Here is a 144,179-nt window from a genome sequence, read left to right on the forward strand (position 1 = left end):
GTGTCCCCGGCGAAAATGAGCACCCCACTCTAACAGAACTTCTGTGATAACTTGTCAAAAATAGTTTATTTTGGAATCTAACAAAAATACAATAAAAAGATGTAATGGTTATCAAATCAGTTTGTCTGTTTAACTTGACAGAGAATTGACACTGTTTTTTTATTTAAAAAACTGATTTATAAAAGACCATAAAAATGAATTTATGCATAACAAATGATTCCATAACTAAAAACACAAACAACAAAAAAAGATAGATGATTCAAAATATAATGTTCTAATTCATCAAATAATATCAGCAAATGAAGTTTATCTATAAAAATCATTGCAGATTCAAAATATAATGTTGTAAGTAAACAACAAAGTTTATTTTTTAAATTTTTCTGGTTTTCATGACAGCACATGAATAATAAATGTCTGATGGATTGCTCCTTCCATATCTATGACAGCTTTTTATTACTGTTTAGTTCAGTCTGATCAAAACGTATCAAAAACAACATATCATGATGGTATGTTGTCTAAATGGTAAATTCTCTGGGTTTTAATACAATCTGTATTGGTCTGGTTCATTCTGATTAGTCTAGGTTTCCATGAAGACATATGTATGAACGACCATGTTCAGGTTGTCGTTCAGTCGCTAAGATACCAACCCTCAGTAACAATGTTCTAATTCAGCCTGATAAGTGTAAGTTTCTATGACAATATAACATTATTTATCTAATCTGATTGATCTTCAGGTTCATCTTCTTTCAGCATGACATAGGATAACTTAGCAACATCTTTCCGTAGATTTTTTAAACTGTATGTATTACCTACAAAATATATCACTTTATAGTAGTGAAAATAAACCATGAGCTCTGACTTAATAATTGGTTTCTGAATGTCCATCTAATTTCAAAGCTTATTTGTTAATCATTTTGGCACTAAACCTTAAATGTCATCAAACCAGGAGTATTATAGTTTCTTATCATCAATACCGTAACTATATTTGTTTAACATATAAAAGTATATCACCCTTTACTTACTTATGACCCTATATATCTTATTTTATGTATAAAAAAAGAGTGCACATGCTGAGATGTCTCGCCTTCTTTACTAATTATTGATTTTATTTTGATAGTCCCAAAAATGAAGCTTTACTACAAATATCAAATAAACTTAACATAATTCAAGCAAATGAGATAAGGTCAGATAAACCAAACTGGAAATGCATTTATACCAATTGCATACACCAAATATGCTTAAAAAAAAGTTCACCTGTTGCACATAGTATGTAAGCAACAAACTTAACCAGGAAAACTTAACATCGATTCATGAATAATGAAAATGAGGTCAAGTCAGTTGAACCCTGCTAGACATAGTCAGATGATAATTTCCAGACAGACATAAACACCTTTGTTCATTCCATACACCAAATATTGTTGACCTACTGCTTATAGTATTAGAAAGACAGACCAAAAACAAGAACATTGAGCAATGAACCATCAAAATGAGATCAAGGTAAAATAAAACATGCCAGACTGACAAGTACTGTGGATTCATTTTTATTCGTTGGATACCAATTTTCATGGTTTTCATGGGTACAGGTGAACCACGAATTTAAATGTTCGACGAATAAGAAATTTTCTACTAGGTTGTATGCACACTTTGGCAAAACCACGAAATTACATCACCACGAAAAGGCAAGTTTTCTGCAATCCACGAAAATTGGTACTCACGAAAATAAATGAATCCACAGTACATCATAAAATATTTTCATATACAAAATATAGTTCAGTTATTGCATACAGCATTAGAAAATCAGACCAAAACTAATGCTAATGCATTGCCAGGAAACTTAATTCACGACCATCAAATCACCAATTATTGCTGTAAAAGCTTAAAATACAGTATTGTTATCTCAATTCTAATGAATGTAATTACTTACCTCTAGGTACAAAGAATTGATCATGTGTAGATAGAATGACACTTGTGGATTGGATTGTTACTAATAGCTTGCCAAATATTATGTGAAATATCTGAAAATAAAATGCAAGCAAAACTCAGAAATCTTGACCATCATCCATATATCTATTACTTACATAGCGTTTTCTGATAAAATAAAATAAAATGCGACTAAATGACAAATCAGTTATCTTCTATGAAGTCACCAGTACTTTGTAAGAAAGATAATAAATTAAGATGTATTCTACACCTAAAACACTTTTCAGTTTATGATAAACATTCATTTGTATAGAAGCTGTTGATGTACACAGACTTGCCAAATAAAAGCACTGTCCTAAAATAACAAATAAATTGCTGTAATAACCTTAGTATTTATAGCAAAGAATACCTTTCATTCATAAAGTAATAAAAAATATCCTTGCAAAAGCTCATACTTAGGAAATGCATTTTTTATATAATCTTTTGAGTAAAAAGTTCATTTACCATTATTCATCAGTTTCAGAATACCAGTGTACTATTTCTAAAAGTGTTTTTTTTTCCTTCACAATATTTTTAGTAAACTCATTTTATTATTTACCACTGTTCCCTTAGTAACAGCCTGTACTGGTTTCTCCATTAAACCATTGAGTTGTAACATTCCTGTACCAAAGGCTGGTTGATTAATAGACCTAGTCATGAAGAATGGGTCACTGTCGCAGGCTTCTTCTCCATCAGGTCCAAATTTTAAGCTTTGTTCTTTAGTTCCAATGCATTCTAACAAAAAATATCAAACACACATATATCAAATATTTCAATTTACATAAGAGTATGGACTTAACATAAAGCTATAAGGCTCAGTATTCTGTAACACTATCCTGGCTACGCTTATTTTCTAAAATATCTGGTCATCTTTCTGACTGTAGTTTTAATATCTGCCTTTAAACAAAATATCACAAGGTTCCAGTTGACTATACACCTGTCTGCTTATAACATTGTAGCCAGCGACACAAGAGGCACTACTCATACATTGTAGCTGGCGACACAAGAGGCACTACTCATATATTGTCCATTATCTATAAAGTGATTTGACACAATAGAGTCTGTACTAATAATAATACAAACAGTTGCTAAAACTAGACATAGTCAAATTACCAAGCATGACATCCTCCTCGTTATCTGGATTATATACAGTAATTTCTGTATTAAATGTAGTATCAACTTCTGATGGCAGTTCTGCATGAGCTGATAATCTTCTTGACAACCTCCGGTCAGGCTTTTCTACAAAATAATTCAATCAAAAAAAAATTTATGTTTCACTACATCATATCTGTTTTGAATTTTTAATGATAGTAAACAGTGGGTAATGTATACATGGGATCTCAATACTGTCTGTCCACCTTAAAGTACAGGGTAACTGACCAAAAGATTTATCTCCCATCAGTACTGTTGTTCAAAATTATCTGCACTATTACTCTTGGACTGTCAGTCTAAATGATCTACTTTATTACTTGTGGGCTATTGGCCTAAAAAATTAACATTTTTAAAACTACTAATTGAATGTTAGTACCATAGATCTTCATTGTTAGTCCCAAAAATCTTCATCACTACTGTTGGACTGCTTGTCCGGGAGATCTAGATATCTGCTGGTGAACCAATAGACCCACACGACTAATTATAGACTGTAAGAAATATATATCTTAAACTTACTTCTTCCTTTGAGTTGATTTTTCCGTTTAAGTTCCATGGCCTTTAGCTTAGCTTCAGATACAGATGGCTTAACACCAATGATTGCAAAGCCTCCTGAAAAGTAATAAATTATTTTTTATAAAGTATAAGGATAAAGAACAAAACAGTTGTTTACATATTCAAGGTATAAAACAAGAATGTGTCCCTAGTACACAGATGCCCCATCAGCACTATCATTTTCTATGTTCAGTGGACTGTGAAAATGGGATAAAATCTCTTATTTGACATTAAAATTAGAAAGATCATATCATAGGGAACATGTTTACTAAGTTTCAAGTTGATTGGACTTCAACTTCATCAAAAACTACTTCTACCAAAAACTTTATCCTGAAGCAGGATGGACAAATAGACAAACAAAATGATGAACAAACGAAACGGACACACAGACCAGAAATCATAATGCCCATTAATGGGGCATAATAAATGAGGGATAAAAAGAAGATGTTCACATAAGTCTTGTGAGTAAGAATTAAATACTACATAATTTACCTGATTTTCGTCTTTCATAAATAGGTATTTCTAGTTTGTAATTGTCCAATCTTTTTAAACGAGTACGCCTGGATCTTCTGACGCCTTCTGGTGCTGGTTCAGGAGAAACTAAAAAACAAATATTCAACATATAAAGGAAGAAATAATAATTAATCAAATCAAAAATACTTGTAACAAAAATAAGTTTTCCAGTTGATATATCTCACTCATTATAAATATCATTAATCAGTTTAGTACTGTTTAGTTTATTACATTGTCATACAATAAACCTATTCAAGTTTGATTTTATTCTGTTTGAAGCATCTTCCTATTTCATGACACACTTATCCATTATGTCCTCCTCACAGTGATCCAAGAATGTTTCTTATCAAGTTCCTGTTATTTTTCAAGTGTCAGAGCTCCAGATAAGCTGCGTATTTGCGTGATCACGCAATACAAATAATAATCAAAGCCTTAAAGGCTGTAAAAGCAATTGCTGCCATGTTAATGTTTGGGGACTTTTATTTTTCATCCACATATATACAAGAATTAAACCTGACATGAGTGTTGTCTAGTTAAAAGTAAGAAGGTTTTAACTTTATATAAATAAAAGACTGTAGCAGAAAGTCATTTTTAATATGTTTTATATTTCACAAGGAGACAACACGTTTACCAGGCTAAAGTTGGGGTCAAATATACATGTGCTGAAACATATAACTCAAAAAGAAATCATCATGGATTATCCCCTGGTAGTGTTTGTAACTTCCTTGGCAATAATTTCCTTTATTGATTTAATTTTAACAATTTTCATTATTAATTTATATTTAACCATTAACACAAATGATTAAGTTAAAACATTTCAACTTTCCAGACACAAGTGTTAAAAAACGGGAAAGAAATAAAATATCTTACAAGACATAAACATGTAAAGAATAAATGTATATTTCAGCTTAATAAAAATATTTTCATAATGTTACTTTGTCATCATTTTTAAAACTAAGTTCCAAACATTATTGCTCAGTTGATATGTGTCCTTCTGATGCGGAACGAGCACAGGCACTTGTTTCTATCCATAGGAATATAAATAGTTTTATATGGATAGTCGACCTTCCTATGGATAGAAACAAGTGCATGTGGGTACGAGATAACTACAATTCTCATGCAATCCCGAAAAGGGGGGTCATCACAGACAAACATGACATTAAATCGTTATCACTGAACTAGTATATATATTGTATAGGGGCCAGCTGAAGGACGCCTCCGGGTGCGGGAATTTTTCGCTGCATTGAAGACCTGTTGGTGACCTTAATTCTGCTGTTGTATGTTTTTCTATGGTCGGGTTGTTGTCTCTTTGACAAATTCCCCATTTCCATTCTCAATTTTATTATACGAACAAGAACAAACAGCTCTACGTTGCTTTGATATTTATCAATTTTCAGGAAACATTGCGAAAAATGACCTTCAATATTTCGAAAACATGTGAAATAAAATTGCTAACACGGTGGACCGTCGAGTGTCAACAAACGTAGTAGACTTGTTCACTGAAAAGACGAGGATAATGGTTTCATCTGACATTTGTTATGCAAACCCAGTTTTGATCATGATATTTAAAAAGACGTACTTTTTTTCAATCTATGTATTAATAAACTAGAAAATTCCAAATTGTAAATATCTCTTCATCTGGACCGACTTGGCATCTACTACGTTTGGACGGGTCCATTTCATTAGTAAGGTGGTCGATAAATATTACGGAGTTTTGACAGAAAAGGAAAACGAACTTATTGTTATGTGTTTTCAACAAGGGTTTCGTTCCGCTAAATTATTTGCGCAAATAAAGTTTGTCTATTTTTAGATTACAGGTAATAATTTGACACTACGCATTAACCTGTGTAGTGATTTTGATTTTACGATAAATGTATGAATGAACGATAATTTTATGAATGAACAAGAGCACCTGACCTCTTAAAGAAACACAAATTAAACATAAAAAACCGTATTTATTAGGAGATAATTCAGTTAAATTTTCAATACTAAATCAACAACTGAAATGAATCCATATTTTGTTGAAACATCGTACGAACGGCGGAAAACGGAATCGCATTTATAAAAATGTACTTTTTTTCACTCGGACTTCTATGTTATTTGATAGTCAAACGGTTGACCCTTTAAATACAAAAATACATCTACAAGAACATATTCTGAAACTTCTTAAATCCACTAACTTTTTTTTAAAGTTTCAAGCTATGTATTGCATTAGAAAACATACATAGGTGTTAAAGAATGACTGACCAGGAGCCTGTTTAACAAAATACTATGGCTTGATCTGGGCGGAGTCTCTGATCTGGGTCACAAAGATGGCCATACGCGACGGCATAAAAGCAATTGCTTTAAAAAACCCAATGCAATTGCACATTGCAGGGTTCAATAACCAAATCAATTCAAAGGAAAAACCCAATTATATGCCAAAACCACGAGTTCTCAACCCTCTTATTGACTACCATTTGCGTTATTTACCCTTATCTGTTTACAGTCGTCGCGTAAACTATTTTTATAATATTTATAATTGGAAATTTCCTTTCGTTCTAAAAATAGATCCCTGCATCAAGTAACTGAAATGGGTTCCTGTTATAGTTTTCCGTTGCTCAATAGGTACACGTGTTTTTGAAAACATTTCGATCTTCTCGGCGTTTATCCAATTAGCGTGTGTCATGTAGTCAAATTTTTTTCGCATAGCTCGGGATTTATCATAACATACATTGAATTAAAACGAAAGCGAATGTCCGGTAAAAATATTGAATAGAAGCATGTTTTCTGCTTCTTTTGAAAAGCTGAGGGAGAGTTATGATGATAACAAGACTCAGTCAGTGTTTTTAGGAAGCGTCCATCAAACACACGGGTGTGTGTGCGTATCTTAACGAGAACATTGCTGATGAAAACCGGGTTTCCTCAAAAACGAAATCAGTTGGAAAAAGTCAAAGGCCAAATCAATTATGACATGATAAAGCATCAGAAACCAAAAGTTCTAATAAAAGACAACTAAACCCAGATTTATGAAAATTGGAATAAAACAAAAACATTCAAGTACAATTAGAGTTTAGATACTATTTTTTTTTCATTTTACGGTTAATTAATGAATACACACACAGGCACTGGTCTCAGAATTTATTATATAAAGGTATAAGACGAGTGCCTGTGAATACACATATCCGTTTTGTATCAGTTTCTTGAGAAAATACAAACTGGCAGAAGGTTTGAAACGGAACACAAATTAAACCTACAATTGCTCCTCAGTGAATAAACCAAATGAAACAGCTAGCAAATAACCCTAACCCTAAACCAAATAAAACAGCTAAACAAAGAAAGAAACATATTTAAGATGGAAAAAATCTGGGGTTGATATTCCCTAAATATTCCAGATTGTGTTGATGAAAAAACCCAATACATTAAGGAGCTTGGTGGTGAAAAACCCAATTTGACATTAACATGAGGGGTGAATATGAATTGATAATGCAACTAAAAAACTTTATCACCCAATTGTATAAGAAAATGGTGGGTAAAAAACCCAATTTGTGAATTCTTATCTGGAGCTCTGAGTGTATGTTCCTATTTTTCTAGAGTCTCTTAAGGTGGCTCGGGCCTATTCGAAGTTTCTATCAGAAGTGCCGTATTTTTGGTTATTTTATTCTTTAAAGAAAATGAATCAAATTGGTAAAAAAAAAATAGGGGGTCACGGACCATTTAAGCTCAAAATTTTACTTTTAAACAGGTATGTAAAATGGACCATTTCTCAATGAAATGATAGGGAAAATAGAGGTGTTGACATCTTTTTATCGGAATATCAAAAAAACGTTCTATGACAATTGGTCCAAAACTGTAATATGAAAAGCTGTAATATAGCTTCAAAGAATGAGCCAATAAAAAACATAGGTCACCGATAAGGAAAAAAAAATATTTTGCCTTAAAACCCAAATTTTGGCGGGAAAATGGTGAAAATGGGTGAAATGTCATTTTGACCCTTTAACAAATACGGATAATAACGAAAATATTCTATTATTCACATAACTACAATGATTTTACATTTCTAATCAATCAAAATATTTAAAAAAATTATATCGAATTTACGACAAATACTTTTGTAATTCATGCGTGAAATTATGCGCAGTCGAATAGTCCCAAGCCACCTTAATAATGTTATTCTATCTTCTTCATAACTTACTTTGTTTAATTTTTATTGTGTTTAAGTTTGAGTTATCTTTGAAGTCACATCATTCAAGTTACATTTTTTTATCATGTTTTAGGATTGTTACTTTTTAAAAAGTTTGCAATATTTTTACATCGAGTCACTTACTCATTTTGTTCAATTTTGGGTTAACTATTTTTTCAGGTGTCTGTGAAGAAGTCATTTCAAATGCATGTACTAAGGAGCCATCTGTCATGTTCTGTGTCTGGTCTGTACTGCTGCCTGTCATAGAAAAAAAATCAAATGCTGTCACATTCACAATAACATTCTTCAATTATTAGATTTTTTTAAAAAGTTTTTAATGTTGAATAAGTATTTCAAAATGAAGCAAAGATGAAGAAAATATATCAAAACAGCAGAACTACATATTCAGTGAAGAAACAAAACTAAAAAATATTGTGATAGCATACATCTTAATAAAATTGTAACAGAGATCTACATTGTGTCAAATGCATTCGTTCAGTGTATGTTCACTTGTGTTTATATGTCTTTTGATTGAGTTGAGTCAATTAGGAGGTAACTGTATCATATTTTAAGTTTGGCCTTCGTAAAACATAAGATTTTACAGTAGCAAATCGAATTTAATTTTACGGATATTTGCGACAGTAAAATCAAGTTTTACGAGGGCCAACCTTAAAATACAATACAGTTATCTCCATTCTAATGCAGTATGTTCAAATCAATTCCCCTTCATAAATATTTGGTCTAAAAATGACATAAATGAAAAACTTCACGAAACTGTTGCATTGTCTCTAGCATCTAAACCATTTGACGTCATATGTATACTCATAATGTCAAATATAAAGACTCAACGCATTTATACTTTTTAAGTTTCAGAATGGTTTCAATGTTGACTAAAAGAAGATTTTTAGACTCAAAATTTAACTTTCTTGTTTATTTTGTGAGAAATTACATACCAAAATAATTGGTATTCAAAATGGTGGCTTTTGATAGAACGTGGAATCTAACCCTTCAAAATATTTGTCTGTGTCCAATGAAAATTATCGGTACAAACAAATTGCATTAGAATTGATATTATATAGTGTGTCTTTCTTTGTTCTGATATTACACTATTGTTTTGAGTAAGGGCGAAGGTTGGTACCTATTAAAACGTTTAAACCCACTGCATTTGTTTGCACCTGTCCTAAGTCAGGAACCTGATGTTCAGTAGTTGTCGTTTGTTGATGTGGTTCATAAGGGTTTCTAGGTTTTTATACAGATTAGACCTAATGGTTTCCCAGTTTGGATGGTTTTACACTAGTAATATTTTGGGCCCTTTATAACTTACTGTTCAGTGTGAGACAGGTTCCATGTTGAAGACCATACTTGGGTTTTTCTTTTACAAATTGTGACATGGATGGAGAGTTGTCTCATTGGCACTCATACCACATTTTCTTATATCCACTTTCTAGCTCAGATTAGTTTTCTGGTTGTTATATAAATGAAAGCTTATAATTACACACCAACAAATTAAAGAAAATGAATAAAAGTGAATAAAAATGCCTATTATGTAAGACACAAACAGAGCATTCCAACAACTGCCTGAATTATAATGTACTATCTAACCTTAATAAATAATGATTATGTTATAACTTACCTGTTGTATTTTCCACATCAAAGGATGTTTCTATAACTTTTCTGCTAATTGTTACTCGTCTTTCTTTACTCTTGCTACCTTTTCCTTTGACAATACAGGGAGTAGTATTAATGACATCAGTGGGAGGAGCAAACCTCATGGAGCTTCGACGTCGGATAATGTTTGGGATTTTTCCATCTACATCTGCTTCATCTTTGTTTACAATATGCGGACCAGAGCTGTCAGGATCATTAGAAATATCAGGTTCACCATTATCAAGTTCTGACATGTCATTGGCTGTTATATTCTTAATGCTGGTGTCTTGTTGGGGGGTATCTGTATCTGCTATTCATTTAAAAATAAGTTAAATCAAATTATTTTTGTAACATCTGTTAAAAATTTAAAGCACATATCTCTTTTGTGTTTCCTCTACTGAACATTTTCTTTTAACTTAGGCCTTTCTCACTTATATAGAACCTTTTGTAATAGGCAAACATAATTTGTATTTGGTGGCTAATTTGAAATAACTTCTGAATATTAGACCTGTCTTTACACTATTTATTATATGTTGTGTTACTTTCTACAGCAATAGCATTACCTTCCATAACAATCGTTCTTCTCTTACTTCTGAAGGATACTCCACTCTTTAGCCCTTCTTTCAACAAGCTAGCAGGGTCTGTCAAAAAATAAAATATTCTATACCTCTACATCCCTCCTTTTCCTCATTAATGTACTGGTCAACACAGTGTCTTACTATTTATCTGTCTTCCTGGAGTTTTGAAATTGATATATTGTGGAATGAAAAAAACATTTTCCAAAGTAAAATAAGTTTCAATTGTTCCTCTTTTGTATTTTGATTTGTTTACCTAGAAATATTTTAACTTATCTTACAAAACAAATTAATAATCCTGTTGTTCCCTTTACTAGCTATATTACCTTTCTGAAACAGTGATGTATCAAACATATCAACAAATAAAATAGAATGCCACATTTAGATTATATGATGTACTTACATTGAATATCTGGTGTGTTGGTTAACATAATGTGTTGTTTTATTACAGGGGTGGTTGCTTCATCTAAGAAAATAAAACATGAATATATTTACAACTGTGTACTCTTTTAGTTTTTTTATCTACTAAAAACTAGAGACTGAAACAATTCATATACCACATGAAATACATTTAAAAGAAAACTTTTACAAGAATAGACTACCATTTGGAATATAAAATATATCTTGAAAAGTTCACAACATTATACTTAAGTGTATTTAGTTTGTCTTTGGTGTGAACGCTACTTCTAAGTCTGATTCTTGGATAAGGTTTACCTGTTCAACTGACGAGTAAACTAGTACCAGACATTTTAGTTTGTTTACCAAAATATTAAAGCAAGTCCAGTCATTCCTAACAATACTTACCAAAGAAACATAAATTACCAGATCTTTTAAAGAAGATATAAAAACATACCTGTGATAATTTCATTTGGAATACTTCTTTTTCTCGTTACTGGTGATGGCTTCTTTACATCCTTTCCTTTGTTTTTATCTTTCTTCTTCCTTTTGTCTTTTGTAGCCACTCTCGGAGTGGTCTCTTCAGAAAAAGACAATCTTGTGCTAATTTCATTGTTATCTTCAAAAGTCTGTAAATCTATAAATCATATGAAACATAAAACAAAATTGGAAAAACAGTGGTAGCATTTCTACTTTGTCCAGTATTTCTGATGATAACATGAGTAGGAAAATTAAGGGCCTCATTTGACCTCAAATACAAGTTAGTTAATAAACATGTGAGAAACTGTAATCCAGTTAGATATTTATTGTATATCCATGTAAGTACATGAAAAGATATTGTTTGTTGACACATGCCCTAAATATTTCTGGTTCTACAAAGCCAATGGAAGTTGGCAAGTTTTCATTTAACAATTAAACAATCTGGTGGAACATTGAAATTATCATAAAAAGAATTCATCCTGAGACTAATACTATTACTTAATGTAAATATCCTCAAAATCTTACCTGACATTTCGTTCTGATTTGTATCACCTAATGACTGCTCTTCCATATGTTCACTAGTGTGTAATTGAACCGACTGGTTACCTGTTACAGGTATACCCTCTTGTCCTAACACAGAATGGTCCTGAGTAGACTGATCATTAGTTACAGGTGAAACATCTTGTATTTCTTGTTCATCAGCCAAACTTGTTTCAGTAGAATCAAACACAAATGACTTTTTATTTCTTTTGGTTATTTTCTTTTCTTTCTCCCCTCTTATATTTTCCTTCAGTTCTTCATCCTCATTAACATCAATACTTATAACAGGTGCAGACTTTCTAGTGTTCCTTTTTTTGTTTGTTTTGACAGGACTATTACCTATGGTCTTTCTTCTATTTGTTTTTCTTTGATTCTGTCTCAATTCTTTATCATCACTTAAGTTATTTGTCTTCGACAATTTCGACGAGTTAACCGATTCTTTTTCCATTTCTGAACCAGCAGAAATATATCTATCAATGACAATATTTGAATTATCTTCTCCTTCATGTGGACAAGTGTCTAAAACTTCTTCTTCTTCATGTATATTATCTAAATCATTTTCCTCTTCAGGTTTATTATCTACATTGGCTTCATGTTCATTGTCCAACACTGCTTTTTTTTGGTATTTGTTTACCTGGTCTGTTTCCTCTGGATGTTTGTTGTCTACCTCTACTTGATGATGACTGTCGTTATCTGGTTCCTCCTGTTGGTTATTATACACACCAGTACCCATTTTATTTTTACTGACCACATCTTTTTCTTTTTCATGTATGCTTTCATGATTCAATGACTCCTCTGTAACTGACTTTTTCTTAGGTTTATTTTTTCCACCCCTTTTCTTCTTCTTTACCTCATCTTTTTCTTTCTGTGCTCCTTTTTTTCTAACAGTTTTAGATTTTTGTGCTTCTGTATTATTATCATTATGGCTGTTCCAATCACCTCCCAGCAGTTCATCATCATTTCTTTCCACTTTAGTTTTGTTTGTTTGTGTTTTGTTGAATAAAAATTGTGAACTTTCATCTGAATCAGTATCCAGTACAAATGTTTTCTTGTTCAGTAGCTGGTCATAAATAACAGAGCTATAGAAACAAAAACATGTCTTAATTAACTGGTTTGAGAAAGAATCTGTACAACAGATTGAAATAAGATGCAATAAATGAAACTCAATCTGACTTTGATATTCTATTATCCTTCACTTGAACAAAATGATATATTTCAATAATTAAAGAATAACTAATCGAAGATTTCAAAGAGAGAAAAATATTCAACAAGTGATCGAACAGCATATTAATTCACGAATTATCAGTGTTGTTTGGTCATGATTTTTTTATATTTGAATTCTTTGATTAGTTATTCTTTTTATCACATTGACAATTGTGTTTTTAGTTAAATTGATTTAGAAAATGTAAGGTACTAAGTCTTTTTCTACACATTAACAAATTGTTTTAATTCGCAGTCATTGACAATGTCTTGACCATGCCTATTGTTGTATGATGTCAGAGGAGTGAAATAACCTTTTAAATTAACATGTGAAATAATCGGTTTTCAAAATGTAACCATGAAAATGTGGCCAAAGACAATGACAGACAGAAATTTTATAATAATGAATCTAATTACGAGATATATATAAAGCATTTTGGTCCCCTACTGTCTAAAATATAAAGCTTTTAAACAGATATATCATGTTAAGGAGGGGTATTTGCGAAAAATACCAGTCGAGAAAATGTTAAATTTCAAGAGCCGTAAGGCCAGGGAAATTCATTCTCAAGACAGGTATTTTTCGCAAATACCCCTCAAGAACATGCTATATCTGTTTAATTACACTGAATATTAACCTTCAAAAACGCATTGATGATCGTGACGTTACAAGCATCCAGTCAGATAGAGTATTTTTTGGCAAATACTACGGCAGAGGGGGTAAAAAAGGCATATCCTTTTTGCATATACCCCAGCAGCGTAAAATAAAGGGCTGCGCTTTAGCGCATGATACGCCCGTTGCTCTTTTAACTTGTCTTTTATGCTTTAAATGAATTTATATGATCAACTAGAAATATTTATACAAATCAAAAGGGATGTTACATTAATATATTCACCAAAGTTTCATAAAATCCCCCTTTTTTAAGAATAAAAATTTTAACTTAAGAAAACGTAACATCTAAAATGTATAAAAATGGAAAGGGAGCTTATGTCAATAGATATAAACAATTTATCAAAGTTGCATAAAATTTTGTGAAAGTGTTAGTTATTGTCCCAAAATTGGAAAATCCCCCCTTTTTTAAGCATAAAAATTCATAACACAGAAATGGAAAATCTGAATTAATAAAAATTGAAAGGGAGCTTAAATCAATAGATATAAACAATTCACCATAGTTTCATGGACATTGGTGAAAGCCTTTTTGAGTTATTGTCCGAAGTGTTGAAAATCCCCCTTTTTTTATGAATAAAGCCCCATAAATCTAAAACTTAAAATCTGAAATTTATAAAAATTGAAAGGGAGCTTACATCAATAGATATAAACAATTCACCAAAGTTTCATGGACATTGGTGAAAGCCTTTTTGAGTTATTGTCCGAAGTGTTGAAAATCCCCCCTTTTTTATGAATAAAGCCCCATAAATCCAAAACTTAAAATCTGAAATTAAAAAAAAAACGAAAGGGAGCTTACGTCAATAGATATAAACAATTCACTTAAGTTTCATGGAAATTGGTGAAAGTGTTTTTGAGTTATTGTCCGAAGTGTGGACGACTGATGGACAGACGGACGGACAACGTTATACCATAATACGTCCCATCTAAAAGACGACGGGCGTACAAAAATGAACAATATTGATAACAGTAACTTGGGGAAAAATACACTGGCTATCAACCAATCAAAACCCAGGATTCTTACATAAGGTGTAATTAATACAAATAGTTTACACTGCTGCCACATATGGAGTACTAGGAGTAAACTTTATATTTAACATTTATCAAGACCGCTTAATACCCTTACATCATTACATACCTAGATAACTTTGGAGTACTTTGTCTTTTCTTCTTCCCTTGTAACTGGCTGGAATCTAACGCGGCAATGGAGTAGGACAACCTGGAAAATAAACATCACAGAATAAACACAAACATAATTTTAATGTAAGTGGAATATTCATACCATAAACAAAATTTCAATCATTTTTTTATTATTTTCAACAACAGATATTATATATACATAAACATGATTTATTAGTAACTTCTATCTTCTAATTGCAATTCAATTGTATATAAATATATAAAAAAAAAAGAATCAGAAAAAGTGTTTTTTTTTGTTGTTGACTTGGTTTGTTATAATATTTCATTACCAATTATGTCTAATTACATATTCTTACAGGAAAAACTTTGTTCTTACCGTTTCCTTGTCCTGAAACTAGGTGTACTCCCTACAAGATTGGGATCAGATTCTACTTTAGTCAGGGAACCAGTCTTATTTCCTCCTATATTAATGCTTGTTGCCTGGGACAGCTGTGATATTCCTACTGTTTTATTTTCTACCTGTAACCATTGTGATATCCCATGTGTTTTGTCCACAGTGGGTTGTGATATCCCATCTGTTTTGTTAGCAGTAGCCTGTGACTTATCTATTAGAATCTTAGTAACTGTAGAAGAAATGTTCTCTTGTTTTTCATCTGGCATTTCCTCTTCTTCTCCTGAGTTACTTGTTGGAACATTTTTATCATGGCTCAGGTCATCCTCTTCAACTATATAAAAGTAATAAAAAATTAATAATCAAACAAAAATGCATGCATTGTCATGGTAGGCTGACCCCCACTTGTATATTTAAGTCACAGAAAACACCTTGTCAAGCTGCCTATCAAATATGAAATCATGCTATTCAGCAGAAGGAGAAAATATTAAAACTCATCATTGTTTAGCTGCCTATCAAATATGAAGTCATGCTATTCAGCAGAAGGGGAAAATATTCAAAGCTCATCCAACATATTGAAAATTTTAAAGTATCGGTAAACAGAATGAAGGTATCGGACAAACCAGAATAATTATCTCCCTTGGTTTTACAGTCGCAAATATCCATTTAACAGCTCCGACACATCTCGCTAGGTTAACTCAATTTGGAAAAGGAAAACATGAATATAATACAGATATATATAAAATTGAGAAAGGAAATGGGGAATGTGTCAAAGCGACAACAACCTGACCATAGAGCAGACAACAGCCGAAGGCAATCGGTGGGTCTTCAATGTAGCGAGAAACTCCCCCACCCGTAGGTGTCCTTCAGCTGGCCCCTTAAAAAATATGTATACTAGTACAGTGATAATGGACGTCATAATAAACTCCGAATTATACACAAGAAACTAAAATTAAAAATCATACAAGACTAACAAAGGCCAGAGGCTCCTGACTTGGGACAGGCGCTAAATTGCGGCAGGGTTAAACATGTTTATGAGATCTCAACCCTCCCCTATACCCCTAGCCAATGTAGAAAAGTAAACACATAACAATACGCACATTAAAATTCAGTTCAAGAGAAGTCTGAGTCCGATGTCAGAAGATGTAGCATATAAAAATAAAAAAATGACAATAATACATAAATAACAACAGACTACTAGCAGTTAACTGACATGCCAGCTCCAGACCTCAATTAAATTGATTGAAAGATTATGTCTTCATCATATGAATATCAGGCACAATCCTTTCCGTGAGGGTTTTAGTATCATACTATCATAAAATATATGAGAAAAACATAACCCGTGTCATGCCAACAACTATTTTTTTAAATAAATGTGTTTAGTTCCGATGCAAAGACCCTATAAGTGAATCAATATTAAAACCAAAATATGCAATCTTTAATGACCTGACAACAGTATTGTAACTATATCCCTTCTTAATAAGTCTGTTTTAAGGTTTTGTAAGCTTTTATATATTAATGTAACGACCCATCTGTTAAACTTGTAAAGTAAAAATAGTACTATTCTTACCAGTAATCTTTGTGTCTGATGTCTGCAGTTCTCTGAAATACAAAGAGAAAAAAAGTTGAATGTGATGAAAGAAAAATATATTATTCTTTTCCATAATTTCCTTTAATAGTTTAAACATTATATATAAGCACTCAATAAAATGAAACTAAACAGGCTACTGTTTATTGCAAGTAACTTATAAAAATTAGATGTACTAGAAAAATTCACAGTGATTGTACATCCTAAAATTTTGTATGCCTTTATCATTGGAGCTGTTGAACCAATAAATAGAGATGATTGTTACAGGGAAATGCTGCATGAAAATAATGCTTTTTATCATCAAAATACAACTTTAACTTGGGTGAACCTTTCTTGCCCTAATTTACACAATAATTAAAATATTGCAAAAATTTCTAAATATTCGGTATTTCATAGTTTTCGATAAATTTTGAATTTGCTATCAACCGTTACTTAATCAGTACCATTTTTCAAAGTGTGTAAACAAAATACATTGAAATCAATTTTTCTTTCTGTCATATCATATTTATACAGGCACATTACGCAAACAGCAAATTAAAATAAATTACTTTTGAAATTTTTACGGATTCTAAATATATTGTGTGAATGCAGGTTACCTTTGACTTGTATCATGTTTAGCTTCCACAGATTCCTCAAGAGGAATATCTATATCTGTAGTAAGTTCATTCAAAGTGTTTTCTGATTCATTTGTAATTACATCAGAAGATTTTTTTCCCACAGATTTCTGCCTGGATCTCAAACCATATTTTTTGTTTCCTGTAGCAGCTTTCTTTCCTTTTTTTCCTTTTGTGGTCTTTGTTTTGACCTTACTATCCTCTTTATTAGTCTCAGTTGTCCCTTCAGTACTGGAATCATGAATATCAGTGTTTTTCACAGATTGATTCGTTGATTTTTTTGCCGTTTTAGACTGCTTATCTTTTTTCAAATTTTTATTACTATCATTTAACCCTAATGATGTATTAGTATTTGTCACAGAATGATTTGTCGATTTACCTTTAGATTTTTTAGTCACTTTCAACTGCTCATGTATCTTCAAATCTTCATTAATTTCATTCAACGATAGTTTTTGTTTATAACTAGATATATTGGAAACTTCTGTATTTTCTAATTTGTCATTTGACAACTGTTGGTTATCATTATCTTTTTGTTTTGTAGAATTTTTCATAACTTCAATATTTTCAGCTGTGTCTTTCTGTTTTTGTTTGCCTTTTTTTTGTTTATTATTTTTGCCAATCATCATAGACCCTGTTGATTTTCTATATGTTTTTCCTTTACTGGCAGATTCATCCAAATCACTACTATCCACTGTGATCATACTTTTTGTCCTTTTTCTCATAGATTTGTTTTTAAGAGATTTGTTTTTGACCGAATCATTGTCATCATCTACCATCATCACTGAATCTTGAGAATCGAAAGATAGATCTGGAAAAACAAAAGATTTCCGTGTAGTGGTATTGTGTGTTTTATTTTTCTGTTCAGTATATATGTCATCATTAGTTTCAGTGTGAGGAATTTCAGTTCCTGTTTCTGTATTGTGTGTTGTATTGTCTGACAATGAGGATTCAGGGAGAGATTTGCTGTTGTCCGTCCTATTTGTTGACACTTCTGATTCTTTTTTATTTGATTTATTTAGTAGTTTATCAGCCAGTGAAGAAGATGGTATTAATGATTCTGGTGAAATATCATAATTTCTTATAGAATTATTTGTAGAGGATGTTATATTTTCTGATTCTGTCGACAGTTTTGTATGATCTTGACATTCACTCGTATCTTGTTTTATAAAACTTTTTCCTGATGTAACTGATTCCAGGTCAGGAACACTACATTTGACCTCTGATCTTAAAACTGGAAGGTTATCCTGTAATGATTCCTCTTGTTGATCATGTAAAGATGATTGCTGCATTGATTGTCCTGATAATGATTTCTGATAGTCTTCCTCGCCTTCAGAAGATAATTCCTGACTCTCATGTTTACTATTTAATAATTCCTGGTTCTTGTGACCTTGGCCTAGATAATCTGGTATTTCTTGGTCCTCTTCTTCCTCTGACAAATCATTGGATCCTTCATTAACATCTTCCTCTGACAAATCATTGGATCCTTCATTAACATCTTCCTCTGACAAATCATTGTTGGAACCTTCCTTAACAGCAGATGAGTGGTGAATTTCAGTGTCAGATGTCTCCTCATGTTGTTGCCCATGAACAGATTTTTGTGAAACAGATAAATGATACTTTGAACTAGATGTCAATCCCATTGTTTCTGACATGCTATTTTTTGTACCTGAAGGTGATTGTTCACTTAATTCAGGTGTATCATTTCCTGGAGAAGAATGTTCACTTGAATGTTCCGTTGACAGAGATGAATATTCACTAGATTCAGGAGTTACATTTTCTTTTCCCACAGAAGAATGTGCATCACTGTCTTGACTTAAATTATCCTTATTAAATAATCCTTCATCTTCTTTTGATTTGTGGTAAACAGACAAATCCCTATCATTTGACAGATTATTTTTTCCTGAAGTTAAACTTTTTCTTTTACTTTTATTCAATGTCTTCTGAGGTGAAACTACCTGGGAAATCTGGCTTTTTTCTGTAAGAACTGACAAAGTTTGACTCTGGAGCCCAGTCTTAGTTGGACTGTCATCTGGTACCTGTGGCAGAAAGTTAGCTATTCTTGAATCTTCCTTGGCACAGTAAGTATTATCCTTACTACTACCCTCACTTGAGTTGTAATCAGATTGAAGAGTTGAACCTGTAATAAATGTCAAGTCAAACGTTTCAAACTTTTGGAATATGTTGTTAGTTAGTTACAGATACTATTAAAAGAATGAACCAAAAAAAGGAATATATATTGTAAGTATGTATGAAGATGAGATGTTTTCAGTACAGTATCATACAGTTCGGATACTTTATCTTTATTCAGGAAATTTTGTTTAAGTCACGTTCAGATGGAAATACATGTATCAAAATATGAACTTGAGTCCTAAGTATGGAACCTGATGTTCAGTGGTTGCTGTTTATTAATGTGGTTCATTAGTGTTTCTTGTTTTTTATATAGATTAGATCGTTGGTTTTACCGTTTGAATGGTTTTACACTAGTCATTTTTGGGGACCTTTAAAGCTTGCTGTTCCCTGTGAGTCAAGTCCCGCGTTGAAGACTGTTCTTTGACCTATAATCATGATAATGGTTAACTTTTACAAATTGTGACTTGGATGGAGAGTTGTTCATAGGCACTCATACCACATCACTTTATAGCTATTAAGTTATTTCGATAATAATGGTAGTTATGACACATTTATTTTAATGGACCTGAAAATGTTATTTTATAAACATATTTTCTGAGACTAGTATACCTTATCATGATTTCAATTAATAACCTTACCTTCTGATTCTGTTGTTTCTGGATGTCTGCAATGTTTAAAATCAGTATTAAATTCAGTAACATTGTAAAAGATATAAATCATTCAATGACAATTATTTATATCTTTAAGTATTTATATCAAATATTTGTGACCATAATATAATAACAAGAGGCTGTCACAACGACAGCAAACCGGATTTATTAACATTTATTTGTGTCCTGGCTATATCACAAGAACCATTACTGATGAATGGTGAAAGTGAAAATCGTCAATATCAAATTTGACCTCCATTTTGTCATCAGTATCAACATATTAAAATTTGAAAAGCTTAGATTGAATGGTTCATGAGTAAATGCAACAACCTGAATGTAAACACCATTTTACGATCTTTCAAGAACCATAACTCCTGAACGGTAAAAGTCAAAATCGAAATCTTGAAATCTTAAAATTTTGAAAGCTTTGGTTGAACGGTTCATGAGTTAATGCACGGACAACATTTGATTGCCGCCTGCCGGCCCGCCCGCCCGCCAGCCCGCCCATCCCCAAATCAATAACCGACATTTTTGTCACAAAAATCCGGTTAAAAATAGCTGAAAGCAGTGTTCTCCCCAGATATTTCACTTAGCATCCTGGTAAACAGGGGAAATTGAAATACCATCTTGTTTAAAAAAAAATATAGCATCACATCCATAACATAATCTATAAGAAAACCACTTCAGATAGCATCATATTTAAGATTATAGTTTTTAAAATTTGGTAAACTTGTACTGATTTGAAAAAAAAAATTCAATGATTTTGTAATTCTATACATAAATCCTGCTTTTCATCCTTGTGCCATGAAATTAAGATGGTTTGATCAATGTAACCATAGAAAAGCATTAATAAACTTACATATCTGATTCAGAGTCCTGGGTATGCTTTAAATCCTGGAAAATAAATTTGTATGTTAGCTTAGTTGTTACTGCATCAGCTAAATCTATATTGATAGACGTACAAGATGTTAGAATGATCATTTTAAATAGAGGGCTTTATAATTATATGGTAAGTGCTGATGTTAATCTTTGACTAAACCATCTGATATTATTTTAAATTATTCACACTAGGAACAGTAGTGGCCATTGTAATTTTCGATTAGCATAATGTTTTCAGTGTAAACTTGACAAGGAAAAAAAGTGTGAAGTACAAAAAATATCATTTCAAAAATTTAAAAAAGGCTTTTAAAGTCAAGAGAGCTTATATTTTCCACAATGTTTCAAGATTTTGGTCTGCTGTCGATCTTGATATAAAATATATATTATAATTGAATCAAATCTTTGAAGAACAAAGGTTTTAATCATATTAAGATTTGTAAAAAAAGAAAATTGGAGTGATCTTAAATGATTTAAACATATAGTATCAAATAGACATAGGAAGATGTGGTATGAGTGCCAATGTGACAACTCTCTATCCAAGTCATAAAAGTAAACCATTATAGGTAAAGGTACGATCTTCAACAAGGAAATCGATATTCAAAGTACAATGCTACCTACCTTGGAAGGGACAATGGGTGTTTCTATTGTTTTATCATTTATTCTGGATAACATTAAACTATCTGCCTCTGTAAATAAATAAAACAAATGATTTAAAAATTGATCACCAACTCACCATACAAAAAACAACTACAAATAAGACTTGTACCATAAAATCTTTTTCTTGATTCCACTTGGTCATTTGTTCATTATATGCTTAAATATTGTTGACCTTATTTATGGTGTACAAAATATTAACACATATTTTGTTTTATAAAACATACATGATGGTGCTATCTATTTCAGTGGTCTAGTGGTAAAGTATAACAGACTTGAGTGAAGAAGGTTATACAAACCAAGAACTATTATACAAATTTTCTGCCTGGCATATGCTGTTTTTGAGTAAGCAGAATGACAGGTTTTTTGGGGGGAAATTCAGAAATCTGTTGAAGTAAGATGGCAAATCTTTCAGCAGACTGTTGATGAAGTATCGATAGTTTGAAAGCTAACTGGGTGTGCCAATCAGTCTTGAACAAAGATGAGTGTATATAAACATGTTATTCTCGTGGCTATTCTCATGATTATATAATATATATATATATATATGTAATACTTGTAACAGGATGTTAAACAGCCATCAATCAATTAATTAACCATAACTTGTACTTCACACTAATTTGTACATTTATTTATACACCTCTTATTTTACTTTGTGCAGAGGTACATTTAGGGGAGTGAACCCCTCATGAAGCTACACACATCGTTTTTAAAAGTCCCACTCCCAAATTGTATTTTTGACATGACTATATAAAATGTTGTGACTTACCAGATTCTGACCAGTAATCATCAAACTCCTCAAATCCATCAGGTCTCTTACGAATAACTTTTCCTGCTTTAATATCTTTACCTGTCCTTCTACATTGAAAAATAATGTCTTTTTAATTAATTATGACATGTTATCTGTGCAATTGTTAATAAACTCATTATAATTACCAGGATTGAAATTGGTATTTACGCCAGATGCACATTTTGTCTACAGAAGACTCATCAGTAAGGCTTGAATAAAAAAAAGTTAAAAAGGCCAAATAAGTACTAAGTTGAGATCATTGATACACTATCACAGGAATTAACAAAATGAGTTATAAACTCTACTGCTATTTATGTAACCTAATAAATTTGCAAACATGTAAGGAAACAAAAAATAAATAAAATTCATATAAGCTCTATAATGTATATCTTGCAAGAAAGTCACATTGTGTATTGATTTTTTGTGTAAAAAAAAAATAACATACATTAAACAAAATCTGAACATACCTTCCATAGTTTTTATTATGCAACCATCCAACTGGATTATAGCTACTGTTGGATACCTGATGAAGATAATAAAAGACTTAGATTAATAAAATATAGGTTACCAGGTGTGGACAATTTATAATAAAACTTAATAGTTGCAGTGAAAATTTATCAACTTCATCAAGGTAATGTTTGGTTATCATTTTATTTTAGGTCCATCTAAATAGTGGAGTATTGAACATGTCTGAGCAGAATAAAACTAGAGTACATTCTATCAAACTAATGTTAGCACTACAATTAAATGTTTCTATATTGTAACTGTTGAAATTATGTAATTCTCAGGGCTCACGCTACCAGGCGACTTGGGCGAAGAAGTCGCCTTCCCGACCGTCACTTCGCTTTCCCCGACCCCCAAAAGCGAAATCAAGTCGCCCTGTTCTTGACGATACTCGCTTTCAGTCGCTTCCGTCATCGGACATTTTCAATTTTTACCAAGTTGATGAAACATCAATTTTTTATTGATAATTAAAGAAATTCAGACATAAACGATTCATTATCTTTAGAAAAGAGGTTGAAGCATTGTCTTCGCAGTGTGTAGCAGGTTATTTGATAAAAATACAACTTTTTATCACTTCATGCATTTTCGCAAGTTCCGGTGCTTGTTACTCGAAAACGTAAATCAACCTAAATTTCGGCGGCAAAATAAGTTTGTTACTTCATTTAAACGTGATAAAAGTTGCCTCCAGTAAATGTTTTATCCATTTATTGAATTAAAAACGTCATGTTCCTTTTCAAATAACTTGTCAAACATCGTTTATTTTTGTAAATTTTCTTGCATTCGTCCGCCATTGACCTATTTCTAAACTACGGATCTGAACCGGACCAGCTATGATCGAAATCCGTATTTTTACAATAATTACTACGGACGCATGGACAGAAGAATATTGATCCCAAAGGGAAAAATTACGCATTCCACACACATTAAGAGACTTTTAATTACATCTAATTGATTGGTGTATATAATTCCCTATATTTTTTTATGGATTGTTTCAAACTATTGATTAAAGTTGCTTAACTCTGAGACTATTATACTAATTTCAATATATTATGGCCCAGCTTAATAACTTTTATATTTTTTTTATGAGAAACACTGAGTTTCATACACAAGATAATTTTTAATTAAATTGTAATAATGATATATTATAATTTCTTTACATTTTTTAAAATAATTTTTTTTTTTAGTGCTAGATATTTAGTTGGAATAAGTTTCTCACAAGAACCTTAGTAAAACTTAAACAACTTTTAATTTCAAATGTTACTTTAATTGTATTTTTTTTACTCAGATATGAATTGAACAATATAAAAAAAGAACATTATTTACATATGGCCCTTTATACTATTGTAAAATCCAAACATTGTAGCGCACCGCACGAATGAGCACTTCTCTTTCAAATCTCACCACTTCTCCCTATCAGTTTCAAAAAGAGAAGTCACTTCTCCCTATAATTCTGAAGTAGTGTGAGCCCTGATTCTATGTATCAATGGGTCTAACAGAGCCGTTCTCACTGTTTTTGAGTTACCTTAGAATTGACAGAGGAGCCGACAGATCTGTAAGATGAAGTGTTTCTATTTCTAATAGACATGTGACTGTTAGGAACAGGCTGACTTTGGACAATTCTATCATCCTCCACAACTTTGGCATTTTTGGGCTCTATAGAGGATTTGTACAATTCTGATGTTACCTTGAGATATAATAAAAAAATACTTTGCATAGAACATATTTTAAAACCTGTTTATAATGTATTCTAAAATATCAACTCCTTACCTAAATTAAAAGTTAAAATGAAAGTGAAATAAATTAGTGGAGATTAAAATACAGAAAAAGAGAGCTGATAGATGGATATTTGTTATATATGTGAAAATGGACAAATATTGAATGCATTCTTTATATAATATATTTTTTTACATAATATCTTTCAAACCCATGGATGTTTACAGGACAAAACAATACTTGCTAATAACTTTTTTAGGTAGAAAAAATAATCTTTTGGTGACTGATTTTTTAAACTGCATTCATAACATTCAAGTGTTTACTTGCAGATAGTTGGATGTTCTGTTTCAATTGAATTGATTTTTTTTGGGTTTTTTTGCACACATAATTTATGTATTTTCTAAACTATTGGAATCCATTTCCAATGACAATGAAATATGTGTTGTCTCTATCAAAGGTATTATAAATCTTTACATTTTGTCTATTCAATGCCATAGAACAAATCAAACTTACTTACTCTTTTCAAAGCAATTGAGTAACAAAGTTGTTGCTGAGCAAGTTTTTTAAATTATCATTTTAATCAAGAATTAAAAAAAAAGATGTTGAAATTAAGATTTTGCATATATAGTGTTGGACAAAGTCCATATCTCTTAGTATCCACTATTTTGTTATTTAAAGAAAGTGAATAGACAATGTGTTATGGGTTTCTCTCATTGTTGAAGGCCAAATAGTTGCCTATAACTGCTTACATCCACTTCATTTGAACATTGGTGGATAGTTATCCCATTGGCAATCATTATCATACCACATCTCCTCATTTCTATATAATACACACTGTAGTATTTTGGTATTTGTTTATGCAATCTGAATTAAAAGACTTTTACCTCAGGAGTATCACATGCACTATTCCTGGATATCATCAAACTGTCAGCATCTACACAAATATATAATAAACTGTTAGCATTATATCAACAAATTAAAGTGAAAAGAGATATTTTTAAATCTTCAGAATATTACTTTCTTTAAAGGAAATATAACAAGTGAAACTGCGAGCTACTGCTCACTGATGATACCCCGTCGCAAGTGGATAATATTAAGTGTAAAAATATGCAAGAGTTTGGTAAACAGGAAGTTGTCGAGTGATGAGTCTGAAAACGCATCACACAGTATAGCTGACTTATATGAACCCTGAAACCAAATTTCAGAAATCCTTGAATTGTAGTTCCTGAGAAAAATGTGATGAAAATTTTCAACTTGGCTATCATGTGTAAAATCATACAAGTGTCGGTAAACAGGAAGTTGTCGAGTGATGAATCTGAAAACGCATCACACAGTATAGCTGACTTATATGAACCCTGAAACCAAATTTCAGAAATCCTTGTATTGTAGTTCCTGAGAAAATTGTGACGAAAATTTTCAACTTGGCTATCATGTGTAAAATCATACAAGTAGATAGATATAGGAAGATGTGGTGTGAGTGCCAATGAGACAAATCTCCATCCAAATAACAATTTTAAAAAAGTAAACCATTATAGGTCAATGTACGGCCTTCAACACGGAGCCTTGGCTCACACCGAATAACAAGCATAGATTTTCACAACAATGGCGCTGCAAGCATCTGCTACTGGTACAAAAATTGTAAATAACATTGCCTGGCAGTGAGATGTTAGATTTGGTCATGAGGTTTGGCCAGCCGGTCATAGGATACCATGACAATTCTAGGTGACATCTAGGGAACTGGCCAGAGAGATTCCGAGTAGAAGTCTCGGATTGTACAGTAGTGGACCTGTGAGTTGCTCGGATGGATGGTACGCAGCCCGAAAAAGAAAAGGGGGAAGAGTGTTGTAGACCTGGAGATATAAAGGTAGTCTAACTAGTTGAGTTAGGGAAGATCTTCTTTGGCTCAGTTGGTTAGAGCGCTGCCTTTAGATCCTGAGATAATCGATTGCGTGTTCGAATCCTGCTGGTACCATCCATAGATTTTCACAACATATATTTCCTTGTAAAACCTTCACTAACAAATTCACTTAATGGTGGTTTTTGATGGTCTTTTGGAGAAATGTACACAAAAGTATATCAATAATGTTTATCTGTCTCTGTATATAACTGATGAAAGCTATGATATTAGTACTACATACGGATAGGCCAGTTATTCACGGATCACCTGTGTCAAATAAATCATACTTTTTTTTATTGGATGTGGTATGGGTTTTCCTCATGGTTGAAGGCCTTACGGTTGCCTATAATTGCCTGTACAGTGTTTTCCTTTTTTCACCAAGGTAAGGTGGGTGTTTTAAAAAAATCACTTGCAACCGGGTTTTTTTTTAAATGTCCAACCATGTTTTTTTTTACTTACTTCGGGTGCACATGGGGGTCACAAAAATGAAGATTAGTATAATATTCACATTTAATTGAGTTGAACAAACATAAACAAAAGTAGTCATATTACAGTTAATAATTGTCAAATATTCTTTGATTTGATTTTTTTCAACAATTTGTCTCTTTTCTCCCTTCTTTCATTCACAATTTTATGCATTAGCATGGATTTTACAACAACAGACTTAAGCTCTTTGTTTCTTTGTCCACACTTTTTGATATTATTTATCAAAATATGTCTCTTTTTTAAATTTCCCCAGATTTTAAGTTTCAATCCAGATTTCTGTCCTATTTCTAGCTTTTGTACCGTATTTTTGGCACACAGAACAGTAATAACCTTCCGCTGTGACAATGAGCCATTTGAAGTCTTGCTCGTATTTGTCTTCACTTGCGTGTCTTTTACGTTGTTTGGTTGGTTTTTGTTCAACTTCCACAACTTCCACAACTTCAACATTACTATCTATTTTATTTATTTTATTTGGTCTGGTATTTTCTTTATCATCATCGTCATCTACCTTTCTTTTCCCCCGATTGATAAAAGAAAACATTGAAATTTGACGATTGGACGCCATCTTTGTCAATGAAAACAAATCAGCGAGGCGCGATTAGTATTCAAATTTTAACGGTACGGAACCGAAAAAAATCCGGAATTTGAAAAAAAAGCCGACCACCTCCTAAAATCGAAAGGTGGTCGGCTTTCAAAAGAAGGTGGTCGGCAAACCCGGCTTAAATGCCGAATGGAAAACACTGCTGTATTCACTTCATTTGAACTTTGGTGGTGGGTGTCTTTATGGCAATCATACCACACACCCTTGTTTTTATATTTTGCTTCCATAGTTAGACTTAATCACAGGGGATCAAACTTTTAAGCTTACACTCTTCTAACAGAGTTATGAAATACCAAACTGAAGTAGCTATTAATGTACTAAAATAACAGTAGAATCTCTATGTGTATAAGATTACCTGATTCAGACCAATAATCTTCAAACACTTCAAATCCATCAGGTCGCTTCCGAATATTCTTCCCTGCTTTAATATCTAAACCTGTCCTCCTGTAGCACAATAACCATTAATTTTATTCATGCTCATGAAATAAAAAATTTATATGCATCTTCACACGTAAATTTTTAATTTTTGATGATGTTTTACTAATTTTTTTCAGATCCAAGCCCCTCCAATCTACCATTGAATCTTCCCCCATAAACATACAATGCAACCATGAAAATAACATCACCTCCCAATTAAACAATTCAAGAGACCTGTATACAGTATAAAAATGCAATCATACCCACCCATAAGGCCATATTAGTAAATTCATCAAGTTGTCTTCCCTGGGTCCCATGTATGTTTTATCAGCTCCCATCATTTTTGCTATTTCATTTTACTATATATTCTACAACTACTGCTAGGGGGTGTTTAATGATCTTGTCTACCCATGAGTGTCTTGCAAGGTAGGTTTTATCCTCTATAGTTTCCAGAAAAAATACCATAAAATAAGTAAATATTGTGATTCAAGGGCAATAACAATAATGAGGAGTGGACTGATGAGGTAAAAACCTAAATTGATAAAAATTCCCATTGTCCGATACATATATTCACAATCAATTCTGCACATGGTTAGTATTCATCCTCTTGAAATAAACAGGAAGTTTCTTTATTTTTGAAGACCTAAAGCCTGTTGCCCAAGACAGGATTTTCTTGTGTTACATTGTACATATTACTCATTTAATACAAATACTACTACTTTTAACCATTATATTCTTTACCTTCCATAATTTTTATTGTGTAACCATCCCACAGGGTTATAACTACTGGTACTGCTAGAAACCTGAAATCAAATGAAATGTGTTTAAAGTCATATGAAATAAGTTTCTTGTATTATAATGTAAAGGAAATTATTGAATTAATGCATGCATACAATCTAAATTAATTCGTCTTTGCATGTTTTAAAAAAAAATTACAAACTTATAATGTACAATTAGCACAAAATATTTCATTTAGCGATTCTTGATAACTAACTAATTAGCTTTCTGATAAGATGCCAGTGCATAACCAGATTGTGAACTATCTAAAAATTATCTCAGAATCATGGAGCACATGAATAAGAAGTATTTGATAGAGCAATGATATTTTTTCAAATGTCCATGTGTTTAAATTTGTTAATTGAACTTTGATGTAGCAGTTGTTAAATTATTTGGTGAATCAATTTACATTATTCTTAATGCAGTGCATGTTTGTTTACATTCTTTTAATCAAGTTATTTTCCCTCATGCTTGCTCTGTGCAGTTCTAACAATTATTCTTGTGGTTGTGGTCACAGCATAAGAAAAACCTGTCTGCGAATAAGAGTTCGGGAATACAATAATTAAATAGCAGTGCATTGTTAAAGCTTTTGATAAGATAAACGATTATCTTTTACACACTACCACTGAACAGGTCTGTAATTAACAAACTAAGAGTTTCTTTTTGTTGAAGCCATGTTACTACAAGGGATAAACTCATTTTGTGCTTTTAGTTACCTTATGTTCCTATTTCTAGTAAACATGCAACTGATAGGGGCAGGCTTTGTATTTTTAGTTACCTTAGAATTGACAGAGGAGACACCAGATCTGTATGAGGAAGTGTTCCTATTTCTAGTTGACATGCGACTGATAGGGGCAGGCTGACTTTGGACAATTCTGTCATCTTCAACATCTTTAGCCAACTTGTGAGACTCTATAGATGATCTGTGTAAACTCAAGCTGGACTCAACATCTACATGTAAATAGATTAAGTTTTTGTTAACTTAATTCATGATCAAATCCTTTTTGACAAAGAACTTTCCTACTATACCTTTATGTTCAACAATATAAAGAAACACAATGTCATAGTGTTATTCAAATCTAGATTTTCCTACCAATTTACTGTCCAACTTTATGCAGGCAATTAAAAAGTCAATACTAGGGACATGTAACCTGAACAATATTTAAATTTCTTTATTTTTTAATAAAGCATAAAAGTTTCCTAGCAAAACACACTGTCATACTTTGTTAAATAAGTAACTACCGTAAAGTTAATATATGAATTAACACTACATTTTTTATTGTAAGTAGTACCACTAAGACAGTACCACAGGTCTGTAACTGTTTCTACCAACCTGATTCAGAAAAATAATCATCTATTTTTTCGAATCCATCTTTATCTCTGTTGATTACTTTACCAGATTTTAGCACTGGTCTTCCAGATCTCCTGTAAAGTAAATAATTGTGAAATAATAGTTATTAAAACCAGGTCTAATTATAATTTGCTAGGAGCGCACCCATCTCTCTGAATTTTGAGGAATAATTTAAACAACTCTTTCAGCTATGTACATGTATGTCATGAAGGTTACCTATCCAGCATACTTTTTTCACTGGCATTCATATTAACTTTATCCTGAATGATGCAATTTGAAGAACCTTCCTATTAGATATATTTCTAATTTATTCTCATCATGAAAAGTAGTGCCCCTGGAATTTTAAAGCAAACAACACTTAATCTATACATGCTATAAAGTAAGATATTCTTGATTTTTTTTATTATAAAGGTCAAACTTAAATATGTTGAAACTCTTAACTTGTCTGGTGTCAAGTTTTTTGTCATACCAGTAAAGAACATGGTACAAGTTTGGGAAACATTCTTTATTCTGTAAGACTATAATAATGTTCATATGTGAATCAAGCTCACTGAGACCTGATCTCAGTATCTCTGTAACATGTTCATGCAATGAAAGTTTTTATTTATAATATTCATCAGATCACAAACAATGATATAAACATAGTATCAAACTTACAAGCCTCTGTTCTTCCTCTTCAGTGGATTCACAAAGAAATCTTTCCCTGCCTTTAGAAAAGAAAATAGTTAAAATTTAAAAAAAACAATGGCTAAGGTATAATTTTTTTTTTACTATGAATACATGTATATTACTGTGTACATAAATATTATTGTATATGCTGACATTATCAATAATTTATTTCCGTTATATATAAATATAAATATGTAAAATATGCATTTCAAATGAATAATTAATTAGGAATCCTGAACCAATAGTACTAAATTATTAAGTGATTTATATAAAGAATATTATTCACCATAAAAACTATTTAATAATAAATATACACTTTTTAAATTTTTTAGAATGGTAAACATTTTGTTTTAAAGAATAAATCAGTTTTATTATCTTAAAAATCAGGGCAAAATGATTAAATTCATTGGGAAAATTGACATTGTGTGAATGGGAATCAGGGCTAAAAAATGTTACTCAAAATTGGAGCATTTCCATCAGTGAACTAATGTAACTGAACAATAAAAAAACCTTCTAAATGCATTATTGACTCAATTTAATGGTTAATTTATAAATTTTATATGTACATGTACATATATGCATGTACAGTACGGGTAGGGACTTATTTTTATGGATGTCTTAATCCGTCTAGTCGGATATGAATAATCCGACATTTTTATGGTAGGTAGTATGGTCATTAATCAACAGATCCAGGTGTGAATGGTCCTTTCATCTTAATCCATCTTGCTAGAATTACGGTTCACTGATTTCAGAATCAGATTACCTGTAATTTTAACCTCTCAGTCACTTTATTGATAATATTAGTTCTACATCGTATTTGACATAAAATATTTTTACAGGTGAAGTACTGAAGAAAACTTTGTTTAATAAAAATAGCCTATTTTTGTTAATTATGGTTTTGATATTTCAACTGTTATTTATCTTCTTTGTTCCTAAAAATTATTTTTATTTTATGTTCCTTTTCGTTTGTTTTTTTTTTTGTATCTTTTTCTTATTTGTTTGCATAAATTTTTTAAACAAATATATTTTTACATGTATTCTATTTCTTGAAGCTTACGGTTATTTTTATTTTACTGATTTATTTTCCACGTAAATCCATTGATTAGCAGAATGCTGTCTTAAGTGCTGATGCATACGTTTTAGTTTGACGCGGTCACATGCAAAATATTTCTATAATTTGTATTTAATATTCAGTCTGTGTTGTGTCAGTTCCGAGATAAAAATAATTACAGTGAGCAATACTTGTATATTATTAGTAGCTTGATGATTCTTTGTAGTTTTTACTTTTTACTGTAAACAAATATTGTCCGAAAGTTGGAGATGTATAACTAAAATAGAACGCAAATAATAACACTATAAGAAAATATTGATTCTTCCCGGGCATAAGTTTATTTTAAGATTTCCGTGTTTGTTCATTATGCTAAATTAATATAATTGATCTGCTTTTGGGGGTAGGGGGATAAAGGGGTCCGGATCTCGAAATCCTGGGCTTAAAAACACGAAGTCCCAAGGTTCCGAATTTAAATAAATTTAAATCCTGACATCGCGAAAAAAGAATTCCCAGATCCCGAAAGGGTTAATCCCGAAATCCCGAACTTAATTGCATAATATTAATTTACGCACAATCCATGTGAAAAAGGAAACTTGTATGTTATAAAAAATTGCCATGAAAAGACAATTACATGATACACATATCAGTGATCAACAGCGTGTGCACGTGGTTGAACTTTAACTTGACTCCACTCACAATAACATTGAATGCTAATAAAAGATATTAAAGATCGATTTGTCCACTGCACGAGATTTTTATATGTCGGGAAACGTCGTAACAGTAAACACAGGTGACCTTACTGACCGACCGTGGGAAAATTCATTCATGATTAAATTTGATGTGGAATGATTGACAGTATTGTGCTTTAGTTTGAGCATGGAAGTAATATTTAGATATTACTTCCATGGTTTGAGGCTCTTGATCAATTTACCAGAATAGAAATTTAATCGATTTACATACATGTATAATCAAAACACGATTTAGTCTTCTTTAACTATTTTTTGTTTTATTTTTATCAGTCATTTCCCGAATTCCCATTTAAATAATCTATTTGGAGACCTCCTTTAAACTTCGGAAATAATACAACATCGATACTGACTGCGCGAGCTTTAGAATGACTAGAAGTACGACGAAAAAGTAAAGACAGCTGATCATGACTAGTACGACTAGACTTCAACCCCATTGGGGTATAAATGTGCATTTTGTCAATAAACTATATAAGGTTAAACTTTGATTTTCGTGTAGGATTTGATACAATTTGTAAAATATATTTATAACACCGGCGATTTTCATAAAAAATTTCAGACATGAAAATAGAAAGGCATATTATCTCGAGTGTCAACAATTTTAAATGAAATAAAAAAAATAGGAATCGAAATATGATCTCGGCGTTATAAATATTGTATTAAAGGACACCAATTGTTTGACTTTCAAAGAGATTACCGGGAAATATGTCAAAATAGAAAGCACGAGTGATCCGTCTGACCAAATGTTTCACTTGCGAGAAATGATTGACAGGTGTGAATAGATGTAGAGGCTCCGACGGGGAAAGTTGTATCAAAAGGAAAATAACTTAATTCACAATGCCTATACATATTTCATAAATACGATATGTTGGCCTTATACTTAAAATTGAGTTTCTTATAATAACATATAAAGGAACAGGACGTTAAAAGCGGGAAATAATATAACCATCAACGAAAACTCGTATAATTTACGGGATTGAAGTCTCAACAATTTGATTTAAACTTCTATTGAAAACAGTCTTGGTCGTTATTAGGCTTATTATTTTGAATTAGATGAAATATTTACGGTTTACAAATACAAATACAAAATAGTTTATTGGCACAAAACTATTGAAATAATTGGCAACACAATATATTGTTAAAAATCGTCTTTATTTCATTTTCAAATTATAAAAAAAAAAAATTATATTTAATTTTAATTTTTATTCTTATATTTAATTTTAATTTTATTTCTTATATTTAATTTTAATTTTAATTCTTTCTCTTTGAATACAAAACAATATTTTACATTTATCTATCCTCCATAAATACTAATATATCTGTACAGGTAAAATTTAATTCTAATCAAGCTGGTACAGATTGATTTACGACCTTCCACTTGGATATTGCACAGCAGGTGTTTATTACACTGGGACAACTGTCCGACCAGTCTGACATCTAGACGGATTAAGACATCCATAAAAATAAGTCCTTACCCGTACTGTACTATTCTAAAATAATTAGAACATAAATCAAAATCTATTTAATTAAACATTTTTTTTTTATCACCATCCATTAAGATAGCCGTGGTGTAGTGGTTAGTGCATCAGACTACTAACACAAAGATTCCTGGTTCATTTCCCGTTTGGGACGAAAATTTCAGGGACTGAATTTTTGGCTGTCCCTCTACACCATCTGCGAGTATGGTCTGGAGGAACAATTATAGTCTGTCAGAAGGGGACGATAAATTGCTGACCCGTGTTAAGAGAGAACAATATCTCGTGCACATTAAAGACACCCTTGTAGATTTCGAAAAAGAACAGGCTAATGCCGCTACAAAGCAGCACTCGCACCCGCAAAGTTGAAAGGGATTAATGTAAGTTGCAAAACTTATTTCCCAATCCACTATAAATAAATATGTTTAAACTAAACTAAACTACAGAGTCAAAGTTCAATTAAAGTGAATCTTTTGCTGTTTACTGTGCACTCTGGAAGGAGTTTAGAGAATAGGGAGAACTGTACTGGCCCAAAATTGAAGACCAGAGAAAATCAGGTCATTAAATTATAAAATAGAGAATAATAGGGTGAAAAAATTATAGAGAATAGAGAAAAATGACATGATTAGTTTTGAATATAGAAATGAAGAACACATCCCCCTTTTTCCAGACCCTGTGATGTCCCTTTTTGCAGCGTTGACACATTCGTGTGACTCACAGTTCATAACTCTATTATCAAAGATAACGCTGTCATAAATTAAGCTTACATGTTCATTGTTATTCTGTGGTTAACATGATGAAATGTCCAATTTCATAATTTATTTATGTATTTCACTGTCCCGAGTGTTCTTGCATTTATTTGTAATTAGTAATGTATTCCTATCATGTAATGTTGTCCATAATACCAGTGATTTTAACATTGCCATTATTAAAGCGTGATGTTTGACTAGCCATAAAACCAGGTTCAACCAAACATGTTTTCTTAAAAAGTCCTGTACCAAGTCAGGAATATGGCAGTTGTTATCAATTTCTTTCTAGTCATAAAGTGAGTTTTCACTCCAAAAATGTCCAATCATTTCAACTAAAACAATATTTTTTCAAAAAATTATTACCATATAACTTTACAAGGTTGTTTTTTTTTTATAAATGGATACCATTACTGTAGATGTAGAATTGTGAGAAGTTTTATTGTTTATTTGGACATAACTTTTGTGAGGTTCTTTTTTATTATCTGATGGGTTAAACACATATACGGTATACAAGTACTGTTGCCTTCATTTCAAAATTTGACTGGAATATATTTTATCAAATAAAATAAACAGATGTTTAGCTCACGTATGAAGTAAAACTCTACTAGAAGTTAGAACAATCATTTCCGTTTTCTTGTTTGTGTGACACCGCATTGTTAAGGTTGTAGATCTAATTACCATGATTTTATAAGCTCTTTACAGTTTACGATTATTTTCCCCATTTTCAAATTTCCGCCATTCTCAGAAAATTCGAAACACCGGACTCGCTAACCGAATAGTAGAGAAAATCCGGATTTTTTTGTTTTTGTTTTTCTCGTCTTAATCAATCGAACGTTTTTGTTTCCCGTATTTCATGAATAAAACTATTTGTTATCGTCAACGCTGGTGCTAGATATTTTTGCAGGGCGGTATCTTCAAATAAGAATAAACACAGGAGTTTTCATGCAATTCAGTTGAAATGTAAAGAATGAGACCGATTTGATACAACATATACTAAGTCTAAGTGTAAGTCTATATTATTTTAAATAAATTGGGGGTTAGTTGAAGTTCCTAAGGACAACTTAACAATATCTGATAGACGCACTAGGGGGAAACATAAATTTAGGCAAATATCAACAAATAAAGATTTCTATAAATTTTCATTTTATCCTCGAACTATTTCGGACTGGAACTCACTACCTGAAGCAATAGGTATGTCAGACACCCTGGAATCCTTCAAAAGTGGCATATCCACTCTAACATTTGAAGGATCCACAGCAACTTATTAAACTTTAAAGCCACTGTACATAATGTATATATGTTATTGATAACGATTTTTCTTGTCATATTATTTTTAAATTAAGTCCATATGTACATAGCACACAAGTTCCGGGAAGTTTTACACTCCTACCTAGGAGTCTACTCCCGTATTCGGAAGAAGAAGAAGAAGAAGAAGAAGATATTCTATATGCCCTCTGACTGCCTAAGAGGGGGCCTGCTCCAGTGACGCTTTAGTGAATTCCTATAATTACAATTAATATATATCTTTATTTTTATTCCGTATCCTTATAAATATTTTTTTTTTGGGGCTGGATCGACTATGAATATGGGCTGGATCGACGTGGGACAGATCGACTTGGGCCGGATCGACCCAAAAGCGAAAGCGATCATCAAGAAATTTTGATAGAGTATGATCCACTTTATCTCACAGTGACCAATGAAATCCGGCATTTTAACTTTTATTTTCAAATGAATGTCAACTTAGTAGAAGAATGGAGTATGTTGTTGAAGATTTACAATGACCGACGAATATCATGAAATTGATTCCATTTAATTTATCTTGACCATGCATTTTTATTTCCAGAAGATATTAAAATGAGTGGTAGACAGTTTGTAGAAACACTGAAACAGTTAGGATACCCTAAAGCTCATTCTCTAGATCCAAGTGGATTAGAATGGATGTTTGAATGTGAAGAACTGGTTCCTTTCCTTGACTGGTTCTGTACTAATGTCAATTCCGCTAATGTATTAGATGCTAAGGAACTTGAGGAGTAAGTATTGACCAGTGTTAAGAAGTAAAAATTATGGTACTCTGGTATGATATTATGACAAAAATGGGATATCAAATGAAACTGATTTTGTTTTATGGCATCTCTGAAGTATCAACTTAGGAATCAAAACAACTTGTATGTATTGTTGATGACACCAGGTTGTATGTAACCTGTATGGAAAATCAGGCTGTGGACATATATACTTTTCTTTTTTTCATACTTATAATCTGAAAATTTCAAACTCTTTAGCATATAGTTGTATAAGCACCATTATTTCTCTAAGGTGTGCAGTACATAACGATTCGTTTCCATTTATATGTACCAGTACACACAGATCCAACTTAGTTATGTACCAGTACACAAAGATCCAACTTAGTTATGTACCAGTACACACAGATCCAACTTAGTTATGTACCAGTACACACAGATCCAACTTAGTTATGTACCAGTACATAAAGATCCAACTTAGTTATGTACCAGTACACAAAGATCCAACTTAGTTATGTACCAGTACACACAGATCCAACTTAGTTATGTACCAGTACACACAGATCCAACTTAGTTATGTACCAGTACACAAAGATCCAACTTAGTTATGTACCAGTACACACAGATTCAACTTAGTTATGTACCAGTACACAAAGATCCAACTTAGTTATGTACCAGTACACACAGATCCAACTTAGTTATGTACCAGTACACAAAGATCCAACTTAGTTATGTACCAGTACACACAGATCCAACTTAGTTATGTACCAGTACACAAAGATCCAACTTAGTTATGTACTAGTACACAAAGATCCAACTTAGTTATGTACCAGAAACATTCATATTTGTAGAGTCCTGCCTTCAGTCATTCACCATTGACGTTAAAAACATTTGTGTGATCACTGTCTAAAAATTTCTTTGTTTTAACTTTTAATCTCCACTCCTCATTCATGGTACAACAGGTAAGGTTATTCTTGATGTTTTCACTGTTATTTTTTCAATTTTAGATATGAGACTTTGATAAAGAGTGGAGAGGCAGTGTTAGATGGTACACAACTTGATGAAGCTGTGAAGAATTTGATTTCAGCGGAGGAAGAAAATCTCTCTGTTGATGATCTGAAGTGAGATACAATTTAGTTAATTTGACACAAGAGCCCATTTTTCTGTGTTAAAACCTTTTGCTTTCATAAATGGATTACAGTTTCATTCACCAAAAGTCTTTAATACAATAACTTCCAATTTATAACCATTCACACAGGAGTTTCACAGATCATTCAAAATGTAGACAATTTGAAAACTACTCAAGAATTAGATTATGCAGTTGTGTTGCTTTTTGGTCACTTAAAAATGAAAAAAAACCATATAACAGTATCTGCATATTCAGACACTGATATTAAAACTGAAACAGAACAATAATTTTATTATTATTTTTGCAGGAAACAGAATGATCAGTTAAAGAGAGATATAGAATGCAGTCGGAAGAGGAAGCAGTCACTTATACAGAAAAGAAACAGACTGAGGTTAATTACGGGTTATCATATTAGATATTGGATAGATATAATTATTGTATATTTGGACAAGAATTTTTTTTTTTTTACACAGAAATAGATAACTGTTTCTTCTATTGACTGGTCATAAGATTACTAGTTTATTCACACTTTAACTTCAGACACTTCAACACTAAATGTTCATTGATGTATTTCGGACTTTAGTATGGTGTCCATTATCACGGAACTAGTACACATTTTTGTTAACCCTTTCCTTCATAATGACACCTTTTGACGCCACCCCCTTTACTCCATAATGACGCCTTTTGACGCCTGTGTAGTAACTCAGTTGAAATGCACTGACTACGAAATATCTGGATCAGACTTAGAAAAAATTGTATCCAATATGAAAAGGATATCCATGAGAATATCTGAACTGAATTTCATTGATGAAATATTTGTTTTCACAATGCATCAATACTCTAAACCTGATGATTTTTTTTTTATTGAAAAAATCCTATGCGAATCTAGTATGTAAAAAAAAAATCAATGGAGGAAAGGGTTAATAAAAGGGCAAGCTGAAGCACGCCTTTGGGTGTTGGATTTTCCTGATGTGTTGAAGATCCATTGGTGACCCTTGGTTGGTCTCTGCACTTTGGTCAGGTTGTTATCTCATTCTCAATTTCATCTCATGACTAGTAAAAAAATGTGAGAAAAATTGAATTAATTGAAAATGGGAGGAGCAATACTCAAAACATGCATTAATCATAACCATAAGTCTAGGACTCTAGATTGAGTAAAACTATATACAAAAACAAAGAGTAAAAAAGTAAAAAAATAAAAGTTATATGTTACTTCTCCAGGTATTTCAGTCATTAGGCTGCTGAAAGTCTTTATTTAATCTTACATGTAGGACATCGACATAAAATATAATGTTCTGTTGAAAATGTCAACATTGTACTAGTTCTAATGCATTAAGATGGATTTTGACAACATGATTGCTACAAGAATCTGTTTTCAGATATCTAGGATTAGAAATACATAATAGGATTTTATAACTGATTTCTACTTCTAAATTTCATTTAATGATTGATTTATTTTATAGCCTACATCAAACAGGGTTAACGCACCGTGTGTCCAAGTTAAAGACTGTAGAAGCAAAGACAAAGTCACAGTACAAGAAATGTCTAGAACAGACTCAAGCTGATAACACACAAGTAATCATTTAAAATCAATCTGATTAATTACAGATACTGTGTCCAATGTTTTGCTTACAAGATCTGACAATGTTTTCTTTCTGTCTTGATGAAATTTTACTGATTAATTGATATCTGGTTTGTCAGATTACTTTATTGTATAGCTTCAAGTTTTTGTTTCATTCAGACTTTGAACTACAGTTCAACACAAATATTTCATTAACTGTAAGAACGTAAATGTGATAGCATCAGAGTTCCAATATATCATTTAAAACTGAATTGATAAAAAAAGTAATGGATATATGTAAAAACATTATTTAAAGTTAAAGACACCAGAAGTACCAAAAATAATTTCATCAGAATTTAAATTATTATCATAAAAGCTGAAACATTATATCCCATGGGTCTACAGTTTTTAAAAATATCTAACTTATTTTTACAGATGAATAGTAGTCTTGATGACTTGGTGAAATCTGTTTCCCGGACCACTGATTTGTATGACAGGAAAGGAGATGTATCAGATCAAAACAGTCATATGACATTAGACAGACCAACATCTCCCGTATTTCTGTCTCAGCTGACACAGGAGGAATACAATAAAACTGAAGATAAGTTTACACAAGAACTTACATCATATACTAAAAGATTATTCTTTGAGGTAAATAGATTTTTGGAGCTGTATTAAGTGATTTAAATTTGTATTGCTCAATTGATGTGTATTTTTTATATTTGAGCATGTCTTCCTGCTTTGTATGGAAGGTTTTCTTTATTGAGGGATGTCAGATTTGAAATTTTTATAGATTTATGTTATAATAGTATTGTGCATTTTTGGAGATGTAATCAGTGATTTCATATTGCTCAATGTGTATTTGTTGTATTTGAGCATGTTGTCTTTATTGAGGGATGTCAGTTCTGTAATTTCTTATAGATTTAAGATATTATAGTATTCTGCATGTTATAGTCAATTAGATTATCTCCAAGGTGTTACATTATTAAAGGAATTTAGATACACACACAACATGAATAAAATGAGCAGGCTATTTGGTTGTGCATATTCATAAACATCTTTTGAAAAAGTTAACAAGAAATTATATTTTACTCATTCAATGTAATGGTCATTTGAAATTTTTATAAAGTCAATATTATTTTATCTTTTGTATATTTCTCTGAAGGGTGTTCTTGCACAAATCTTCACAGTTATATTGTATTTTTTCTCATTTTTGTAGCATATATCTTAAAACGTTTTTGTTTTTCTTTAGACTCTTATTTTCAGAAATTGTGATCAAAAACATTATCTTCTTAAAATCATATGAAACCTCAAACTTAAAAAAATGATGCATATGTTTTTTTATAACTAAATGGATAGTTTTCATTACAAAACTTATGTACATATACTTTTTTCTGAAGAAAATTCTTAAATTTTTCAATATTTAGAAGAAGTTTACTTTTTTATAATTGCTTGCTTCCAGGAAGCAATTTGCAGACATATTTTCCGTATGACAAATGACCTCAGCGTGACCCTTCATGTAAAAGTCTGGTGATTGCAACAAGCATGGATCTGTCATTGAAATAAACTATTATCTGATTGTTCATGTAAAACATGTGCTCAATATCCATGCTTCTTTGTTGATTGTTTACTATAAGGTGGCAGTCGATAAATTATGGCTTCAAAACACGACAATTAATTAACTGCCATATTTTCACGTCATAACAGACAGAGAGAAAAACAAATTGACGATTATACGATATGTTTGCGTAAAAATTATAAAATCGTGCACAGAAAACCAAGTTTATGATATGTACATGCATCGGTTCAAGAATTGGATTAACATTATTTTTCACCAGTCACTCGTTTCATATGACTTTAATGAAGAGTATTTTAGGTATCTAAAATGGAAAGAAATATAAAGACCAAATTTTTACAGTATATATTTCAAAATAAATATTTATAGGGAATAGCAGAAATGACTGGTCAAGATGAAGGTTCTAGATATGAAATATTGGAAGTCAGTGATCCAGAAAATTTACTGGTGCGTGGAGAAGCTGAAGAAATTAACATTAGTGAATGTAAAGAGTTAGCCAGAATACAGGCATTGTTAGTACAATGTATTTAGATATTTATGATATTTGTCTCCCTTTCATAAAATCATAAGTGTCTTTTTATTGCATGTAAAATATAAATTGTAAGCATAGAAAATATGCCTCTCATCTTTGCCTAAACAAATTAAGAGGACCTTTGTAGAGGGTTGTAACCAAATCAATAATTTGATAATGGGTTTAAAAAAATGTTTTCATCTTTTTCTGGAAAAGTACCTTTAATTTTATCTGTTACTTTTTGTAGACTTGCTGTTTTGGAGATTGTGGTGTATTTATCCATCTTAGACTGTCCCAGCTTTTGGCTCTTAGTACCATAAACCATTAAAGTGAATTATGATGGAAAGTTTAGAAATAATGGTATTTTATATTTTATGTAAAATTTTAAACTTTGTATACTTTCATTCTTAAAAAATTTATACATGTATTGTCATGTGATAAAATTATATAATTTTAGTTACCCAAAGAGTGAGGCTAAGCGAATTAATGCCTTGATGAACAGCAAACAGGCAAATGCTTGTGTACAGTCAGCTCAAGATATCATACAGTCATTGAAACATGGTGATTTTGGAAGAGATAGCAGCAAGTTAAGGTAAATAGAAAAAATAGAAGAAGTGGTATGATTGCTATGATTACCAATGAGACAACTATCCACAAGATACCAAATAACACAGAAATTAACAGCTATATGTCACTATGTAGGAGGCCTTTAAATTATAATTTTAGATTGTTGGTTGCTTTTTCAATGGGCAGACACAAACATTCTTCACAAAGTAACAATGTATATGTTGTGTACAAGTTATCATTTTGTACAAATTTTAATTTGTACAAAAAAATTGTACAAATTATGATTTGTATTTTGACTTTGTACAAATTGTAATTTGTACAAAAAGTGCTTGTACAAATTACAATTTGTACAATATTTGACGAAAATTCACTTATAACTTGTGCAATAATTCATACTATGAATTTTTGTGAAAAAGACTTGATACACACCATTGTTATTAAATGACCATATAGTACATCTCATTTACAAAATACAAAATTGTTCTTTGTTTGTGCAGGTGATTGAATTAAGGCATCGATAATTGCATCTTATCATTTATCTCTTCTTAAATACTTACTTTGGGGTCAATTGCTTTAATAAGTTGCCAAAACTAAATATCCTAGGATTTATCATTTACACTCTTTTACATGTTTAGTCATTTACTCAATTGATCCAATAGTGTAAACATGGATGGCATTGTTGATCACAAGGAGAAATTTGTCCAAAACGTTCTGAACCTAGCAAGGAATAATGCACAAAAGAACAATTATGTGTACACCAAGGACAATCATAATGGGCTTATAGTTAAATTGGGTAAGTCACTGATATTGAAGCACCGAATATTCTTGCAAGGATGTGTGCACTGTGTGGGAAATAGATCCAAGACTAATATCTTACCACGAAAACAACCAGTAACTATCATAACTTGTTGTTTTGGGTTAGTGTCATTATACATATTCCTTTGTATGATCATGATGATCGTGTCCAAACCTGTCCTCGATAAATCTAATGCGTAATTGTTGAATCTGGAGATGTGGGTTACCAAATCGAAAAGCCTGTATAAATTTTAACAGGATATTTATGTATTAAAGTTAAAGGTACAGACCTTTTAAATGTAAAAATGTGAAAGTCAAAAGACGTTGTGCAATTCCCGATGTCATCGCAAGCAAATGATAAAGAATTATTTTAGTATTTGATAAATATGGGGAATTGTTTTGTCATTTATTAGCAATTCTGTAGTGTGTATCAATGCTTTTTCCACCAAAATACATGTTATAAAATGTTGTACAAGTTATAAGTGAATTTTCGTCAAATTTTGTACAAATTGTAATTTGTACAGGCACATTTTGTACATATTAAAATTTGTACAAAGTCAAAATACAAATTATAATTTGTACAATTTTTTTGTACAAAATGATAACTTGTACACAACATATACAAATTTAAATGAAATTTTGAAATATCAAAAATATCATGTAGAAATGAGTGTTGAAAGGGTACAGTAGAATATTTGCTACCACTGGATAAGTATTAAGACGAAACAGGGTGGTGAATTTGTACTCTGGTACTGGCCATAATCTGGTCACCTTTTGAACTATGAACAATTTTTGTATATACAAATTTTTAGCAACAAGATAACTCTCAAACACAACACACTTTGGTCTGCAGTTATTCTTATAAAGATCATGTCCACTAACAATCTCCAGAAATAGGTTACCTCTATTCTATGGCTTAGTGTATCCTGGTCATATGTTTTGCTTCTTTGAAGGATTTTTTGAAGAAATAGTATAAAGATAAAACATAGTGGTTATTTAGAGTAAATATTTAATGTCAGTTATATGCTTTTAGCCAGAGAATCAATGAGAAAAGAAATGCTGTAAGTTTAGTGAAGAGGGATATTGCTGGAATGGCAGAGAGAGATATTCCTGCCTTAATACAGGAGAGTACAGCTTCTCAAGTATCCAAGATACTGACAGGGGATTATAATCTCAAACTAGCCAGGCAGGATTATTTCATATCAAACCAAGATAAGGTTAGTTATATGGGTGGTTTTTTTTAACGATTTAATAAAAACTCACATTTAGAATATTTTTATGAGACATTGTAACTTTTAACAAATGTAAGACAACACATTCACGGAATGAAATGAAAGACACAGGTTGTCCTTACAACATATGACAGGACCAATGGATTGGTTAGCCAAAAATAGATGTCCCCTTCATGCTGCAGACCTATCACATACAAATGTATTCTATTGTTCCCCTTTGTATTGCCCCAATGTCCATAGAAAAAGGATGTGGTGAGTAAGCAGCAATTAGTTTTAAAACCATTTATGTAAACTTCTAAATGTCTTTTGGATTTCTATAATGTCTCTTGACATATGTTCCACTAATTTTTCTTATTTCTATTTCTATTTTGTAGGTTTTGAATGAGTTGATTTTACAAAGATCAAGGAATGAGTTCCTCACCATGGCATATGAAGTTGAGGCTAGAAACCACAGAGATATACATAGACTCCTAACAGCAGTTAAACAGTTACTTTACACACAACTTAAATCATATAAAGACAGAATGGTAAGGTTCAAATCTTTCAGAAATTATTCTACACTGGCATTAATTTATTCATAAATATAATGATTTGATGATTATTTGATATTTCGTAAGGATCCATTTTCCATGTGGTCTTCTAACTTTCTCCTGTCCAGAATAGAGACTTGCATGCTAATTTATTAGGACAGGATAGTTTATATTGTTATATAAAATTACCTGTACAGAACTACTGTCAAATTATTTTTAATTATTTTGATTTACATTCTCTTACAGAAAATGATGGAGGATCCTGCATTAAGTTCCACAAGACAACAGAGAGGGACAATAGATTCCAGAGATAAATTCTCCACAAATCTCCATCACATGTTATGTAAGTGTTATCTCCCGAGAGGGACAATAGATTCCAGAGATAAATTCTGCACAAATCTCCATCACATGTTATGTAAGTGTTATCTCCCCTTCTGTTCACCCAAGAAATATTTCTATCTTACTTTTTACTGTATTACAATTACAATTAGGAGAATGTCTTCAAATGGTATTAACAGCTTGAAAGTGATGAGTGGTGGTGTGTGATTACTTTTCATATTTGTCAGACACCTTCTTGTTTTCCGATACTTTGAACTTACTCTTTAAAACCAGTAGACATGAGCTTCAAGTGACCTTCATATTTAAGTTAATAGTAATTTCAAACAAAGTTGAGTTAAACTATTTGAATACCTATTAATGTAAGTAAACAGATATTTTATAGCTCGAAAGATTTTATAAAAAATTTCTGATTTCATTGTTTTGAATAGGTTTTACATCTGAGTTAAGATATAAAATTTTAAGAAACCTGTAACTATATGTAACTTAGTTAAGATAAAAAAATTCTAAGAAACCTGTAACTATATGTAACTTAGATTAAATTGGGGAGAATCACAGCTTTCCTCAGTTGAAGACACATAACTTACCAATCATATATTGGTGTCCTCCATTCTAAGTTCAATTTTATTTTAGAAAGGATTTGATTATCAAACAGTCCATTTTTTTCATCACTCATCACTTGGCGTCCGGCGTCTGTCGTCCGGCGTCGTTAACTTTTACAAAAATCTTCTTCTCTGAAACTACTGGGCCAAATTTAACCAAACTTGACCACAATCATCATTAGGGTATCTAGTTTAAAAAAATGTGTTCGGTGACCCGGCCAACCAACCAAGATGGCCGCCACGGCTAAAAATAAAACATAGGGGTAAAATGCTGTTTTTGGCTTATAACTCAAAAACCAGAGCATTGAGAGGAAATCTGACAGGGGTAAATATGTTTATCAGGTCAAGATCTATCTGCCCTAAAATTTTCAGATGAATCGGTCAACCCGTTGTTGGGTTGCTGCCCCTGAATTGGTAATTTTGAGAATATTTTGCTGCTTTTGGTTATTATCTTGAATATTATTATAGATAGAGATAAACTGTAAAAAAAGCAATAATGTTCATCAAAGTCAGATTTACAAATAAGTCAACATGACCGAAATGGTCAGTTGACCCCTTTAGGAGTTATTGCCCTTTATAGTCAATTTTTAACCATTTTTCGTAAATCTTAGTTATCTTTTACAAAAATCTTCTCCTCTGAAACTACTGGGTCAAATTAATTCAGACTTGGCCACATTCATCTTTGGGGTATCTTGTTTGAAAAATGTGTCTGATGACCTGGCCATCCAACCAAGATGGCCACCACGGCTAAAAATAGAACAGGGGTAAAATGTAGATTTTGGCTTATAACTCTGAAACCAAATCATTTAGAGCAAATCTGACAAGGAGTTCAATTGTTAATCAAGTCAATATATATCTGCCCTGAAATAATCAAATGAATTGGACAACCAGTTGTTGGGTTGCTGCCCTCCAATTGGTAATTTTAAAAGAAATTTTGCCGTTTTTTGGTTATTATCTTGAATACTATTATAGATAGCGATAAACTGTAAACAGCGATAATGTTCAGCAAAGTAAGATCTACAAATAAGTCAACATGACCTAAATGGTCAATTGACCCCTTAAGGAGTTATTGCCCTTTATAGTCAATTTTTAACAATTTTCATTAATTTGGTAAATTTATGTAAATTTTTACCAAATACCTTTCTCTGTTACTAATGGGCAAAGTTCATTATAGATATAATTGTAAGAAGCAAGAACGTTCAGTAAAGTAAGAACTTTAAACACATCACCATCACCAAAATACAATTTTGTCATGAATCCATTTGTGTCCTATGTTTAATATGCACATAGACCAAGGTGAGCGACACAGGCTCTTTAAAGCCTCTAGTTTCAGATGAGGCAAACTTTTTGACCGTATATACCCAAGTTTGCAAATGTCATAAGATCTGAAGTTATAACTTATTGTCTTATTGTAAACTGGTTATATTCTAGGTTCTGAAGATAGAGAAGATAAGAAGCATCTATTTTTAACCTTTAACAGTCTTGTACAAGGAGCAGATAAACTCAGACAGAAATGTTCCTCAATGAAGATAAATAGAATAGCATTGGAAGAAAAACAAGAGGACAAATTAAAACAGTTGTAAGATAATTATAATGGCTGGTAGTTTGATAAACCTCTAATAAGGCAATAAGGCACTACTGCAAACTACTGTTTTGTATTATTTTGAAAAAAATACTTACCGAAAAATAAGAAATTTATTTGAAAGTGTGATGCAGTTAAATAGGAAGAGATATAACACAAACCAGAGGTTGTAATTACCTTTTAATGGAAGTGAAGCTGAACTTAATGATTAGATTTTAATTAATTCATCATACATGATGCCATTATTCTCAACAATTTAATTTCTAGGTTTTAATGATTTGTGTTGTTTCCAAACCAAAACATGAAAGGTAGTTCAAATTTAATAGCTGCAATTTCCGAGGAAGCATAGATGACTTCAAAATCTTTCTCACTTAAAACAGTTGCGAGTCTTCTAAAAGGAATTTTGAAACTAATATTTTTGGGGGAGATTCACAGCAAAATACATATTTCTTTGTAAATGGAGACCAAAATAAGTTTCTGGTTTATATTGAGAAATTACATTTGAAAAAAAAAATCAATATGAAAGGTCATTGAAAACCATTAAATTATTATTAGAAGTTGAACCATATATCATATCACAAACAGACATTTTCTAAACTTCTTGTATGCACTTTTACAGAGAAAAGAGTTTACAGATGAGTGAGCAGGTAGTGTACTCTGGTTCTAGTACAACCAGTGGTCAGCCATGCATGACACCTAGACAGCTGATGGAATCTATGACACAACTAGAGGAAATGTTAAGGAAGTTAGAGCAATCTATAAAGGAAGTTGTGAAAGACCTAGAGAAAAGGAAACAGGTAGATTGTTTATGTACAAGTTTGAATAAATTTTACGTCATTAACCAATTTGGTATATAACAGTAGCTGATCCAGGGGGATGAGGGTATTGGGTGTGGGGAGATTTTCAATTATAGAAATGGTAAAGTCAATGATTTGATATTTCTTCTTACAATTACAAAGTTAGCAATGGACCACTTTCGAGTTCATCCATCAACCGAAAAAACTCATCAATTATGCACGCTTATATGACGTCATTTACCAGATAGAGGGGATGGCCTGTATCCCTGCACTATTACCGTTCATCAAGCGTCTTAGTGATCGTCTTTGTGCAGGATAAACGAGAAATAAAGTTTGTTTTGTAAGTACTTAATCTCAATCCTCTTATGACAGCAGTGCTGATTTTTGTTTCGCCTTGATGGAGTAAAAAAAGGCGAGACATAGGTATGCTGTTTCTGCCGCCGAGGCCAATGGCATCAACAATGTATTAGTTTGTGATTAGGTCTAGTTTATGGTGAACAGCAAGTGGTAGGTCAATCATATTTGCTATGCAGTTGTATAAGCACTGGCACATTTCATTTCCCTGGAGATTATTTGGCCCTGCCCCCTCAGTCATGGTCTATTGACTTTGAAACTTTTGCTTATTTTACATGTATTAGAGTGTGATTAGGTCAGTTTATGGGGAACCACAAGTGGTAGGTCAATGATATTTGGTATGCAGTTGTATTAGCATATCTTATTTCCATGGAGATAATTGGCTCCGCCCCCTTAGTCATGGTCTATTGACTTTGAACATTTTTCTAAGTTATGATAACTTATCATGTATTAGTTTGTGATTAGGCCAGTTCAAGGGGAACCATTAGTGGTAGGCCAATGATAATTGGTATTTAGTTGTATAAGCTTTGGCACATCTCATTTCCATGGAGAATATTTGGTCTTGCCCCTCAGTCACAGTTTAATGACTTTGAAATTTATCTTAGTTTACATGTATTAGTTTGTGATAAGATCAGTTTAAGATGAACTGCTTATGTTAAGTCAATGATATTTGGTATTCAAATTTATTGGCATTTGCAAGTATTGTTTCCATTGAGATTATATAGCCCCACCGCCTCTTCATGGTTCATTGACTTTGAAACATTTACATAGTTTACAAGTTATTGTTTGTATTTAAATTTGGGAACGAGTTTACAAGTTCATGTTTGTATTTAGATTTGGGAACGACTTATTAAAGTCAATGGTATTTGGTATGCAGTTGTATTAGCATTGGCACATTTCATTTACATGGAGATTGTTTAGCCATATAACTCAGTCATGGTTCATTGACTTTGAATATTTGCATAACTTGTGTAAGATGTTAGAGTATTGCTATTTGGATTTCAACATTTGCATATAATCAAAATTACAAAAAGGCGAGACATATCTCTGTGATAACAGTTTATTAATTATTAGAATTTAATTTGCGGAATAATTTGTGCAATATAGCAATGTAGTTTTCTAACCACTCGCTCAACATTGGAACGGAGGTGACGATGCCCCTAAATGCATGACTGATGTTCACTAAAACCAAAGTTTTTGACGGAAATGCATCGAACTCGAAGTTGTCTATTCCTTTAAAATAGTGCCTATAAACAGCCAACATATATATCTTTTCCTTGTACAAAAAAGAAGTATGAACATGAACATAACATATTTATGTACTACCATATTATTATATGTCATTGATATACATTATTTTTTTTCAGACATTAAGACATGTTACCCTGTTATGTTGTAACTAATGTCATTGATATAATTTCTTTGATGTTTTTCAGACATTAAGACATGATACCCTGTTATGTAAGGAAAGAAGACTGTTCTCCCACTTCTTCATCAATCCATCACAGTTGAACACATTGTTTGATGAACTGTCTTCCAGATTACAAGCCCAGAAACTTCATTGAACCATATTGTCTCTTTATATGTAGTCATTTACATTTGTTATACATTAATATTTTAATAAATTCTTGAAAAAATGATTTTGAAAGTTGTTAAGCTTTTATACATAGTATGAAAGGTATCAAGAAGATTTGGTTTTGAAGCATTGTAAAAAATATTTTGTATAGGGACAAATACTACAGACTAGCTTCCTCAAGGAAATTTACAATAGGAAAGTAACAATAGGAAGACTAAGGCATGCTTTTTAAATGTGTTTGGTGTAGTAAGTGATAAAGTTTATGATGAGGTTAGTTAAGTTGAACCACTAACACTAATGGTAAGTTAATGATATTCTATATGCTGTTGTATAATCTTGGTAAATCTCATTTTCATGGAGATAATTTGGCCCATCCCCCACAGCTATGGTTCCTTCGACTTCAAAACTTTTGCACATTGTCATGTTAAACATTGTTATTAGGTTATTTATCGAAGTTATGATATAAAATGGGTTCACAATTGTTTATAATTATTATGAGAGGATATATATTCTTACCTCCAGAGTACATAAGACAGTCTGCTGTTGATTTCCAAATTATATTATGTGTTGAATGAGAATGATGTGTCTACCCGAGACAATTACCTTATTTTTAATCTGCATGGTTAGTCCTAGTTCAAGACAGGGTATCATCATTGCATTATATATTGTTTCTTGGCATTAAACAGCTACCAATCAGTGGATTTGTCTTGTAAGATTTACTTCAAATTCAACCTGCATCGATTTTTTTAACCTGAATTCTGTACATTAACATAGGTGGAAACTGTTTCTGGTAAGATTTCTGTAAACACTGTATAATGATCCTTTAATATATGAATGATCCCATGTGGTTAACATCTAAAGATGTTATAGATTGTATTTCCAATAGTGGAGAAAATATATCACTAGGTTTTGGTGGTTTTTTTTAAGAAATATATGAATGAGAAGGGATTTTTGCTGAAATTATTATGTGAATTGAGGGAGATTTTTTGTTGAACCTGCGACTTTTTTCATATACAGTCTTCATTTGAACTCAACCTCATTTAATGGATCAGTGAACAAGGTTAAGGTTTGATGGTCCATTTATCAGATACTATAAGCAATAGGTCTTCTATATTTGGTTTATTTTTTATAGATTGGTTAACTCAAATCGGGCCTAAACTTTGAAAAAAAAACGTCATTTGACAAGTAGCAAGTATATGATAAATGATTAAGATATGTATAAGTTCTAATATTGTGCTATGAAAACATTCTAATATTTTATCTCTGATGAGTTTATTTACAACCACTGAGTCGATGCTTCCCGTTGGGTTTCATCCCGACGAAATCACCAACCCAGTGGTTTACACTTGTTTGTTGACATGAATAATCATTGACATGGTCACAATTATATATTAAAAGACAGGCAAAAGATATATGACAGACGTTCAAAATCAAACTGACAACGCCATGGATTTCTCTTATATTTACCTGAATTCAATAAGCAATTTAAATTTTTTAAAAGTGATAAGCTATTTTTATGTATGTCGCTATCATTAAACGTGTAGTTTGCTAGTTTTACGGACACTATCACGAGTAGATTGACCGTTATGGAATAAATGTTTCACATATGAGATCGTATATGTTTCTTACGTCGTTACTACAATCCCCTTCCCTTCTCACGAATTAGACCCACCAAATTAGACTATTTACCGGGTTTTTAATGAAATGAGCAACACGACAGGTGCCACATGTGGATCAGTATCTGCTTACCCTCCCGGAGCACCTGAGATCACCCCAGTTTTTTTGTAAGGTTTGTGTTGCTCAGTTTTCAGTTTTCTATGTTGTTTCATGTGTACTATTATTTTTTTTTTTCATTTTTAGCCATGACGTTGTCAGTTAATTTTTGATTAATGAGTTTGACTGCCCCTCTGGTATCTTTCGCCCCTCTTCTCATGCTATCTTCGCATGACAGAATTTGGTTTAATCAACCCGGAAAAGGATGTTGAATACAGCTATTATCCTTTAACGATTACTCGACATTAGTTATTACTACATCGTTCTGGAGCATTATGCATGTAATTCTTGGTTAGTAAACGAGTATTGCAACAACAAAATATTGACTGTGGGAACATATTTTGTCCTGTACCAAGTCAGGAAAATGTCCTTTGTTATCTTATACTGAGTTCGTTTCTGTATGTGTTACATTTTAATGTTGTGTTTCTGTTGTATCGTATTTTTCCTCTTATATTTGACGCGTTTCCCCTCAGTTTTAGTCTGTAACACGGATTCGTTTTTTCTCAATCTATTTATGAATTTCGAACAGCGGTGTACTACTGTTGCCTTTATTTGAAGAGGTAGAGAACTAAGTTTAAAGAAAAGACGAGAACATACGTCTGCTAGTAAAGGATCAAATATAAGTTTGTAGCAAAGAAGTGACTGTATACGTAGCTCTCACGGAAACAATTGGAAGTAATATCATCCAAAGGAACGAGTATATTGTCTTGAATAAGGAAGGAAATACACATGTACTGAAATAGAGGCTGCTTAACCTCCTTATAAAGATATGTAATGACGAGTTCAAAGAAGTTGAAGAATATGATGATGCTGAACTCAATGGAAAAACGGGAAAAAGGAGGTGTAAATGTATATAAAAATATAGAAAAAATGTATTAATCAAATGAGTAAACAAAAGACCGTATGAGCAAAGGATTTAAAATCATATTTATTATCTTTGGTGAAGGTTGCACATGAGTGACATCAAGGAAATAGAAGAAAAAATGCCTACATAGACAGTTTTGATTAAAGCAATTAAAGTTAAACATATAAAATGTGATAGTCGGATTTAAAAATCTTCTTTGATCACACATCAGAGAAAATTTAAAGTTCCATTTAAAGAATATTTAGTGGAAACGTTTACATCCCCAATGGCCGATATAGAAGTTTTGGGAGTGTATCTGTTTACTTAAGGTATGCTTCATGTTGCCATTATTTTAAGACAGTTTACTCTTCTAAACTCTACACAAAAATTTTGCATTCCAAACTTTAAATGTTTACACCTGTCTTAAGTCAGGAATCTGATGTACAGTAGTTGTCGTTTGTTTATGTAATTTATACGTGTTTCTCCTTTCTCTATTTTTCATAAAATGCCTTGTACCAAGTCAGGAAAATGGCCATTGTTACATTATAGTTTGTTTCTGTGTGTGTTACATTTCGGTGTTGTGTCTCTGTTTTGTTGTCGTAGTTCTCTTACATTTGATACGTTTCCCTCAGTTTTTGTTTGTAACCCGAATTTGTTTTTTTTTCTATCGATTTATGAATTTTATCAACTACTGTTGCCTTTTTTATATATAGATTAGAGTAGACCGTTGGTTTCTCCGTTTGAATGGTTCTGACATGTGACTGTTCCCACTCGCCTTATAATTACAACCCTTTGGCCATGTTATAAATGGGGATTTAAACATAATTCAACATGAAAATCTCCGAAAGGTGATTTCTCATGGTCCGAAGTTTAGAGAACCCAACACATCAATTGGAACCAAAACTTCAAAATAATTATGGATTCCATTGAGGACTACGCCAGAGCATGGGCTAAACGAGAAGAAGTTGAACTGGACACTTTGTCAGAATGGGTGAAAACTATCAGGTCTCTGATAAAACGTCGTATTTAGTCGAAGTTGAAAAACTGTGTGAACGATCGACCAAAGTCCGTTTTCAGAGACAAAGAGACCGAGAAATGTCTATCATTTCTGCATGATAAGTAAGTAAAGCTTCAAATAATATTGTCTTTGTATGTAAATCGTATTGCTACGAGAATGTCTTGTAAAAGAATAAGGTATAAATGAGCACTCAGGTAATCAATTGCCCATACAAAGACATATCATTTGACAAGGATGAGACTTTAGCAAATCATAAGTGATCATAAGTCCTTCATGGCTTCAATGAACATTACATTGCACACCAAATCGGAGAACTTACCTTGTTTGTATTGGATACCTAAGCTTCATAAAATTCCGTACAAACAACGGTATATTGCTTGGTCATTTTCATGTTCCACTAAAAAAATGTCCATTAGATTGACTAAAATTCTGTCCTCAATGAAAGAGGGCCTTCAGAAATACTGTGAAAACATTTACTCGCGTAGTGGTATTAACCATATGTAGGTTCTTAAAAATTCTAAAGAACTTCTAGATAATTTTAAATATCGGTCTTTTTCTGAAATAAGTTCTATCAAAACTTTTGATTTTTCAACCCTGCATACCACCATTCCTTATGTGAAATCGAAAAATCGGCGGAAAGAAATAATCCACAATGCCTTTCATCATAAAAATGGTAGCATACGCTATACATTTATTACTTTGTATATATCATAAGGCATATTTTGTTAAAAGTGAAAAACAAAAAGGTAAAACATGTTACACAGAAGAACAAGTGATCAGTATGCTGGAGTTTCTTATCAACAACATATTAGTTGAGTTTGGAGGTACACTTTTCATCAAATTGTCGGCATTCCTATGGAAACAAACTGACAGTGCGTCTCTCCTTTCCGACATCTTCTTATTTTCATATGAATCGGAGTTCCTTCAGACACTTGTCAAAAACAAGAGGATTAAAAAAGCTAGATTATTTAATTTCACTTTCATATATATTGATGATGTTCTTTCCAAAAACAATACACGGCTTCATCCGCCTCAATTTTAGACTTATATCTCGAATTTAACTTACACAGTCATCTCAGAACCAGAATCTATAACAAACGAGACGATTTTAATTTTGAAATTATAAATTTCCCCCACCTTAGTAGCAATATACCAACTTCACCTGCATATGGGATATACATTTCCCAACTTATTCGATATTCAAGAGCTTGCAGCTCCTACTCAGACTTTGTAAAACGTCAACAGTGTCTGAGCAGAAAGTTGATGAACCAACGGTGTGTCAAAGAACGTCTCGTCCTTTTTCTAAAAAAAAAAATCATCGGAAGGTACAAGACCTTGTTGATAAATATCCCGTATCAACTTCACAAATAGAACATGATGGTCTTGATGTATAGATTCTGTGTACTGACGTTGTTTATCATCTTAACAACGTATTATTTTGTTCTTTCATTTGTCTTTGTTCTATTAATAATATCACTTTTACTGTTTGATTGTTTTCTGTGATATCCATGGCTCGGTAGTTATACATCCCGTCAATGTGTTTGTATTATCTTTCATTTTTGCTGGTGTGTTTTGTATGTGCGACTTTTGTGTTTCTATGGTACTTATATCGTGACTCTGTACTTTGAAAGATCCTGTCAGTATGTTATGTTCTTTAATATGTCATTGTGTTATATGTCTATTATAAATTAGAAAATACGTTGAACCACAAAGGTCAAAATTATTTAATCGCGTATTGGAATGAACCATTAGTGGATTCCTATAAATTCTATAGAACATCATTTTGGACTATTATAAATCTCGGTCTTTTTCTGAAATTAATTCTTATATACTTTTGATTTTTTTTTAACCCTGTATGCTAACATTAACCATGTGAAATTTGTAAAATGTAAAATTGTATGTTTACTTGAATGACAAACATATATGACGTTTAAATTTTCTAACGTCAGACACGCGAAACAATGAATGTGTTTTTTTATTTGATAGATGCATTTGTGTTCTGTTAAATTGTTTCTTTAAAAATTTTAACACGATGATGACTGCTGTGCCCATATTTTGACTATTTTATTTATTATGTCTGTTTGGTTCATGCATGATTGTTAATATAGCTGAATTTGATGAGACTGTCGTACAAAGTGAGAGGCTTAGCGCTAAAAACTAGGTTTAATCCACCATTTTCTACATTTGAAAATGCCTGTACCAAGTCAGGAATATGACAGTTGTCAATTCGTTTTTGATGTGTTTTGTCATTTGATTTTGCCATGTGATTAGGGACTTGCCGATTTGATTTCCCTCTGATCTCATTATTTTTGTGATTTCACTCTTTACACTTATAATTTGGGAGCCCTTTATAGCTTGTTGTTCGGTGTAAGCCAAGGCTCCGTGTTAAAGGCCGTACCTTGACCTCTAATGGTTTACTTTTATAAATCGTTATTTGGATGGAGAGTTGTCTCATTGGCACTCATATCACATCTTTCTATATCTATTTAAGACAAATTAAAATAGTTTGTCATGCTTTGTGTAATAAAAAAGAATGGTGAACGTAGATATATATAAAGTATCTTGTCTTAGAAAGGGATACATCCTACTTTGCCAAATATCGCTTTGTTTCAAAGAAACATTATTTGAAACTGACATTATCAAGATGCTTGATTTTTGGATTGACAACCCGCTTTTACGTTTGAAGAACGTGTTTTTTCAACAAAAATCGGTATTTCAATGAAAATAAAGTGTGACCCTCTTCTTTCCGAATTGTGTCTTTAGTCATATGAGGCTTGCTTCAAAGAAGAACTGTTTACGAAGAAAGAAAAACGTTTTCATTTTACGAGACAATTCTTATCACTTTATAAAAAAGGAGACGTGATATACGTTTTTATACTGCGATCGTTCTATTTGAGCAGTCAAAATGCGTTGACTGTATATTTCTATGTCATATACAGTCACTGACCCGATATCACTTTTCCTCATGAATATTTAAATAGAAATTGCCGAAATAATATTGAATTATTCATACGACCTCTTCAACCTGTTCTTGTTTCAAATGCATACAACGATGCGTGTAACGACTCAACATTGTTTCTTTTGCAATTATTGGAAAAACGTATTTAATTTGTTAATATTTTTTGTTTGCAACCTATAAATCATTATGTTTTATGCTTAGAAATGGTTGATATTTTAGTCCATACTCAACCGATTTCGTTCACCATCGAGTGGTGGTTTCAACAGGTAAATGTAAACATTGTGTTGTATTTTTCTCCGCAAGCATGATGTGAGGCCTTTTTAAAGGGTATTTCCCCCAATATTTAGATCAAATAAATAACCTTAACGCATTAAACAACAATTGAAAATGTTTTTTTTTTAGATTGCAGTATAAAGACAATAATAGTGCATTGACTTGACATATCAACGATATAAGAATTCGGCCCGAAACGGGGAAATAGCTCGGCACAGCCTCGCATTTCCCCGTTTCTAAGCCTCATCCTTATATTGTTGATATGTCAAGTCAATGCACTATTATTGCATATATGCACAGATAATTGATACATATACTAGAGATACAGTACGGTCATCATCCAAGGTTCAAGTCTTACAAATTATTCGAAATGCAAAGGTTTATTCTTATCCCAGGCATAGATTACCTTAGCCCTATTTGGCACAACTTCTTTGAACTTTGGGTTCTCAATACTCTTCAACTTTATACTTGTTTGACTTTCTAACTATTTTGATGTGAGCGCCACTGATGAGTCTTATGTAGACGAAACGCGCGTCTGGCGTATCAAATTAAAAGCCTGGTATATTTGATAACTATGTTATTTGAATTAGGAATAGTACTTACGAATCAAATTTCATTGGACAAGAAGCAAGTACGTGACAAACGATTCAAATAGGTATGTATTCTGTCATTACCTATTATAAGTATGTTTAATTTGAAAGGTTTTTAACATACATAAGAGGATTAATATTTCTATATAAAGGTTTCAAAGTGTTTGATTACAAGCAACATAACACATACTGTCAACACTGGGCTATAGTTTTTATAAGGATCTATTTTTGAATTTCACCATCGCAAGCTAATGCAATGACACTTGGAACAAAGTCAAATTTCGGATTTTTCTAAAATCTTCGCTATAACTCAAACTTCTATGACTTAGATAATTTCTATAGATAAATAAGGCAATATAGGTATATTAATTGAGTATTTCATGGTATTCTATGGACGGTTTGCCACGCTAACATCCACCACACACCCGTTAGTCCGAGATTACTCTGACGTCCAACAGCTGTTTTGCCAAACAAGCTGGGGCCGATCTCGGACTACACACCCGTTAGCTTGCTTCCAGATGAAACAATGTTTATTTTAATGACTATTTACATGCTTGCAACTAAAGTAAGGATATATATGTATGTCGCTTCCATACCATATATATCTTATCATTCATTTAACGTTAAATTACTTACCATTTTAAATAAAAGTATGTCACGTGCTAATATATGTCGTCATTTGAGTGACGAAAAGATGGAGTGCCTTTTGCTTGATAACAAGAAGTTGAAAATGAGCCAATTTTTGTTTACATTTAAACATTTAATATGCACTTCGACCGTTGACAAAATGTAGGTAAGTAAAACTTTCTCATTTTTTTCAATTCCCCCCCCCCCCCCCTAATAATACGACCTGAATAGGCATTGGCCAATTGATAGATTGCTATTTTTTACTTTGTCAACACTCGATTTAATCTTTGTCGAAACCTTTTTAACAATTATAGATACGTCTTGACGTGATGGTTAGTTGATTTTTGACCAAAACCGAATATAGTAATGTATCTGGTATTCCGGGGACTTTGGCATGACCATCCAGTTTTCGTATATTGAAGCATAATATTTAATAATTTTATAAACCACTAGCTGTTAATTATTAATGGTTTGTTATTCAGATATAGGACGATTAAAAGAAGGGATTTTATTTTTGTATTACAGTATTTTATTATTTGTCTCTATTCTAAAGAATATTCTTGGGTTAGAAATTCGTTCAAAGTGTTTAAATGTCTTTTTTGGTTCAGGATAACGATGCACTCTTGCCATTCCTATTTCAGTTTATATATTTTATATCTTAAAATCTTATTTGTAAAGTTAAATAGTATTCGTTATTTTTTTTAACATTTCTGAAGTACATTTCTGGTTACTATAGGTGTGTTGCATATGCTATGAATTGTAACAATCCATAGTGACTGGATAGGATGAATAGGATAATCAAAAAAATGTGCCTGCAAGGAACTTGTTATCGGAAATTGTAGCAAAAGAAAGCGAAGTATGCAAATACAGTTCCAGGATGAAGGTATAGAAATTGTTACATAAGAGAGTGTTTCATTAAAGAATGATGTTACTCAACAATGTAACTTTAAAGTTTATTCATGTTGTTAGAACATTTTACAGCTACGTTAATATTGTGTCAATATTTAACGTTATACAAATGTTATTGTTATGTCAGTTTTATGTATATATACATATTACGTAATAAAAAGTTTTCTCCAACGTTAGTTTTATGATAATATATGACGTTAACATGAATGCTACTAAAACGTTTCTATAACGGAAATAGATAACGTAAACAGAAAAGGGGATGAAAGATACCAGAGGGTCATTCAAACTCATAAATCGAAAATAAACTGACAACGTCATCGAAAAAGGATTAAGACCACAGACAAAAAATAGTTCACAAAACATATATAAATAAACTCATCATAGATACCAGGACTAACTTTTGTATATACGCCAGACGCGCGTTTCGTCTACAAAAGACTCATCAGTGACGCTCGAATCCAAAAAAGTTAAAAAGGCAAAATAAAGTACGAAGTTGAAGAGCATTAAGGACCAAAATTCCCAAAAGTTATGCCAAATACAGCTAAGGTAATCTATGCCTGAGGTAGTAAAGCCTTAGTTTTTCAAAAATTCAAAATTTTGTAAACAGTTAATTTATAAATATAACCATATCAATGATAATCCATGTCAGCACAAAAAGTGCTGACTACTGGGCTGGTGATACCATCGGGGAAATAAATCTCCACCAGCAGTGGCATCGACCCAGTGGTTGTAAATAAACTCATCATAGATACCAGGACTAACGTTTGTATATACGCCAGACGCGCGTTTCATCTACAAAAGACTCACCAGTGACGCTCGAATCCAAAAACGATAAACAGGCCAAATAAAGTATGAAGTCGAAGAGCATTAAGGACCAAAATTCCTAAAAGTTATGCCAAATACAGCTAAGGTAATCTATGCCTGAGGTAGAAAAGCCTTAGTTTTTCAAAAATTCTAAATTTTGTAAACATTTAATTTATAAATATAACCATATCAATGATAATTCATGTCAACACAAATAGTGCTGACTAAAAATAGACTAAGCAGCACGAACCCTACCACAAAATGGGGGTGATCTCAGGTAAGCAGATTCTGCTCCACATGTGGCACATGTCGTGTTGCTCATGTTAGAACAAATCCGGTCATACGTCTTATTCGGTAGGTCATATTCGTGAAAAGGAACGGGATTGTAGTTACGACATAAGTAACATATCTTGGATATTCCATAACAGTCAACCAACTCGTGGTGGCGACGTAAAATTTACGAAGAGTTGATTTAAACTTCACCGTTTAGAATTCTTGATTCCTTGTGAGCAGCAACAAATCATAATAGGAAATAAAATCCCGAGAATATCGTATCAATTGGCATATATAATCCGTATGCATGATCAGCTGGAACGTTGCTACATAGTAATGGAAAATTCATAATTGGAAAGCTGAAATTCTCTCTTTTGTCGAAAAGTTTTGTTTTCAAGCGACCTTCATTGTCAATTCCTAGATGCAAGTCAAGGTAGGAGGCAGACTTAACTGTATATGTTGTATCCTTAATCTCCAGTTAGATGGGAGATATGCGTTTAACATCGTCCCCAAATTTTGAATGATTTAGTGAGAGAACATCATCTATATAAATAAAGGCAACAGTAGTATACCGCTGTTCAAACTCATAAATCCATGGACAAAAAACAAAATCGGGGTAACAAACTAAAACTGACGGAAACGCATAAATATAAGAGGAAAACAACGACACAACACTACAATGTAACTAACACACACAGAAACGGACCAAGCATCAGACAAAATCCCACGAGAATAACAAATATAACATCAAAACCAAATACATGAATTTGGGATAGACAAGTACCGTGACACGTCTTATCGCAATGTTAATATCCACTCAAAAATAAGAGAAAACAAACGACGCAACGTTAAATTGTAACACACACAGAAACGAACTATAATATAACAATGGCCATATTCCTGACTTGGTACAGGACATTTTTAAAGGAAAAAATGGTGGGTTGAACCTGGTTTTGTGGCATGCCAAACCTCGCACTTTAATGGCAATGTTAAATATAACATAGAAATGACAACATAATATTACAGGACTACAATACAAATAAATACGAAAATGTATTAGACAAAGAAACACATGATTAATGAATAACAAAAAGCATCAAGTTTAAAATTTAATACGCCAAAAACACTCCTCGTCCACACAAGACTCACCAGTGACGTCCAGATATAAAAGATCGAAAGCGAAAAAAAGTACAAAGTTGTACAGCACTGAAGATCAAAAGTTGAAAAAGGTTGTGTCAAATACGGCTAAGTTTGTATGCTTGGGATAAGAACATCCTAATTATTTAGAACAATTAATGCTATTGCAAACAGTAAATTTTATCAAATGAATATGACAGATATACATAATGAAACTGAAGTATTAACTCATTACATAAAACAAACACGAATATATAATGAATGACCAACACAGAATAGACGGAAAGTAGAGTTAAACGATATTGCTAACTTCTTACCTTACTTCTTTCAAAAGAAATTCCTGTACAAAGTCATCGTCATAAAAATAAAGGAGCAAGTTGGTAAAAAGAGTGACACATGTGGTTTCCATGGGAATGCGCATACTTTGTTGAAAAAAAATAATTTGTCAATCAAGAAATCAAGCATCTTTATAATGTCAGTTTCAGAGAATTGTTTGTTTGAATCAGAGTGATTTATTTTTACAAATTAGGGTTTATACCTCCATTTTTGTACGTTAACATAAAAGCAATACCAACTCTTTCATTTTGTCTTTTAGTTTGGAATGGGGAATACTTGTGTAAAGTGTAGAAAAGTCAAATATTGCTAGAGGAAAGAGACTTAGATTGTATGTACGTTAATATACCTTTGGAATATTTTAGTATCCACATCTGAAAAAAATTGATTCGGGCGTCACTGATAAGTCTTTTGTAGATGAAACACGCGTCTGCCGTTTATATTAAATTTCAATCCTGGTACCTAGGATGATTTATTTAACCTTACTCGGAGTATCAAAGATATGTTCGTAAGTTATAACGTTATTATAACATTAAACGTTTGTTAAAATAACGTTGTATATCAACAATTTGACGTAACTAAAATCCTTCCCCTTTTCCCCGAATGTGACCTTCCGAATTAGACTTATTCCCGGGTTTGTACCTAGATGAGTAAAACGAAAGATGCCATAAGAACATGCCTGTACCAACTCAGGAATATGACAGTTGTTATCCATTCGTGTGGTGTTTGAGCTTTTGATTTTGCCATTCGGTTAGGGACTTTCCGTTTTGAATTTAAAAACGTTGTTGGTATAGTGTAAGTTGTTAGCTGCAAGTATAGAATGAAATGACGAGTTAAGATTGAGAGAAACAATTGTAGACAGTTCAATCTCTGTTTATGTTTTATCCTTTTTTTTCTTTTTTGTTATTAAAAAAATGAAAACAACTCGTTTAATACTTCTATGCGTCCGAGGCACAGGAATACTCAAAGCCAAATATTTGAAAGCCGAGGATGTATAAGTACCAAAACAGTTGAAGAGCTGTATACACACAATTCTTAAAGAAAACTTATTATATGTAGTAATATAAATAAACCATTATTTGTTTTTAAAACAGAAAGTCCTTTGTAAAACTACAAAATGAAAAGCCCAAACACATCAAACGAACGGTAAACAAGCGTCATATTCCTTACTTGGTAGATATTCCTAAAATGTTAGAAGTTTAAATCGAGACGTTTGCGCTTCGCGCACTATATTCTTTGTTAAACACTTTTCACACTGATGAAATAAATAAAGAAGCAATAAATTCTCAAATAAACAAAAGTACGCATGAATGGGGTTCTTTCAAATGAAATTTTAAACATTTTAGAGCAATATTTAGAATTAATGCCTTTTGGCAGTCAAACAGTACGAGGCGATTGGTTAAGTCATCATTAGTTATAGGTTCAAAGGTTTAAAGGTTCTTAACATACCAAAGTGGATCAATATCTATATATATATTAACAATTTAAACCAAGTCATTCAAATCTGCTTAAAACAGATCGATAATGTCTTACTTGGTTTTATTTTTATTTGAAACATATAAAAGCTGATGCAATATGACCTCGAGATCATAATAAGATATTAAGTCGTGGACTTGATACGGTAAGTTGGCTACGTTTTTTTTTATTTTCCTTAAGTATCAAGACAATGATATACATGTTTTTTTTACTGAGTATGCCTTAATGTCTTCTAAAGTTTAGATACACAAAGTGAATAGTGGAAGTCAACTTTATTTTACCTGCACTGCGATGTATATATTGTTTTAATTGGTTTTAAATTGGACGAAAAAGTTGAATAATATCCCATTTATAGGTTTCGGCTTCAATTGTCTTGCTCCTTGTACATCTTTAAGTTCTGTACTTGCAATAATATTATATAAAAATTTATATTAATAACTTTACTGTTTAGTCCATGTTGGTAAAACGGTTCGACACGTATGTATCCCCAAATGTGGGGTTGTGCTGTGGTCATTTTTTGTATACTTGTCTTTCTTTTTTTGCTTACCTACTTTGTCTAAATGCAATTTTGTTTTTTCTTTGTTGGTACATTTGTTTGCTTTTATAGCGATTAAGCGTATAAAACAAAGGTGACTGCTGTATCCCTACTTTTGTCATTTTTTTAATGTCTATTTGTATTGTCAACGGAATTTTCAGTGTTTGTCATACTAGTGAGAGGTTTAGCTAACTATATAACCAAGTTTAATTCACTATTTTTCTAAATTAGAAAATGCATAATAAATGAAATTAACTCAAAATACAGCGCACTAACATTATCATCTTTAATTGTAATGATTTTCTCATTTATGTATGTTTATGTGTATGAGTTATAGAATTGAGAATGGGAATGGGGAATACGTCAAAGAGACAACATCCCGAGCAAAGAGCAGATACCAGTTGTGTTCATGTACATTGTTTTGAAAATTATTAAAATCCGGTGTACTTCTTGCTATCCGGGTTATCTGCCTATTTTTGGGAACTGGGAAGTTAATGGCGACAGTTCACTTAGTAATTATGGGGTGGTTCTATATGACATGATCCACCAGAAAGGATGTCATTGAGTCTACATATAGTAATGCGTGCTGTGCACACGTGATAAGAACATTGAAGTGCGTATGCTTGACAAATAAAGGGACCAGAATATATTTATTGAACCCCCTATGATGCTCATCCAAGATGGCGGCTCCTATATCTTGATTCCTGTCTTTGACTTGTCATCACGCATGCGCAGTTCACTTTCTCTTTAAAGTGACTTCACGCACTCATATCCGGTCCTTGGTTGTTTGATTTCACTTCTTGTGAACGAAGTCACAATGCAATGACGTAACGGAACCTACTCAACGCACCGCCTCCACATATAGTAACTAAACTGTCGTCATATACTACTTAGTGAGTTCTCGTCATTTTTAGTTTTCGAAGTCGAAGTGGACTTTAGGTTTGCACTTCAGCCGTATATATTCATTTGATATTTGGTATAGTGTTTTATTATGACAAGTAACAGATTAAGTTCGTGTTTGTTCCGGTCTAATGATTTGAGCAGAGTTATGGTCCTTGGACTTATAAATTCACTCAATTTATCACTTCTCCAAACTTTTTTTCGTAATGCCTGAGGATATTGATTTGATATTTGTCGTATTGTTTTATCATAAAAAGTTAAAGATCCCGTCATTATGTTATTTTTCTATTATAAATTTGATAATACTTTAAACGGAAAACGTCAAAATTATTTTACTCGCGTAGTGGTATTAACCATACATATATTCTTAAAAATTCTAAAGAACTTCTGGCTAATTTTGAATTTCGGTCTGTTTCTGAAAATAATTTTAACATACTTTTGACTTTTTAACCCTGCACACCACCTTTTACATGTGAAATTATAATTGTCTTAAAGATACATTTAACGACAAAATTTCTTTCTATTTGACGTTAACATTTTTAGACGCCAAACACGCGAAACAATGAATGTGTTTTTTATTTTGATAGATGCTTTTTGTAAATGTTTGTTTATTTGAGATTGGAACACAGTGATGACTGCTGTTACCATATTTTGACTATTTTACCGATTATGTCTGTTTTGTTCACACATCGTTGTAAAATAACGGAATTTGATGCGACTGTCATATAAATGAGATGTTCAATCCACCACTTTCTACATTTGAAAATGCCTGTACCAGGTTAGGAATATGACAGTTGTTGTCCATCGTTTGATTTGATTTATCATTTGATTTTGCCATCTGATTAGGGACTTTCCGTTTTGAATTTTCCTCGGTGTTCAGTATTTTTGTGATTTTAGTTTTACTGATCAGGTTTGAATTTGGTTCTGGTCTGATGATTTTGAGCAGAGTTATACTCTTTGGCCTTAGAAAATTCACTCAATTAGTCAGTTATCCAATCTTTTTTTTGTAATCCTTTAGGATATTTGTCGTATTGTTTTATCATAAAAAGTTTTAATTTTGTTCTGGTCTGAGGCTTTTGTGCAGAGTTATGGTTCTCAAATTCCCTCAAATAATCAGTTTTCCCCATTTTTTGTTATGCTTGAAGATGTTGATGGTAAATTGGTATATACTTTTATCATGACAAGTTTCAGATCAAGTTAGGATTTTGTTCCGGTCTGATGATTTAGCGGAGAGTTATGGTCCGTGGACTTAGATAATCAGTTTTCAACACTTTATGTTGTCATGCTTAAATATATTGACATGATATTTGTTATATAGTTTACAAATAAAAACACCGTGACAAGTTAGAGATCAAGTTCGAATTTTGTTCCAATACAATAAATTTGTGATCAGTATGGGACTATGTATTGCCATTTTCTTTTTATTCCCGATATCTTTTTGTGTGCATCCACTCCACCCTAAATCAAATGGTTTTTGCTACCTTATCAATGAAAGATATATTCTTTTTCTTATTGAAAATTAAATGTAGATCTACTTGTAGGTAAAAGGGAAACATAAATTAAATGTTCCTTCTTTGAAATTTCTAGGTCAAGGAACAATGGGACTACAACAAGCTTCGTCTGTTGATATCAGCAGAGATAAAGCAACATTCAAATCGCGAAGTGCACGAAATGGAAGAAATCCTGGAATTTTTGACCGTCTATCAAAAGTGTTTTCCTTTAAGAGAGGCAGGATTAAGGGCATTCGAAAAAAGGCACAGCATCAAAAAGTCATTGACAGATTAGAAGAACTAGAAGCTGAAATTCAAGACAAAGACGATCAAATAAAGCTTTTGCAGAATGAATTGTTCGATTGTAGCAAAGAATTGAATATTACTCTCACAGAAAAGGCTAGAAGTAATATTATCATAGGGAATGACAATATTCTATTCAATACGGACGGAGATACACATTCTCTAAAAGAGAAGATAAAATTCCACATACAGATATGTAACGACGAGTTTAAAGAAATGTCAGAAACACATGCAGAACTTAAATGGAGAATGGAATCAATAGAGGTATGATTACATATTAGACTAAGATAAATAATAGTATAGTATTTATCTCAACTATAAACTAAAGGCACTGTGTGCATTTGAAAAGAAAGAAATTGGTAACTGGTACCGGTAAAATTAGTACAATGACAATGATAACGACTTCCTATATGTTAGGATGGAGAGACCGGCCATTCCATGGAAAGTTGGTCACAGAAACGCAACCTGAATGCATATTTTACTAACACATGAATCTTTTCGGATAAGAGAGGCACTTTTTGCTATTTCCCGATACAATTAACACGACAGCGTGTTCATACTCCTTGTCACACTTTTGACTTGATTATTAGACAGGTGCCCATAATGTCACAAAAACTGCTGTTCTGTTTGCATCCGATTTCAACCTCGGTAGTTAAAGGTTTGTGTTCATCAATCATCATTTTGCTATGTAGAATGTGATATTTGATCTGTACGTGGACTGCTGATTTTTTTAAATTAGTTTCAATTTGGCAATGGGTATCATTTTTCGTCAACTTATGGTTTTTGATTCATCCTTGGTATATTTTCTCCTTTGTGACAGATGTACTCATTTCGATTGTTTGACTCTAACAGAAGTAACAACGTCATACCATTTTTATTTTTTCTAATAAGTTAGGGAACTGTGAGTTCTGATAACTTAATGCTTTCTGCTAATGTTAACCATATTTGGAAAGGGAAGCCTCTCGATGAGAGGCTGATTCTATGACGTCATAATCACTTATTATAAGACTAATAAAAGAAGAAAGAAATCAATTAATCTCTTTGGAAAACTACATCAATAAGTGTAACTACTTACGGTTACCTAATTGTCGTAATTGGCGTTGTTGACGAGAGGGACGAAATATACCAGAGGGGCAGTCAAACTTATATTGAGTTATGTACAGATATTAATTATCTGTCTATGTTTTCTATGTCGATTAATTGTGTAGGTAAACGATTTTCAGTGACGTTATGCAACTGTACTGTTAACTGTTTTTGTATTATGTCAGTTATGTTCAGTAGGCACATAGTTGAATAAAAAAACATTCCAGATTAACATATTATTTAATACCATCGTCAAGTAGACAGTCATTGGTAAGAGAGCAATCAGCATGGTGTCTTTACAATAGAATACAATTGTGTAATAAAAAATCAAAATGAGGGTTGTTAGATTTGATTATGCTTTTTGTGCTTCTTTCTACATTTGTTTGTTTTTATATTGATTGAAATGATAACACAATGTTGACTGCTATACTCCTAATTTTGACATTTTTACTTATTGTGTCTGTTTGTTTGTTTTATTCACACATCGCTGTCAATATAATGGAATTTGATGCGACTGTCATATGAAAGTGAGAGGTTTAGCTAGCTAAAAAAAAACAGGTTCAATCGACAATTTTCTACAGAAGGAAATGCAGATACCAGTTCAGGATTATAATGGTTGTTATCCATTCGTTTTACGTTTTTAATTTTGCCATTTGATTAGGGACTTTCCTTTTTGAATTTCCCTAGGATTTCAGTATTTGTGTGATTTTTACATTTTATCATCAATTTTGATACCGGAAGGTTAAACTCTTGTTGACCAATACCTTTTCCAACCACAAACTTGTCCCTTTAAACCGAGACACTATCTGGCGTCATGCCAACCGTTCTATGGAATGTATTGTTGTAACCGTGAGTTTTGCAAGTTATCCACATAATCATCATCATCATCATCATCATCATCATCATCATCATCATCATCATCATCATCATCATCATCATCATCATCATCATCATCATCATCATCATCATCATCATCATCATCATCATCATCATCATCATCATCATCATCATCATCATCATCATCATCATCATCATCATCATCATCATCATCATCATCATCATGTTTCCGGAATGTTATCAGTTATCAGTTTGTGAATATATTCAATCCTATTGATCTGATTACATATGTTTCCATTAAGCGCTTTGATGTTGCATGCATTCGTCTTTTCTGGTCATGGAAACACCATGACCAACTTGGGCTGGTTGTTTACCATGGTTTCGTTTATGACGTTTGAATTTGCTTTTTTTGAAACTACCACATGACAGATGGCACAGTGCCACTCTATTTCAGATGGTTTTTCCAATATCTATAAATAGGCAAGGGATTTCCTATATCTATAAATAGGGATTTCCATTTCGTTCCAGATGGGTTTTCCAATATCTATAAATAGGCCGGAGATTTTCACTTCTTTAGAACAGATTATTCCGTACAATAGTGACAAGTTTAAATACGCTCTAAATATTGATTAAACAAGAATGTTGTTAAATTCAAATATACAGTGTCGTGGGTGAATCATGCCAAACCTATTGCAACTAAAATTTTCAATTACAAACTCGTTTTGCAGGATCTCGATATTGACGAATTCAAGTCTAAAGTCTAAATCTCCTGATTGCACTTGTGCTAGTTCCTAATTCACATATAATCTTGCTGGCCACGTTATTACCGGTGACCTCAACATTGTTAATAACACTTCTCTACGAAATGTGTTATCGAAAGGTTCGAAATATCGTGAGCCTAAATCCATCAATCTGAAATACAACTTTAAAATTTTGATGGATTCAGTCGAGGATTATGCCAGGCAATGGGCTAAGCGCGAGAAGGAAGACGTAGACACTCTTTCCGAATGGATTAAGGCAGTGATGTCGTTGATACAAATCAGAATTAAGAAACTGAATGGGTCTATCAATGCCCATGCTACGTCAATCTTTAAAGACCCAGATGTTGCAAAACACCTATCCTATCTCCATGACAAATATGTTGTTGTCCCCGCAGATAAAGCCCAAAACAACATCGTTTTTGTGTGTAAAACTCATTACATTAACTGCTTGATAAACGAATTAGGTATTGACAATTCACTTGGAAACTCAACATATACCCTCACGACACTTACCAAAGAGGAAATCCTGAATAATCATAGGTATGTTCTATGTTCCTTTGGAATTTCAACCAAAGATGAAGAACTGGATCTTCCATCACTGTATTGGATACCTAAACTACATAAGTGTCCTTACAAACAACGGTACATTGCTGGGTCTTCCAAGTGCTCCACGAAACCTCTTTCTAAATTATTTACATCTATTTTATCAGCAATCAGAGACGGGCTTCAAAGTTATTGTGAAACTGCCCATTCTAGAGGTGGCGTGGATCAGATGTGGATACTTAAAAATTCCAAAGATCTTTTAGAGTACATACAATCTAACTCTCTTTCATCTTGTAACAGTATTGAAACATTTGACTTTTCTACTCTTTACACAAGTATTCCATATTCCAAACTAAAAGACAAATTGAAAGAGTTGGTATTGCTTTGCTTCATATAAAAGAATGGCCAACGTAGATACAAGTATCTTGTCTTAGGGAGGGATAAATCCTACTTTGTAAAGGATCACTCTGATTCAAACAAAAAATTCTCTGAAACTGACATTATCAAGATGCTTGATTTCTTGATTGAAAACATATTTGTACGTTCGGAGGACGTGTTTTTCAACAGACTGTCGGCATTCCAATGGGAACAAACTGTGCTCCTCTACTTGCCGACTTGTTTATTTATTATTATGAGGCTGACTTCATGCAGGAACTTCTTAGGAAGAAAGACAAGAAGTTAGCAATATCCTTTAACTCTACTTTCCGCTATATAGATGATGTTCTTTCATTAAATAATTCAAAATTTGGTGACTATGTGGAACGCATCTATCCCATCGAACTAGAGATAAAGGATACTACAGATACAGTTAAGTCGGCCTCATTTCTTGACTTACATCTAGAAATTGACAATGAGGGTCGGTTGAAAACAAAACTTTACGACAAAAGAGATTATTTCAGCTTTCCAATTGTGAACTTTCCATTTCTAAGTAGCAACATTCCTTTCATTTATGTGACTACCGAATTAGACTATTTACCGGATTTGTTATCACATAAGCAACACGACGGGTGCCACATGTGGAGCAGGATCTGCTTACCCTTCCGGAGCACATGAGATCACCCCTAGTTTTTGTTGGGATTCGTGTTGTTTATTCTTTAGTTTTCTATGTTGTGTCATGTGTACTATTGTTTGTTTGTTTGTTTGTCTTTTTCATTCCATGGCGTTGTCAGTTTATTTTAGAATCAAAATAGGTAAACTTAACTAATTACCTGGGTTCGTATTTTTTTTCATGTCTTTGTCGGGGTCGTCGTCGTCCGAAGACACATGGTTTCCGGACAATAACTTTAGTTTAAGTGTATGAATCGCCGTCAAAAGAATCAATACCACAAAAGGACGGTTGTGAATATTTTTTGGAGTGATGGCCTAATTTGTATAGGAAAAAGGGGTCAAACGGGGAGCAAAACAAGCATAGTTTCTAGTTTCAGGACAACAACTTGAGTATTGTAATTGGTCTTAGGTTGTACTACAAGGTTCAATACCACATATAAAGGATTGGGGTTAGAAAAATTATATTTTATGTGGGAGGATCAATTTGTGTTTTTTCTTAAAATTTAAGAAATTGTCCATTTTCGACCGAATAATTGAATTCACAATTTATTTTGCTATTTCTTCGTATATTGTCTGAAAACATACTATTTACTTAGTATTTCGCAACAGCACAGTATATTTCACAACAGCAAGACATCTTCAATTGGATATAAATTCAAATCATATTACCAATTTCATGTCCTTTGACTACATTTACTCTGTGTCAGAAACATATAAGTTGTAAAATATTTAACAATCCAAATTCAGAAAAGAGGGACGAAAGATACCAGAAAGACAACCAAACGCGTAGATTGAAAATAAACTGACAACGCCATGGCTAAAAATAAAAGACAAACAGACGAGTTATAGTACAGAAGACAAAACATAGAAAACTAAAGAAATGTATCAACCTTGCATATTGTGTCCATTTTGGCCCGAACTGCTCATGGTTGGACCTCTGCGGTCGTAACCTGCTGAGCTCGGCGAGGCAATTTTATTAATATTACTCTGATAATAGCTGATTATGACATCATACAATAAGCCTATCAATGGATCAAAAATAAGGTTTTCCCACGTGTACAAGTAGTCTTAAATACAGACGAAAATGTTGTTTGGTTGACAATGAGACAACTTTCCAGAAGAAATGACACAAAAATTAACAACTTTAGATTATCTCTCTGCCTTCAACAATAATTAAAACACATTACATAATTTGACAAAACTTTGTTGAATTTTCGATTTTTAAATGTTTTCCAACATCGTTGATAATTTTGCCTTCTAATTGTCTTGTTTCGAGCGTCACTGATGAATCTTGTGTAAATCAAACGTGCGTCTGACGTACTACATTATACACAGGGTATTTTTAATGAGTTGTTTTATCGATACTCGGTCAGTTCCATTACTGCTAGACAATTTGTCTACGAGGGTATTACCATACCAGAAATCAGCACTCTGAAGGTGACAAGAAATATCATGGATATGTAATGTTTTTTTCTAAAACAAAATAAAAAACGGAACTCCAAGGAAAATTCTAAATTAATGGAAAGTCCTTTACCAAATGGCAAAATCAAAAACTCACGCTCATCAAGCGAATGGAAGAATTGTCAAGTTCCTGACTTGGTGCAGGCATTTTTAAAAGTACAAAATGGGGAAGATCAAAGAAGCCAAATCATTTAATTTCAGTTTCAGATATCTTAATGATTTTGTTTCATTAACAGTCCAACTGTTTCTCATTGGGATCTATTGATATATCTTCCAGAACTAGAAATTAACAAAATCCAGAATTTGACATAATCAGACATCTCAGTACCAGAATCTGTCACATTAGACGATTTCGATTTGTAATCATCAATTTCCCCCACTTGAGTAGTAACATACTATCTTCACCTGCATATGGGATATACCCGATTAATTTGATACTCAAGAGCTCGTAGTTGCTACCCAGGCTTAATTAAACCTCACCAAGGTCTGATAAACCACGGTTATGTCAAAGAACGTCTCGGAAGATACAAAGACCTTGTTGATAAATATGCCATATCAACTTGACTATTAATACACGAATGGTCTTCAAGTATATATTATATGTACTGAGTTTGTTAATCATCTTAATTACGTGTTATAGTTTATTTTATTTGCCTTTATAGATTATTACTTTAACTATTTTTATATCTATTTGATGTGACCCGGTACTTATACATTTCGTCATTGTGTTAATGTAATAATATAAATTTTTGTATTCTGGCTTTTCTTTTTTGCTTATGTGCCTTGTCTAAATGCCTTAATTGACATATTTTTATAGTGAAGATTATAACACAATGTTGACTGATGCACCCATGTTTTTGACAATTTTACCTATTATGCTGTTTTGTTTTTTTCGTTCAAAAATTGTATTTTTTGCGACTGTCATATAAGTGAGCACTTTATCTAGCTATAATTTTTAATCCCCCATTTTTAGATAAAAATGCCTACACCAAAACTGGAATATGACAGTTGTTATCCATTCGTTTGATGTGTTTGAGCTTTTAAATTTGCCTTTTAATAGGGACTTTTCGTTTTGATTTTTCCTTTGAGCTCAGTCTTTTTGGTACTTTACTTTTTTAAACTGTTTTACACTAGTAAGACATTCGAACAAACGTCTATTAATATTGACAACGATGTGTGAACAAACCGGCAATTGTGACTTGGATGGAGAGTTGAGACTTTGACACTCTTACCACATTTTCTATATATAAAATATTGAATATTTAGAACTCTAGGTTTTTCTTGCCTGGTTTATATTTCCACATCCTCGATTGGCATTCCGTTTAGAAATTAATATTTATACCAGTGTTTATTATATGGTTGATTATTTTTTATTGACATTTTTAGACGAGGTTTACCTTGAAACAGTGCATTTTCTAAAAGAATCTACATAGAATTTTTCTGATTTGTATTTTAGCCGGAAAAAAACGTAAGATGACCCTGTCCTTTCTTTTGATGTTTTCAAAGCCTTATCTAAAAGCTAACTTATTGTAATTTATTTTATAATTCTATCATTTAGTTTAGTTTCCAATTACAAAATAGTGTATTTACCTGTATAATCCATACAAAATGTGCCATTTTATCACCACCTGTAGCTTGAGAAAATGCACGGTGACCTATCTTTTTTATTATATTTTTAAACATATATCAATATTTACAACGGTTTGGCAAATTATGAACAAATTCTATCATTTTTATTTTAGACTCCCTTACCACCTTAATGCTTCCACTTATCAATCTAGATTGAAAGACGAACATATCCTGCAAATCAGATGATTTAAAGGGAATGATATTGAGAAGTTTATAACCAACCAATATACTGGAATGATATTGAGAAGTTCATAACCAACCAATATACTTGTAAGTCATAAATGTCTCGAACAAAAAAATATCTATTGAGGAGATAACTGTATTGTCCTATAAGCTCCGACGGCATCAATTGGTTATTTGATGGTCGCAAATTAAGTTTACTGTCGACGCGTCACCAATTGATGGCGTCGATGCCTAAAATACAATATTATTTACTCCATTTCAACACAACTGTTGATTCTGGTTATCGACAAGATTAATCAACAGTAGGAACAAGTCATATAAAGTTACAAACAAATGCACAGTTAGTAATAGTAGATATGTAGTTATGTGTGTACTCATTTTAAGAGAATTGTTCCAGAGTCTTCTTTCCAACATGGATGCCAAGTTAGAGATGATGCTGTCTACAGAGGACACAAACATGAGAACAATCAAAGAAAAGATAACCGACGTCAAAAGTCTAGTTACCAAAGTAAAGCAGGACACAATTACAGATAATTTCATTCAAGAAGCAGCTGATGCTATTAAATACACAACTTCAGATACAGTACCTAAATTAGGGAGAGAGTTAGCAAAATGTCTGGCGGTGAAATACGGTAAGATACAGGTTGGAATCAAAACAGCAATTTAGTTAAAACCGTTTTCTTCTTCCAAATAAACCATGGAGCAACTCCTGTTGCATGATTCTATAGTATGTTATTTAATTTGTCGTCGTATGACATTGAGAAATCAGTGAAGTATATATAATGGTGTCTTTTTTTTAAAACTATAATGTCAGAAATCTGCTCAAATCCAAAACTTTTTACACGAACACTTTTTAATATATGGACAATTTGCTTTCAGTGGAACGACCTGAAAAGTTATATGGTGCCTTTGGCGACATTGGTAATCATCCGTTAGGGGAGATACCTACATCAGAAGGACTTGCTCGTGCTTGTACTCACTGGTTGGAGCTCTGGATGAAAAACAAGACACCTATGGACCTGGTTTACAAACTCAGAGACCTAGAGAAGAGTGTTATACATGGTAGGCTGACATTTATTTAAATGTGTTCAATACGAATATGGGGTTTATGAACAATTGGTTTAACAGCTATTATATGCAAATGCATCAACAGTGATGAAATTGTAATACAGCGAATGAATAGAAATTAGTTATCCAGAAATTGTTTCATTTCAATCATTGCAAAACTTTTTTCAAATTTGTTCATTCAAACATCTATGTAAGAACCCATTTTAATCTAAAATCTGATCAATTGCACTTTTGCTGTTATAATGAACACCATGTCTACATCATTTGACAGGGCACCCTTGCAGAGTTAGTTTTACTGAACAAACAGGGAGATTGTTCAGTAAAGCAATTATTATAAATTGTTAGATTTACATTCTATGTATCAATATTATACAACAGATTACAACAGAAACAGGACGGGAACTAAAGCAACATGTATTGATACATTTAACTGATTGGTCCTCTATCAAATTCTATATAGCACACATCAACTGATAAAATGATTTATTTTTTTTCTTCTATAGAATTCAATTTATGTATATTATCATTTCAGATGAAGCTGAAAAGTTACAAAAGAGAGAAAAAAGATGGTCAGGTACCTCATCACATGAGAGTGCTGGTAATGCAGATTCTGATCCCGGATTGATTCGGATTGAATTTTCAAACAACATTAAAAGTAACAACTCAGTTTACTACAAGCACATTGTCAGTGGCTAGATTGAAAAAAAAAAGCGAGTTATCAGACACTGACCAGAACACTTGCCAAATGTCAGATACGATCTTATAATCAACTATGAAATTTTTGTCACTGCAATATTTTCGCCTTCAAGCAAATGTTTAATTTTCAGCTTGATAAGTTGAGGTTTTAATTTCATCTGTACTGGTTTATATTAGGTACAAACATTGAGTTTAAACCTGGAGTACTCAATGACCTGGAATCATGTACGCTACATAATATAAAGATACAGATGTGAGGGCATAGCAACATCCACAAAAAGGACGATACCATTACCAATATTTCATATCTCAATGAATTGTATTATGTTTTAGTGACCACTATTTTATTCTTTCCACTGCAATAACTGTAATAAGGTTTATTTGGAGTCAACATGCACTTATAGTAATTGTATATCACCTATATTTATAGTTATAACATTGCTGAAATGTAGCAATATTTGTTACTTATAATGTACATAAATTCATTAGTGTTATTTTTCGTTTAACGTGTATACACTTACTTTAAGTTGTACGTCATTGTGTGTTTAAATGCATTTATTCACAGTTTCATGAGAACTGGCATACAGACACACTTGTATATGTAGAGCGCAAGGTTCGTCACAAAAGATCAATTATCATTTATATATGTACATTAACTTTTTCCATGTTTTGTTAACCTTAAGATGTCATAAACCGTATATAAGTACATTCATGTACATACTTGATAACTTCATGATTGTGTCTAAATGTATGCCTCACACATGTGCCTTTCATTTATCAATAAAATTTTGTTTAAGTTTATTTACTTATTAATATTAAAGGCATTCAGTTACATGTAGGATACCTTTAAAAATCTTATTGTCCTTTAAAAAGACCATTTAGAAATACATACTTCAATATGAAGAACAATCAAACAAGAAATTATAACTTTATTAAGATTGACTGGTATTTCTATTTACAAGGTGCACAGTTCTGAAGAAGAAGGTGTGATAATTATGTCAATTTCGACACGTTTATGACATTTTAAATGAACTTTCTGCACTGACCGTACCATATGTTATTCGTCTGTTCATTTATCCAAAAAGTGAAAATACTTTTGAAAGGACTTGCATTTTAGATACCAGATGAAGGTTCTCATTAAACCTATTCCTTGTGTAAGTGAAGATGTTACCAAACATGTATGATTATGTGAAAATACAAAGTTTAAATGATTGTGAATAACCCAACATCCAGTAAGAAAAGTTCATGAGTAGTAACAGAAGTAACAACGTCATACCAATATTTTTAAGTAATTAGGGAACTGTGAGTTCTGATAACGTAATTCTTTCTGCTAATGTTAAACCTATATGGAAAAGGAAGCCTCTCGATGTGAGGCTGCTTCTATGACGTCATAATCACTAATTATAAAACTAAAAAAAGAGGAAAGAAATCAATTAATCTCTTAAGATAACTACATCATTGACTGAGTGTAACTACTTACGGCTATCTAATTGGCGTAAATGGCGTTATTGAACAAAGGGACGAAATATACCAGAGGGGCAGTCAAACTTATATTGAGTAATGTACAGATGTTTATTATATTTCTATGTTTTAGTATGTCGATTAATTGTGTAGGTAAACGATTTTCAGTGGCGCTATGCCACTGTACTGTTAACTGTTTTCGTATTATGTGAGTTATGTTCAGTAGGCGCATAGTTAAATAAAAATAAACTCATCCTAGATTCCAGGACTAAATTTTGTATATACGTCAGACGCGCGTTTCATCTACAAATGACTCATCAATGACGCTCGAATCCAAAAAAGTTAAAAAGGCCAAATACAGAACGAAGTTGAAGAGCATTAAGGACAAAAATTCCTAAACGTTTTGCCAAATACAGCTAAGGTAAAACATTCCAGATTAAAAAATTATTTAATATCCCCGTAAAGTAGACAGAAATTGGTCATACAGAAATCTACATGGTGTCTTTACAATATATACAATTGTGTTATAAAAAAGCAAAATGAGGTTGTTAGAATTGATGTATGCTTTTTGTGCTTCTTTATTATATTTGTTTGTTTTTATATCGATTGAAATGATGACAACACACTGTTGACTGCTGTTCCCCTATTTTTGACATTTTAACTTATTGTTTCTGTTTGTTTTATTCACACATCGCTGTCAATATAATGGAATTTGATGCGACTGTCATATAAAGTGAGAGGTATAGCTAGATAAAAAAAACCAGGTTCAATTGACCATTTTCTAAATAGGAAAATGCAGACACCAGTTCAGGATTATGACGGTTGTTATCCTTTCGTTTTAGGTTTTTGGTTTTGCTATTTGATTAGGGGCTTCCCTTTTTGAATTTTCTTAGGATTTCAGTATTTGTGTGATTTTATTTTTTATCATCAATTTACATTCTTTTCTAATGCTGAACTCTTGTTGGCCAATACATTTTCAAAAACAAACTTGTCCCTTTTAACTGAGAGACAATTTCTGGCGTCATGCCAAACGTTCTATAGAATGTATTATTGTAACCGTGAGCTCTACAAGTTATCCAAATAATCATAAGGTTGCTTACTGGTGATTCATCTTATTATTTTGTTTTACCTAATAGTATTGATCACTTATTCAACGTACTTAGCAGTGCTTTCAGTATTTGGGCAAATAGATGTTAAATATTTCTGTTTCAGAAGAGCTTCCACTAATCTTGATTTGAATTCTTGTCTTTTATCTATTCTTAATCTGTTTGGTAATCTTCCTTCTGATAAAGGTAATACATGTTTCAAAGCATTTGCCACGGGTTTAGCCATACATTTTTGGAGAATATATCAACCACCAATATTGTAAAATTCAATCCACTGTAAAATTTCGAAAATTTCGACATGTCTATTAAATCGATAGCCCATTGATCGTCTATTCTAATAACGATAACTTTGTTCCGCTTAAACGAACTTTTCAAAGGTCATTTGCAAGCTATATATCGTATTCTATATAACCTGGCGACGAATTTTACATATGTCCAAACAAATTTGAACGTTAATGGAGCACTTGAAAACTCACTGGGGTTCACTGACTTACTTGACTTAATCCTCTTCGTTCCTTGTGGAACATAGAGCTCCTACAGTCGCTTTCCACCTTACTCTATTTTAGGCTGTTCTTTTTGCTTCGCTCCATGTATATCAAATTCCTTCACATCCTTGTGTCTTGTTCTTCTCCAGCTGTTAAATAGTCTTTCTGGTCTCCGATGTCCGTTGGGGTTCCATTCTAATGCCTGTCTAGTGATGGTACCTACAGGTTTCCTCAAATAGTTATCAAAGGTATCAGGATTATAATTTAGTACGCCAGACGCGCGTTTCGTCTACATAAGACTCATCAGTGACGCTCATATCAAAATATTTATAAAGCCAAACAAGTACGAAGTTGAAGAGCATTGAGGGTCTAAAATTCCAAAGTGTGCCCAATTCATTGCCATGTTCTCCTCTTGAGCTGTTTAATTGTTGGTTCCCTGGTTGGTTCTTTCCCATAAGCGTTTGTTACTAATGGTTTCTGGCCACCAAAATATAAATTTGGCGCAGACATTTGTTGATAAAAATCTGGATTTGATGTAGTGCCCCTGCTGTAAATCTCCAGGTCTCTGCACCATAAAAAAAGGACTGATTTTACATTCGTGTTGAAAATTCGAAGTTTGATGTTTTCTGTAAATGCTGTGGATTTCCAAACTGGCTTCAGCATAGCAAAATCTTGTCGAGCTTTACGTATTCTTGTCCTGATGTCTGCATCTGTCCCACCAGTTCTATCCATGATGCTTTCTAAATAAGTAAACTGATCGACTTTTTCAATATCTTCTCCTTCAACTGACACTGGTCCATCTTTTCTGGACTTTACTTTCATAATTTTTGTCTTCTTGATGTTGATTTTTAGCCCTAGTTTTTTTCCTGTTTCATGGAGTTCGGTGGTTTGATCTCTCATGTATTTCAAACGGTGAGTTAATAGTGCCAGATCATCTGCAAAATCTAGGTCTTCTAGCCTTTGTGCGAAGTTCCACTGTATACCTCTTGGTGTAGTGTCTAGTGCTTGCTTTGTTACCCACTGGGTTCACTGGATTGTACTAAATACTCAAGTACTTTTCCCAAGTACACATGGTATGATTAATATAGAACGACATACATAATAAGACGTCCTCAAATCTATACAGGTTAGCTCTTTCATAGGCAACATCCTCCTCCTCCTCCTCCTCTTTTTCCTCTTCCTCCTCCTCCTTTTTCTCCTCCTTCGCCTCCTCATCATCATGACTTTTCAGGAATGTAATCGGTTTGAATGTATTCAATCCTATTGCTCCGATTATATATGTTTCCATTAAGTGCTTTAAAATTTCATCCATTCGTCTTTTCAGGTCATGGTAACACCACCACCAATTTGGACTGGTTGTTTACCATGGTTTCGTTTATGACTTTTGAAGTTATCTTTTATTTAAATGACCGCATTACAGATGGCACAGTGACATTTTCTTCCAGATGGGTTTTCCAATATCTATAAATGTGCCAGGGATTTCCAATATCTATAAATAGACTGGGGGTTTCCAATATCTATAAATAGGCCGGGGATTTCCAATATCTACATGTATTAACAGGCCAGGAATTTCCACTTTGAAACCGATTCTTGAGACGTCTAACCCGTTAACGGTCATTTCGTACAAAAATGACAAGTTTAAACACGCTTTAAATATCGATTTAAAAATAATGTTGTTAAATTAAAGTATACAGTGTTAGTCGTACGTGAATAGATATTTGTGAATGAGTGTTTCCGATATTCATAAATAGACCAAGGATTTCCATTGTACAAAATAGGTAAACTTCACTAATTAGATGGGGTCGTATTGTTCTATAAGGTCGTAGTCGGGTAGTTGTCATCCGAAGACACATGGTTTCCGGACAATTATTTTCGTTTAAGAGTATGAAATTTAGTCAAAAGATTGAATACCACTAAAGGAAGGTTGTGAAAGGTTTTTTATGTGATGGTCCCAGCCAGGTTGGAATTAGGGATCAAAAGGGTGAACCAAAACAAGCATTTTTTCTAGTTTCAGGACATTAACTTGTGTGTTTTGATTGCTCTGAAGTTGTACCACAAGGTTCAATACCACAAATAGAGGATTTGGGTTTAAAGAAAATATACTTTTTGGGAAGGATCAATTTGTTTGTCTTCTTAAGATTTTAGAAAATTGTGAATTTTCGACAGAAAAATTGGAATTCACAATTTATTTCGCTTTTTCGTTTATAGTCTTAAAACATATTTACTAAGTATTGCGCAACAACACATGTATTACACAACAGCAAGAAATCTTCAATTGGATATTAATTCAAATCATACAACTAATTTCAAGTTCTTTAACTACATTTACTCTGTGTCAGAAACATATAATATGTAAAATATTTAAGAATCCAAATTCAGACCTGTATCAAGCTTCAATATTGTGTCCATTTTGGCCCGAACTGCTCAGAGTTGGACCTCTGCGGTCGTATCCAGTTGGGCTCGGCGAAGCAATTTTATTCAAATTACTCTGATAATAGTTGATTATGACGTCATATACTTAGCTTAACAATGGAAGGGCTGCTTATTCCCCATATGCTTTACATTAACAAAAAGTTACCAGAACCCGATTTTTTAGTTCACTGTAGAAACAATGTGATATCACCTTAAGTACCATTAAAAGAATAGATAACAGTAAAAACATCACTAGAATGGCTTTATAAAATAGGAATTGCTCATATGCCACCGTTTTCTATAAATCTGCTGTTGATAGAATGTTGAATCAAAAATAAGGTTTTCCCACATGTGAAGGCAGTCTTATAAACATACAAAAATGTGGTTTGAGAGCAAACGAGACAATTTCCCGCAAGAAATGACTCAAAATTTAACAACTATGGATTATCGTACTACCTTCAACAATGAATAAAACACATAACATTATTTTAAAGAACTTTGTTGAATTTTCGATTTTGAATGCTTTCCAACACGTTTACGATTTTTGCCTTTTAACTGTTTTGTTTCGAGTGTCACTGATGAGTTATTTTATCATCACTGGTTCAGTGCCATTACTGCTTGACGTTTTGTTTTTGAAGGTATTACCATTCCAGAAATCAGCACTCTTTCAGTGACAAGTAATATACTTGTAATTGATATGTAATGTTTTGCTAAAACATAACAAAAATCTGAACTCCAAGGAAAATTCAAAATTAGTGGAAAGTCCCTTACCAAATGGCAAAGTCAAAAGCTCAAGCTCATCAGGCGAATGGAAAATAAATGTCAAATTCCTGACTTGGTGCAGGCATTTTCTTAAGTAGAAAATGGTGGAAGATCAAAGAAGCCAGATTATTTAACTTCACATTCAGATATATTGATGAAGTCCTTTTCATAAATAATCCAAACTGATTTGATTGGATTCTATTAATATATCCCTAGAACTAGAAATTTAAGATAGAACAGAAACGACTTCGTCTGTCTCATTTTTTGGAGTTTTGGGTCTTCAATGTTCTTCAACTTTGTACTTGTTTGGCTTTACAACTATTTTGATCTGAGCGTCACTGATGAGTCTTATGTAGACAAAACGCGCGTCTGGCGTATTGAATTATAATCCTGGTACCTTTGATAACTAATTATAGAATTTTACCTCGAATTTGACGTAATCGGTCACCTCAGTATTAGAATCTGACAAACGAGACGATTTCAATTTTAAAATCACCAATTTCCCCCACTTGAGTAGCAATATACCATCTTCACCTGCATATGGGATATACCCAATTAATTTGATATGCAAGAGCTCGTAGTTGCTACTCAGACTTTTTAAAACGTCACCGCGGGGTCTGTCTAAGTCGAAAATTGACGAACCACGATAATGCTAAAGAATGTTTCGTCCTTTTACTAAAAAAAGACATCGGAAAATACCAATATCTTGTTGATAAATATTCCATATCTCTTCACAAATAATACACGAATAGTCTTGAAGTATACATTCTATGAACTGAGTTTTTTTATCATCTTAATAATGTGTCAAAGTGTCCTTTTATTTGTCTTTGTACATTATTACTTTAACTGGGTTTTTTTTTTTTTTTTTTTTAGAAATATCTATTTGACGTGGCCCGTTAATTATACATTTCGTCATTGTTTTAATGTAATGATTTTGTATTCTTGTCTTCCTTTTTTTTTTAGAAATTGGTATTGTCTATATGCCTTATTGTTTTACTTTTAAATTGGCTTATTTATAATATAATATATATTATAGTGATTAAGATTATAACACAATGTTGACGGCTGCACCCATATTTTTGATAATTTTACTTTTTATGCTGTTTTCTTTGTTCGTTCAATCGTTGTAGTCAATATAATGGCATTTTATCCGACTTTCATATAAGTGAGAAGTTTATCTAGCTATAAAATATTAAACCAGGTTTTTAATCCACCATTTTCTACATAAAAAAATGCCTGCACCAAGTCAGAATTAAAAAACAAATCTTTTAAATAGGAACTTTTCGTTTTTATTTTTCCTCTGAGTTCCGCCTTTTCACCACTTCGTAAGGTACGTCATTTTTATGACGTTTTGCGTTGAGGCCTGGACTAAGTCGGTGTGTCTATTTTCTGTGTTGGTCTTTGTATTATGTATCCGGGTTTTGTTTTCTGTAATTAGTCAATGCTTTAGTTTTATCATGTATATCTTTTATATTCATTTGATAAAATTTACTGTTTGCAATAGCATAAATTGTTCTAAATAATAAGGATGTTCTTATCCCAAGCAGAAAACCCTAGCCGTATTTGGCACAACCTTTTTCAACTTTTGATCATCAGTGCTGTACAACTTTTTTTAATTTCGAACTTTTATATCTGGGCGTCACTGGTAAGTCTTGTGTGGACGATGCCCGTTTTTGGCGTATTGCATTTTAAACCTGATGCCTTTTGTTATCTATCATTCATGTGTTTCTTTGTCTAATACGTTCTCCTATTTATTTTTATTGTAGTCCTGTAATATTATGTTGTCATTTTAATGTTATATTTAACATTGCCTTTAAAGGCATGCCACAAAACCAGGTTCAACCCACCATTTTTTTTCTTTAAAAATGTCCTGTACCAAGTCAGTAAAATGGCCATTGTTATATTATAGTTCGTTTCTGTGTGTGTAACATTTTAACGTTGTGTTTCCATTGTGTCGTTTGTTTTTTCTTATATTTGAGTGTGAATTCACATTACTATAAGACGTGTCACGGTACTTTTCTATCTCAAATTCATGTATTTGGTTTTGATGTTATATTTGTTATTCTCATCGGGTTTTGTCTAATGTTTAGTCCGTATCTGTGTGTGTTACGTTTTAATGTTGTGTCGTTGTTCTCCTCTTATATTTAATGCGTTCCCCTCAGTTTTTGTTTGTTACCCCGATTTTGTTTTTTGTCCGTAGATTTACGAGTTTTAAACAGCGGTATACTACTGTTGCCTTTATTCCGCCTTTTTGTTATTTTACTTTTTTAAAACTGGTTTAACTCACTTGTATGTCAGTTGAATAAAAAAGGGACGAAAGATACCAAAGGGACAGTCAAACTCATAAATCTAAAACAAACTGACAACGCCATGGCTAAAAATGAAAAAGACAAACAGAAAAACAATAGTACACATGACACAACATAGAAAACTAAAGAATAAACAACACGAACCCCACCAAAAACTAGGGGTGATCTCAGGTGCTCCGGAAGGGTAAGCAGATCCTGCTCCACATGCGGCACCCGTCGTGTTGCTTATGTGATTACAAATCCGGTAAATAGTCTAATTCGGTAGGTCAAATTCATGAAAGGGAAGGGGATTGTAGTTACGACGTGAGGAACATATCCGATATCATTTGTGAAATGGTTATTCCATAACGGTCAACCAACTCGTGATGGCGTCCGTAAAATTTACGAAGGGATGATTTCAACTTCACCATTTGGAACTCTTGATTTAATAGCTTCCTTGTGAGCAGTAACCCTCTATCAAGAAAATCATGATAGGAAATGCAAGCACGGGAATATCGTATCAATTGAGAGATATATACCCCGTATGCAGGTGCTGCTGGAATGTTGCTACTTAGAAATGGAAAGTTCACAATTGGAAAGCTGAAATCATCTCTTTTGTCGTAAAGTTTTGTCTTCAACCGACCCTCATTGTCAATTTCTAGATGTAAGTCAAGATATGAAGCTGACTTAACTGTATCTGTAGTATCCTTTATCTCCAATTCGATGGGATAGATGCGTTCCACATAGTCACCAAATTTTGAATTGTTTAGTGAAAGAACGTCATCTATATAGCGGAAAGTAGAGTTAAAGGATATTGCTAACTTCTTATCTTTCTTCCTAAGAAGTTCCTGCATGAAGTCAGCCTCATAATAATAAAGAAACAAGTCAGCAAGTAGAGGGGCACAGTTTGTTCCCATTGGTATGCCGACAGTCTGTTGAAAAACACGTCCTCCGAACGTAACAAATATGTTGTCAATCAAGAAATCAAGCATCTTGATAATATCGGTTTCAGAGAATTTTTTGTTTGAATCAGAGTGATTCTTTACAAAGTAGGATTTATCCCTCCCTAAGACAAGATACTTGTATCTACGTTGGCCATTCTTTTTTATGAAGCAAAGTAATACCAACTCTTTTAATTTGTCTTTAAGTTTGGAATGTGGAATACTTGTGTAAAGAGTAGAGAAGTCAAATGTTTTAATACTGTTACAAGATGAAAGAGAGTTAGATTGTATGTACTCTAAAAGATCTTTGGAATTTTTAAGTATCCACATCTGATTCACGCCACCTCTAGAATAGGCAGTTTCACAATAACTTTGAAGCCCGTCTTTGATTGCTGATAAAATGGATGTTAATAATTTAGAAAGAGGTTTTGTGGAGCACTTGGAAGACCCAGCAATATACCGCTGTTTGTAAGGACACTTATGTAGTTTAGGTATCCAATACAGTGATGGAAGATCCAGTTCTTCATCTTTGGTTGAAATACCAAAGGAACAAAGAACAGACCTATGATTATCCAGGATTTCCTCTTTGGTAAGTGTCGTGAGGGTATATGTTGAGTTTCCAAGTGAATTGTCTATACCTAATTCGTTTATCAAGCAATTAATGTAATGACTTTTACAGACAAAAACGATGTTATTTGGGGCTTTGTCTGCGGGGACAACAACATATTTATCATGGAGGTCGGATAGGTGTTTAGCAACATTTGGGTCTTTAAAAATTGACGTAGCATGGGCATTGATGGACCCATTCAGTTTCTTAATTCTGATTTGTATTAAGGACCTCACTGCCTTTATCCATTCGGATAGAGTGTCTACGTCTTCCTTCTCGCGCTTAGCCCATTGCCTGGCATAATCCTCGACTGAATCCATCAAAATTTTAAAGTTGTATTTCCAATTGATGGATTTAGGCTCACGATATTTCGGACCTTTCGATAACACGTTTCGTAGAGAAGTGTTATTAACAATGTTAAGGTCACCGGTAATAACGTGGCCAGCGGGATTATATGTGAATTGGGAACTAGCACAAGTGCAATCAGGAGGTTTAGACTTGAAGTCGTCAATATCGAGATCCTGCAAAACGCGTTTGTAATTGAAAATTTTAGTTGCAATAGGTTTGGTATAGGTATAAGAAATTATTGGTACAGACTGGTCTTTAAAATAAGGAGGTATTTTCGATTGAACTAATTTATGATGAAGGATATTAACGTCCATAAATATTGAAAACTATTTGTGAACAAAACAAACCGGAAATTGTGACTTTGATGGAGAGGTGAGACATTGGCACTTTTACCACATCTTCTTACTTATTCCTAAGTAAAAATGTCAAAAATATTGGTAGAGCAATCAATATGGTGTTATAATCTTAATCTCTCAAACAATAAAACCAAACATAACCACAGGCAATATAACATATGAAAAAAAATCCGAGCAAAGTTCAAAACGAAAAGTCCTTAATCAAAAAGCAAACTCAAAAGTTCAACCACATCATATGAATGGATATCAACTGTTTATATATATAAGTAATATTCATAAGATATTGAACATACCAAACGCTAGGTTTTTCTAACCAGGTTTATCTTGCCATAGCCTTAATTGGCATTACATTTTTGGTCTATCCTTTCACATTGTATTTGATTTGGCCTTATGTCTGCTTTGATTGTAGCGTCAATGTGGACAAAACGCTGCATCATTATGGAGATGGTCTTTCGCAATCTTGAATTTTAAAAAAAGACCAGACACAAGTTGCTTCCTTTTTCTTTTTTCTTTTTTCGATATTCAAATTTTTAAAAATAATTTTTTATTTTTTTTTCCTCAACAATTTTTTTTCCTCCAAATTTTTATCCTCAGAAATAATTTTTTTTTCCGCATAATTTATTTCCTCGAATTTTTTTTGGTTTCCTTATTCGGTTTCTGTTCCCTTATTTGATTTTCATTTCCTTATTGGTTTCTTTTTCCTTATTCGGTTTTCATTTCTTTATTTGGTTTCTGTTTCCTTATTCGGTTTCTGTTTCCTTATTCGGTTTCTATTTCCTTATTCAATTTTCATTTCCTTATTTGGTTTCTTTTTCCTTATTTGTTTTATATTTCCTTATTCGATTTTCATTTCCTTTTTCAATTTTCATTTCCTTATTCGGTTTCTTTTTCCTTAATTGATTTTCATTTACTTATTCGGTTTCTGTTTCCTTATTTGGTTTTTATTTCCTTATTTGATTTTCATTTCCTTATTCGGTTTCCTTTTCCTTATTCGATTTTCATTTCCTTATTCAGTTTCTGTTTCCTTATTTGGTTTCTATTTCCTTATTTGATTTTCATTTCATTTCCTTATTTGGTTTCAGTTTCCTTATTCGGTTTTTATTTCCTTATTCAATTCTCATTTCCTTAATATTCCGTTTCTTTTTCCTTATTCGGTTTCTATTTCTTTATTTGATTTTCATTTCATTTCCTTATTTGGTTTCAGTTTCCTTATTCGGTTTCTATTTCCTTATTCAATTCTCATTTCCTTAATATTCCGTTTCTTTTTCCTTATTCGGTTTTTTTTCCTTATTAGGTTTCTTTTTCCTTAGTTGGTTTTCAATAAGAAATAGAAAACGAATCAGGAAACGAAAAAAAAATGAGAGAAACAAAATTTGAGGAAATTTTTTTTTGGGAAAAAATATTTTGAGGAAAAAAACCCAGAAATCTAGTTAAAACTATATTTGAAATCTTTTTCTCTCTCAAGTAAATCATTGAGCAACTCCTGGTGCATAATACTATTGTATTATATTTAATTTGTCGTCGTATCATACTATGCCATTGAGGAATCAATCAAGTATATATAATGGGGTCTCTTTTTATAAATTATCATGTCAGAAATCTGCTATAATCCAAAACTTTTACATGAACCACTTTTTAGTATATGGACATTTTGCTTTTAGTAGAACGACCTGAAAAGATATAAGGTGCCTTTGGCGAAATTGGTAATCATCCGTTAGGGTTACACTTACATTAGAAGGACTTGCTCGTGCTTGTACTCACTGGTTGGAGCTCTGGATGAAAAACAAGACACCTATGGACCTTGTTTACAAACTTAGAGACATAGAGAAGAGTGTCATACATGATGAGCTGACATTTATTCAAATGTGTTTCAAATATGGGGTTTATGAACAATTGGTTTAACAGCTATTCTATACAAATACATCAACAGTAATGGAATTGTAATACAGCGAATGAATAGAAATTAGTTATCCAGAAATTGTTTTATTTCAATCATTTGCTAACTTTTTTCAAATTTGTTCATTCAAACATCTATGTAAGTAATACAATCTTCATTGCTAGGACGGGAACTTTTTTTACGATACCATTACCAATATTTCACATCTCAATGAATTGTATTATGTTTTAGTGACCACTATTTTATCCTTTTCACTGCAATAACTGTAATAAGGTTTATTTGGAGTCAAACTGAACTTAGTAATTGTATATCACCTATGCCTTAACATAGTTATAACATTGCTGAAATGTAGCAATATTTGTTACTTATAATGTTCATAAATTAGTGTTCATTTTTCGTTTAACGTGTATACAATTACTTTAATTTGTACGTCATTGTTTTTTTAAATGCATTTATTCAGTTTCACGAGAACTGGCATACAGACACAATTGTATATGCAGAGCGTAAGGTTCGTCACAAAAGAACAATTATCATTTATATATGTACATGTTTTGTTTACCTTGAGATTTAATAAACCGTATTTAAATACATTCATGTACATACTTGATAACATCATGATTGTGTAAATAAAGGCCTCACACATGTGTCTTTCTTTCATTTATCAATAAAATTTTGTTTAAGTTTATTTACTTAATTGTCCTTTAAAAAGACCATTTAGAAATGTATACTTCAATATGTAGAACAATCGACCAAAAAATTATACCTTTATTAAGATTGCCTGGTATTTCTATTTACAAGGTGCATAGTTTTGAAGTAGAAGGTGTGATAATTATGTCAATTTCGACACGTTTATTACATTACAAATAAACTTTCTGAACTGAACGTACCATATTTTATTCGTCTGTTCATAAATCCAAAAAGGGGAAATACTTTTGAAAGGACATGCATTTTTAGATAACAGATGCTGGCTCTCATTAAAACTATTCCTTTTGTTACTGAAGATGTAACCAAACATGTATGCTTGTGTGAAAATACAGAGGTTAAATGATTGTGTATAACTCAACAGCCAGTGGCAAAAGATTCCTAAGAAGTTCATATACTGTTCAACACATCGTTATTAATATATGGAATTTTATGCAACAGTCATACATTAGAAAATGCCTGAACCAAGTCAGGGATATGACAGTTGTTAACCATTTGTTTGTTGTGTTTGGGCTTTTAATTTTCTAAGTGATTATTGACTTTCCTTTTTGAATTTTACTCGGGTGTTTAGTATTTTAGTGATTTTACTTTTCACTTGCTAACCATTACTTAAAAACCCTAGGTATTTTGTTGCAGGCACATTCCACGCCAATATTGATTGGGTAGGATTGATAGTTTTCCGTCTGTGAGTTGATGTTTCTCTCCAGCTCATGCCAACAATAATCAAAGTGCTTGTAAGCACAGAAGGGCAAAGATTGCGTTAATTTATCAGTGGGAAGGAAAATTCAAAATTGCATTGTATAAAGCATTTGTTGTAGTTGATTCAACTAAAATTCTGGACAATAGGAGATAACTCCAATTTTTAAAGACGACTTTAACAATGACGTCATTTATATTTTTAGAAGGCTTTAAATTCCTGCATCTTGCAAAAGTTATGTAATTTTTTTGACAAGTGTAACATTGCTTTGTGACTTGGCATCTGAGCATACATTACATTACTAAATTTCTGGAAATATTCCTGGGTTGATGTATAGAATGGTATGATCAATGCACTATATATTTGTATCAAAAAGTTAGTGATAAGCCTTGGAAGATACAGATATCAAGACAGTAACATAGGGTTTTGATTGCATTCATGAAATCTTTACCCAAAAACCACCACATTATAGCCAATAGGGCGGACAGCGAAATAAAATACCAGAAATCACAGAATCAATCTAAATATATTTCATGCATTCATATTCAGGATGAGAACAGGAAAAGGTAGGTCCTGCAAGACTGGAAACATTTTGACTGAGTGAATGTTTTATGTATCAAGGTCAGGGATATGACAGTTGTTATCCATTCGTTTGATGTGTTTCAGCTTTAAATTTTACCATTTGATTAAGGACCTTCCAATTTGAATTTTCCTCAGTGTCTAGTTTTTTTTGTGATTTTAATTTTTTTTTTTTTAAAGAGCCACAGATTTTGCCATGCAACAGGCCATAGATAAACAAATCAGAGTTTTTGCAAGGGTTCTGTGATGTACATTGTGTTGGGTTAAACTCCTTTTATCCTAAAATGAAAGAACAAGATTTATTGGAGGTTTACTAAAGTATACCAATTAAACTTAAAATGATTCCTGTACAGAAAATAGTGTTATCCCAACACACACACAATCAGAACTACATTCATTTCACTACTTGTATCAATTGATACTAGTCCTTACAGAGGCAACAGTTAATAGTTCTAAAACAAAGCAGTTTTTCTAGTTATAACTCAAATACAGTGTGGTATACCTCACTTCTATTTATAAAGAGAAACAAATAGTAATACATATACAATACCCATTGAGTGTAATTCCACCTAAATGCATTTGACTATCTTCATTGTAGCACTATAATTCATATTTTTAAATATTGAAAACCATATTATGTGATGAAAAGATTTCTTTTGAATGTTCTTTTGTAATGTTTGAATAAGTTTGATGGACACAACAAGTTAAATTGTAAAAAATTTTACAAAACCAATGCTACAAAAGTATAATACCTCATCTTTATTCCTTTATTGTTACATCACTAAGTTTGTTTTTGATTTCAGCCAAATAATCGATACCAGCAGGTACTTTTCCTAAGCACTCGATAGAAAGCATAATGTGCAGGCAGTTTTTAGTGCACAGTTGTACTATAGGCCAAAAAAGTCTTATCCCGTGATAACATCAGGATGTCTAGCCTTATGCCTGAAATTTCTTATCCTGTATAAAAATGATTGACCAACCTGCTCTCTCTTGACATTAAAACATCCATCCATCAGATGAGAATTAAATCAAAATTGAAACATGTCAATCAATACCTTGTAAGAAATACTTTTGGTATCTTTTTTTACAGTTATTCAGAAGGTAAAAATCAAAGTGCTTGTCAGCACTGAACGGTAAAAATTGCTTTCATTTATGGAGATACACAACTAATTCATGGCCCATTACTTTTTATGTTATATTCCTTGATTTCAAGCAGGCACAGCTCTTGTTTTAAGTTCAAATACATTGACATTTATTGCATGTCAAAGCAACACTTTATGGTGTCTTGTGCTGAAAATAATCAACATACCTTTAATGGCATATGGTTGTCATTTCTTAATGTGTTACATATCTGTTTTTCTTTCTTTTTTTGTACATAATTTGGCCATTTGTTTTCTCATTTTAATAGTTTTTCATTGTCTATTCAGGGCCTGTTAAAGCTGACTATGCGGTATGGGTTTTGCTCATTGTTGAAGGCCATAAGGTGACCTATAGTTGTTAATTTCTGTGTTATTTGGTCTCTTGTGGAGAGATGTCTCATTGGCAATCTTACCACATCTTCTTTTTTATTCATAAGAAAGAACTGATTCCCCGAACCTCGGATGTACCAAAACAAGCCATCAGATCTGATAAACAGGCAAAATGTACCTTCTTTTAATAATTTGGTGAAGTTTTTATTATATTTATAATTATAAGTCAAAAAGTGTTCTAAAATTTACACCAGGTATTCAGCTTTCATTTGATACCAAAATACTTAAATATTCTACATATTTTGAAAGTTACACTGATGTGTAGGAACTATTTTGTGTAAAATATGTACTTCTTTCTGGTAAGTGCTTTCTGGCTGGGCCCGAAATTAGCAGTTTTACACCTTATCAGTGAGAAAATTAAATATTGCATTGTATAAAAGAATAAGTTGCAGTTGATTCAACTAAAAATCTTGACAAAGGAAGATAACTCTAATGTTTTGCATGGTCCTCCAATGGATAATCCAATAAACAATGCACAAGAATCTATACTGTCGTGACCATAGAATACATAAGAACACTGACATACTGATGCATATTTATTGACCTATTCGTAATTATCCACTATTTACAGACAACAAACAGTGCTTATCATTAACTAATATACACAAATTTAAAATGCACCTAATCTCATTCTGATATAACAACTTTCACTGATGTATTTGCAAGTCCAAAAAACTATTTATTTTCTTTATCTTCTTAAACATCTAAATACCTATTTTCAAATTGTTCATTATAAAACAGAAAAATATGTGAGCGACAATAACAACTAATGTTAACACTTTTCTTCTAAAATCTTATTCATACTTTTATTTGCTATACATACAGAAATAATATTTCAAAAATGCTAAAATGTATGAATTTCACTGATTGCACATATGTCCAAGGAATAATTGATAATACTTCATATAGAGAACTCTTTTTAGAGATTGTAGAAAATCAATACCTACTTCTAAAGAAAGTTGATACCTTCATCTATAGAAAGTACCTTTGTGTTATTAAGATTACGCAATAGTTATCACAGATATTCCAAAAATATACAAAATACATGCTTACTAACCTTGGGGAAATATAGATATGTGAACAGAACCAGCTAATCAATTGGAATGTTTTATACATACATAGATAAATACTAAAGATTGAGAGCATACATTAATTAGTACATAACAGATAATAACACATAATTTATTATTTGTACACATATTCAATACATTGTCTTGTATTATTGGTTTCCAATCTTAAATTATGTATTAAATTTAGATAATAATGAACATAAATACTGAATATTAAGCAAATTACATTATAAACCATTATATTGCACAAACAGTAAGATTGTGGGTCATTTAAAATGTTTACATAGGGAAGTAAAATAAACGTGTTTAAAGGAATCTCTACCTAAAGAGATGACATGATCACGTTCTGGCATTTATAAGTGGACCTGTTTGGAGGGGTATGAAGTCGGACATGTTTGGGGACAAAAGACACGTTTGTGCCACATGATCACTTAAAAGGACAAGAAAGCAGGCATAAGTATGAACAGTACAGTAATGTTAAACATTGGTATACTATATCTAGATTATAAAATGTACTTAAAAAATAATAGAGGATTAAAACTTGGTCTCATCTGTTTAAGGGAATTTTTCTGTAACTGTATAATTCACACCTAAGTACAATATTTCAGATATTAAGTATACTATAACATATTTCATCAATAAGAAGCAAATCTATATAAATATTAAAACAGAAAATAAAATAGACCATTTGGATGTTGAACACTGCTCTTTTAACAATTGGGATAAAGTACTAGATAATTTCAATCTTTATATATGGGATATCAGGTATTTTCAATCTTCAAATAAAAAGTTGATTGACATGGGGTATATGGTATCCTTCAATAGTTACTTGAAGTTTCTTAATTTTGTCTTCAAATTGTATTCAAAGCTTTTGTTAGAATTCCATACCTAACTGGAAAACCTACTTTATTCTTCGTGTCCTTTATGTTATAAAACCAGTCATGCCCTACCTTCAAATGTATGAAATTCATTCTATTAATCTAAAAAACTTGATGGAATACTGATTGACCGAACATTAAAAGTAGTCTGGCCTTTTACATCAATGAAATGATAAAGTAATGTTAAAACTAAAAGAAACATACAGCAAAGTCATAGAAAAAAACCAAAATTTTGACTAGTGAAACTGATAACATTCAAAGTACAGAAATAACATGTGACCTAGATAATGATTGAATACTTCCATAGTGCAGTAACTGTCCATGATCATGTGATTGTTAGTATAAAGCTTTCATGCCTTCCTCCTCAAACTGGGCCCAGCCATCGTTTAATTCCATAAATATCATTTTAGCCATATCTTCATGTGGAGATCCTGTCAGCTGTAAATAAATTATAGTTTTGTTCATTTGTAGGTAGAATAACAAAATCAAAGTGCTTTAATTTATCAGTGGTGAGTAAAATAAAATATTTCAGTGTAACATTGGTTGTTGTTGATTTAACTAAAATTCTGAACAAAGGAAGATAACTCCAATTTTCAAAATGTTATGGTAGTGAGAAACCTTGGAAGATTTTGACATCAAGTCAGTACCATAGAGTTTTGATTGCATTTTATGTACTATATTTACCTAAGTACTCCTTAAATTCTAACTAATACAATAAACCATTAAAAAGAGTGAATATTTGTGGACATCGCTGACAATAACTGAATTTAGGATCATTATGTCTCGTTTTTTTTCAACAAAAGTTGAAGGCTCGACAAAAAGTGTAAAAACGTCCCATAGAATATACTACGTTACATATGTTTTTGTGTGGAAAGAAATTAAAGATAGAAACTTTAGTTCATGTATGTGGTTATTGATGAGAGATATATAAAACTTACCTTATCTGGATGAACAGCTAACACAGCTTTACGATACACTTTCTTTACTTGTTCTGGTGTTACAAGGTCGTGCATTCCGATGCCTTTCCACCGTTCCTCTCCCTCCCACAGGACTGTATGTAGTGAACACAGAAGAGCTCGTATATTCCTCTCTTTACCCTGTATCCATTCCATTAGCTAAAATACAGGCATTCAAATGATTTCTGACAACACTTAACAATTTGTTGTATAAAAGCTTACATCTTTATCAGTGATTCCATTAGAATGAATATGATTCAATATTCTAATAAAATGCAAAATTAATTATTAATTTTAAGGCATACACATGTACAAATTCAACCAATTTTCCATCTCCATTCTAAACCTAAATGGCAATTTCATAAAATTTTACAAAACTTATAATTTAATGTGAATTGAAGGAGATATGTTGTTTATGAAATATGAGACAGAAATTTAACAACACAAATAGAAAATGGTCTTTAACTATAGACAGCAGTGATTTTTTTTTTATTATTATTTAGATATTTGACAAGCCTGTGTTGGTGAGTTTGTTTCTTATCTACCTTTAATTTATCAGGATCCATATCTTCTACTAACTGTTGTCTCCTCATACTGGCAATGGTCTTTTGTTCATTAGCTTTGGCTGTAGAACTAAAGCCCTGTGATCCTAACAGATCTTCAAAGGCATGATTAGATACAGATGGCTTTGGACCTGAAACACGGCAAATTATCAACAAAATAGTTTAAACAATCAGAATTTACTAGTATTTATTTCAAGGATTAATTGTTATCATTAATTCTTATGACTCTATGATAAATAAATATTGGTTGTTTTAGTAACACAAACTATTTTGGTCTTATCATTAAATTAAAACATATCAAATAATGAAGAAAAAGTAAAGACAGAGTTGAATATAACATTTGTGCAACTTTAATCTTTTAATTTCATAAATGTAAGGTGCAGGTTAGAGAATGGCAGGTATAATCTAATTCTGTTTAAACATTGAGGTAAATACTTTATGTAGTGTAACATGTGTAAAATGGTGAACAATTGGTGTAAATAACTGATGTAGGAATAGTGGAATGTTGTGCTTAGAAGCATTCAAAATGTTATTGCAATGTATTACCAAAGTTATCTGCAATTATAATAGCAAGAGTTAAATTATGATGGAAAAAAAAAGACAAACATGATAAAATGAAATAAATGTACTGTGAATACAAAACAATCATACTGCTTCTAGGATTTTTCAGTCTTAATAAAACAAATTAAAAGAGTCAAAGATATACGCCAAGATATAGTGGTGTATTCATTATGAAAACCAAAATTGATCAAATCAGATAGCTAAAACAATTTGGCCTCCAAAGAGTAAAAGTTGGAAGTTCAGTACCACAGAACCTGGTTAAACACCCTTCTATTCTCTTACAGTTTATATGGTTAGTGTTTCCATTTTTCTAGTCAATTAAGGCCATAAATTATTTTGGAATTGGAGTTCTTACTTTACTATCAATATTACTACATAAACACAGACAAAATGACAGAAATCACACATACAAATGTACAAAAGCTAATTTATTAAAAAATTATTTGACATAAACCCATTGGTTAAATGTTTAATCAATTGTAGTTATGTTTTGGTATGAATAACTTTGGTACTATACGGGTTTTAGTTTTATTTCACTTACCAAATGGTTTCCTAACACCTCGATCACTTCTATCCCCTATCACACTTGATTTTCCTGTGTTACTCGGAGGAGCAGGGAAGTTTACATTGTAATTTGGTTTATGCTGTGGAGGTCTTGGAATCTGTGGGGATCCTTGAGGGGAATTTTTGTTGATGACTGCCTGTGGCCTGTTCAGTTTAGGAGAACCTTGCGGAGATGGTTTCTGTTGCCACCCTGTCGACTGCTTATTACCTCCAATACTTCCTAAACTACCTGTGTTAAAAAAAGGGTACTCTTTACATGTTTAATCTACAGATAGATACACAATTCTCTAAAATTGTTGTCACTAGCAAGTATCTCATATCCTGGTACAGTTACTATAAATTCAGAAACTATTGGAATGATTTTTGTAAATGTAAAAACTGCACATAATGAACTATATAACTAAATGTCACTCAAGTTCTGATATATTAGAACATAATTATTTGTATACAGATTTCTAATTAAAAGGGCAAAAATTAATCTAACATTTTTAATTTTTTTTTTACCATCTTTAGTATCCAATCATTTGTACTTCAATTTAGGTAAAATAATGAAATAAACATATTTTTTTAAACTTTGACAAAAACTCATTTTTTAGAAGTAAATTTTTCCCTTTTCTCATCATAATGCACAAATGAAATAGAGTACATTAGAGAGAAAACAATAGTTGTCAACATATCAAACATATCAACCGTTTACATGCAAATCGATGTTACAATTAATATTATATAAATCATTATTCTGACATTAACAAGAGTATCTTTCTTTTGAAGGAATGTCGATGCCAAACTGAAGTACAAAAAAAATGTATTTTCTACATGGATATTGATTTTTAAATCAATCAAGCACCAAATGCCTTTTTGCTACCATTAAAGCAACATTCACCTCAGTTTAGCTGCCATAAAATAAAATTATCAATTCTATTGGTCAATTAGAACACCCTCGTCTCTGATGCCTGCTAGCAAAAGATTGATCTGAAAAATCTTATCAGCTTACCTAAGTCAGCAAATGGATCCAGTTTTTTGGGCTGTTGTTGTTGTTGTGCTGGCTTAGCCTGATTAGCAGATAAAATATTTTGTTGTGAACCAAATCCTCCCATTGCTGGCATTTTAGTTCCACTATTATTCTGTTGGATACCTCCTAAGTTAGATGCAGAATGACTTTGTCGTAAGTTAGAACTTGATCTATTATTCACTGGAATGTTTGATGTATTAAACTTAACTACGTTTGCACTATCCCAGTTTCCTAGTAAATTGGGACCAGTGTCATTTGAGGAATTACTTTCCATCATTTTTATAAAATCATCTTCTTGAGTATTATTGGAATTGTTTGAGACACTTGTTTGGAATGGATCGAATGTTCCAGATGGTTTCTGGGTAGTTTTGGCTGTTGGGAATGCATTAGTCTGTCTAGAAGACAATTCCTGGAAAGGATCAAATGAAGATTGCTGATCATTAGGTGCACTATTTTGTTGTCCACCTAGAAAATCACTAGGTCCATCTATATTAAGTAAATCTATTTGTTCTGTCACACCTCCATTTTTAGAATCTAATGCAGATTCCTCACCTGACAAATCAAATAATTGATTATCAGGTCGTGATGCAAACAAGTCAACATTTTGTGGTTTTGACTGGTTTCCTAAAGAAAACAAATCCTCATTTTCACTTTTATTTCCTGATGAGAAAAAGTCAACATCTTGTTGTTTTGACTGATTTCCCATTGAAAACAAATCCACATTATCTGTGTTATTTCCAGAAGAAAACAAGTCAACATTTGGTGATTTCTTTCCACCAATAGAATTTTGTGATCCACTATTACCATTAGATAATCCTTTCATACGTTCACTTGTTAATGCGGCAAAGTCATCTTCATCATCTTCACTGCCGCTGAGAAGACCCGATTCTGATTCTCGGTCAGCAAAACTCTTTACCTGACCCTGTCCTTTTGATTCTTCCTGTTGCCAACTCAAACTGTCAAAGAAACTTGTCTTATTAACTGGTTCCTCTTTTTTCCTGGTTTCCTGTTTTGGTTCTTGTGGTTTTGGTACATGAGCTGGACTGCTGTTCTCACTACTAGGTTGACTGGTAGTTCTATGTAACCTTGATTTTACTCTTTCCGAGATACCTGATGTAGAAATTGTATGAAAACTATATATATAATAAAAGCATAGTTTATGAAATGAATAAAAGATTATAAGAAATGTAACTAATGCGTTATGGCTACAGTAGTAATACCTTACTTTACTGTGATAAAGAAATGTGTTTTTTAAACATAAACATTCCAGATAAAAGCAAAGCTTTAACACATTATTACTTTGATTTGTATCAGTCATACAAGTCCCGATGATTATTGTCTGAGGCCAAGCAAACAAGATTGTTTGTTTCCTTTCACCCCTGCAGGTTGTTTTAACCTCCAGGTTATTTTATATTTGTAATTGAATAGATGAATTTCCTGTCTGTGGTTTAAAGAAAATTTAAAAATGTGAAGAGTCAAAAATTAGTTTTATGGTTCAATAAAATCAAAATAAATTATTGCCATTCATAATAAATTAATTTCTATCAAAACTAAGGCTCCAAGAACTTTTTATATTATTTATATTTACAATAACAACGTACACACATGTTAGTGTATGAATACACAACGTCAAAGTGGGCGTGTCACCATCAAAATTGACAACATTGAAAATAAAACTAATGATTTTAACCAATCAGAAGACAGTAAAAACACAAAATTTATTTATATTGCTATACAATAATATAACTTACCAAACTCATTAAGAACTTGATACAGTTCATCTTTGGAAGAGAATAAAACTCTGGGGTTCAGTTTCTGTGTATCAAATTTTTGCCACGGGTACATACTGTCTGTTCTAGGACGTTCATTTGGGGAGACAATCACATCTAATGACACAGAGAAGAGATCAGGATATTTGTCTGCAGTTTCTAACTGATCCAAATCAAATCTACAACAAAAAGTTATATCTTATATCATAAGGACAACAAGCAGTTGAAGTACAAGCTTATAAAGCCAATTTAATACTCTGTGATAATGATTTATTCCATAATGTTGTTAAATGGTTTGTTTCATACTTTAAAACTCAAGTTTTGCAAAAATAACAGGAGGTGAAAAAATGTGAATGTTGATGGTACAAATAAGTATACACAAGAACCATATCCAGTAAACAACTGTTCTTGTTGAATGTAGGACTGGTGTAAAAGAACCAACTGTAAATTCCATCTAATAGACTTACTGTGTGGAATTAACGATTGTTTGTTTGAGTGATTTCACATTTGTCATTTTGAACAATAAAATATGTTTTAACAAAACTAGTGGTTTCTCGTTTGAACTAGTGATTTCAGTTTGACCACATGCTTTCAGGTTGACCAAAGGAGTATGCATACTTACTGAGTGAATTTCATTTTAGTGCTTTCAGGTTTGACCATACCAGTATGAAACTGCAACTGAAACATTTTCATTGAAGTAATCTGAAAGAAACAAATTAAATACCAGGTATGTCAGATTTATAATTGAAGATAAAGACAGTTTACACAATGGAAATGTATGTTTGCTTGATGTTTAATTAATTTTTGGATGCAAATATTTCAAGTGTATTTTTGTAGTTAAACTAGTTTTTGTAAAGTGTGTTGACCAAGATGACTGAAGTCAGATGCAGACTGCCATTGGGTGATGGACAGAGAGGTGTGTTTGACAGTAGCAGTGAAATTTCATAGTTTTTTTTTCGTTTTCAAACAGTGGTTCATCATTTACCACTTTTTACAGGATGAAATTTTTAGTTTAACGTTTAACTTTGTACGGATTTATTTTTCTAATAAAAATTGCCTACTGGTAGAAATACACTTATTAGTTTATTGTCAAGAAGACATGCACTATATTTTGAACATTGTTATTTCTATTTGATTTAGCTTTCAATTATTTTTGTTTTGGAATGGTGCATCCTATTCAGACTGAATCTTTATCAATGGGTACTGTTTTGCTAATGGCAAACTAATAATTTTTTGTCAATACAGTCAAACTGAGACTGACCCCTAATAAGTCAGATTAGAAGGTACAAAAGTCAGATTAGAAAAACAAATAAGAATTTTTACATTTCACTACTTGTAATGAACTATTCCATTAGTTAGCTATTTATTTCCACAAAATTCGGTTGTTCACTTAAAGTTTAATTGGAGGTAAATACATTTACTCCACCTATTTGACCTTTGACCTCATCCAAATGACCTTGTCTTCACTTGGCTTAAGATAAGATTATAAAGCACCCAACCCTGTCAATGTGCAATGGCATTTGTCTCTTGCTGTAAACTTTGCCCTGGATGTTGAAATATATCACTTTACCTTGCCCTGAACTTTGCCCCCAAATGTTGACCTTGCATGATAGGCTATGACAGTGATGTCACCAACAACTGACATATCTAGTGGTATTATAGCTTTTCCTTCATCAACAACAAAACCCCTGTAAGTAAAACAATATAATAAGTTTATTCATATAACAGATTTAACGATTTTTTAAACCTTTCTATTCCAGCAAATTGATATTACATTTTTTTAATAAATCAAATTAGTATTTTAATATTTCAACACCTACAATCTACCTTTAATAATAACAATATATTACAAACCTCATCTTGTCATATTCCTGAGATGTTGACATTATTCTATCTTCTCCAACAAATATCTCAACAAAAGGTCGACAGCCATTCCTATTAAACAAGAAATTTTAAAATTGTATATATTAAATTTGAGCTTTCACGTTCAATATCGTTTTAATCATTAGAATACTATTGCTTTAAATGTATTTTCCCCACTTTTTTACAAATGATTTCAGTTGAATCTATTATAAAGTTTTTTTTACCAATAACTGTGGGCCAATTTTCAACAAACAAACAACAATCAAATTGTGTAAAATTTTATTGGCCTCCTGTCTATTCTTTTGGACTTCTGGTGTTTTAATACAGAAATTATATTTTAAAAAAAGAAAGAAATTTAATTGACAAAAAAGTAATATGCAAATCTACAATATGATGCACACCAATTTCATAAGCCTACTTCCTATACTTTTGAGTTTTTGTATTAACAATAATTATTGACAAACAGACTGACGAAGGAAGTTAATATATAGATCTACTTAGACAAGAACAAAATTCTGTAATCATCAAGCTGTCAATTTTATTTCATTCTTCTTCTATATATAGTATGAGGTCTGGAGTAACAAAGTATATAAATTTAACATTAGATATGTACCTACCTCATTTTATTGAATAATGGAACTGGGGACATGATGAGGTTCTTAATCATCACTGGCCTACTGTGAGGTAAATAGGGGGTGTCAGCTACCATCTCAGAAATGTACCCTATATACCTATAAATAGAAAACCAATCTTTAGTGTACAGAGTAACAAGGGTAAAACTTAATCCTCCATGCCATGGCGTGGGCATAAATATAAAACTTTAGAAAAGTCAATTATTTAAGTATAGTTAGCATCTTTACAGGTTACCACCAGAAGAGAATTTTTTCTTGTGTATATACAAAGATATTCAACATGCCACAAAAATAGAAACATTGTTTTACTTTTAAACTTGATACAAATCTAGCAATCAATGACTAGTTATATGGGAATTGGTTGTAAAATCTTAAATTATTGGAAAACATGAAGATCCTTGAAGCAAGTAAAATTTGCTAAAACTCAATATATCAAGCTGCAGATATAATATAAAATCATTTTTGGACGAAATGCATAATGGACTGGGTTGAGCAGTTTCTAGGCCTATTTTCACAGCTGTTGATGCCAGTTACAAGTGAAATCCTTGTTTACTACAATGATCTAGAAGCTGACAATTATACCTTCTTTGAGCAGGAGACAGGCCTGGCTGGCATCGCTTTGAGGAGAACAAATGTAATGCTTGTTGACTAGATTCAAACAATCTACAGAACACAAGGAATGCTCCAATGACTGTGGCTGAGGAAGCTTTACCATCCTATAATAATAAAAATTCGTAAGGGTTCCGCGGAACCCAGTGTCTCGCCTACTTTTGCTGTTAATCGCAGACTCAACAAAATGAGGAAACACATCAATAAAAATTTCCCTCTCGATACTGTCTTTTGATTGAAAGAAGCTTCCAAGTTTGGTAAAAAATCCAGGATAGTTTATGAATCTAATAAATGTTGTATAAACTTTAACTGCAGACTGTATGTAATGTTAACTGGAAGAAAAACTAAGTCCATTGATAAGTAAAATACGGAAAAAGTGAATTTTTTTTTTACAAAATTTACTTCTGAATAATATCTTATGATCAGAAACAAGCTTCTAATTAAGTTTGGTAGAAATCCAGGATAGTTTATGAAAGTTATTAAAATTTTTAAAACTTTAACCACAGAGTGAATGTAATGTTTCCTCGCAGAAAAACAAAGTCCATTTATAAGTAAAATACGGAAAAAATGGAATTTTATTTTTACAAAATTTACTTCTGGATACTTTCTTATGATCATAAACAAGCTTCTGTCCAAGTTTGGTAGAAATTCAGTATAGTTTAAGAAAGTTATTAAAATTTCAAAAACTTTAACCACAGAGTGAATATTTGTGGACGCCGCCGATGACGCCGCCGACGACAACGGAATGTAGGATCGCTTAGTCTCGCTTTTTCGACTAAAGTCGAAGGCTCGACAAAAACATCTTTCAAACTTTATTCTCATATTTATGTAAATTACAGGAATATTTTTTTTATTTCATTATTTTCTAACATTTTTTTTTTTATCTCATAGCTTCAAAATCAGAAGCCTTATTATAATATTTGGTGATCTGTTTAGACTTTGCACCTTGTTTTTTTATTATTGAAACAAGTTTCATTTACTCATATTACAAATCACAAATATACAAACTGTATGAAGTGTTTAACATTTCTGATTTAAGAAACATAGTTTTATATATTACTTACTAAACAATGTACCACACATATATTATGTGGATTTTGTCTGAGCCATAAATGCATATTCTTGCAAATAGCAAAGAGATTGGCAAGTGTTGGGGCTTTCCTAGCTGTCCAACCACATTCTGATACCTATAATGTATATGTAAAACATTCATCATCTGTGAAATGTTAATGCATCAGTTTAAAATAAACTAGATATGCAATTTTAAATATAATAAATTATAATAGTTTGCAGATAATTTTTTTTTTTTTTAAGAAAACAGTTTATTTATTTGGTGTATCCAAGTGTTTTTCTGGATTTACTTTAATCAAGACATTAAATTCAAAACATTTAAAAGCCAATTAATGCATAAATATGTAGAAACAGTACAAATGACCAAAAGACGCCTAAAAAGAGTGAAATTATAATTTGTCACCTCATTTGTTTTGAAATCTTGTCAAAATAATATTAAGTATTTCTATAACTTGCTATAGTTTATAGAAATATGATCACCTGGATGAGAATTTCTATTCTTGAACATCAAAGGAGATGAAAGTTGTAAAGAAAATACAATAACAGTAAGACAAATAATAATAAAATTGCCAAAAAAGTCATGGCAAATGTCAAAAGTCATATACAATGTGGCGTACAATGTGATTTTTTTATGTGTAATTTCTAATTTAGAATTGAAGCCTGTGCTAATGCATAGATATATACCAACCCTGTTTTCAAATTTGATGGTCCTATAACTTTTCTGTGATATATTATATACAGCATATGAACTTTTATGTTTGTAGTCTAGATAATTCTTAACTTCATCTATATGATTCTTAAAAGCTGATTCAACACCCTCTGATGGGAATGACATAACTGTAATAGAAATAGAAATATTATTAGTCTAAATAAATCATTCAATATTCTCTGAGAGTATCAACTGAAATAAGAAAATAGAACTAATTATTGTTTTGTATAGTTTGTTATTTTGTGGTGCTTTTCACCACTAACCCAGGTTATAGGGAGGTTGGGCACACACTAGTATGAATAGGCCTTTACAACTTCCTATGCCTTATGAGTTCTGCAAAGCATTAAAGGCCATCTGGTGACCTACAGTTGCAAACTTCTATGTCATTCGGTCTTTAGTAGAGAGTTGGCAATCATATCGTTTCATCTTTAACCATGTGAGTAGTTGGCTTGAATTACCTGGCCAGCTAGAGGTACCTAATGTTAATACCCATATATATGTTTAACTTTGTGTTCTGATAACCATTTTGTTGGTTGTGATGTGGCAATGATGCAGGTTTGATTCCAGGTCATGTTAAACAAAAAACTTTACAATTGGTTTTGCTGCTTCATCTTAAAGCATGCATTATTAGGAATAAGAGGAGACTGGTTAGCTTTTAGTCCAACTATGGTGATGTGTTTTCAAGCAAACTGTTGCCTTGAAAGCTAGTGTGTTAAAAGTCCTGCTCAGACTGTCAGTCTTGTACAAAGCAGGATTCATGTTCATATATAATTCACATCTTTTTATCCTCAATATGCTCTTTATTTGCCACTGAATGTTCAACAGCCACCCATCCATCTGTTTCAGATATCAGAATTTTTTTCTTATGTTTGAAATGATACATTTTGTTTAAAGTATTAGTTGTTTAATCATTGAAAGTCTAGCTAACTTTACAAGTCAAAATAGCTTTGAAGAAATAAAAGACAAATTCATTCATGATGAAAACATATAAATCCAATTAAAGCACATTACCTATTACTCTAGATGTGATATAACTCAAATCCAAATCTGCCTTGTTCACAGTTCTGAAATGAAAGAAAATATTTCAATAATAACAATTTTTTAGTGTTGTTTTGAAAACATACATGTATCATTCAAAAGTTTTCTTCAATAGACTTCATTACAATTGGTTATTTCAATATTTTGTTTAATATATCTTGAATTGTTTAAAGTAAATGATACTTTTATAAACACTAGTCGTAAAATAATAATTTCATATCATTAAATGGTATAAAATAGTTATATATTCAAACTTACGCTGAGACCGTTTCCATGACTTTGGCTGAAGCATCTTTGATATTTTTCATTAAACTTCCAGCTCCACCTTTTAATGAACTAAATATTGACCCTGCTGTGGTTTGTCCCTCATTGTATGCTGAAGGCTGAGGTTGTGGGGGTGGTGCTTGTCTAACTGGGGAATCTGAATTATCTATTAAAATAATAAAGATGTTTAATGATCATGGTAAAAGAAGCATCCCAAGAAGAACATTTCTAAACTGTAGTATGATTTGACATAAAAACCTGCTAGTTAATACAACCATGCACATATAACTTCCTTCATAAAACACCTATTTCATTTTTCTGCCAAAATAATTTCACTAATATGTTTAAGAATAGTGTGCAACTCATATATTATTATTTACACATATGAATGGTGATATATATTCTGTTTGTAATATATAGTGATGATTTGAAAAGGTTAAAACAAAGAATCATGTTAACTTGAGCATGCTGAGTTTAACCAGCTAGCTATTTTAAGAGTTTTACCTGAGAACGGTGTAGCAGATATTCCCTCAGTAATATTAAGTGGAGTTTTTAAGTTGATATTTCTGGCGGCTGCTACCTCCTGTAATCTGTCTAATACATCAGTTATGTTAGGTCTATCATTGGGGTTCACTTGTAACAAAGATCCTATAAAATATTCCAATCAAAATGTTATAAAATTTGTCAAACATTATTGTTTTATCTGCTATATGAATTTATTAGTAATAAATATCCTAAATGAAATGTGTATGTGAATTTGAAAATATCTATTCATGTCATGATTCACACTCATGCTGTGTGGTCACAGTGTGGATGCAGTAGAATGTGTACCTGTGGCTTACTTTTGCATGTGAGGGGGCTGTCTACAAATTAATTTCACTGAGGTTCTATTTCGTTTACAGTTTGGTCTGTTGTGTAGAACTGTATCATTGGCAATCATTTTCATTTAGATGTACATAGCAATGAATAATTTTTGAAAAGCCAGCTTTAACAGACATCATACTCTTCTGTTGTATGTTTTAAAATGCAGTCGACTCTCGTAATCACGAAGTCAGCCGAACCAGAGAAATATTTTGAGATATAGTTTGACTCAAATGCAAACCGGAAGTTTGATAGACCAAGGGACACAACTCTTGCTTAGCTTGGTAAACCTAAAATGATTTGGATGAATATGGGAAGGGGATGGATATTCTGGTATCAGAATAATGTATTTGTATGTCATTGTCTTTTATTATTATAATAACATTATTTTAACTTATTCAATTGTTTCAGTTATTGTCTTTTATTATTATAATAACATTATTTTAACTTATTCAATTGTTTCATTTACATTTTTTTCCCTATAGGTTTTATCTGAGAGAGTAATTTCCAATCCATCTTAGCGATATTTAGGTCATTTAAAGTTGACAAAATTTGTTATTCTCGGATGCAAAAATTAAAAAAAATTTAGATTTCTCTTTTTTTCTTTCATTTCACTCATTCTTTTCAAAAGAAAATACAAAAAGATTAAAGATGCCAATTGAGCATTTTTTAGGTGATCACCAACAGAAGTTTTAATCCCCACTTTATACACATCCAACCTCATTAGTGTAAATTACGATTACTAGTAATTGTTTTTGTAAACATTTTACATACTTTTTCATGAATGTACCACTAATTTTTTCCTAAAAATAAACTTAGTTAAACAGTTGTGGAAATAGCATGTCATAAATCAATACAGTGTTCAGTGGCAAGAAATTTAATTACACTTGTATTGTCAGATTAACTCTTCAATCCATTCAAATCAGGGAGGTCATGTTTTCACATATGTGTATTAGTTCGAATAATTTTGAATGATTTTGTTAACCTTGGGACCGTAAATTTAGTTTGACTCAACTGAAATTTATACTCATCCAATTTCGACTCAACAGGAGTGGAAATACATACATTTATATGGAACAAAGTTCGAGATCACGTGAAAACTTCAACTCATCCGAAATTTTGAGTCAACTTAGTTCAAGACAACAAGATCTAACTGTAGTAGCTATATTTGAGGTAATTGGTGACAATTATTGCAATGAATTTGTTAACTTTCAGAACAAGAATTGTTTTCCCATCAAAATCTATGATGTAATACACACTTACTGATGAGATCATGGAATACTGTGTACTCTCTGTCTGTATCTGGGATGGTATAGTTACCATTGATGATTCTAAGCTTAGCTGAGTCTTCGAATGGATGTACATTGAAACATAGAAGATATAGCACACAACCAAGTGCCTACAAGAAAAGATATGTTTGAAAGTAGCAGTAAATTGTACATTCATACAAATTATTAGTCAATTGAAATTGCTCCTCACTACCTTTACAATAAAATATCACCTTCAATACATACTTTTGTTATGTCCTGAGAAATGAGGATGATATAACCTTTTCACAAACTCTCCTCAATAAGGAACTTTTAAATTCTATTCTAATATGAAGTCCTTATTACGCTTTGTAAACAAAGCCGTGTTCTAATGAGCACAAAATATGTTTGACACATGCACACAAACTTACTGTTTAAATTAACGTTATTTCCATCGTTATCCTTTAAAATATATACATTTAGGCAGCTTACATAAACTTTTATAATATATATTTTTATGAAACAACATATATTTATCCTGCTCGTAGTTTTTAAACTTATCAAATATGAAATGCAATGCACAGACTTCTCGAGGAGGAAACGGGAACAGCCAAACATTTTTACGATAATTTTGTACGCTTCGACCTATAAAAATACTGTATTTGTCCTATTAGAATCGAAATAATTCCTTCATGTCATGCTCTATGCTCATTTTAACATGGGTAGGCATTATATTTGACCACATTTTACACCTCGCTAACACTCAGTGTAAAATATTGACAAATATAATGCCTACCCATGTTAAAATGAGCATAGAGCATGACATGAAGGAATTATTTTGATTCTAATAGGACAAATACAGTATTTTTATAGGTCGAAGCGTACAAAATTATCGTTACTATATATGCCCTTGAATTTTTACTAGATAACATTTTTGTTCGCTTTGGGGATTCCGTATATCGTCAGATTATCAGAATTCCAATGGGGACTAACTGTGCACCACTTATTGCGGACCTGTTTTTGTATTGTTATGAGTTACAATTTATGACAAAAATAAGCAAAGACCCATCGAAACAACATCTGATAAACAAATTTAATAATACTTTTAGATATTTGGATGATATTTTGGCTCTCAATAATGACGACTTCAGTATGTATATTGATGAAATTTATCCTGTTGAACTTAATTTAAATAAAGCTAATACTAACAATGACCACTGCCCTTTTCTTGATCTTGATATCTATATCACTAATGGAAAGCTGAATACTAAAATTTATGATAAAAGGGATGATTTTTCATTTCCTATCGTTAATTATCCGTTTTTAGATGGTGACGTTCCCTTGTCACCATCTTACGGTGTTTATATATCTCAACTTGTACGATTCGCTCGTGTATGTAACAATGTTTTAGATTTTAACGAGAGAAATTTATGTATTACTGAAAAATTATTACACCAGGGTTTTCGATATCACAAACTAGTCAAAACATTTACTAAATTTTATCATCAGTATAAAGACATCATTCGTAAATATAGCTCAACATGCAGACTTCTAATACGTTCAGGTATTTCACATCCAATTTTTTATGGAAATATTCTTTATAAAGCACAAAGGTGTCAGTATTCACCTCAGAAACTTACAAAACCTTTGAATAGACTTATTAAGAAGGGATATAATTACGATACTGTTGTCAAGTCATTAAAGATTGCATATTTTGGCGTTAATATTGAGTCACTGATAAGGTCTTTGCATCGGAACTAAACACATTTATTCTAAAAACAGTTGTTGGCATGACACGGGTTATGTTCTTCTCATATATGTTATGATAGTATGATACTGAACCCCTAACGGGAAGGATTGTGCCTGATGTTCATATGATGAAATCATAATCTTTCAGTCAGTTTAATTGAAGTCTGGAGCTGGCATGTCAGTTAACTGCTAGTAGTCTGTTGTTATTTATGTATTATTGTCTTTTTGTTTATTTTCTTCTCTTGAACTGAATTTTAATTTGCGTATTGTTATGCGTTTACTTTTCTACATTGGTTAGAGGTAACGGGGGAGGGTTGAGATCTCACAAACATTTTTAACCCCGCCGCATTTTTGCGTCTGTCCCAAGTCAGGAGCCTCTGGCCTTTGTTAGTCTTGTGTTATTTTAATTTTAGTTTCTTGTGTACAATTTGGAAATTAGTATGGCGTTCATTATCACTGGACTAGTATATATTTGTTTAGGGGCCAGCTGAAGGACGCCTACGGGTGCGGGAATTTCTCGCTACATTGAAGACCTGTTGGTGACCCTCTGCTGTTGTTTTTTATTTGGTCAGGTTGTTGTCTCTTTGACACATTCCCCATTTCCATTCTCAATTTTATAGAGCATGACATGAAGGAATTATTTCTTAATTAGCTGTTCAACAGTTGAATAATAAAGATTAATTATACTAGTACTTAAAATGGTAAATAAAAATCTGATTTTCCAATCTTTACATTGATCAGAAACCTGTGGAAACTGTTTTACCAGAGTTTAAACTAGTTATTGCTTGTTAAAAAAAAATCACTCTGTTTTTCTTCTTAAATGATCTCAAATATTTTCCTGTATGTCAAATTAAATGAACAAATAGATTTACATTTAAATAACTTACCCATATATCCAGACTTTCACATATAGGATAGTTCATGTATAAGTCTAACATTTCTGGAGATCTGTACATAGGTGTAGTGTTTCTTGTAATCTAAAAAAAATAAAAAATAAAACTTCTAACTTTCTTATCATTAACATAGCTGTTAAATTAAGATGTGATTTATTTCTGTATGATATTAAAATCAAACTGTATTTTGATTTGCTGGTTTTATTGATTGACTGATTGACTGTATTTAACGCCACTATCAGCACTATTGCACAATTTGGTGGAGGAAGCAGGAGAGCCTAGAGGGAACCACAGACCTTTGGAAGACAATTTGACAATCCTAGTCAGTGAAAACTGGAGTCTAATGCATCTACCATGTGCTGAACTGACAACTTCAGTGTTGACAGGCTAGTGGTACAGTAGTTCAACTATTAGACCACTCCTGGCAGATTTTAATACCACAAGGACCATAACTCCTGATTGGTAAAAGTGACAATCATCAATATTAACTTGACCTCCATTTTGTTAACAGTAACAAAATATTAAATTTGAAAAGCTTCGGTTGAACAGTTCATGGGTAAATGTTCAGACACTGTATGGCAGCCCAGATGAAAAGCCTAACAAATGAATTTAATTCTTCTCTAAAAATTTGCAACTAGACTGATTGTGTGCTGCTGCTTTAAGATTTAATATGGTGGAAAGCACCCAATCTACATTAATTAGACATGAAGAAGAACAGAAATCATATTTACAATGTTTTGTTAATGAAATAATATGATTATAATGGTTACCTCATCCTCTACAAGACTCCTCTGTATAGCTGACCAGCCAGAATCAGGATAATGGGTCTTTGTTGTAGCACTACCAAAATCACATAGCTTTATTGATCCTTGGGAACTCAAAAGAAGATTTTCTACCTGAAAAACAGTTCATTATGTACAATACTCAATGTTTGCAATGAAGTCTATTTCAAATTATCTTTTCAGTTAACACTGATTTAGAAGACCAAAAAAAATCATAAAATGAAATAAATTTCATCAATTTTGCTGAATTTCGACCAAAAGGTTTTAAATTATTGAGGCATAAACAAATTCACACATTACTCTATGGTCATGGATGTGCTTTATTCTACTCTAATATCTTAGTAAACTTTTTGTTGGTTCTGTCAATATTTTTCTGAAAAAGTTTAAGTTTATAATGAAAATATTGATTCTGTGTGTATATATTACCTATTTAGACCTTTCATGATCATGATGATTACAATTTGTGGATTGTAAATGTATATTCTACCATTAAATGATTATTAAAATCTAGAGTTATCTCACCTTAAGATCTCTGTGGACTATAGGTGGGTTCTGTCTATGCATGTGTTGTACTGCTCGACATGTTTGATAGAAAGATAACAACACCTGGTCACATGGTAAAGGACCAGGTCTTCTATTTATAATATCTACTAACTGACCACCTGTAAAATTATCACATAATCATTATTATCAAATTTTAATGAATTATTGTTTGTTCAGTAGGACTTGTTTGTTTAAAGAATTTAATATTTTTTTTCAAACTGAATATTTACACTGCATTTTTTCTCTTTTTTAAATCTTCAACTTTCCATATTACAAATTCCATTTAAGAAATGTACAAATCTGCATGTATCGTGAAGTCTTTTTTTTATGTTATTTTTTTGTGTGTTTTTTTTTTTTTTTTTAGGTCTGTGAATTTCTTTGTTAAGTAAAGTAAATGTAGTAAACTTACCACCACACAGTTCCATCAGTAAGAGATATTCAGCCTGGCCGTGTCCTGATTCCTCCTTACCGATAGATGCAGCAGCTATGAATTGAACAATATTACTGTGACCTGTTAACTTTTTCTAGGCAGTGGTTAAGGAAACATAATTAATATGTTTTTACGATAATTTATTTTTTACATGTATCAAATGTATATCTTATTCAATAAACGGGGAATATGTCCATGGGATACAAATGATGCCCCCACTTGCAGTCATATAAAGTTATAAAGGGACATATCTGAAGATGGGTAAAAGTGACACTTACCCAATCTGATCTGGGTTTCATAACACTTGGTTGAGGCAAACTTAAGAAAGTGAACTGAAACAAAAATTCTGCAATTTTTCTGTTTGTAAAGGGGCATTTATAACTCTAGAACAGTAAAAGCAACACCCCCAAAATTCATACTTGGTCTGTGTTTTGTGGTAAAAGGCATTGTGTATAAGTTTCATAACATTTGGGAAAGGCAAACTAAAGTTAGAGAACGGAAACCAAAATTTGGATGTTCTGACTGACGTACAGAAGGACAAGGGTAAAACTTAATGCCCCTACGCTACAGCGGGGGCATAATAAAATCTACCACAGGCTACCATGCTAATTAAACCTTATTGCATGGTTATTTTCCTGTCCCTAACCAGAAACCTATTCAGTCTTGACTAAAAGCTTTTGACAGACATACTATAAGCCAATTATATAAAACATGACATTTAACTTATCAGTATGTTTTCTTCTTGTACTACCAACATATAGATAATCCATGTTATCTGTAGTATTTATAGTAATGGATACCATGAATCTTATCTCTTCTAATACTGCTTTGTTCTTTTCTTCATCGTTGGCTAATAACCTCTGAAAATATAATCAAAATCATATGAATATTGTATTTCTAATGTCACAATAATCTTCTTTGCAAATGGTAGCTAGTATTCAAGTTAGCTTTGAACACCTAACCACCCTCCTGAAATTCAATTTGGTTTTGTGAAAGAATGTCAAAGTTTCCTGAATTATCATACTAGCGGTAATATGGCTTTACATTACAATATGTCCATGCCACTCACCACAACAGTATCTAGTATTCGTGGACCTGAAGGTCCCATATGACAATTAATTTTTATATCTGATTGATGCAGTTGTAGAATAAATATTTTGCAACTACTACATGTATGTACATGTATATAACAATGGTTCCTAAATATTAAAATCTCATATCTTAGTTTTTATTTTCCCATGAAACACTGTTGTGATGTAATGTTAATGTAAAATACTGTCTATGATGAACTATGACTAGTGCTATCTGACCATGACACTTATTTTGATTGATTGATTGTGACAATTTGTCTGTGTTTGGCACTTTCAGTGCTACTGGCTATGTTGTGGCAGTCAGTTTTTTATTGTGGAGGGACCATGACATTCTGCAAGAAAACTGACAATCCTAGTCAATTCACAATGGAGTCAAACATGCCTTCCACATGCAGGGTTCCAACTCATAACCTTCGTGTTAGTGATACAGTATATGAAGTAACAAGAATGTGTCCATAGTACACGGATGCCCCACTCGCATTATCATTTTCTATGTTCAGTAGACCGTGAAATTGGGGTCAAAACTGTAATTTGGCAATTAAATTAGAAAGATCATATCATAGGGAACATGTGTACTAAGTTTGAAGTTGATTGGACTTCAACTTCATCAAAAACTACCTTGACCAAAAACTTTAACCTGAACGAACGGACGGAAGGATGGACGGACGCACAGACCAGAAAACATAATGCCCCTCTACTATCGTAGGTGGGGCATAAAAAGACCACATGGCTACTGGGGCCCCACTTATCTTGATGTCAGAAGACAGGATTTAATTGACATACATGTCTGAGTTAATTACCTTGAGAGCAAAATCCTTTCCACTGGTAGTGTCTTGAGCAATGTAAACAAAGGCAAATCCACCTGTAATAAACAGACATGTAGGTTATAAAACACACCAAGGTTTAGTTTTAACCAATTATCTCCTTTCCCACATTAAATACTAAGAAAAAATGCCAATAGCTCTCATAAAGTAGGGTAAAATTTGTGGTAAAAGAAACTACAGCTCCTGAAAAAAATAAAATATAATTTACACCTTCTGAACTAATATCCTGTCAAATATAAAGCTAGATATTAAGTGATCAAAGCTATACAAGAAACCATCATCCCCTTATGCAATTCATGATTTACCTAAAGAAACCAAAGAAATACTTTATACCAAAAAAATGTACATTGTATATATGCACAATGACATCAATTGCTTATGATTGTGATAAAAGTTTCCATGAAATCTTTAAGAACTGATTTTTATTTGGCTAAGTGCATCTTAAATATATTCAAAATTGGTTTCAAAGTGTTTTTTATTTCAAAATTTAGTCTTTCAAAATGAAAATAGAAGAGCTATGTGCAATGATGTGGCTTGTTAGTAGATCTTTTTATCTGATCATATATACTGTTTATCTCTAGATACTGTTTATAGTTTTAAATCTCTACTTTAACAGTAATTTTTGTCAAAAAATGCAAAAATGTGAAGAATTCATCATTTTCTTTTGTACATATAGCATGTGTAGTGAGTCTACTGACATGTTCAGCTGTCTTGTCTTGTCTTACTGATTATTTTTGGTGTCTAAACTTTCTCTCTTTCTATTACATATCTTCATGAAAATAGACAAAAATTGATAACATTTTCACTTAGGGGCTATAACTTATACAAGACATAGATTTTGGATAGTTGACTTATTTGTAAATTGTCTTGCTGATCATTTTTGCCTTTAAAATTTCTCATTTTAAATCTATTAAAGCTCTCTTTAGACCAGGTGAGCTAAAAACACTAGTATCCAAAATTTACAATATCAGGTATTAAAGTATTCCATACATAATCAGTTTACATCAATTGAAATACGTCTACAAGACTTATTTATGTAATAATATTAACACAGTTATTTGTAAAATCTATTGTAAAAATATTTATGGATTATGAAGTCTTTATATTAATAAGAACTCTATTATTCAAAGAATAATATCAAATAAAGTTTCCTATTACAAAATTGTTATTGTGGTCCTGTCAGGTGTTACTGCTTTTTAACATGAATATGAAAAAACTTTTAGGTTATTCTCCAAAGCTGTGAAAAAAATCATAATACATGTACATGCAAGAAATAATATATGTCTTGATTCCTACTTGAATTATATAGAAAATGTCTTTCAATAATATCAATGATTCTTATGTTGGTTAAACAATCAACCAATCAAATGATGTATAATTGCCGAATGTTAAGGTTATTGATCTATGCAGTGGTTAGGACAGATTTCTGGTGTATTGATTAATACTACACCACACTCACATTCAGGAATCAATAGTTGCATTCTATTGTCATCAATACCATAAAACTGTGTTGGGGCATTGGTATTGTCATGATTGTTGTATCAGTATTTGGTCTATTAAGATATTGCATGAAAGCCTTCAATTACTAAATTTGGAATTACATATGAACATGATGAATAAAAAGAGAAGCAGGGTATAGGGAAATGAAACAGTGACCCATCAACACAAGAAAACCAAGAAAGACATATTGAGTATGTACATGATGTACTTACTGATTAAAAGTATGATACATACAAGAGAACAAGAATTTCCCATGAAGGAGTAGGGGCAATGAGGTCTTTTTTTGGCCCAAATATTACTGAAAATTTAAAAGCTATCATTATGATCATACATATTCTTAAATTTGTCATAATTAGACTAAGGAACCAGGTAGTCAGAATATAAAAACAAATTTTCATGTTTACTAGTTACCTTGGCAACAAACCATGAAAAAAAGTGATATTTCGTAAAATTCCTTGATTTTCCTTGTTTGTTTTTTTTTTATCAAATTTAAGTAGATATTTAAGACGATGTGATATGAGTGCCAATGTGACAACTCTCAATCCAATTCACAATTTGTTAAAGTAAACCATTATAATATACATGTAGGTCAAAGTACAGTCTTCAACACAGAGCCTGGGCTCACACCATGTACCTACATGTAGCTATAAAGGGCCCCAAAATGACTAGTGTAAAACCATTCAAATAGGAAAAACAACTGTATACCAGTAATGAATATAACTAGAGGCTCTCAAAAGCATGTGTGGCTCACCTTTATTTACTGATGCTTTGGAAATCATGTAAAATGAGGTTAAAATCATAATTTATAGTACTAGATATTATTAGATACTTTAATAATATCTAAGATATAGCAAAAAACTGCAAAATTTTGGTAAAATTACTAACTCAGGGGCAGCAGCCCAACAACTGGTTGTCAGATTTGTCTGAAAATTTCTGGGCAGATATATCTAAATCTGATGAACATTTTGCCACTGTTCAGATTTGCTCTAAATGCTTAAGTTTCAGAGATATAAACAAATCAAAGTGCTGGATAGCACCTCTGGAAAGTTTGCAACTGTAGCTGTGTATTATTCCAAAAAGGTTATAGAAGTGTATTATTTCAAAAATGTATTTCATCACAGCTTGGATGTTTTAAACTAAACCATTGTCTTGTCAGTAATTATCAAAAATCACTTTTTTCAGGTTTGTCATAAAAAGTTTTGATATTTTCTATTGCAACCTAAAACTGTAGATCTAAAATATCGAAATATACAGAAATCTCTGTTAATTTCTTGAAAAAAAAAAAAAAAAAATACACATGGCCTGTGAATTAGTATTTTTCTATTGGTTTAGATCCTTCATATTTGTTTTTAGTAAATTAATACGTAAGTTTTTTTGTTTGAATTGCTTCACATGTTTCCTATCGGGGCAAGTTTTATAGTTTTCTACATGTATATGGTACAAATATTTCTCATTATTGACAACCATATGGTGGCCTATAGTTATTAATACATTTTCCTCCTTTGAACTCTTTTGGATAGCATTGGTTCTTTGCAAAAAATGCTGCATCCTTTTTTTTATAAATAAGACAGTTACAGTAACTTAAATCAATACAACTGTAATGAAAGTGAATTTATATTAAAGGCTTTTATCAAAAGTAGGTAACGTTCCATTGGACACAAATGATGCCCCCGCTAGCATTAATGTTATAAAGAGTCACAACTCAAGAACTGTAAATGTGACGCTACCAAAATGTGTACTTGATCTGAGTTATGGGGTAATAAGCATTGTGTATACATTCTAATTACACAGTTTTGCGCAATAGATTTGTAAGATCTTGACATTTGTTTTGTGTCAGAAACCTATATATTATGTCAAAAATTTGATCGCAATCCAAATTCAGAGCTATTTCAAGCTTCAATGTTGTGTCCATACTTGCCCCAACTGTTCAGGGTTTCGACCTCTGTGGTCGTATAAAGATGTGCCCAGCGGAGCATCTGGTTCCATTTGTAACGAGGCACAACCCTAGAACAGTAAAAATTACTCTCCCAAAATTCAAACTTGGTCTTTGTTTTATTGTTAAAAGTATTACAATGTATAAGTTTTATAACATTTGGTTGAGCGAACTAAAGTTAAATAACTGAAAGAAAATATTCAGCAATTTTTTACATATGTAAAGGGGCATAACTCTAAAATGGTATAACTATAGCCACTAAAATTCAAACTTGATCAGTGTTTGTGGTAATGAGCATGCAGTGTGTATAAGATTCATAGCATTTGGTTAAGACAAACTAAAGTTAGAGTTCAGAAACTAAAATTTCCAGAAACTTTCCTATTTGTAAAGTAGCATAAAACTCTAGAATGGTAAAAGGGACGAAACTAAAATTCAAACTTGACTTGTGAATTGTGGTTATACGCATTGCGTATAAGTTTCATACAATTTGGTTCAGGCAAACTAAAGTAAGAGAACAGAAACGAATTTTGGGATGTATGGAGGTACATGTACGTACAAATAAGGGAAGGACGTACATACTTACAGCATAACAAGGAAAAAATCAATACGTTGGGAGCATAACAACAGCAGTATGACCACAGGAATAAAAAAATTATATACACTAGATTCATAGAGGTGCTTATAACCTGTAACACATTTTAGTTGCTGTTGTGAAATTAAGCATTGTCTTATGAGTAAATAACATTTGAGAATTTTTGTTTTAAGCCATTCATTTGATATATTACGGTAATCATTGCCACTGTGTTTGGATGACAAAGCAATTGAAATCTATTTATATATGGCATGGTATGCCTTAAAACTTTTCCAGATGCACAGGTTTGTCTGTTATCTATCTAAATTTTGGGGTGAAAATGCAGCCATTTTAGCCAAAGGGTTAATACGAATTTACAATAATACACCAGTGGTACGATGTAAATTATTGGAAGAAGACTGAAGAAGAACTGACGTTGGGTCAATGTTTTTCTGCTGTCAGTTTGACCCACTTGGGCATGCTTGGAATGTGAAACAATTAGTATTTAAATAACGGGAATTAAGTTTTCAAATGATTTTTGGCATCAAAATCTTCCGATCGATGTTTAGACAAAAACAATGCATTTTTTAATTTTTATTTTTTTTATCCAATCCGGTATTTACCTTTACTCGTCCTTGGCGTGAGACGTAAGACATGTATAATTTAATTTTAATTATCGAGTATTTTATATTCTTCACCTATGTTTTGTTTATAGTATCACTTATCACTTTTCAATTATCCGACGGCTTGGTCAAAATGTCAACTTGTTCTCGCATTTTAATCAGTCATTCCCGATTCTTTCGATACTCTCGGGATTTTACCACGTTTACGTAAGTACATATACATGATATAGTAAACAGGTAAAAGTAGAGCGGGAAAATGTTCATTCATGATCATTCATGAATGAAGGAAAACGCAATCTCGCGTAGATTTCTTGTGATTTTCTCTTCAGCGCATGGCAGATCCGCGAAGTAGTGTTTGAGATACTCATTTTTAAAATGAATGTAAATTAATCTGATTCGTCGGTGAACATTCATTTCTTTTTTATTCAAGCTATAATCTTTTCAGTCAAAACAGTAGGAACTCAAAATTTTAAAAGAATCTTCCAAGTATCAGAACTCAAACACATCTCAAGACAATTACATGTATCACTTCCTTTAACATAATTTTCAAGCAGTGTAAGGGAGGTACTCAAATAATCATTATCAAACATATATATATATAAATATATATAACAGTATTCTCTAAATTTTAATTGGAATTGGATTACCTCCCTTACACTGCTTTTACCTCCAACCAGAAAAAAACCTTGTTTCTCCCCTTTTTTGTCCCTAATTACTTAATGATTTGATCCATTACCCCAATAACCTTCCCTGTGAAGAATGGAAACTTGTGGTATAAATTTCAGAGAGATTTTCCCCCTTAAACACAAGTTATTGACTGAAAACTACAAAAATGCTTATTTGGACCCCTTTTTTGGCCCCTCACTTATAGAAACCCCCATCGACCAAGAACCCCAAAACCCAATTCCAGCCTAACCTTTGTATTATGAAAGCTTATAGTATAATTTCAGAGAGATCCATACACTTAAACACAAGTTATTGTCTGTAAACTAGAAAAATGCTTCTTTTTGGACCTTTTATGGCCTCTTATTCTGACACCCAGCCTTCCAGTTTCATATTATGACCATGTTATTAAGAAATTTTAATAACTTTCTTTCACTATCATGAATTTGTACCAAACTTGAACAGAAGCTTGTTTATGATCATCAAAAGCTAGTATCTAGAAGGAAATTTTGTTCAAATTTTGAACCTGTTTATCTGTATTTTACTTATAAATGGACTTAGTTTTTCTTCCAATTTAAAAAACATACAGTCTGCAGTTTAAGTTTTTAAAACAATTACTAGATTCATAAACTTATGATCCTGGATTCTTAGCAAAAGTAGGTGCGATGGGTTCTGCGGTACCCTTACAATTTTTTTAAAACTGAAACTGTTTTAGTGGCTATGATTATCAGTGTTTTAATATTAGCTTTTTACTTTTAGCGCTTTTTTAACAATAGTAAATGTATGATATGCAGATGCTGATATAGTATCTAGATTTATTAAGGTTTTTTTTATAAAACTAAAACTGTTTTAATGGCTATGCTTATCAGGGTTTTAATGCTTAGTTTTAAATTTAAACCAAACTCCTGCTTTTTACCCCCTTGTTTTAACTATATGGTACACATAAAGTACTGCTTTATTTGCTGATTTATTATGTGTAACTCTTAATTTCGGTTAAATTAATACATATCTGTGAAATTTAAGTTGCTTTAGATAAATAAATAAATAAATATTAATTAATTTAACCGAAATTAATGCACTTTTGATGTCTTACATTTGATGAATCTTCAGCATAAACTGTGATCCATTATTATCTCTTTTGAAATAGCATTCATACATTATTGTTTTTGCGCTTTACTACAAATGTCTATTATCTGAATTTGCAAAATACTTGTCTCAAGTTAAAAAAAATCAATGTCCATAACTTATTTCATCGACACAAGGTTGTCTCATGCCAATACAACATTGTACAATATCTGTATATTTTCACAGGGCACCTTTTCTTTTCGCCAGGGGCTATTTTTTTCCACAGGCACTTTTTCTAGTAGGACCCCTTGTCTCAGATTAAAAGAACAGTTCGATTTATAATACATCAATATTCTGAATGACAGACTTAAAATTCTAATAATCTATTAATTGATAATTGTAAATTGACGTAGAGAGGAAAGAGGCGTCCAAGAAGAAGATTTCTAACGCTTCATAATAGATGATTTCTCGGTTGTTTGCAAAGTCACAAACATAAAAGGCACGAAAGTGTGAATGTTGATATTAAAGTCGTGAAGTTACCTTCTGCAATGACCCTTTTCACACGGAGTTTCTGATTTCCCAGCTCAACCATTTGACCAACAAAATCATTCTCAGCACCACCGGGACCACCACCGCTTATTATCCCAAACGCCGACTTGAAAAAGTCTGTCATTTCTTTTTGCTTTATGATTTAGACTATCTGGACATTGTGACAGGCGTAGAGAGGTGACGTCAATTTGCCGGAAGTAATTTAATTTGCGATAATCATAAACATTCAACTAATAAATGTATTCTCACACTAAAAGATGGTGAGCTATCAGAAACCAAATATTGATTTCGATTTATAAAAACCAAGAGTTTCTAATATATATAACTAAAAATGAAATTAGTTACGACCTTATGAGATGACATATAACCGAAAAAAACAACCAGTTTAAAGTAACGCAATAAAGACCATAAATTGTTTCAGTTACAGCGGATTGACTCAATCATTGACTTCAAGTGACTTAGTCTTGAGTGTGTGGGTCAAGGTTGTATATTAGTAGGACCACAGATTGAGGATACTATTACATATATCATGTACAAACATGTGGAAGCTACTGTTTTTTTATACATCCAATCGTAACAATTTTTAATGATTTAGTCACTGTAAATAAGTCACATTAACAGTTTATGAGTTACCTATACATGTAATAAATGCAAGTAATTAAACTGATGTAAAAGAAAATGTATTTTATATAGCTAGTTTTAGTGTAAATACTGTATATACATTTTAGATAGTCTCTCATAACTCTTTTTAGAGTGGCTCTTGTATGTTTTATGATCATTGTTTTATCAACTGTTTGCATGTTTTATATATTGAAGAGGTGAGACTTAAATAAAATATTGTCTAGTCTTGTCTTGTCTTGTAAATATATCCACTGTAAATTTTTGAGCACCAATTTTATTTATTTTAATCTTTCAGTTATCAATATCTTTTTAACATAGCTATAATAGCTAATTTCTTAATAGTATGACTAAACAGATAAATGATGGCCTGCTGTATCAAATCAAATCAAATAAAATATGTTTAATTCCTAATCAAAGGGCCCTTATAGGCATATCAATTATTTATTATCATATCAATTACAAACAAATAAATCATAATAGACAAATCAAAACATAAATACATGTTTAGAAACAATATGAATATAATATATAATAAGATTCATATAAAAACAAAAGAACAGTATATGGGCGTTTTTCAATAAAAACGCACTTTCTTGTCCTAGCCACTTTAAAAAAAATGTGTTTGATCTTTGCAAGTAATTTTTTGTACAGTCAGTACATTGAATTAGAATTAACATTTTTAAGCAAAGAAGCAGTTTAGTTTTTAGAGGGATTGATAAGATATTGATTCCTGAATGGTAGAAAACAACCAAAATGGCATGTCCCTAGACCGCCTGTTCAACATCCATACTCTAAAATATCGTAAACAATGTAGAAATAAATGCTATTTTTACTTAATATAAGTTCTTTAATAATTCAAAAGTATGTTTAGAGCCAACATCATTTTAATAAACAGCTTTTAACATAGGATTTTTAATTTCAGAAGGAGTGTCCCTGACAAAATGTCCACTACGAAACGAAGTCATTAAAAATTGCTAATAAACAGTTTTATAAAATCAATGTAATTTTTGTTTTCAAGAGATATAAACATTAGGGTCTTACAAAAGAAGTGATGCTTTTATAACGGCAATTTAATCGTTGGTAAGAAAAATTGAGCACATCAAATGGACCAGAGTGATACCGTATTTTTGTGTATGTCCACTACGAAACGGGTCAAATCTCCTTCAGTATCTGGTTTTAAAATTATGAAAAACATATCAGTGTACAGCTTAAAACATGCTTTGATGAATACAATCAGTCTTGTTACTATTGCAATATAGGAATTGTGGGGGGAAATTAAAACATGTTAATATGTCCCCTACGAAACGGTCAACTACGAAACAAGTATGGGAGAAAAACGTTTCGTAGTGGACACTCCCACTACCATGCAGTCTTTTTTTTACTCTTTTTTTTTCAATTATATCCGTGCAAAACAAATAATAAGGGTTAGTTTCATGTTATTTTTATTATGTTTTTATTAACATAGAATAGGGTTGATGTCAACTACGAAACTTTTTGTCCGCTACGATACGGTTTTGTCAACTACGAAACGCATCAAAATGTCCACTACATAACATGAGTCAAGTGTACCTTCATATGTGAAGTACTGTCTAATCTTTATCGGTACAAAATGGTTCTCCAATCCAGAAAAAAATGAGATTTTTCTAGTATATAAAGTAAACAAACTGGAACGTCTATAGGAAACATTTAAAATTGCAAAAATATGTGTGTTTAGAAGCAGTTTCGTTTTTGTCCCCTACGAAATAGTACACAAATTATGAAAATTATATCATTTTATTAAAGAGTATTTAATATTGCACTTTTTGTTTACAAACAGGTCTATAATAGAGGCATTCAAAATAACTCTTGAAATTACATTTTAGACAAGTTGATTTTCCATTTTTAGGACGGTCTGAAAGTTACGCTTTGAAAAACGCCCATATATATACGACATTGTCAGTTCGGCAAAAGAAAGATAACTCTTCATCAGATATTATCATTAAAACCTGTATTAATTTTTACTTGACAGTATAATTTCTCACTTCTAAGTTTGAAGTCAAATATTTGCATAAATTCTTAATAAAATTATCATCATCACTTGTCATTATCCATATAAATAGGTTTTGCGAATTAAGTCTTCTTAGTTTTGGATATTCCATAAATAAATCATTAAGTAAAATGGTTCTTGAAGTTACATATAAAGGACATTCCAACAAAAAATGGAGTTCATCCTCAGTCACATTCAAATTACAATATTGACAAAGTCTTTCACATCGTGGAATATTCTCTACTTTACCTGACATGTTTACCCTGCGTTCATGACGACCAGTTTCAACTCTTTTAAATTTGTGATTACTTAATCTAAATTTGTTAAGAATTTATAGAAGATAGATAGGTTTCTTTACCAAATGAGAATTTAAATTTAAAATGAGTACTCAATTTACCTTTATCCTGTAAATAAGAATCTCTGGTCTCTTTCCAAGTCTCAAGAAAGCTGTTTCGGAGACATTGTTTAAGTGATTTTATGAATTTATATTTACTTAGGGTTTTACAATAAGCCAAATTAAAGTTTAACTTTTCCCCATAAAAGAGTATATTAGTGTATCAGGAATTATTATCTTTGTTTAAGCTATGTAAATGCGTATACTCCTTGTATGCATTATTCAGCAGGTTTGATGAGGAATTTTCAAGTCTGTGCCAATACATGAAGACTTGTTTTTACATGTCTATGTAAAGAGGATATCTTCCTAGTTCTGTAAGAACTCCTATATTAGTGCACAATTTAGTAACACCAAGGATATATTTACAAAATTTATGGTGAAGTTTTTCAGACTCCCAGTCCTTAAATATATCAAAGAGAGATGATGATTTTCTCTTAGGGGTTATATTAATAGTGCCCAGTTCTCACAACCATATAAAATAATAGGTTTAATACAATGATCAAATAAATGAAGAAAAGTACCAATACTAGGTAAATATGCTGTAAATATACCCCCTTACCACCTTTTCTTTTATATTAATGTTTAATTTCAATTATAAGGTCTATATTTTACTACCTTGTGACCCGGAGGAATCTACGAAGAAAAGAAAAGAAGTAGCTTTCAATTCTGGTATCCGCTATGATAAGTGTATTGTGGGAGAAGTAAATAGTTTTAAAAGCAGGGAAGTTCCTCAACATCTCATGACCCCTACATTGTTCGTTGAACTGTCAAACTTGACCGATTACTCGCTCCCGGTTGGTACAAGAAATAGAACTGACCAATCTAGAGTATTGAAGCCTCGTTGACCGTAAAGAAGAAGAGTAGGAACAGTAATTGTATCTAAAATTGTGAAACCAGTTTTTACAAATTTGTTTAAAAAATATGTTTTCAGGTCGTAGATGTGTTTGATTTGTAAATTTCATTTCGATCAATATAACATCTGTTCGTTTATAACTATATTGTTTACACGCCAAAAGGATCATTCTTATTCGCCCAATGTTAAAGCATCAGTGAGCGTGGTATAATATGAAGAAGAAAAAAAGCTATACAATCTTTGATAATTGTTTAGGAATCGATGAGACATGTCGTTTAAATTCTTGTTAATTTCATGTCTCCATATTAATATTGTTTATGATGTTATTAGTATGTATTTCAAATTTGTTCGGTTATTTATCATTTGTATGTAATGGAGAAGACGTTCTAAGTTGCGAAACTTGTGTCTAATCCTATTGTCAATGTGTTTGGACAATAAAATATGTTTAAACTACATAAAAAAATGTATACGGAAGCGCATTATTATATGGAAAGACGATATGATTCAATAGCAGAACATGTAACTATATTATTGAGATATGTACAAACTAAAAGATTTTTTTATAATGTATACGGTTGGCCTTGTATGCGTTTTTTATTTGAAAAATCAGTTAGATAATAAGGTAAAAAAACATGCTTTCATTTTTTGCTCAATTTGAAGTTTTATAAGACTTAAACTCTTTGTTTTTATATATTTATGTATGCATATACGGTAAAAACTATGCTTATTCGCAAAATAATATATATATCAATATTGAACTTTTCCATATTTTTTTATTTTCCCCGCGTTTATCCGCTTACACTTTTTTGTAGTAAGCCTACTCTATGACGTTAGGATACTGTATTTCATTATATATTATGGTAATATATTTGTAAAAGAAAAAAAACATAAGAGGTCAAACTACGATCTTCGATACGGAGCCTTGGCTCTCACCGAACAGTAAGCTATAAAGATATATAAAGAGCCCAACAATTGACTATTGTAAAACCCTTCAAACGGGAAAACCGACGGTATAATCTCTCTTAAAAAACGAAAAACACTTATGAACCATATCATCAAACGACAACTACTGAACATCAAGGTAATGACTTAGGTAATGACGTTTACCGTACTAACCATAGCGAACGAAGATGATGTTACACGCGTAACAAGAAAGACCGTAACAATCCACTTGACTATCACAATATTCTAAAACCCTTACACAGTTGCGCAAGGTGAACTATATATTTTTATTACAGGTTCATATCCTTATCTATGTGTTTTGCTCAAACAATCACAAAATTTCCTAGATTCAGAAATGTACTTTTGGCTTTCCATTCAAATGTTTGTCATAAAAATCGGTTACAAAAGGGGCAATTAACTGTAGTGTTGTTAGAAACTTATCTTCTTTCTTATCAATTTGGTTTGTTACAACATTGACGTTTAGTTCGAATGATTTTCAATACATAGATTAAAGATCAGGACACTCTAACACAATGTGGAAAATATGTATTTCGTACTTTATTTAGATGTTTGAAACACAAAATCCTCAAACATTGGTTCCCTACGAAAAACGATAAATTTAATTCGACATTTTTTTTATCACCCAAACTAACAATATTCAATATAAACAATGCATAACAATATAACACTATTGTACATAATACATCAAGTCCAATTGTTTTACCAAATTTACAGTACATTTTATCCAGAATGTAATATGGTTTGTAAAAAATAAAATCACCAAAATACTGCACTCCGGGGAAAGTTCAAAAAGAAAACTCTTTAATCAAATGGCAAAATCAAAAGCTCAAACACATCAAACGAATGGATAACATCTGTCATATTCCTGACTTAGTTCATACATTTTCTTATGTCTTATGTAGTAAATGGTGGATTAAACCTGGTTTTATAGCTATCTAAACCTCTCACTTGTATGACAGTCGCATCAAATTCCATTATATCGACAACGATGCGTGACAAAAAACCAACCGACACAATAGGTAAAATAATGTCAAAAATAGAGGTACAGCAATCAACATTATGTTATCAGGTTTGTCTGTACTCAGAGTAAATTTTGAGGTGAAAATACGGCCATTTTAGCCATAGGGTCCACATGAACCTTAAACCTTTTTCAACTGAATTCTATAGTTTGTTCTTATGTTGTACTGTTACACCACTGTCCAAGGTAAGGGACAGGGTTGGGATCCCGCTAACATGTTTAACCCTGCCATATATGTGTGTATATGCATGTCCCAGGAGCCTACTATTTTAGTGGTTGTCGTTTGTTGTTGTATTGCATATTTGTTTATCTTTCATTTGTTGTTTTCTTTTACATTGATTATGTCATTAGTTTTCTCATTTGAATTGTTTTCCATTTGTGATTTTGAAGCCTTTTATAGCTGACTATGATGTATACTAACTGTTTAATGTCGTACGGTTACCTATAGCTGTTAATTTCTGTGTCATTTGGTTTCTTGTGGAGAGTTGCTGCATTGCCAAACATACAACATCTGCTTTTTTATATGTGGTCATCAATGACACAGATACAACGTATTCCATAACGGTCAACACATCTCATTTGTAACTCTTTGTTCAAAAGCTTCGTTGTGAGCAGTAACCAGCTAACAAGAATCATAATAGAAAACGCAAGCTCTTGAATATCAACTCGGAGAATATCGTATCAACTGGGAAATATATATTCCATATGCACGGTGGGCGATGTTAGAATGATGTCTCTACACGATTTTATGCTTTTATGTTTTGCTAGGTTACGCTGCTGTATCATTGTATGTCATCTCCAGTTATTCACACTTGTTGTGATTGTGTTCTGTATAAAAGAGGGACGAAAGATACAAGAGGGACAGTCAAACTCATAAATCGAAAATAAACTGACAACGTTATGGTTAAAAATGAAAAAGACAAACAGACAAACAATAGTACATATGACACAACATATAACAATAAAGAACAAGCAATACGAACCCCACCAAAAACTGGGGGTGATCTCAGGTGCTCTGGAAGGGTAAGCAGATCCTGCTCCAAATGTGGCACCCGTCATGTTGCTCATGTTATAACACATCCGGTAAATGGTCTAATTCGGTAGGTCACATTCATAAAAGGGAAGGGGATTGTAGTTACGACGTTAGGAGCATATCCGATATCATCTGTGAAACGGTTATTCCATAACGGTCCACCGACTCGTGATGGCGTGCGTTAAATTTACGATGGGATGAATTCAAATTCACCATTTGGAACTCTTGGTTTAAAAGCGTCCTTGTGAGCAGCAACCCTCTATCAAGAAAATCATGATAGGAAATACAAGCACGGGAATATCGTATCAATTGGGAGATATATACCTCGTTTGCAGGTGCTGCTGGAATATTTCTTCTTAGAAATGGAAAGGTCACAATTGGAAAGCTGAAATCATCTCTTTTGTCATAAAGTATTGTTTACAACCGACCCTTATTGTCAATTTCTAGATGTAAGTCAAGATATGAGGCCGAATTAACTGTATCTGTAGTATCCTTTATCTCTAGTTCGATTTGATAGATGCGTTCAACATAGTCACCAAATTTTGAATTATTTAGTGAGAGAACATCATCTATATAGTGGAAAGTAAAGTTAAAGAATATTGCTAACTTCTTATTTTTCTTCCTAAGAAGTTCCTGTATGAAGTCAGCCTCATAATAATAAAGAAACAAGTCGATAAGAAGAGGGACACAATTGGTTCCCATTGGAATGCCGATAGTCTGTTGAAAAAAATGTCCTTCGAACTTAACAAATATGTTGCCAATCAAGAAATCAAACATCTTGATAATGTCAGATTCAGAGAATTTTTTGTTGAAAAAGAGTGATCCTTTACAAAGTAGGATTTATCCCTCCCTAAAACAAGATACTTGTATCTACGTTGGCCATTATTTTTTTTATAAAACAAAGAAATACCAACACTTTCAATTTGTCTTTTAGTGTGGATTGTGGAATACTTGTGTGAACTGTAGAAAAGTCAAAAGTCAAAATACTTTTGCAAGACGAAAGAGAGATAGGTTGTACGTACCCTAAAAGATCTTATGAATTTTTTAGTATCCACATCTGATTCACGCCACCTATAGAATTGACAGTTTTACAATAAATTTGAAGCCCGGCTTTGATTGCTGATAAAATAGATGTTAATAATTTAGAAAGAGGTTTCGTGGATTACTCGGAAGACCCAGCAATATACTGTTGTTTGTAAGGACAATTAAGTAGTTTAGGTATCCAATACAGTGATGGGAGATACAGTTCTTAATCTTTAGTTAAAATTCGAAAACATCCCTATGATTATCCATGAGTTCCTCGTGGTAAGTGTCGTGATGGTATATGTTGAGTTCCAAGTGATTTGTCAATACCTAATTCGTTTATCAAGCAGTTAATGTAATGAGATTTTCACACAAAAACGATGTTGTTTGAGGCTTTATCTACGAGGACAACGACATATTTATCATCTAGGTAGGGTAAGTGTTTTATAACATTTGGGTCTTTAAAGATTGACGTAGCATGGGCATTAATCGACCCATTCAGTTTCTTAATTCTGATTTGTATCAACGACCTCACAGTCTTAATCTATTCGAAAAAGTGTCTACGTCTTCCATCTCGCGCTTAGCACAAATAAGATATACAGAAAAGGGTTAATTAAAATTTAAAAAAAATCAATGAATAAAAAAATTATTAATATAAAACTCAGAAGAAGTAGTATAAATGTAAGCGAAGATTTGAATAAAGGCAACAGTAGTATACCGCTGTTCGAAATTCATAAATCGATAGACAAAAAACAAATCCGGGTTACAAACTAAAACTGAGAGAAACGTTTCAAATACACAACAGAAACACAACATTAAAATGTAACACGCACAGAAACGAACTATAATATAACAATGGCCATTTTCCTGATTGGTATAGGACATTTTAAGAAAAAAATAAACCTGGTTTTGTGGCATGCCAAACATCCCGCTTTGAATGACAATTTTAATATAACATTAAAATGACAACATTACATGACAGGACTACAATACAAATAAATGGGAGAAAATATAGGACAGAGAAACAAACGAATAATAGCCAATAAAAGGTACCAGGTTAAAAAATTAATACGCCAGACGCGTGCCACGTTCACACAAGACTAACCATCGACGCCCAGATGAAAAAAGTTTGAAAGCCAAAACAAGTAGAAAGCTGAAGATCACCGAGGACCAAAAGTTCCAAAAAGTTGTGACCAATACGACCAGGGTTATCCGCCTGGGACAAGAACATCCTTATTATATAGAACAATCCATACCCTTGAAAACAGTAAATTTTATAAAATGATTATATCATAGATATACATGATTAAACTGAAGTGGTGACTAGCAACAGAATAAAAACGGATATATACAAAAATACACAACCTTGTTAGCCAAAGCCAGTGCAACACACAAAGTACAAAGTGATGTCATATTTGAATTTCTAAAACGAGTTCTCAAAATTAAGAAAGAATTTGGATGAAATTTAAGATTAGATTTGTATGACTTATCTAACATTTATTAATAACAGTGAAAATTACATCATGAGCTGATTAGCCATTATGACAAAAGTGTGTCAGAAATCATATCTGATATTCATCCTCAGTCATAATAACCTTCCATCATTACCTAACTGAACAAAGAAATAACACGACGGGTGCCGTATACGGTGCAGGAAAGGCTTACCCTTCCGGAGCACCTGATTTCACTTTCGGTTTTTAGTGGAGTTCGTGTTGTTTCTTAATTATTATTTATAACTGTTAATGTAAATGTCCTTTGGTTTTGCGAGTCTTTGTTTACTCCTTGGTTTCGATTGTTATTGTCTTACAATACTTATTAATATCAAATTGTAGTAGTAATTAGATTATTAATTGTATTATCTAGCTTTGTCGGTGAATCAAACTGTAAACCAAATATATCGTGTAAATTTCGTCGATCCAAACTTAAATCTAATTGACGAATATCAAATATTACATCCCAGCTCCATGGTTAAATTTATGATTATAAAATAGAATAGATTATGATAAAATTATTGATCTGGTGAGCGGAAGCGATTGTATGAATTTACCTACATAAGGTCAATTAAAAATAAACAATGATAAACAAGGATGTATGAATGCAGAGTTATTTTAGTTCGCATAAAATTTCCCTGTTAAAATAACTGTCTGATAGACATCAATTAGAAATTCTTGTTATTTGTTCAGTTGTCTGCGTAGTCATGAATGTCTTTTTTCTCAATCAACAGTTGATAAGGACGAAAGTGTCCCTCAATTTTGTTTTCATAGGAATTTATGCTGTGGCAACTTTCGTCGTCGTCTTCAACCTCCACAACTTGATCTCCATCATTTGTTTTGTTCCCATAGTAAATCATATTTGAAACAGTCACTTTTACTTCTTCACAGTTAGATTTGCACTCTGAAGTAGCTGGTTGACATGGAGTCAAGTAGTCATCAACAGCCAATGATTTGCCGTCATTGTATTGAACTGACTGATCACTATTTATGCTCATATAAGAATGCCGGACAATGGCTTCTGACACCGAACCTGAAACGTCGTCAATTTCATGATAAAAGTTCTCAAAGTTCGGTTCATTATTTACTTGATTTCTCTGGTCACCCTCGCTATCACTGACATTGTTACTTCTTGGGTTTTTCCGTTTTCGTCGAAAATTCAACAGTTGAAGAATTCCAATGCAACCCAGAAAAAATATTACTAAGCTTCCTGTTGCTATAAAATAGTGAATATTTTTTCCTGGAATAGATAATAAACACAATACTGTAACCATTATGTCATTGAATGTTTTGAAACGATTTATGATAATATTATAATAAAAAAGATGGTGTATCCTTTAATTAGAAGGTGATGCGGGAATATTTTGGCTATGTCTGTGCTTTTTGTCGTATGAAAAAAACTGTCTAAAGTGACGTTATGTTTAGAGGAAGATAATTGTTACTGTCTTTTAACATTGTTTAAAAGGTTATTATGGGTTATTGTCCTTCCATTATACATTCGTCTATGAGTGATTTATAAAACTTAAAATAAACACCTAAACATAGTACAAAACAATACCAAAATTAAGAAAGGAAACATTAAATGCAAGTACTTAGTATCTTTAAATATTTCGGATAACAGATATCCTTCTTCAATATGATTCTGATTTTACATAAATCACATCAATCTATCCTGATTTGACTGTAACAATCTTAAAATTTATAGCATGTGAACTAAACAACGCTTGTACAGTTAAAATAAAAGACGTTGAGTTAAATATTCACAATAGTGACTGCGTAGATATGCTTCTAACAAAAATAGTATGCGATATGAATTGAATATAAAATTTTAGAATTTTACAGGCGACGAAAGTTGAGTTATTGCAGACCGATTTCAGATGGCACACTACTTATTTAAAACTTGACGATGGTAAACTAATTACATCAGAGGCTGCATATACTCAAATCTCAAATAGATAGCAGTTTGATAATTTAAAACTTTTACAAAATATTTATAAATCCCAAATGAATAGCACCCTGCGATTTAAACTGGTATAAATCTCGAATTTAGAATTGACAACGGTAAAGGAATAGAAATAGAGGAATGCGAAGCAACATGTAATATAATCCAAAATGAAAAGCACTGCACGAATTAGAACTACACTTTTTCATTGATCCCATTTGGTGCCAAAGTTTTTCATGTTATTATCCAAATTCTTTCCCGAGTGAGTCTGTCCTACATAGTTCAAACAGTTGCTACGATGACCGTTCATATGTTTGTAAAATGGCTGTTCTAATTCGTAAATCATACGGTTTACCACATTTACTCTTGATAATGTCATTAAAGTTTCGCAGTGACCCTTTTGATAAGGATACAAAAACACTAAAACGTACGGAAAGTTTTTTTTTATAATTACAAATATGATTTATGAAACTTTGAAGGGAATCTTTACATTGATTGCAAAGAGAAGATAAAGAACTGTTAAAATATCTTTGGGAGGTTTTACAAAATTTTACTTTTTTGTATATTTAGTCCTGCTTATCAGCTTTTGCTTTTTTCAATTCGATTTCAGTCTTAAAAAAAACAAGCGGGAAATGATGACTTCCAATCCAATTCCTTTACACACATCCAGTTACGTGAAATGTCGTCAGGCATGCGCAGTACATCTTCACGCTTATAGTTACTCGGATCACACATGTGCAATACCATTATGAATTACTTCACTCCCGGTCATTGACGTCATAATGACAATAACCCACGTAAATCCACCACTAAAAATAACCGAAAACCGTCAACTGATGATTTCGGTCACGTAACCCTATTGGTAGATTTTCATTTTTGAATCAATCAATTATAGTATTCAAGAATATAGATAAAACAAATAAACTAAGAAAAATGTAATGAAATTATCAATTACCTCAATAGGAGTCGGTCATGTTACCTTATTTGTAGGTCTTAATTTGCCGATCATAGTTTTACTTTTTAAGTGTATATCTATCGATTATATTTTTTCAAGATAAAGAGAAAAAACCTAATGAAATAAAGTTAAAATCTTCATCAAACATATATAAAGAGCAATATGACTCCAATAATTATGATTCACATTCATGAACTACTGTTTGCTCACCATCTTGTAAAAAGGATGTTGGGACTGCATAATCTGGTGTTTTGTTTTCCTCATCATATTCTGGTGTTTTGCTTTTCTCGTCATATTCTGGTGTATTATTTTCATCTGTATAACAAATCAAAGTTATTGTTACATGTTGAAACCATCTCCAAGAAACTCCTGACTCGTGTACGTTACCTACAATACTTTGACAAACACGGTTTGACAAATATTGATATACTTGAAGGAGAGACAATCCATTCATAGTGCCTAACAAAATTTCGTTTTGAATTTTGAAAAAGACAGATCGATCGGATATATTTATTTACTGGTCACTTTTGCTGTGGATTTTAATGAGATTGAATTTTTTGTTGTTGTTTATACGGTAAACAATGATTTTACCTGGCATAGCCGTACATACAATGCATTGCGGCATTTCTCTTCGAAAAATGACATGTGTTATGTATAAAACGTCTGATTTGTAAACTTTTCATTTTTTCCCGATAAAAAGCGATTAAAAAATAACTGTTCTACCATATATGTGGAAAATGTTATTAAAATTTAACATGTGGCATTGATAAAAAAAAACCGAACTAGTCAGCTCTGAAAGTCATTTAAGTTACTGTACACATTCATGCATGTTCTGATTAAATCTATACACGTGTATGAACAAAACTAAACAGTTTGAAGGTAAACTAATAATAACTTAATCCAATCAAATTGCGTAAGATTCAATTACAATGAGCGATCGTCATAATAAGCAATAAGGGGTTAACTGGGTAGGGGAGAAATGGAAGATGTTTCAAGTCATCATGTTGCAATAACGAATGTTCAGTAATAATTTAAAACATGTTGTTCTGTGTTGGTATAGTTTTCGAAACTTTCATTTGGGTATTCTTAAGGCAATAGAAAGTTTGGGAGTCAAAAGTTTAACAAATTATTAACTTTATACAGTCAATACCTTTTAAACTAATTAATTTTTCACAAATAATAAATGGATGCAAAGTATATCATTTCGAAGAACCCTGCAGAATAAATAAAGGCAACAGTAGTATACCGCTGTTCAAACTCATAAATCCATGGACAAAAAACAAAATCGGGGTAACAAACTAAAACCGAGGGAAACGCATTAAATATAAGAGGAGAACATCGACATAACACCGAAACGTAACACACACAGAAACGGACAAAGCATCAGACAAAACACCACGAGAATAACAAATATAACATGAAAACCAAATACATGAATTTGGGATAGACAAGTACCGTGCCACGTCTTATCTCAATTTCTCAAAAAATAAGAGAAAACACAAACGACTCAACGTTAAAATGCAACACACACAGAAACGAACAATAATATAACAATGGCCATCTTCCTGACTTGGTACAGGACACTTTTAAAGGGGAAAAAAAGTGGTGGGTTGAACCTGGTTTTGTGGCATGCCAAACCTCGCACTTAAATGGCAAAGTTAAATATAACATTGAAATGACAACATAATATTACAGGACTACAATACAAATTAAAAGAAACATATTAGACAAAGAAAAAATAGATAACAAAAAGCATCAGGTTTAAAATTCAATACGCCAAAAACGCGCCTTGTCCACACAAGACTTACAAGTGACGCCCAGATATAAAAGATCGAAAGTGAAAAAAGTACAAAGTTGTACAACACTGAAGATCAAAAGTTGAAAAGGTTTCGCCAAATACGGCATTGTTTTTATGCCCGGGATAAGAACATTCTTATTATATAGAACAATTCATGCTATTGCAAACAGTAAATTTTATCAAATGAATATGAAAGAGATATACATAAAGAAACAGAAGTATTAACTAATTACAGAAAACTAAACCCGAATACATAACGCCCAGATATAAAAGATCGAAAGTGAAAAAGGTACAAAGTTGTACAGCACTGAAGATAAAAAGTTGAAAAGGTTTTGCCAAATACGGCATTGTTTTTATGCCCTGGATAAGAACATCCTTATTATATAGAACAATTCATGCTATTGCAAACAGTAAATTTTAACAAATGAATATGAAAGAGATATACATAATGAAACTGAAGTATTAACTAATTACAGAAAACTAAACCCGAATACATAATGCTATTAAAGTTTAACACAGAATAGACACACCCGAATCAGTCCAGGCGTCAACGTAATTAAAAAAATGTGACGTAAAGAATCCATTCTGATTGGTATAGTTGTATTGTTATAAAGTGCGTTAAACTGAACCGCGGTACAGCAACCATTGATTCCATCACAAAATGTTATCACGCACTATAAAACCTTATTCTTTTTCAGCAGTGATGTTAAATTACAAATTCTGATAATTCATCTATATTTCAATATGAATAACATTCAAATCCATCAAAACTCGCTTATTCGTCGTCATCATATGAATGTAACAAACAATTAATATTTCCATTACATTGTCTAGATTCACTTAAACTTTCTAATAGACATAAATAATAAAAAAATCGAGGCGGGAATACCTCCGTGGTTTTTTTTTGTAGGGCAAGAGTCTTCAGAGAAGACAGCATATTTTTGGTAAACTAATTGTTGTTGTTATTACAATATGAACAACAATTAAGGTGTCAACAAGGATCTTCAATAATGTATGTCCTAATATTTATTTGCAGTTAGCTATAAACACGCTGTTTATATTAATAATTTGATGTAAGATTTTTTTTATGGCTTTTGACATTTGTGGATTTGATGTTTTCTGTAGTGGCAAACATATAACGACTACAAAAATCATATTTTTTAATTTTTTAATTGATTTGAAATGTATGTTTTATATATTTCTGACAGCTCTTAAACTTCAATTCTTTATTCAATTCTTCTATTGGTGGTCATCAACAAAATACCAATAAAATACAATACATAAAACATAAGATCAATGAAACCGAGATATTCGCATATGCATATTATATATAGATATTAAAAAACGCTGCCAATGCTTTTCCAATTTCTTAATTTGAACATCTGTTAAAAATAGTTTTGTATTCCTTCCTCTATAAGATAACTCAAATTCTTGAAAAATATTAAGTTTACAATAAGTTTAAAATTTGTTAAATACTTCGGCTATCCATACGTTGCACAGAAGTTTTTGACTTATGTGGCAGTCTTTATTAATGTAGTTGTTAATTGATCATTCATATAAAAAATCTTTGAAGTGTTCATATCATACATCAAAATAAGGCAAGCTTAATGTCTTTAGCACCTTTACATAAATGTCCACGTCAGTGGGTCTCTGTATGATATGTGTCACATTGGCAATCACCAAACATCTCTTTATATAACAATAAACGTTAGTAGGACTGCCAATGAGACAACTCTCCCCAATAGAACAAATGACACATAAATTGACAACTAAGGTTCACCGTACAGCCTTCACCAATGAGTCAAGCATAGTCAGCGCTTAAAACGGCCCCACCATGACAAATGTAAAATAACTCAAACAGAAAACTAACGACCTTATTAATGTTTGAAACAAAATTAAGGTATATTTTAGTGTGAACTAACAATATTTATTCAAAAGAATGTTTAAAAAAGGTGAATTTTTCATTACTTTAAATCCGATTCTACTTTGCTTCTTTTTCCTAAGTGGCAGTATCCAGTCAACAGTAGTAACTGTCTTAGCATGCCGTTTCCATTTATTTATTTTTTATTTTTTTTTTTTTTAAATTCCTTTATTTCCATCAGTTGCTTGTTACATTGTCTTCAACAAGTCCAAGCACCTTGTGAAGAATACATATAAATTTCAATTCTATTATATATTAATAAATAAAACATCAATCTAATAAATGTTTCTTAACATTAACTAAAAAATTATCTTCTTTTAACTTCTTTGAATAATACATTCGTTTTGTAAATTCTCTAATGAATAGACAAAAAACATCAAGTCTTTTCATTTTCTGATCAGATCCATAGTAGGATTTATAAATTGAAAACCCAATAATAGTTATAAGAAAGTTAAATCCAAAGTAATATTTATCAGATATTTTATAGCCAAAAACAATATCTTTCAATGTGACATCTTTTTCTATATTTACTTTTTGCAATAAATTATGAATTTTTCTCCAAAAATCGTGCAAAAAAGAACATGACATAAAGTAATGTTGATAATCTTCTTCAGTAAAGCATTTATTACATAAATCATTGTTTGTTACTTTCCATCTAAATAATAACTTTTTGGTTGGTAAAATGCTTTGTAAAAGTTTCCATCGATACATCTTTAATTTATTTTCTTCTAAATAGTAAAAAATAAAGTTGTACAATGGTTTCAAATGAAATTCTGTCTGTAATGGTAATACATTTAACCATACATTTATACCAATAGGTTTCACAATTTTTTTCTTTACTAATCTGTTATATAATAACTTATTTGTCAAAAAAGAAATGTCAATATATTTACCATTTATTGACAAACATTGTCTTTTTACATTGACTATACTTCTTGTTGAATTCTCTGATCTAAGACATTGTAGCCAATCTTTTGGAATTGCTTTTTTTAGGGATGTTAACTCAGCTATCCAGTTGGATTTATTTTCAATTTTTTGCAAAATTACATCTTGTGAAATTTCGCCATCTTCATTTAAAATATCATTTATATAAATTAAATTACCTTTTATCCAATTTTTGAAAAAAAGACATTTGTTATTAAATTTAATGTATTTATTCCCCCAAATAATTTGTTTTCTGATTTCGTAAAAGGTTTTTGGTATATCTGTCTGTCCTCCTCCTAATTTCATCCAGCTTTTTAACACATTTTTATAAAATATTGGAATATTAGGTAGATATTGATCAACTTTATTATAATCCATATTCAAATAAACTGCTAGGCAATTTTTTCCTGAGCATTGTAAATAATTTAAAGGTATAAGTTGCCATCTGGCCATATCTGTATGTAAGATTCTACCTATCCATGATGCTTTTAGTGATTCAAAGTGACTTTCAATGTCAATCATATTTAAACCCCCGATTTCATAACTACCTATCATCGTATTTCTTTTAACTTTATCTGGTTTGTCATTCCAGATAAATTTGAAACATTTTCTTTCTATTTCTTTTTTATATTTTTCTGGACATACGCATGAGCTAGCTAAAAAGGTAAAGAGTGGAATAATTAATGATTTAATTATTAAGATTTTACCTAAAATAGTCAGATTTCTCTTTTTCCAAAGAATAAATAGTTTATCCATTTTATCTATTTTAGTTTCAAAATTTAATTTCTCACATTCTTCATTATTATGTCCAAAATAAATCCCTAATGCTTTTACAGGTTTATCTGTCCAGTTAATATTTGCTATTTTGTCTTTACTATTTTTGAGTTTTCCTATCCATATCCCTTCTGTTTTATTTTTATTTATAATTAATCCGGAATAAGATCCGAAGATTTCAATTTCATTCAATGCTAGTTCGATATCATTTTTATCATTAAAAAATAAAGTTGTGTCATCAGCTAATTGGCTTATTTTAATACAATGTGTTTTTCTATCAAATTTTATCTGAAATCCTTTTATATCTTCGTTATTTCGAAGTCTTAGTGCCAATATTTCAACGGATATGACAAAAAGTAAAGCAGATAAAGGACACCCCTGTCTAATCCCTCTTGAATTCTTAAACATTTCTGAAACCCACCCATTATTAATTATACATGTTTGAATATCAGTATACAAAGTTTTAACCCAATTTTTGAATGATTCATTGAATCCAAAGTGATCTAAAGTGTCTAACATAAATTTCCATTCAAGCGTGTCAAATGCTTTTTTAAAATCGACAAAAACAATAGCCCCTTCTATATTATATATATCTGCATAATCTATAATGTCCTGTATTTGCCTTAAATTAAACCCAATAAATCTATTTTTTATGTATCCAGACTGATCAGTGTTTATGAGTTTTGGTAAAACTTTTTTTAGTCGTTGAGCTAGAACATGGGACAATATTTTAAGATCGACGTTTAATAATGAAATTGGTCTATAATTTTCTAATTTTAATGGGTCCCCCTTTTTGAATATTAACGACAAAACACTAGAACGCTGAGAGTAAGTCAATAAACTATTTTCATGACCCTTATTATAAACTTTAACAAGTAGATATTTAAGCTTCTCCCAAAACGTTTTGTAAAATTCTACGGTTAGACCGTCAAGTCCAGGAGACTTGTTTAATTTCATATTGTTTATCGCTTCAGAACATTCCTCAAGCGTTACTGAACCATCACACAATAGTTTTTCTTCATCATTTAATTTATATTCTAATTTTGTATTTTTAATGTATTCTTGGGATAATGTATCATTAGGATTTTGTGATGAAAATAATTTTTCATAGTAGTTTTTAATCTCAAGTAAAATCTTACTTTGATCTTTTAAGACATTGTTTTTTTCATCTAATAACTTATTTATCGATTTTTTAATTTGCCTTTGCTTTTCAAGTCCCAAAAAATATGCATTATTTTTTTCTCCTAATTCAATCCATTTTTCTCTGGCTCTGATTTGTGCACCAATGGCTTTCTCATCATAAATCTTATTCAGTTCTGATTCCAAATTTTTAATACGATCATCCAAATTAGAGTTTAATAAATCTAATTGGTCTCTCTCAACCATCTTTTCCTGTAATTCTTTTTCTAACGTGTGTGTGACTTCTCTCTTGGCTTTAGCTTTTGATTTACAATATTTTACAGTAGCTTCTTTAATTTCAAGTTTTAATATATCCCAAAAAATACGACAGTCTGTATCTCTATTTTGGTATTGATTTAAACAGTTAGTTATCAAATTGTTAATTAAGCTTTGATAATCTTTATTTTCTAAGACAGAGTTATTTAGTTTCCAGAACCCACGTCCTTTTTCTGACGCCCCCGTTTTAAATGTTAAACAAACGCTCAGATGATCAGTATACTGAATTGTTGCCGGTTTAATTTTACATGTATCTATCTGAGGTCTTAAATTGCTATCAATCAGTATTAGATCTATTCTACTCGCCTGAGATTTATCTTTTCTCCTCCAAGTAAACTGTTGTATATTTTCATTCATAACTCGCCAAATATCAATAAGATTGTTATCTTTTAACAACGATTTCAAGCTTGATACTGGTTTATTGTTTTTATGATTGTTACTTGCACTTATTCTATCAATATTTTTTAATGTTTCATTAAAGTCTCCCCCAATTATTGGGATTCCAATACCATTTTCTTTCACAAAGAGATCTACCTTTTTAAAAAATGACTTTCTTGCAGTTGTGTTGTTTGGTCCATATAAACAAACTATTGAAAAAATTGTGTCATTTATTTGGATATTTAATAAAACAATCCTTCCATCTCTATCTGTAAATTGATTTATAATCTCATACTTCAATAAATTGTTTATAAATATCGAGACCCCCCTGCTTGCTGATGTACCATTACTGCAAAAAACATCAAAGTTAGTTTGATTTTTTATTTCATTTTCAATATCTAAGTCTATATGAGTTTCTTGTATTAAAGCTATTGATATTTTTTGAGATTTTAACCATGTCAAAACCCTGTTACGTTTCTCTCTTGCGTGCATGCCATTTACATTAAGGCTGCACAATTTAACTGTGTTATCAAATAACATATTAAAAAGTTTACAGTTCTATCCACAACATTGAATAAATCTTGTATTTTTCTCCATACACATATTATATAATTTGGTATACACACATATTGTAAATAAATAACGATAATTATAAACATCACATTGCGGGATTGCATACTTATTTTTTCTTAACTGTACATACACATGATACATGCTGTTTTCATTTGATATCCATGGATTATTATTCTGAACGCTTTTGGTGTAATTGTATTCTATATTTCTCCAACAAAGATATTCATAATGTTCTCTTGTAATATAAATTGTTTGATTGGATATACAAATTTCATTTATACACACTGAATCTGTGAAACTGATATAAATATGTGTGTAAACATTTGCACGGAAATCATGGAAATTTATGGTGGCCGGTTAAGGCCATTTCGCGTTTTCGCGTTTTCGCGTTTTCGCCCATCATATTATATAGGGCGAAAACGCGAAAACGCGAAATCGCGAAGTCGAAAACGCGAAAACGCGAAGTCGAAAACGCGAAAACGCGAAAACGCGAAGTCGAAAACGCGAAAACGCGAAGTCGAAAACGCGAAAACGCGAAATATTTTTTCTTTCCGATTTCGCGTTTTCGACTTCGCGTTTTCGCGTTTTCGACTTCGCCTTTTCGCGTTTTCGCGTTTTCGACTTCGCGATTTCGCGTTTTCGCCTTTTCGCGTTTTCGCCTTTTCGCGTTTTCGCGATTTCGCGATTTCGCGTTTTCGCGATTTCGCGTTTTCGCGATTTCGCGTTTTCGCGTTTTCGCGTTTTCGCGATTTCGCGTTTTCGCGTTTTCGCCTTTTCGCCTTTTCGCGATTTCGTGTTTTATATACCAATACATATTCTTAGTATTTGACTTTATTTCATAATCTATTTTGTTCAATTCAATATTTTATCATAAATATTTGTTGTTTTTTAAGGTGTTTCGGTTAAGGTTTAACTACCAAGGCTTTTCCTCATCAGGTATCCCAAGCCTCTAACTAATAAAATAATCAGTTTCAAAGTAAAGTTCAAAGCATCCATACGCACAGAATTTAAAAATTCTGCATACCGGGATACAAGTGAACAAACACTTCAACAGAGTTTACATATACAATGTATAATTTTTGAAATAGATTTAAACAAAATACAAATCAATTCATCTCTCAAATAGAGTAGAATTAATAAAATACATTTCATCTCTCAAATAGAGTTGAAGTTCATATATATTCATTTCATCTCTCAATTAGAGTTGAAATAATTATACAAACAAACAAAATAGTTTTGTCACAAAACAAATTTATACAAATAAATTACTATGAGTAATAGAAAACGATCTCTCAGAAAAAGGGATAAGAAAAAACGATTAATAAAATACAAAAGTAAACTCCGTATACATAATAATAACAAAGGCCATCTTAAACGCACAAAACACTTTCATGAAAATGTAAAAAAAGCTTTAAACTATATAGAAGTGTTTTCACGTGAGAATCTCACAAACTATGAAATATTAGTTCTTGCAAAGGGATTAAAATTTATTCCCAGTCCTGATGTAAAATACATTAAACAAAATCTCTTACGAGATTTTGACGAACTAGGTAGAAAAATGCATAAAAGATACACTAAAAGAAATTGAAACTTTTAAAACAAAACTTCTCCAAAGGGGATACTCGGAAAAAGATATCAACCCCATTATAACAAATGCACTTCATAAGGAAAGAAAAGATTGTCTAAGGTACAAGCTTAAAAACAAAAGAGCAATGCCTCCATTTGTTTTAGCCACCAAATTTAATCCTTCCTTCAATGGACTAAATAAAGCAATTAAAAAACATTGGCACCTAATTGAACAAAATGATAGCACAAAAACCATGTTTCCAAAACCTCCGATCATAGCATATAAAAGACACAAAAACTTGAAGGATCTACTTACATCCTCCAAGTTATAGGATAAACCAAGTTATAGGATAAATCACAACATAAAAGACAATGGTTATATCAAATCATAAACTGATTTAATTTAGAATACAATACATCAATACAAAGTTACCAGGTGTCGTATCCCGGTATGCAGAATTTTTAAATTCTATGCGTATGGATGCTTTGAACTTTACTTTGAAACTGATTATTTTATTAGTTAGAGGCTTGGGATACCTGATGAGGAAAAGCCTTGGTAGTTAAACCTTAACCGAAACACCTTAAAAAACAACAAATATTTATGATAAAATATTGAATTGAACAAAATAGATTATGAAATAAAGTCAAATACTAAGAATATGTATTGGTATATAAAACACGAAATCGCGAAAAGGCGAAAACGCGAAATCGCGAAAACGCGAAAACGCGAAAACACGAAATCGCGAAAACGCGAAAACGCGAAAACGCGAAATCGCGAAAACGCGAAAACGCGAAAACGCGAAATCGCGAAAACGCGAAATCGCGAAAACGCGAAAACGCGAAAACGCGAAATCGCGAAAACGCGAAAAGGCGAAAACGCGAACAGGCGAAAACGCGAAATCGCGAAGTCGAAAACGCGAAAACGCGAAAACGCGAAGTCGAAAACGCGAAAACGCGAAGTCGAAAACGCGAAATCGGAAAGAAAAAATATTTCGCGTTTTCGCGTTTTCGACTTCGCGTTTTCGCGTTTTCGACTTCGCGTTTTCGCGTTTTCGCGTTTTCGACTTCGCGTTTTCGCGTTTTCGACTTCGCGATTTCGCGTTTTCGCGTTTTCGCCCTATATAATATGATGGGCGAAAACGCGAAAACGCGAAAACGCGAAATGGCCTTAACCGGCCACCATAGAAATTACTTTTGTTGAATGGATGTTTTTGCACAACAGGTAAGGAATTATTTATACCTTTTATTATCAATATTGAACACAGAAAAGTATTTTTAAAAACTATATATAGTATGTCTGTCTTAACGAGTTCACTGTTTGGAATAAATACCGGTTTGGCTATATTATTGTGAACTTTAAATGTTTGAATTAGACTTTTCGTTTCTATAAATAGTACAGGGAAAAACCTACATAACATGTAAACATAAACCAGCTGTTTATACATTGAGTTCACACTTTTTCTATCTTCATATATTAATATCATCAAACAACTATTTGTTACTACACTTTGTATTACTTCATTTCCACAACTAGCACATAATATAACATACAGCAAAAAAATACATTGTTTCAAGAATCGTGAATACAC

General features: G+C 31.9%; 5 protein-coding genes across 6 annotated transcripts in view; 2 read left to right on the forward strand and 3 right to left on the reverse strand.

The window, feature by feature from the left end:
• Positions 1 to 253: 253 nt before the first annotated feature.
• On the reverse strand, positions 254 to 35,879 carry LOC139503541 (dentin sialophosphoprotein-like). Its single transcript, XM_071293341.1, has 29 exons — positions 35,791 to 35,879; positions 31,080 to 31,129; positions 30,405 to 30,496; positions 29,850 to 30,022; positions 29,036 to 29,097; positions 28,233 to 28,321; positions 25,778 to 25,827; positions 24,703 to 24,864; positions 23,144 to 23,199; positions 22,656 to 22,744; positions 21,851 to 21,918; positions 21,213 to 21,247; positions 20,342 to 20,367; positions 17,556 to 19,710; positions 16,942 to 16,973; positions 15,357 to 15,705; positions 14,979 to 15,059; positions 11,962 to 13,055; positions 11,414 to 11,593; positions 10,964 to 11,026; positions 10,549 to 10,626; positions 9,972 to 10,295; positions 8,483 to 8,596; positions 4,156 to 4,263; positions 3,628 to 3,720; positions 3,073 to 3,198; positions 2,519 to 2,694; positions 1,925 to 2,015; positions 254 to 809 (listed from the first exon to the last, which is right to left on the reverse strand). Exons 1-29 carry the CDS (start codon positions 35,791 to 35,793, stop codon positions 715 to 717), a joined length of 6,114 nt encoding a protein of 2,037 aa, XP_071149442.1. The 5' UTR covers positions 35,794 to 35,879; the 3' UTR covers positions 254 to 714.
• Positions 35,880 to 35,965: 86 nt separating this feature from the next.
• LOC139503575 (HAUS augmin-like complex subunit 3) lies at positions 35,966 to 50,342 on the forward strand. The gene is made up of 14 exons (XM_071293376.1): positions 35,966 to 36,117; positions 36,956 to 37,142; positions 38,138 to 38,251; positions 38,567 to 38,650; positions 39,723 to 39,834; positions 40,256 to 40,471; positions 41,766 to 41,908; positions 42,365 to 42,499; positions 44,303 to 44,486; positions 44,876 to 45,028; positions 45,278 to 45,374; positions 47,401 to 47,548; positions 48,171 to 48,348; positions 50,139 to 50,342. The coding sequence occupies exons 2-14, from the start codon at positions 36,967 to 36,969 to the stop codon at positions 50,265 to 50,267; spliced, it is 1,869 nt and encodes a 622-aa protein (XP_071149477.1). The 5' UTR covers positions 35,966 to 36,117; positions 36,956 to 36,966; the 3' UTR covers positions 50,268 to 50,342.
• A 12,926-nt stretch (positions 50,343 to 63,268) lies between these two features.
• On the forward strand, positions 63,269 to 76,631 carry LOC139503584 (uncharacterized). Its single transcript, XM_071293388.1, has 5 exons — positions 63,269 to 63,439; positions 66,317 to 66,786; positions 74,464 to 74,698; positions 74,946 to 75,128; positions 75,667 to 76,631. Exons 2-5 carry the CDS (start codon positions 66,328 to 66,330, stop codon positions 75,828 to 75,830), a joined length of 1,041 nt encoding a protein of 346 aa, XP_071149489.1. The 5' UTR covers positions 63,269 to 63,439; positions 66,317 to 66,327; the 3' UTR covers positions 75,831 to 76,631.
• Positions 76,632 to 92,523: 15,892 nt separating this feature from the next.
• Positions 92,524 to 121,106, reverse strand: LOC139503593 (cyclin-G-associated kinase-like). Of its 2 annotated transcripts, none has more exons than XM_071293399.1 (24): positions 120,875 to 121,106; positions 113,956 to 114,017; positions 112,865 to 112,924; positions 112,044 to 112,158; positions 111,614 to 111,753; positions 111,080 to 111,205; positions 110,304 to 110,393; positions 107,684 to 107,819; positions 106,064 to 106,207; positions 105,554 to 105,725; positions 105,269 to 105,321; positions 104,237 to 104,385; positions 103,542 to 103,664; positions 102,451 to 102,584; positions 101,854 to 101,967; positions 101,228 to 101,308; positions 100,944 to 101,061; positions 99,996 to 100,075; positions 99,356 to 99,552; positions 97,587 to 98,714; positions 96,570 to 96,821; positions 95,450 to 95,598; positions 94,887 to 95,063; positions 92,524 to 94,386 (listed from the first exon to the last, which is right to left on the reverse strand). In XM_071293399.1, the coding sequence occupies exons 1-24, from the start codon at positions 121,005 to 121,007 to the stop codon at positions 94,285 to 94,287; spliced, it is 4,035 nt and encodes a 1,344-aa protein (XP_071149500.1). In that variant the 5' UTR covers positions 121,008 to 121,106; the 3' UTR covers positions 92,524 to 94,284. The 2 variants fall into 2 exon arrangements, with proteins under 2 accessions (XP_071149500.1, XP_071149508.1); XM_071293407.1 differs by having other exon boundaries at positions 112,044 to 112,232; positions 112,642 to 112,924; positions 120,875 to 121,068.
• A 9,193-nt stretch (positions 121,107 to 130,299) lies between these two features.
• LOC139503667 (uncharacterized) overlaps positions 130,300 to 144,179 on the reverse strand; it is a 19,520-nt gene continuing 5,640 nt past the window's right edge. Inside the window, exons 4-5 of the mRNA XM_071293490.1 lie at positions 133,412 to 133,516; positions 130,300 to 131,544 (exon numbers count right to left, since the gene is read on the reverse strand). Of these exons, the coding sequence (XP_071149591.1) occupies positions 130,994 to 131,544; positions 133,412 to 133,516 (656 nt within the window). The 3' untranslated portion in view covers positions 130,300 to 130,993. The remainder of the gene's footprint in view (positions 131,545 to 133,411; positions 133,517 to 144,179) is intronic.

Source organism: Mytilus edulis, chromosome 1 (assembly GCF_963676685.1).
Source record: "Mytilus edulis chromosome 1, xbMytEdul2.2, whole genome shotgun sequence".
Taxonomy (NCBI): Eukaryota; Metazoa; Mollusca; class Bivalvia; order Mytilida; family Mytilidae; genus Mytilus; species Mytilus edulis.

Bases quoted from the DNA above. Each gene is read 5' to 3' on its own strand.
- LOC139503541 (XM_071293341.1), bottom strand. The intron at 30,497-31,079 runs GTAAGTTTGATA...TTTACTTTACAG, and splicing joins AAGAGGAAGAACAGAGGCTT to GAGATCTGGAAGACCAGTGC. The intron at 11,594-11,961 runs GTAAGATTTTGA...TATGATTTATAG, and splicing joins AAATCAGAACGAAATGTCAG to ATTTACAGACTTTTGAAGAT.
- LOC139503575 (XM_071293376.1), top strand. From the start codon at position 36,967: ATGAGTGGTAGACAGTTTGTAGAAACACTGAAACAGTTAGGATACCCT. The intron at 37,143-38,137 runs GTAAGTATTGAC...TTTCAATTTTAG, and splicing joins GATGCTAAGGAACTTGAGGA to ATATGAGACTTTGATAAAGA. The intron at 44,487-44,875 runs GTTAGTTATATG...TCTATTTTGTAG, and splicing joins TCATATCAAACCAAGATAAG to GTTTTGAATGAGTTGATTTT.
- LOC139503584 (XM_071293388.1), top strand. From the start codon at position 66,328: ATGGGACTACAACAAGCTTCGTCTGTTGATATCAGCAGAGATAAAGCA. The intron at 74,699-74,945 runs GTAAGATACAGG...ATTTGCTTTCAG, and splicing joins ATGTCTGGCGGTGAAATACG to TGGAACGACCTGAAAAGTTA. The intron at 75,129-75,666 runs GTAGGCTGACAT...TTATCATTTCAG, and splicing joins AGAGAAGAGTGTTATACATG to ATGAAGCTGAAAAGTTACAA.
- LOC139503593 (XM_071293399.1), bottom strand. From the start codon at position 121,007: ATGACAGACTTTTTCAAGTCGGCGTTTGGGATAATAAGCGGTGGTGGT. The intron at 112,925-113,955 runs GTAATTAACTCA...TTATATTTTCAG, and splicing joins GAAAGGATTTTGCTCTCAAG to AGGTTATTAGCCAACGATGA. The intron at 94,387-94,886 runs GTAAGTTTTATA...ATTTATTTACAG, and splicing joins TAGCTGTTCATCCAGATAAG to CTGACAGGATCTCCACATGA.